The sequence below is a fragment of the Phacochoerus africanus genome, chromosome 6 (genome assembly GCF_016906955.1).
Source record: "Phacochoerus africanus isolate WHEZ1 chromosome 6, ROS_Pafr_v1, whole genome shotgun sequence".
NCBI lineage: Eukaryota > Metazoa > Chordata > Mammalia > Artiodactyla > Suidae > Phacochoerus > Phacochoerus africanus.
The window spans coordinates 1,693,180-1,832,837 of record NC_062549.1 but is presented as its reverse complement, the minus strand read 5'-3'; the positions used below and the strand labels follow the sequence as shown (position 1 = coordinate 1,832,837).

Sequence of the window (139,658 nt, the reverse complement as noted above, 5' to 3'; positions counted from 1 at the left end):
CGCCACATGCCCTGGGTCACCCTTGTTCCCGTGGCCTTCCACCCCCATGCGAGCTGGGGCTTCTCTGCTACGTGGTGAATCCCCCTCCTCACTAAGGGCTTCCGGGGGGGGCAAGAGTCCTGGCTTACTTCCTGAGCCAAGCCCAGGTGCGAGGGGGCTCTCAGAACAAATGGGTGGTGGATGGTGGGGGGGGGATGGAGGGGGATGGGAGGATGGGCAGATGAGGCAGGGATGGCGGATGGGTGGATGGTGGATGGATAGACGGATGGTGGGTGGACGGTGTATGGACGGATGGACAGAAGGATGGACGGATGGATGGTGGATGGATGAATGGATGGTGGATGGATAGACGGATGGTGGGTGGACGGTGTATGGACGGATGGACAGAAGGATGGACGGATGGATGGTGGATGGATGAATGGATGGTGGATGGATGAATGGATGGTGGATGGATAGACGGATGGTGGGTGGACGGTGTATGGACGGATGGATGGTGGATGGATAGACGGATGGTGGGTGGACGGTGTATGGACGGATGGACAGAAGGATGGACGGATGGATGGTGGATGGATGAATGGATGGTGGATGGATGAATGGATGGTGGATGGATAGACGGATGGTGGGTGGACGGTGTATGGACGGATGGACAGATGGACGGATGGATGGTGGGTAGATGGTGGATGGATGGATAGTGGACGGATGGATGGTGGGTGGATGGTGGGGAAATGGATGGATAGGGGTGGGAGGATGGGTAAATGAGGGGTAGATGGATAGGCAGGGGGATGATGGGGGGATGGGTAGATGAGGCATGGATGGCGAACAGATGGATGGATGGATGGGGGTGCATGGGTGGCTGGACAGATGCCTGAACAGATTGAAAAGATTGATGGGTATTTCCTGAGCTATTGAGGACAAGTGGCCATGTCTCTTCAGGAAGTTTCATGCCTGGGACTCCAGGGCCTTTCTTACCTTCCAACCAAGAAGCCCTTTCCAAAGCACAGCCATGCCTGATGCCCACAGGATGTACTAATCTCTGCGTGGCTCTGAAGGGCTCCCCTTGAGCACCATGGAGAGGGCCCCGGAAGACTCTCCAGGAACAGCACCCAGGAGGAGGGCGCCGTCCTGTAGGACGGGTGTGTGCTGCCGCCCCTTCTCCCTCGGTCACGCGGGCTGTGCTCGGGGGTGGGTACGCGCTACTTGGTCCATAAACTGGGAACACTGTGGTGGCTTGGTGACAGCGCTGGAAAATATCTCGATTGAGAGCAAACAGCACACAGGTGAACATGGGTCCACCCCAGGTTTTGTTGTTGTTTCCTGTTTGGTTGTGTTGGTCATTTGCCTGAGTTGTATCCTGTTCAGCGGAGGCCCGGCTGGAACTGGATATACTGTGCAGAGTGTCCTTGAGCTGAAGGGTCTCCTTGTATGTGGCCCCCCGACCTGAAGCTCAGATGGGGGCCTTGCAGATCCAGGGCTCAGGGTCCAAGGTGTGCTGAAGGGCTGGGTCCAGCTCCTGGGGAGAGGGTCCCCATGGGAGGGTCCTCACGGGCTCCCATGGTGAGGAGGGTACAGGTGTATTCAGCATGGAACAGAGACAGCCCGGGCCCCCTGCAGGCCTGGCCCTGTCACCCTCCTGATGGCGGCTCTTGGGGAGGGGGCTGTGAACAGCCCTGGGGGTGGGACTCCAGCATCCATGCTGATACTGGGGGGTCGGGGGTAGGGCAAGACCTGCACTGGGAGAGGAGAGGGTGTGTCCTTAAGAGGCATCCCCACTGAACCAACCCCCTCCTGCTGGGCGCCAGGGCTGAGCACTCTCCATCACCCATGCTCCCCAAAAGCAAGTTCAACATCCAACTAACTTCTGGGTCCCATAACGCATGTCTGGCCTGGAAACAAGGAGACCAGTTCCAAGTTCGGCTCTGCCGAGACGTGCTGTGTGACTTAGGGGTACCCTGTCCCTCTCTGGGCCTTCCCGGGTTGCAGGGGGGCCTTCCACCCAGACCTGCTGGTCCTACAGGTGCACCGTGGATGAGGCTGGTCACATCAGCCCCGCCCACCCCATGCTGGTACCAGATGGGCACCTGCTGGGCTTCCTGGGGCCACCTGGCCCTGGATAGCCATCTGGCTCATGGCCTCCCTGCCGCTCCAGACAGCGCCGGCTGAAGGTCACTCTGACACCTCAGTCTCGGGTGGGGTGGCTCAGAGTCCACTGCTGCCAACGTCAGCAGTGTCACGGGTGTTCTCCTCCTGGCCCCCCGCTGCCCTCAGCCCGCCCGCCTGAACTCCTCACCCTGGAACACCTGCTCCCACCAGGGCCACCGGAGCAGTGCTGACAGGGCCAGCCAGGGTGCTGGGGCCCTGGTGCCCACAGGGAGGGGCCGACCCCCAGACGCTCCAAGGTCAGGCAGCTGAGCGGGAGCAGGGGCAGAGCCCGACCTCCTCGTCCCCTGCAGCCCAGCTCACCCCCACCCCTGGCAGGCAAGCACCTTCTCTGGGCTCAGGTTCCTCACCTATAAAATGGGGGCCACAGCCTCGGCCCCTAGCCCTCAACTTGCTGGACCTCAAGCCAGTGTCCTTAGGCTCCCTGGCCAGGCAGGGACAACTGGACAGGTGCTCTCCCTCCACCCCCAACCCAGTCATGCCTTGTCCCCAGGGCTGCCCTGTCCCTGGCCGAGCCCCTTCCCTCAGAGCCTGGCTGGCAGGTCAGCCTGTGGGCTCAGACCGTGCAGCCACTGGCACCATATCCTCCAGCCGCCCCTCGAACCGCCAGAGGGCCCGAGGTCGCACCTGCAGCCGGAGGCGCAAAATCCAATCTGCTCCCGACACCTCCTCCAGCGCTGTGGCCTGGGCAGCCAGCGGCCACCGAGGCAAAGCTGAGGCCTGGGGGGTCTGCCAGCCCCCACCTGACCCACTGCCACTGCCCACACCTCAGTGGTGTCACATTTCTCAGGTCCCTGGGGAGGAAAGTGTCGAGAAACGCAGAGCTTCACAGAATCATTTATTCTGTGAAGCAGCCTTTGGGACAGAGCAGCTTGGATCCGGATGATTTAGAGCCCCCTCCACACGAGACGGGGGAGGGGGAGGCGGGAGGGTGGGGGGAAGGGCCGGGGGAGGGTCGGTACTAGAGGCCGGAGGGGCCACCTGAGCAGGAAGCAGCATCCTACAGACTGCTCTGAAATTTTTGAGGCCATGGACTCTGCCTACGCTGGGCGTCTGGGGTGCAGCCCCACCCCATGGGGCCCTGAGATCTATAGAGGCTTGGGAAGGGCGCTGCTGACCCGAGCACCACGCTATAGGGCCCGGGTGCCAGCCTGGCGCCCACCCCACCCCAGAGCAGGGGGGGGCTGCCTCCCGCCCCCTCCCTCCCACGGGGCCAGGCTGCTCCCAGGGGCCTCTGGCTCCAGCCCCTCCCGCTTAGCGGTCCCTCCCTCACCCCCTCATTCCTGGGGGAGAGGCAGAGCCTGGGGGCAGCTGGGGCCAGACTCTTCTGCCCAGGACCCCCTGCTCCATGCCTGTCCCTGGGCAGGGCGCCAGGAGACAGGGAAGATATGATGTCACATGGGGGGGGGGGCTTCCCCAGGTGAGCCAGCAGGCGGGGAGGGCGGGGGTGGGACGGCACCAGCTGGGAGGCACCCCGGGCCACAGGCCAGGCCAGCTGGGCCACCCATCTCACGCTTCACGCCCACTTTGCCACCCTCACACGCACACAACGCACACACCCCTGCCACCACAGCCCAGCCCTGACTCAGGGGTCCTGGAGCCAGAAAGCTGCCTCCCACCCACAGATGACAGATGGGGCCGAGTGTCCACCGTGACTGGCTAAGCGATGGCAGTTTATTTGGAGGGCTCAGCAGGGGCTGCCGGCGCAGAGGTGGGGCTGAGGGGTGGGCACACAGGGGGGAGGCAGGCAGGTGTGAAGCTCTGCAGGCCCATGCAGACCAGGTGACAGCAGCGATCTGCAAAACAAGAGGGGCCATCGGCTCCCTGCCACTGGGGGGGCAATGGCGGGAGGCCCCCGGTCTCTTCACTGGGCCCCCCTCCCTGGAGAGCCAAGAGCTTTCCCACAAGCAGGGCTGGCAGAGTGGGGGGTCTCCCTGCTCTCCTGGGGGCGGAGGCTGGGCAGTGAGTTCCAAAGCAGCAAAGATCTGCCCAGGGAGGAAGGACCTGGATGTCACAGATGAGAAAGCAGAGGTCCTAGGAGGCCAGCCACCACGGCCACAGGGGCCAGCGTGGTCAGACTGCCCGGCCTCGCTGCCCTCCCACCCTAAACGCCTGCCCACCCTGCCCCACACTCCACCCTGCCCGCCCCACTCTCTCCTGCTCCTAGTGTGGGCACCCTCTTCTACCTGCCTCCAAAGCCGCACACCTGGAGCTGGGAGCTGTCCCTGTCCCCTCCCCACCCCCCCACCGGCTCACTGCCCGTGAGCTCCCATGCAGCCTTGGGGGCTCAGCCAATCAGCCCTCCTCCTGACATCTCCCCCGCAGCCCCATCACATGGCCCCTCCGGAATCTCAGGGACGGAGGGCCACCTGGTCCCACACAAGCCAGGGGCACCCCCGTGCCACGTCGTAGCCGGGGGCCAGCGGGTGAGGGTGCCTTCTGCTTTCTTCTCTGGACCTTTGCACGTCGTCTATATTGATAGGGAGCATGTCCTTTTAATTTTATTTTTTTTGGCTGCACCCGTGCCATGTGGGAGTTCCCGGGCCAGGGCTCGAACCCCCACCACAGCAGTGACTATGCCGGCTCCTTAACCCACTGCTCCACCAGGAAACTCTGAGCATGAATCGCTGTTGCACAAACATAGACGTCCTTCCAAAGGAAAAAACCGAGGCCCCTAAGAGGTCCAGCCAGGACGCAGTGCCTGCCGCCTGGCCACGGACAGAGGTGGCTGGAGACAGAGCTGTTGATTCCCCGAGGTCACGAGGCCAGGCAGGCCTTCTCACGGGAGAGGCAAAAGGAGGGGGACCCCACAGGACTCTGTGATGACACCAGCTCCTGGCAATTGCCAGGCCCTCCTCCCTGTCCATTAGACCAGGTTAAGGCCAGGCGGTTGGGGCGGGGGCGGGGGAGGGGGGCAGGAGCTTGGCTGTGCTCTCAGATGCCCCGTGCTCTGAGGCCGGACGGCCACCAGGAAAGTGGACACATCTGCCTGCCTGGGTCCCACCATCTTGCCCAGCCCTTGGGTTAAGCATGGCCTTTCTAGCTTCTCTTGAAATGCCAGTGCCACACCTCTGCAGGACGGGGCAGGGCCGGAAGCAAGGGAGGGTCCAGAGGCATCAGGACTCAGGACGGCTGACAACAGCACAGTGACGATGGCCCAAAGCTTTGGGGAGGAAGGATGAGGGCGCCTGGAACTGGGTGTGACTCAGGTCCACCGGCCCTTTCTGGCTGCCCCTGCGGCCGCCCTGCCAGGGGCCTGGGTCAGGGAGAGCAGGCAGACCCTCCAGGCTCAGACAGAGTGATCTGAGGCAGATCTGATCTCTCCCATAAGCCCCCAAGCCAGAGGGTCACCCTGGACTCCCTTCCCCTCACCCCCGTCCATGAGCGAGGCCGGCGGCTCCATCCTCCTGGCGCCGCCCCGCCACCTCATTTCTCGGCAGCTCCCACGGCCATTGTCCCAAAGCGGAGCTGATTAGAGCACCGGTCTCATCGACAAAAGCTGGCTTTGCGGATCAGGGACCTCTGTGCCACTCACAGCCCTTCCCAGAGGTCTGGGCACAGGCACTCGCAGGGTGGTGGGAGCCCAGGCCCACCGGGGGCCTGTGCAGAGCCCGCCTGGCCCTCTGCCCTGCACGAATGGCCCTGTGCAGGCTGGGAGCTCAGAGGAGGTGGGGGACTCACCCCCTTCCAGCTCCTCCAGGGCCCTGGCTGCTTCCCGGACCGGCATCCTCATCCCCAGGGCCCAGGGCAGAGCAGCCCACAGCCCGGGCACCCAGCCAGAGCCCCTCCACCTCAGCCCCCAGGAGCCCAGCCCACCGCTCCCTCCTCTGCAGACAGATCCTCGGCCATATGGCACTTCAATGGATGCCACCGTGGAGACCTTTGGACCTTGAACAGATGGGTGGATGCTGATGGAATTTGGAAGGTGCTGGGGGCCGGGAGTTGGGGAGAAGGGAGGCAAGGCCGAGGTGCTTCCTCGAGGGCTGAGCTGCCGGCACCAGGTGCCGCCTGGGCTGAGGGTCTAAGGGACATCTAGAAATGGCACCGGCAGGACCACGGTGTCTGCAGACAAGTGCCAGGCCGTTGGGGCAGGAGGGTGTCGTCTTTCCAGGTTTGCGCAGTCCTGCCCAGCCCCGACCCTGACTAGTCAGTGGCCTCGGCAGCCCCTTCCCTCTGCGAGGGACACCCCTTGGCCGCCCCTGCCCGTGGCCCGCCCCCTCGCCCTGCTCTGGTTCCACCTCCGAGGTCCACCAACCCTCGGAGGACCCTCCCGCAGAGCCACCTCCTCCTGTCCCTCCCCCTCTGCTGCAGCCCCTCCCCGCCCGGCGCCCTGGGTCCACGTGCTCCGCCCCTGCCCAGGACAGAGCCTGTGGCCAGGGCCCTCGACCTGCCAGGGTAATGGGCGCTGCCTTCCCGCCCCTCCCCCTCCGTCCTGCTGAGAGGGGCGGGGCTGAGCCCCAGAGCAGCTAGCTCTGGGTTCAAGTCCTCACTTTCCCAGCTGTGCGTCCCGTGAGCCACTGACCCCGCCGCCCCATGGTTCCCAGGCCTTTAAAGGGGCAGCTGTTTGGTGGGACACTTTTGAGCTATTTACTCTCCCCCGGAGCAGCAAATAACCCTGAGCAGCCCTGGGCCACACGCCAGCCGGACACACAGACTTGCAGCCAGATGAAGTCAGCAGGGAGACGGTCAGTGAGGCCTCCCAAAGAAAGTACCCGAAGGAGGGGCCTGAGCAGCCAGCCGGGGTCCAGAACCAGGGAGGGCGCGGTCGGTGGCCGGCGGGGCCACTGCCTGTGGTGCTGCGGGCAGAGCGCCTCTCGGAGCTGGAGCAGGTGGCCGAGGGCTGGGCAGGCAGAGGCACCAGGAGCACCGGGTAAGTGGGTTGGGGGCTGAGGGGTAAGCAGACCCCCAGCCCCGAGCAGCGAAGTACATATGACCCATGGCGACAGTGGCACCCTGTGATCCCCGGAGCTGACCAGGGCTCTGAGCCTCATTCTCCCCACCCCGGGGTGTCCTCCCCAGTGGCTGACCAGGGACGGGCTGTACCGGCCACAGGTGGGCCACTGGGCACCCTCCTGCCTGCCCCACAGACCCTCCTCGCCCTGGGCACACGGCACCTCCTGGTTCTGCCTCGCCCTGCCTCCTCAGACCCCAGCTCCCTGCAGTGGCCGCCACCACGGGGCCAGTGGGGCCTCACACTGTCAGTGTCCCTCAGACACGTCATTTTCTCACCCACTCGCCACTCTGCCGATAGTGCACCCACCCTTGGTGATGGGCACCCCCAGCTGCCACGGAGACCCAAGCCCGGGGGCCCGGGTGTCCTCATCCACCCCCGTGCCTGGATCCGCCGGCCGCCTGACAGCCAGACCGCGGCTCCCTGGGTGAAGGCCGCATGTGGGTCAGTCCTGCCCTGGGTGGAGGGTCTGGGGACAGCCAGGGCCCGGGGACGGGGCGGGGGGTGCCCAGCGCCGACAGTCCGCTGGTCCTCACTGGTGATGCTCTCTGAATAGCGTATTAGAAATTCATACTGAATTCTCTTCTGTGGATTTAGCTTAATGATTCAATTTATTATTGTAATTACTGAGAGGCCCCAGGAAGCAAAACTGCTTGCTTTGAGCAGGAAAACAGTCGGGGTGGGAGTGGGGGGCAGGGGGTTCTTGCCAAGCGCACCCCCTCCTCAGAACACCCGCTCGCTGGTAGACTTTGCCCCGGGGGGTTCCTCCTGCCCCCGCCCCGAAGTCCCTCGTTCTGCAGCAAAGCCCTCTTTCCTCTGTCGGGACAGGCTGAGGACGGCCCTTCCAAGGGTCTGCCCTGCAGGGGGGTCAGGGCCCCTCATCGGAGGGGCCCCAGAAGGCAGGACCCCGCTTGCTTCTGGAAAAGCAGGAGGAGGACGGGGGAGGAGGAAAGCGGCCCGGGGCTCAGCTGCCTGCGGGGCTCTGACCGGGGCCCGTGCTGGAGCTCCCCGCGGCCCCCCAGCCCTGCGCCGGGGAGGGTGGGCTGGCCCACCTCACGGTCTGATGCCGAAGTCGATGACTTGTCCTTGGCCCCCAGGTGGCAACAACGGCAAGTAGGGGCTCACACCAGGGCCAGCTCACCGCACTGACAGGTCTGTCCCTGCGCCTGGCCTCCTGCCCGGCTGCCGTGGGCTCGCACCCCCGTGGAGCCGCTCCCCCAACTGCTGTGTCCCAGGAAGAACAAAGGCCTCGGGGTCAGGGGGACGCGAGACAGGATGGCTGGGAGGGCCGACCCTGAGCCCTGACCCGATGAGGCCTCCGAGCCTCAGGAGACACCCCCGCCCTGCTGTCCCTGAGGGCCTGGTGTCCTGGTACAGCCCTGGGCGGCTGTGTGTCTTCAGTGGTCATTGCGAGGACAGTGTGACCCACTGGATGGGTGCTGGCTCAGAGCCAGGAGTCGCAGCACCAAACCCGAGGCCAGTGCCAGCCAGGGAGTGGAGGGGTTGGGGGATGGATGGCAAGGGCCGCGGGCTGCCCCAAGGCCACGGCGGCACCATGGCCGCCTCTCCAGGGGCTGGGATGAAGTGGCTACCAGGACAAACCCCCCCTGGAGCCACAGGACCTTCAGGGACCCTCCCCCCCCCGGCCACACTGTCCCCTTCTGGGTCAGTCTCGTCATCTCTCTGTGTGTAAATGGGACATACCTGCTGCTCCTTTGGGGGCTGCGGTGAGGATGAAATGCGGCCCACCTGTGTAAAGCTCCTACTGTGTGCTCCAGGAATGACACACGCGTAAGAGCACAGCTGCCCTGCCCTGCCACGGTGATGTGCTTGTCCCAACACGGCAGCCTCTGGGTGGGGAGGGGGCGCTGTAGAGGGGTCTCCCCCCACACCCCCGCCACCTCGCCATGTGCACATACCTGCAGACCCACGACACACACCCAGAGACACACACACAACACACACAGATGAGACACATGTGCAGAGAAGCCTGGAGGTGAGATCCCACCCTCGCCTCCCAAATGGAAATCAGTGGCTTCCAGGTCGATATTTCACGGCTTTCAGAAAACATTAAAAACATGATTTGCTATGAGCCTCCATTTAGCCCCTGAAATTTTTTGTGCTCATGAAAAATACTTCATTGATTGTTGCTCGGATACTGCAATTTTCTATCTGCCGAGGCTCCGCCTGCGACTCCAACAGGGAGCCAGTGAGGAGCCAGGCCTGGGACCCAGAGAGCTCCCGTCCCACAGTAGGTCCACAGCGAGCCAAGTTCAGCTGCAAAGAGGTGCTGAGGCCACAGGCGCTGCAGTCATGGGCGGCCAGGAGGCCAGAGGGGCGGGGGCCCTCGGACCCTCGGACTCGCCTCCCGCAGGCTCCGCAGCCTCGTCCTGTAAGAGCCGAGGGCAGCCGGTCCCCCGTGCGCTGGGCCTGCTGCCCCCGGGGATCGGGGTGCTGACCGCCCTGCAGCCTGGCCCCCTCTGCCCTGCATGCCCAGGACATGGCATCAGGGTGGGCCATGCCACGGGCAGTGATGGGGACCAGGCTCGCCATACCTCCCTCTTCCTGACCTCAGGATGGATTCCCGACCCCGCACCTTCACCTGCAGGATCCCCAGGAGGAGCCCAGCCTGGAGGTGCTTCTGGACTTTGCCGAATGGAAGAGGCTGGGCTCCAACCCAGAGACCCGGAGTCGGGGCCTGGAGCCGGCTTCACAGGGGCGGGCGCGCTGGCTTGTGCTACGGGGTGTCCCAGATGCTCGCCAGGGCTCAGGAAGCCCCGACCACAGACTAGGCTTGGATCCTGGGCCCACACGGAGTCCCGACCCCAGACACACTCTGAACCTGACCCTGGTCCCAGCCGAGCCTTCATGCTCTAAACTGAGCAGGTGAGTGAGGCTGGCCGGGCGCCACTCCCTGACTCTGGAGCATCCCCGTCCTGAATGCCACCCCCGACCCCCGGCCCCTGTGTGCAAGCGCAGGACGTAGCTGAGCCCAGGCAGGTCGTGGCTGTGAGTCGGGTAGGGGTGGCCAGGCCATTGGCAGGGGTGACGACCCTGGAGCTCCCTGGAGGCCCCCCCCCCAGGAACAGGCTGGGGCACTGTGGGCGTCTGGGCCCTTTCTGCGTCAGGGAGCCCGAGCCCCTCCCTCGGGGACTGCTTCTCTCTGCAGAAATAATAACCCCGCCTTTGAATAGAGCTTCTCCCTCTGCAACGTGCTGTTTATATTTAGCCGTTATCCGCCTCTGTCCTCAGAGCAACTCGGCAGCAGGGAGGGAGGCAGAGGAGGGCCCCACAGCTCTGCTGAAACCCACCCGGGAGGGGGCGGGCCCCTGAGTCCCCCTGGAGCCCCGGCCGCCCGCCCGCCAGACCTTGGTCCCAGAGCGCGTCTCTGGGTGTCGGGGCCGGGGCCTCTTCCGGCTCTGCGACCCCGCTGGAGATGTGTCCCTGTGTGGGCTCAGGGCTGCCCTGGCTGCACAGGCACCCACAGACCCCCTCCCCGCAACCCGGACGGCCTGCGGTCTGGCAGGTAGAGCAGGAACTGCTGGCTGTCCGGCCAGGTCTCAGCTGCCCCGCTCTCTCCCCACCACTCGCCTCTGAGCCGCTAGGCGCCCGAGACCCCTCTCGCCCTCTGTGCCCAGGGGGTCCTGTAGGGGGCCACTGTCTGGCCATGTTTCCTGGGCCTCAGCCTCACCGTCCATCTCCCCAGGGGAGGGGGCTGTGGCTGTGGCCAGGCTGCTCCAGCCAGGGGACTCCGGGGAGAGAGCTCAGCTGTCCCCATGGGGTCTCAATGAGCTGACCTGGCCCTGGGACTCCTGGCCAAGAAGGCCTCCTGGGTTCTCTCTGGCACTGGGCGGGTTCAGGGTACAGAGCTGCCCTGCCCTGGGGTGGGCTCAAATCTGGGTGTGCGTGTGGGTGAGGCCAGCGGAAGTGGGAGGGCTGGGTGGTTCCGACTGACCCCCTACCCCGTAGAAAGGAGGGCGGTGGGGAAGTCTGAACAGGAGAGGCTGGAGGAATGGGGAACTCAGGCCAACCCCGCCCCCGCCCCCTCCACCACCCCTCCCCCTCCCCCACTGGGCCTGTGCTCAGGGAGTGTTCCCGCCCCAGGGCGCAGGCAGGGAGCCCCATTCCCACCCCAGGGCACAGGAGCGCTGGGGAGGCCCCCCCACCTTGCCCACTGGCGGCGCCCAGCAGGCCTCCCCAGGGCATCAGCACCTTTCCTCCCTCTGGCCTCTGGGGCCCACCAGCCCCTTCCCCACAAGGACATGGGACATGGGACGTGGCATCAGGACACTGAGGTGCTCCCTGGGGCCCTCCCTGCCCTGTCAGCCTCTTCGGTCCCTTCTTTGGACCTCAGCGTGTGAGGGACCCCGGGCTGGGACGCTGCCCTGCCCTGCATACAGCGTGGGCCTCAGTTTCCCCTGCAGAACCTGGCAAGGAACACGCGTGCCACCCTCAGGCGTCACACACAGGAAGTGCCACCAGTGCCCTGGGGCTGCCGTCACAAAGGACTCGAGCGGGGATGGGAGGGAACCAAACAGCGACGTCCTCGCCGGCTCTGGAGGCCAGAATCTGAAATCAGGCGTCAGTAGGGCCCTGCTCCCCCCAGAGGTTCCTTCCTGCTCTCCAGGCTCTGGGGGCTCCTCGTGCTCCACGGCCATGGCCCCGTCCCTCGGGCTCTGCATCTGTCTTCTCGGGGCCTCCTCTCTTGTCTCTGAGTCCCCTCTTCTTCCCAAGACACTGGTCATTGGATCTGGTGTCCACCCTGCCCCGCGTGACCTCACCTTAACTAGTGACACCTGCAAGGACCATTTCCATGGAAGGCCACCTTCTGGGGTTCCGGGGTTAGGACAGTTTGGGGAGACACAGATCCACCTGCTACAGGGGTTGTTGCTGTTGCCATGGTCACCACTGCTCCCACAATGGTTAGATGGCTGGCTTTAGGCCCATGGCCTCGGCAGCACGGTCTGGGGGCTGCGGGGGCGGGCAGGCTGGGGACGAGGCAGAGCTGCGCCTGCCTGTCTGCACACAGGGCCACACTGGCAAATTTGATTGGGGAGGGGGCCCTCAGGGACAGGCTTCCATCCTGGCCCCCACACGTAAAGCCCCTCCAGCTGCCCTATGGGCTCAGCCTTCTCCTCAGGCTAATGTGCTCCAGCCCTGGGGGCCTGGCAGGAGGAAGGGGGACAGGTCACTGCTCCTGGGCCCTGGCCAAGGGCCACCTGGTCTAGGGCAGGAAGCAGCAGCAGGATAAGAGTCGGTCCTGCAGAGGGCATCACGCCTGCCACCTGTGCAGCCACAGCGCCTCTCAGGCACACGGCAGGCGCACCCCTGTCCTGCCCGCATCCTGCCCCCATCCTGGCCACCCCCTCCACCCCAAGGTTCTAAGCCCCAGGAGTCCTTTTTGCTGGGCCTAGAATTTAGCAGCAGGAGCTCCCTGTGTCTTGCCTCATGTTCACGCCTGGAAGTCCTGCAGCACAAGATGGACAAGCTGACCACGGGGACGCAGGGGACACGTAATAGCCAGGCCACACCCCGCGCATCCCTGGGGAGACCTGAGACCTTCTGAGTCCGGGGTACCCACCCATCTCTGGAGGCGGAGAGGACCCCTCAAGGTCATGGATGGCAACGCCCACGCATAGCAGCCCGGCAGTAACTGGGAGTCTCCCTTCCAAGAATCCAGCCCCGAAGTTCCGCGCAGACCAGGAGCTGGCTGCTCGCGTCCTGGCGGGTCCCAGGCCAGCCTTCTGGACAGTGTCATCCAGCCACAGGCAGCCCAGCAGGAACAGGGCTCTGGACAGCATAGCAGGTAGGGCTCCCACCCAGAGTTTGCATCTCAGCCTCCTCGGGGCGGCTCCTGCCATGGGGTTGGGGGCCCTTCCAGGAGAAGTCTGGAATCCGGGAGCCCCAGCCTCGGGGGCCAGCTGTGTAGCATGTCCTCTGCGAGGGCTCCAGACTGCAGTGACTGTCCATGGCGCTCCCCTTCTGGCCCCACCCCAGACACTGTCACAAGCTGTGGCGGGGATCGCAGGTGACGATGGCAGGGTACACCCACCAGCGGCCACAGAGCCTGCCTGCTCCTTCCCGAGCTGGACCCAGCACTGGCCACCAGGACGCCCGGAGGAGACGCGCTGGGCCAGCGCCAAGCTGGGCCCCCAAGGCGCCCGAGCCCTGACCGCCCCTCCAGCCACTGCCGCAGTCCGCCTACTGTCTACCGCCCACCTGGGGGCCAGTAGCCCCAACCCCTCCCTCATCCCTGCCTGCCCCTGTGGGTGGCCTGGGCACAGAGCCAGCCTCACAGTGGGGCTGGATCTGAGGGAGCAGCAGAGCGAGGGCGGCGTCAGCCTGGCCCTCCGGGAGCCCTCACTCTAGGGGAAGCTCAGAACCGGCCCCTCCAGCCCCGGCAGGGCCTCAGAAGATGCAGCCCGGCCGACGTCTGTCTGCACCTCAAGAGACCCTGAGCAGCGCTGCCCAGCTGGACTGCCTCCCAATTCCTGCCCCGCAGGAACTGAGACAGTAAACGCTGTTGTTTCAGCCACTGAGTCTTAACCTAATCCCCTAATCGTTACGGGGCGGCGACCACACAGACACCTGCTCAGCGCGCAGGGCTCCGTGGTCACTCCAGGCACTGCAGGCACTCTGTCCCCATCAGCGTCCCAGGCCCTGGCCCAGCCCCCCGTCCCAGAGGTGTCTCAGCACCCCTTCCCTCCCATCTCCAGGAGCCCGGGGAGCTCCCTGACAACCCCCACGAGGGGCCACTGCCCACCCTGGGCTCCCAGCGTGGCCCCTGCACGGCCCCCCACGCTCTGCTCACGACTGTCCCAGGTGCCTTGCCAGCCATGACCTTGTGGAAGTCAGGGCTTCCCCAGGGAGCGTCAGGCGAGTCCGCCCCAAGGCTGTGCGGTCCGGGAGCACAGGGCAGCCCCGCCTTGATCACCACTGGCAGCCAAGGCCTAGCCCGCGCTGCCACAGACAGGGGACGCTGAACGGAGGGGTACAAGGAGGGCGGGCGGGCGATGGATGGGGTGGGGGCGGGGGGCGCTCACCCCAGGGCCTCACTTTCGGGCAGAGGTGGTGATGACGAGGCTGACGGCCCGCAGGACGGTGACCCCGGCCGACAGGAAGTAGCACTTAAGCTTGCGTCTCTGGAGCTGGGAGAGAAACGGGTAATCCTTAGGCCTTGGCCCCCAGCCCCAACCCCGGGGGCTCGCAGGGGGCTGGGCCCACCCTGGGGAAGGGCCCGGGCAGAACCTGACCCCTGCGGGGGGCTCTGGGCCGGCCCTGGAGCCCGGCGCATGGGGAGGAGGTGGGAGCCCGTGGGAGGGATGCGGCCCCGGAGGCGGCGGCCGGTGTTCGGTTCCCGGCTCGCCCTGGAGCTGGGGGTTTAGGCGCGTCCTTTCTGGGGCCCTGGATTCTTCTGAAAGCTTAGGATGAGGGCATGGGCTCCGGGGACACGTGGAAGATGAAGATGACGCTTGGACCGTATGTGGCGGGGGTCCTCCCACTCCCGTGCGTCCCTGTGGTTACCTACTCACTTAACCACTCACGGGGCCCCCGTGAAGGCGGAGAAGACAGAGCTGTGCAGGCGGCCCACGGCGGGGGCGCTCGGTGAAGCGGGTCATGCCTCCTCTAGGCCCCGGGCCGAGGGGCTGTGACTCCCCAGACAGGCCAGGAGCGGGCAAGAGACCCAGGGAGAACCTGGGGCTTCAAGTAATCTGGCGGGTCAGCAAGGGGCTGGAGCGGGTAGGGGGCCGGGGAGGGAGATGGGGGACCGGCCTGCCGATCACAGAGGGGTTCAGACAGCACCCCTGAGACAGAAGAAGGACGGTGAGGAATGTGAAGCAGGCGTGTGACAGGTTGAGAGCGTCAGCGAAGAGACCGCTTAGGAAGCAAAGAGGAGGACGGGCGGGAAAGGGGAGACCGACCCCGAGAAGGACAGGCGCCTGGAGCAGAACCGGGACCTCGGGGGGCAGAGGCCAGACCGGGACGGAGTCCTGAGAACCTGGCTGAGATGGGATGTCCGTGGGAAGTGACACAGCAAGGCCAGTGCCCAGGCTGCCCACCTGAGCCATTAGGTGGCTGCCGGGGCTGGTCACTCACTCACCATCCATTATTCCATCCGCCCTCCATCTGCCTATCTGTCCACCTGCCTGTCTGTCCACCTGCCTGTCTGTCCACCCACCTCCCTGTCCACCTGCCTGTCTGTCCACCTGTCTATCCATCCATAGGTGCCTCCAGACTCTAGGGTGGAGGCTGAGGGTGGAACACCCACTCAGCTGCGGAGAAGCGGAGAGCGGGGGTAGTGGCGGTCCTTGGAGCAGGGGGCGCTGCCCTCTGGTTTGGGGGGCATTGGGCCCAGGGTGGGGTCTCAGATGGCTGACCAGCCTCCATCTCAGCTGCCTCGGGGTCACTTTGGGAGCAGTCCCAACTAGCCCAGCCATCATCAGAACAGCTCTGGCCCCAGCCTGGGAATAGGTATTGCCACCTGTGCTCTAGGCCAGGACCCAGGGCTCAGGGAGGTTAAGTGACCTGCCCCGGGCACCACAGCCAGTGTGAGAGGACCTGAGGTTCAGGCCTCCCTGTCCCTCCCCACCCCCAGCTACTGTCACAAGGCACACTCTGCGCAGACATGCCAACTGTGTGGGGGGACAGGGAGGGGCCTGAGGGACTCAGACACAGCCCTCGGGGAGCTCCCAGCTGGGGCAGGAGGCGGGGGTCAAGAACCCCAACCCTCCAGGCAGGGGGAAGGCCAGGGTCTGGCCTTGGAAAGGGACACTGAGCCAGGGGCCCTTCAGGACCGGGGACAGCAGGACAGCCTCTTTTCCACTCTTCACTCACGGGCCATGGCCCGACGGCATGACAGTTGCGGGGTGGCAGGGGTAGGGTCCTGTCGGCACAGGACGGTGGATGCCCAGAGAATGGGCAGGTCTTGAATTGCAGAGTCAGGATTCAAACACAGCGCCCAGCAGAGCCCGCGGGTAACAGTCCACACAGCTCCCAGAAGGGCCAAGAGTCCAGCGAGATGTGTCCTTGAGTGTCCCCAGCCTCTTCGCGTACCCAGGTCCCCAAACTAGGACCCACGTGGACGGAGCCCCCGTGAACCACCCGCGCTGGGGTCAGGCAGGGCCGGCTTCAAACCAGTCCTCAGTCACGGCTCTGGGGTCCCAGCTCCAAATGTACGGCCCAGGCAGAGCCCAGCGACAGGACCTGGCACTGCCTTGTCCTCACCACCTGCCAGCCCAGGACTCTCAGGCCGGCCCTGCACTGGCTGACGGCCAAGGGCCTCTTGGGTGTGATCCGTGCTCGGGCCTGTCCCTCCCTGGTCCCCCACGTCCCCCCTCCACGCCCACCTCCAGGGTGAAGAGGAGGGAAGCAGGGAAGCTGGGAGCCGAGCGAGCAGCTGAAGGGACCCTGGAGGAGTGGAGAACGACCCCAGGAGAGGCAAGAGAGGCCACCTGAGAGGAGGTGGGTGGCAGGGACATCCCAGGGCCCTCGTGGCCAGGCCCAGCCTCTGCCAAGCCCCCGCCACCCGCAAAGCATGCTGCGTTTCTCCACTTCAAGGGGAAGAGGCAGGCAGGGGATGACAGGCAGGGCCCAGGGGCCGCCAGATGCTCAGGCTAGGACATATGGTGGGGGCGGAGGCAGGCCTTTGATGAGGCGCTCTGCAGCCCTGGCCCACGCCCCTCCTGGCACAAGGCAGATCCCCTGCCTCCCTGCTCCTGCCCCCCAGCACCTGCCGCTTCCCCCACAGGGAGGAAGCTCCTGTGGGGGAACCAGCTCCTGCGGCCAGAGCTGCGAGCTGCATCCTCAACCCAGCGCAGTCCCAGCAGCTGAGCAGGATGGGGCGGGGGCAGGGCGGGGGCAGACAGGCCCTTCTGCTGGCCTCCGCAGGGGCAGAGGCCCCACCTGCTCCCCCAGGAGCAGCCAGTGAGACCGGAGCCCCTCTGTGAGATCCCGGGAGCAGGCGGCCACCTCTGGACAGCACCTGACTGATGGGTTGACCTTTCCAGCCCCGAGGAGAATGTCCGGGCCACGTCCGTGACTTTGTGGTGAAGGGAGGAGGACGTGCGATGCGCGTTCCTGGTGACAGCGCTGCCCCACAGCGGAGAGGGGCCGGGAAGGGCCGTCAAGGCGCTGGGAGCTGGCACAGCTCATCGGCACGGCTGGAGGCCGGGGGCCCAGGCGGGGGCTGCGGGGTGGATGGGGGGCCCAGGCCCCCAAACCCCTCCCCTCCCCGCTGGGAGGCCACCTCAGGCTCTCATGGCCTCACCCAGCGGGCACTGCCCGGCCCAGGGGTCAGAAGGACAGAGAGCCGAGGGGGTCGCCGGGAAACAAACGGGGGCGTCCAGCCTTACAGGCTGAACTGTGTTCCCCAAACAGACAAGTTGAAATCCTAAACCCAGGGCCTCGTTTGAGGATGGGGCCGTTCCAGGGGTCACCAAGTTAATGAGGTCACCTGACGGCGAGGTCACCTGTCCTTCCGAGCAGGGCAACGTGCGCAGAGCCAGCGGTGAACACGCGGCCGGCCGCCCACGAGCCAGGACAGAGGCTGGAGCAAAGGGTTCTCCTCCCCGCCTCGGCAGCACCCCCGCCACCCCCACCACCGTGACCTCGGCCTCTGGCCTCCACCGCTTCGGCCACCCCGTCTGTGGCGTCGGTCACAGCAGCCCAAGCTGAGTGACAGACAGGTCCACCCCCTCCGCTTGCCCCGGGGGAGCAGCAACGGTCCCAGTGCCAGGGGCCTTCTGACAGTTCGCGGGCCCAGCGGCATCTCGGGCTTTCTCCAGTCCAGCCCTGGGCACCCCCCTGGAGCGCAGCTGCCAGTCCACCTCCACCCTGCTCACCCCAGGCTGCCCTGTGTGCCCTCAGGCCCTGCTCCTGCCCTCCCAGGAGCTGGGCCGGCGGTGCGAGGGCCCAAAGGCCAGTGGGCTTGCGGGTCCATCACAGCCGTCACGTTCTGCAGTGGAGGCGGCGGCCCCACAAAGACACTGTCGCAGCTGCCAGTGGCTCCAGAGGCGGTGAGCCCTACTCTGGGCACGTCCAGCCAGGGCCACAGGTCACTGTGGGGGAGCAAGCCTGGTGGACGGCCCAGAGTCCCCCAGCCCCCTGCCCGGGGCCTGCTCCCCCTTCCCACGGGGGGGTCACAAGGGCCACTGGGGTACACGCTCCACGCAGGGGCTCCCAGGACACTGAGCAGCCCCGTGGGGAGGTGCCGGGTGCTCTGCGCTGACCACACCCTCAGGACAGCCCTGCGAGGGCCGAGCACACCCATCTCAGAGGTGCAAACGCCGAGGCTCAGGAAGCACAGCGGGACCGCGGTCCTCGGCAGTGACGTGGGGGCAAAGCCGCCCGGGGACCCGACAGGAGGGAAAAGCGGGGGAGCACCCATGGGACGGGGCGGGGAGGCTGCAAGGGGACCGCAGCCCTGCCTCCCGCCCAGCTCTCCGCGAACCCGGCTGACAGCCGCCAGCCAATTAATCACCCTTTAAACGACAGCCCCACGCTTGACGGATGGGGGCTGGCGGTGGGGAGCCAATTAACCTGAATTACGCTCTTGACTGGGGCCCAATTACTTCAGCTGTGCGGGGTCAGGAGCCGTCCTGGTGCAGTAATTGGTGAATGAACTCGATGGCTGGGGAGTTCCCCTCGTGGCGCAGCAGAAACGAATCTGACTAGGAACCATGAGGCTGCAGGTTCGATCCCTGGCCTCGCTCCGCGGGTCGAGGATCCCGAGTGGCCGTGGTTCTGGCGTAGGCCGGCAGCTACAGCTCCAATTGGACCCCTAGCACGGGAACCTGCATATGCTGCGAGCACAGCCGCAAAAAGCAAAAAAATAGTCGCTGGCTGAGTAGAGCAGCGATGTCAGTGAAGCCGCGGCCTCCATGCCGGTCCCACTGGCCTGGCCGCCCCGCCCCGCCCGGCCCTGCCCCACTGTGGGAAGGGGGCTTGCTCAGCACGTCCCACCCTGCGGGGCCTTCCGCAGGTCCCTCCCTCTGCCTCCTCCCCTAGAAAACTCCTGCTCGCTCTTCAAAACCCCACTCCAACCTCGCCCCCTGCAGGATGCCCCAGGCTGCACTAGGGCCTGGCTCCGGGGTTCCTGGCCCCGCCTCCCTCTGCACAGAACTGGCCTTCTTCCCACGATCGCTGCCCCAAGCCTGGCAGGGCAGTGGGAGTGAGATGCCCAACAGGAGCGAGCGAACCAGCCATCCTGGCCGTGGGGTCCGTAGGGCTCTGCGGACACGGCCCGCAGGCTCCACAGGCTGTGTCCACAGCAAGGAAGGGTGGACACGCCAGCACGTCCAATGGGCACACACACAGGTGCCAGCTCCCCTCCCACGGAAATGAGTGTCCGGGATTTGCACCCGGGGAGGCAGCAACTAAGGCCTCGAGGCTGTAGGGGGTGGGCCTGGCTGAGCAGAGGAAGGAGGTGACCCTGGGGCCAGCAGAGGGGCTCGGCCACCATGAGAATGGGGACCTGGCTCCCACGGCCCCATTCGAGCAGGGCCGCAGGCAGGGAAGGCAGGGGGGCCAGGCTGCTCCCTCTCTGAGAGCCAGGCTCTGGGACCCAGCCCTGGGGGTCAGAGCAGAGGTCAGATGTCGGGGTGGCATCAGCATCATGGGCCCTCAGCCCTGGCGGGAGAGCTTTCTCGAAAGACCCACCAGGCCAGGGAAGGCGTGACCCCAGGGAAGCTCATGGCAGCTCACAGCCAGGGACGCGGCATGCTAGCGCCCCGGCCTGAAGTGTAGGTGTACACCAGGCACCCCAGACAGCTGGGGCGCACCCTCATCCCACAGGACGCAAAATGCAACAAAAAGAAACAGAGTCGGCGCAGGGCATGGAGGGAAACTTCTGACAAGTAACGGGGTCCTGGGAGAGGACGAAAGCAGCGCCAGGCGGCACCCCCGCGAGCGGTCACAGGGGACCTGGAGGTGGTGGGGGCGCCCTCCAGGGAGACCAGCCCTCCAGGGTCCCCAGTCCCTCCAGCCCCTCCAGCCCCTGCAGGCCCCCAGGCCCTGCCCCTCCACCTGCTGGCTGCACCTGCAGCTTTGCTCCCCTATGGCAGGAGGCACCCCTCCGCGGAGGTCTGGGATGGGCCTGGTGGGCGTGGGGTGTGGAGTCCAGCCCTTGTGCTTCCCCCACTCCCCATCTGGTGGCCGTCGGGGAGCAGGGCCTGGAAGGTCCCCTGCCAGCTGCTCTCCAGCTCCTCAGCCACAGAAAGTCCTGGCCTAGTAATGGCCACGTAAAAAAAAACACACACCCCAGGGACACAGGGAAGCAACTTGGAGGGCGCTGGGAGGCTGCCACCCCAGCCTGCCAGCTCCCCCAGCCCCACCCACCCTCTTACTTCCTCCAGGGTAACCCACCCTGGGCCTGGCTCTTCAGCCCACACCAGCCCCTCTGGGCTGCCTCGGGCAGTCGCCTCCCCTCTCTGAGCCCTGATGTGACAACTGAGGGGGATGCCCCCCAACCCCAGGGTTCTCTGAAGGTAGGTGCCCGCCTGGAGCCAGCACGGCTCGTTTCTCTGTCCCTTCAGCCTAGAATTCAAGGAGGATGCCCCCCACCCCCCAGGGTTCTCTGAAGGTAGGTGCCCGCCTGGAGCCAGCACGGCTCGTTTCTCTGTCCTTTCAGCCTAGAATTCAAGGGAAGCCTCTGTCACAGGTGTCCCACGTCAGCAGGGCCCATGGACGGCAGGGTACACAAAGCCTGGACCGCTTCCAGGGACCAGGGCTGGAGGAGGAGGCCTGGGTCCTGCCTCGCCTCTGACATATGCTGAGACCTCAGGCCGCCTCGTCTTTCTGGGCTCCCTGCCCCGTGATCTGGTGGCTAGAAAGCCTTTGGACCCTGGAGTCCCCAACTCCAGCAGCCAGGGGATCCAAAGGGGGGGGGAGGGAGCAGGGAGGGAGAGGCGGGGTGAGGAGGGGAGGGCACCGTGGACTCGGTGGGATCAAGTCCCCCCACCAGCCCTGCCCACCATCTGCAGGAACCCTGGGGGCTGACCCCCAAGTCTTTGGGAGGACAAAGCCCAGAGAAGGGCAATGACTCACACAGGGTCCAACCGAGGGGACTGGGTGGCACACCGTGCTGATCTCTGTACCCCAGTCCCCTGCATGCTGGTCCCCAGTACCCCACCCTCCAGTACCCCTGTACCCTGGTCCCCTGGTCCCCTGTACCCCAGTCTCTTCAGTCCCCTGTACCCCGGTCCCCTGTACCCCTGGTCCCCTCCTCAGAAGCCATCCAGCTCCCACCTGGTTTCTCAGAAGCCACTTCTCATGCAAATGTATGCAGAATCCACGACATCTCAGAAACATCTATTTGTATATATTTAGACTCTATTTCAAAAGAATTATTCAAAACCGGAGCCATTTGGACGGATGGGTGTGCAACGGATTGTTTCTTAAGTGTTAGCATCAAAACACCATGTTTTCTAGGTGGACTACACACACTATCATTATGAGATGGGCACATCCTGTGGGGGAATTTCAGAATTATAACTTGATTTAGGGGTTCTGTGTCCCAGGACACACATCCTGGGCAGTGTGGACAGAGGGGGCCGGGCTCCAGACCCGCTTACTGGGGTGAAGGGGCCAGGAGACAGGCCTCCGCGTGTCCCTCAGGGGTGCCCAGGGGCACAGTATTTGTCGGGTGCCAGGCCTGCAGCGGGCGCCCTGCTAGTCGGCCCCTCAAACAGAAGGTCTTGCTTGTGAAGTTCACCCGGCCTGGTACCCAGGTGTGGCAGCCACGAATCAGCCTGGCAGAGGCGCAGAGGCAGCTGATCCAAGCCTGCCGTCAGGGCGCTCCTGCCGTCGGGGGCGGGGTCCACCGGTGGGACCTCCTCTGGGTTCAAAGGCGCCGGACAACGGCCTGCAGCGGTCGCCCTGCTAGTCGGCCCCTCAAACAGAAGGTCTTGCTTGTGAAGTTCACCCGGCCTGGTACCCAGGTGTGGCAGCCACGAATCAGCCTGGCAGAGGCGCAGAGGCAGCTGATCCAAGCCTGCCGTCAGGGCGCTCCTGCCGTCGGGGGCGGGGTCCACCGGTGGGACCTCCTCTGGGTTCAAAGGCGCCGGACAACAGCCAGCAGGCTCCGAACGGGCTCCTCGGCCCAGCAATCACCGGGGGCCCAGCAATCACACCGGGGGCTGCACGCAGGGGACAGGCACTCTCAGACGTGCCCGAGGCCGCTAACTGGGAGTGGTCAGGGCACAGCCGGCCGCCGAGCCCCCCGGACCATTGGCATTGCTGTCAGCCATGCTTCCTCTGGAGGCGGATCATGGGGACATTCTATTTGACTTTTAGGGTTTGTGTTTGGGCTGCAAAGAGCGTCTGTAACAAAGACAAACGTCCAAACAAGGCAGCCCTTCAGGCGCTCGCTCCCGCTGGCTGCCGGACACCTCAGCCCTGCGCCCTGGCCTCTCTGCTGACACAGACCCCACGCCACACCCGACGTCCCCTCTGCCCCCGACTCCTTCATCCCCCACTAGCTGAGTTCCCGCCCTGGTCCAGAGCTTACCCAGCCAGCGGCTCGGCCCCACCCAACAGGGGCTGCCCAGGCAGGGCTGAGACAAAGGGAAAGGGAGAAGGGACGCCCTGTGTGGACACTGCACCCCTGCCCTTGGCTCCCAGGACCCCTCTCCCCCTGGGAGGCCCACCCTGCAGAGGGCCCAGAGGCTGCGCTGCTCCCGGCACATGCCCACACCCCCACGGGCTCCCTCTCCTCTGCCCATGCCCAGAGCGCCCTCCTCCCCCGGCCTCTCCTGCCAGAATGCCCACCCCGTCTTGCTTTCTCTCAATCGCACAAACAGCTCCGGTGGCACCTTCTCCAGGAAGCCTTCCCAGACTCCAGATCACTGGCCAGGGAGGCGCTGGGCTGCTTGAGCTCTACAGATGCCACTCCTGCCAGGGCAGTGCTTGTCCAACTCCTCTGGGCCCCGCAGACTCTCGGGGAGGCTGGTCAGTGGAGGCACAGAATTGCCGGGCACTGGCCAGGCCTGGGGATGGGACAGGAGGCACGGGGCCAGGAAAAGGGTCCCTGAAGGAGATGCCAGGGCCTGAGGGCAGGTGGGAAAGGGGGCACTGGAAAGGCCAGAGCACCAGTCCAAGGTCCTGCAGAGCCTGGGGGTGGGGCACTGTCCAGGCCGCCCAGGTCCCAGAAGGAGCCTTCGCCACTGGGTGGGAGCTGGGGCTCTGTCCCCTCGCGGCTCGTCCCCGTATGGGTTTGCTCCTGCTCTGCTGCCAAAGGTCACCCTGACTTTGTCCCTGAACCGGCTCACGCCCAGGCCAGCTCCATCCGGACAGAGCCGGTCATGAGCTCGGGACGAGGGTCCCTTCCCGCTCCCCAGGGACAATGGCCTGTCCTTGCCACGTGTGAAGCCCTACTCTGCCCCAGGCCCTGGGCAGAATCCTTGAGAAGAGTGACAATAAACAGTATCCCGAGTACTCGTCATGTGCCAAACCCAGGCCGGTTCCCCAGCACTGAGCATCTGAGACAGGCACTGTTGCAGGCTTGGGGCACAGAGTGAATGCGAGGGGCAGCGCTGGTTGCTGGGGGCGAAGGGGGGGCACATGTGAGCAAGAAACACAATCCATAAATCAGCCCGAAGGGGGTGGTGCCAGGGAGGAAGACAACGGTGCCCCAGCGAAAGCAGAGGTGGGGCGGGAGGGCGGGTGGAGGACTTCAAAAGGCCCCAGGATGGGGGCCCCTGGGAAGACATCTGGGCCAAGAGAGGGCCTTGGGAAGCATGGCTGGGCAGCGGGAACAGCCAGAGCAAAGGCCCTGAGGCAGGCGCACACAGGCGCGAGCGAGAAGCCCCGAGGAGCCCAGGGGGGGGTTGGTCCCCGTCCAGTCCCTGTGCCAAGTGTGAGTCCTCAAAGCCCCCGCAGCCTGGCCCCCTCCCCCAGGAACCCAGCCCAGAGCACCCAAAGGTGGGAGCAGAGGGAGAGGTACCCTGGCAGACGGCAGGCTGGGCAGCGAGCTTGCTGCTCTGCGCCTCCCCATGGCGGCCCCAGGCTTCCACTCTCCTGCTGGGGAAGACCTCCAACTGGGGACCAGCCGGGCCGCCTCCTATGGCTCTGTGACCCTGGCCGGTCTCAAACGCTGAGCCTCAGGCTCCTCTTCCAAACCGAGGTCACGGCCAGGCCCAAGCACGCGCTCTCGGAGCGCTGAGCCCAGAGCCGGGGGCAGAACGACCCCCACGGGATGAGAACGGAGTCTCTCGGAGACAAGGACTCTTCCTCCCCGGCCCCATCACCCCCCACCCCCCACAAGGGGCCACATCGACCCCCCCCACCCTATTCAAGGAGAAGAGAAGGAAAACAGAGGGGCCGCCCCTCCCCTGGACCCGCGCGAGGCCCCGCCCCGGCCTGCTCGCCGCAGCCAGAAGCACACTCTGCGGGGGCTGCCTCTGGCTTCAGGTCAAAAGGACCCAAGGGGAGCCCGGAGTCTGGGGAGGGAGATGCGGCGCCCGTGATTTACAGATGTGCTTATGACACGGCAGTGGCCCCGGTGGCCGGCAGAGCAGAAGGAAACGCTCACTGGAGGAGAACCACCCCCATTCCAGCCAAGCCAGGCCACGGACTCATAATCAAACATCACCAAACAAGGACGAAGGCAGACAGGTCAAGACATAGGTTAGACAGCCAAGACGATGGAAATGGGAAGCCACGGCCCAGATGTCTCAAGGATGCGGGATACAGTCCTAAAGAGGCCACGGGGGTCACGAAGAACAAACAGGATCTGAGCAAGAAATGAACCTTGAGAAATGAAAACCACAATTTTTGACGTGAAAGAGAGCTGACAAGTTACGCAGAAGATGCGACCCAACTGTACACTGACAGGCGTGTCCCAATGAATCGGCCGCCGTCCCACAAGACACACGGCGGCCGGAAACAGGCGAGAGACGGAGAGGCTCGGGGTGCAGGTGGGGGGCTAGCCGGCCCATCAGCCCCCAGAACGACCGGGAGGCGGGCGGCGGCCCGCGCTAGGCCGGCAGCGGCCGCTCTCTGGGCCTCACGCGCGCAGGCCCCCACGGACGCATCTTGGGAGACTGCGAAACACTAAATACAAAATCCAGATCGCCCGCCGACTGGGGAGAAAAGCCAGACCCTCAAACAAGAAGGCAGGTGGACACTGGGCTCCTTGAGAGCAACCCGGGAGCAGCCGGCCCTGCAGGGACACGAGGCCCGCACCGGCACCCCGGACCCGGCACCCCCGTGTGGAAGGCATTGAAGACAACAAAACCGGTCACCGTGTGCCAGGGAGACTTGTCCCAAAGGACAGCCGCCAGAAAGAACGAAGGGCCAGGAGGTCTGGAATAAAGGAGAGACTGGTAACGGTGACGTGACCCGGGCCGTGTCAGCTCCGAACAGCACCAGCGGCTCACGTCCCAACAGCCCAGGCTCGGCGAAAAGGAAGCCCTCCAGGGGGCCGGGACAGCAGGGAGTCCAAGGCGGCAACCCGAGCTCAAGTGCTGAGTTCACCACCAAGGCAGGGCCACACTGTCAAGGCAACATTTCAAGGGAAACAAACTAAAGATATAAGAACAAAGTATAAGAAAAGACAAACTAATTTTTTAAAACTCAGTGGGTTACAGAGACCACACAAGAACCTGGATTCGAAGGCTGGTCGTTAAAGAATGTTTTTGGAATAATCAGACCCCTTGAATGGAGTCAGTGATTCGACAGCAATATTTGATCAGGGTCAAATTATTGGCTGGACGGTTAGGCAGGAGGGCATCTGGGCCCTTGGTAATGCCAGGCTGAGGTGTCAAGGGTCGATGGGCATCATGGCCATTAAGTGATTATCAGGCAAAAACGCACCAGGGACTGGGGAGCGTGGCTGAAGGGACAGGGGAGTTCTGTGGCCTAGCTGGGCCATGTTTATGGAATTCGAAATTTTTTTCCAAACAAAAAGCTAAGAACTTTAGTACGAAAACATAAAGCAACTATTTCTTTGCTTTTCTCTTTACAGCCGCACCTGCGGCATATGGAAGGTCCCGGGCTGGGGGTCGAATCAGAGCTGCAGCTACAGGCCTGTGCCACGGCCACAGCAACACTGGATCCAAGCTGCATCTGTGACCTACACCAGGTCCTTAACCCACTGAGTGAGGTCAGGGATCAAACCCACATCCTCACAGGTGCTATGTCAGGCTCTTAACCCACTGAGCTGCAACAGGAACTCCAAAGCAACTGTAAAAAATAACCAGAAATCAAAAAGATGAGGGAATTCTCCTGTGATGCAGGGGGTGAAGGATCTGGCATTGTCCCTGCAGCAGCTCAAGTGAGCCCTGGCCCGGGAACTTCTGCATGTCACGGATGTGGCCCCCAAAAAGAGCAAACAGATCCACAAGGACTGAAGCTCAGCCAGGGAAAGAACGGGTTGTCGCAATGGATTTTCACATCCAGCCCTATGTTATTACAAAAGACATATCAAAAGCATAAAGGCACAGAAATACCAAGAATGAAAGAATAGCAAATATATCATGAAAACATTCATCAAAAGAAAGCTGGACGAGATCCACTGATGGCAGACGAAGTGGGTTTGCAGATAAAAAGCACCGTGGGGGATGGACAAGGTCGCCTCGCAAAACTAAAAGCTTCAATTTACCAAGATGATCTCTCCATCCTAAACTTGTATGCAACCTAGAAAAAGAGCCATGGAATACATAAAGCAAACATTTACGGGGCTGCAGGGAGACATTTACAAACTCAGCAAGGTTGCACAAGATGTCAACATATTTCTCTCGATTTATGAGCGGCGAGGCAGACCCCAAAAGGGAGAGGTACGGAAAATGTGAATCACCCAGTTAATGAGCTTGGTTTAGTGGACACCAACAGAACCATCCACGTCTGTGTATTTCAAGAAGGCACCGTCTTCTCAAGGACGCACGGAAAACTTACAGAAATGGAACGCTCTGAGCCATTAAGCAAGCCCGGACAAATTTCACACGAGAGCAATGCTCTAAATAAAATGCTTCTGTTGGAAAATAATGAAAAAGCGCTGATATGAAATCCCCGTGCATGTAGAAATTTTACCATTCATTTCTCGATACCTCTTGGGCCAGAGGAAAAGGCAAGATGGATAATCACTTTAAAACTGGACAGCAAAGGCATCATGACAAATCACAGCACCGGGGTGGCCCTCCAAGGAGGACGTGGCCCCTCGAGGTGCTGACGTCAGAAAGATGGACCGGCTGACGGTCCACGGGCGGAGCGACCGCCTTTAGACATTCGGAGAAAGAACGAGCGGGTAACGCAGAAGCGGGGATGTGTGAGGAGCTGATAACAAGCAGAAAGCCCTCGAAAAATCGAAGCTGCGCAGAAGAGAGCAACGACGACGTCAAAGGCCCTGGCGACCGGGGCCGACCTCCGGAAAGCCTGGTCGAGGCAGAAGGGACCGGCCGGACAACGCACGGGCAGAAGGGCACGGGCTCTGGGTGGCGCAGAGGCTCCCGCCACCGCGGACGGCCAGCTCCCCGTGCCACCACGGCCGAAAGCCTGGACAGGCGGAGACGTCCCTCAAAACACAGGACCTCACGGAACAGACTCGAGAGCGACAGAGAAGCGGGACGGCCTTGGGCTCGGAGAGCGTTTCCTGTGGGACAGAGGATGCGGAAGAGAGAACGGATCCTGACTCATTCCATGAGGCTGATGGCAACGTGCTATCGAAAGCAGACAAGGTTTGGGAAAGGAAGGAAACGGATGAATAAAATAGTGTCAAGTCCGGGCCTTCATCGTCAGTGTTCGCTATTATGGCCCTGGCACGAGTGGCTTCACGTGAGAAACTCTGTGCCTGCCACGCACCACATCGACAGATTCAAAGAAAAAGACTAAATAATCACCTTAACAGATAAAATTTATATATATTTGATGTAACTAAACACCCCACCTGAATTTAGGGGAAAAAAAAAAAAAAAGCTCTTAAACCCTTAGCAAATTTCCTTCATCTGACAAAGAATATAATAAGTCTAAAATTAACATCCTTGATGGGGTAAAGCTGGGAGTATTCCTTTTAAAACTTGGAGCCAAACAAGGATGCCCATGGCCCCTCTTACTAAGTCAGCACTCAGCAAGCTCCCTGCCCACACAGGGATCAGAAAAGAGAAATTAAAGGCACAACTATCAGGACGGAAGAAATAAAGCTGTTATTATCGGTAATAACAGGATTATCTTCAAAGGAAACCTAACAGATTCTTAGGCAAAGCAGGGACATAACGAGACATTAACATCTGGCTGACGACACACTCAATTCACAAAAAGCACACACATTGCTATATGCCAGCAACACGCTGTGACATGCGCCATTTCTAGAAACAAACAAACTAATACGCCTAGGAATAAATATTTTAAAAGATATGAGGTCTATATGGAGACAATCATGGTTTAAGTGTATTTTAAAGCATTTTAAAAGGCATAACTAAATACACCATGTTCACAGAGAGGCGGTCCCAGCATCACGAGGGCTTCAGTTCTTACCAGCTCAAGCCAGAGAGTCAATGCAATTCCAATAAAAAATGCTAATGGGGCTGTTTGTGGACCCCAGTAAGGTGATCCTAACATCCGTATGGGCGCACCGAGGGCCAGGAAGACCAAGGCACTGCTGGGAATCCTAAGGGTGGGGTCCACCCTCCAGGCAGCGTCACTGAGCACAAAGCACAGGGAAGCACTGAGGTGCCCCTCGCAGGATCTGCAGGGACCACGTGTGGAAGCCGTCCTGGGACAGAGGCAGTCCTAACCCTCGTCTAAGGACACGAGGCCACTGACTACCCACCAGGATTATGAGAGCCGGAGGTGGGTAGGAGAATGTGTCCCCATCCTTGGGACGCGGGGTTGTCACGAGCGTGCAGAGAGCCCAGGAGGTGTCAGGAGACCCCACAAATGGGTGGTGGGGGGCGGCAAGCAGTGGTGGGAGGGGACATTCACAGCAGGAGAGCCAGCAGTGCTACATACAGCATGCAGATTGGAGCGTGTGCACGCACGTGTGTGTGTGTGTGTGTGTGTGTGTGTGTGTGTGTGTGTACACACATCACCAAGGAAGAAACACAAACAATCCAATTTTTTAAATGGGCAAAAGGCATGAACAGACTTTTCACAGCAAAGGAAACATAAATATAAACATATGAAAAATTCCAACCGCGTCAGTAATCAAGGAAATGCAAATGAACCACAATTAGACACTCTGTTACGCCCACCAGGCTGGCGAAGATTGGGGGCTCTGCCGCTACCAAACACCGGACCCCCAGAGCCCATGATTCACTGGTGGGGGGGTGATGGCCGACACCCCTTGGGGAGACAACCTGGCCTCACCTGGTCCAGGAGAACCATCCACGTGCCCAGGACCAGTAGCCCCGCTCTCCGGTCTGGACCCAGGGGAACCCTCCCCTGCTGGAGAGGACCTGGTGGAAGAGAGGAGGGATCCAGCTTCAAAGCAGGCACACTGGGTAACGTCGGCAGCGGTGAAAAGTGTGAACCAGCCGTGCACGAGCACGTGGGTGAGTCTTGGACATGAAGCAGGTGAAACAAGAGCAAAGCCTTGGGAAAAAGCGTGGCGAGTGTGGCTTGGTTTTTAAAGAGATTAAAGAAATAAGCGCAACTAAGCGATCAACATGTTACCAACATTGTCTGCATAAAAAACCCCACAAAACTCTCTAAAAAGCAGAGGAATCGCAGACAGGAAGTTCAGGGCAGTGGCAGGTGGGATGAGAGCAGGGCGGGAGGGGCTGAGCTCTGCCCCGGCTTAGGGATCCCTCCGGCTGTCGTCTGAGGAGGCGGCTGGTGGCAGTTCAGTGCATCCCTAGGCTTCACATCCTGCGATATGTAAACCTCGTGTAAGTATCAAACACCGTATTAGAAAAAGATCATAAAAATGACGCTGCTGAGGCCAGCTGGGGGTTTATAAGCTTTCTAGCTTTAACCACGCCAGCAACCTTCACTGTCTGCGTACACAGTCCCCAATCCCGCTGCTCAAAGATTCTGCCACACCAACACCATGGTTCTTGTTGTCCAAAGGTACCGTAGGAAGGTAGGATCCTGGCTTCCCCCAAACGCTGTGCCCCCCAGGCTCCAAAGTCCCCATCTCATAGAGATCCCAGAGGGTGTGTCCACTCGCTAAGGCCACCTGGGGTGCATCCTTGTTGGCCAGAGCCATGCGTCTCTCACCCAGAGCTCACAGCCCCTCTCCCCCGAAGAAGGTGGCCCCCAAAGTTGGCAGGGCTGGGCTTCTCTAGTTCCATGCTGTGCAGGTGGCCGGGTCCCTTCCCAGCTCCCACCTCTCAGTCCAGCAGCCGGTCCCCCCCTCCACCAGCCTGTCCCCAGAGCTTCGACACCTTTGCCCACCCCTGCCCTTCGCCCCTCCCCGCTTCCCAGCCATCTCCAAAGTCCTGGGTCGGGATCTGACCTCAGAGGAGGGAGGCAGCCTGACGGGCCCTGGTCTGGGTCGGGCAGGAGGGCTCCCAATCAAGCCTAACTGGGAAAGCCCCGTAGCCACGCTGAGCCCTGAGCCTGTCTTCCACCCCGGCTCATGCGGGACCAGCGAGGGGGCGTCCTGCACACGGCAGAGGCTGGTGATCCTCAACCAGAAGCACGCGGTCCTCTCACCTTCCTGGTGCCTAACTCTCCTCTCTTCCCAAGCATTTCTGCCAACCTGTGGGAGCACTTGCTAGGTGCCAGCATGCCTTGGGCGTCTGGGCACAGGATGAGCCAGGAAGTAACAAAGGCTGCGGCCCAGTGTGACTTCGATCCCCACATGCCCACCTGCCCACCGAGTCCACTCGCTTGCAATCTGCACCTGTGCCTGACAGTGCCCTGCACACGCAGTGCTCCTCCCTGACCAGCAGGGGCGCTAGTCCTGGACAAAGCCATGCACGAAGCCCAACCTGGGGGGCCAAGGGGCTGGTGGGAGGCCGGGGTGGGGGCGGCGCTCCCCCAGAGGCCCGAGGCCCCACCTGGACCGGAGGCAGAGGCCGGGACTTGACCAGGGCCAAGAGAGGGCTACGGAGGTCGAGGATTCAGGCATGCAGCAGGGCTGGAAGCTCCCCGGGCAGAGAAGGCCTGGAGGAGGCAGTAGATGTGAAGGCAGCCACTGGGCGGGACAGGCCAGGGGCAAGAGGAGAGGCGGTCCAAACCCCGCGGGTTGCTGAGGTCAGCGTGTGACTGGGGCCCTCCCGGAGCCCGGGGAGTGGAGAAGCGGGGCGGTGGCTCCCCAGGTACCGAGGGAGGGCAGGGCATGGGCAGAGGCCAAGAGACGGGGGCATGATGGAAGCTGGGTGCTGGGGGCTGCTGGACCTGGGGCGCGATTCTGAGGGTGTGGCAGGTCCCAGCATCCTTCAGAAATGCATGGCCCTTCTCCCAGCACCTCTCCCTCCCTCCTGCAGGACCAGGCACAGCAGCCCTGCCTGCCGCCCGGGGCCTGGCCTGTGAAGTGCTTGGTGGATGCAGCACGGCAGGGGGTCACGCGCTCCCAAGCAGACACTGTCAAAGCTACTGTGCGATTCATCCCCGCTCTGGTCTCTGCCAGGAGCCTGGCAATGTCTGAGGGGGGCTGCCCATCGGCCTGGGTCCCAGAGTCAAAGCTCAGAAGCAAGCCACCTCCAACCCGCTGTGGGCATGGCACAGGCAGGCACCCAACCTGGCCTTGGGCTCTTTTGTTACTGCAGCCAAACAGCCTGTGCTGACTGATTCAGGAAGGAACAGGACGAGCTGAGGATGCGAAATCCTGCTGCTAACTGCTGCACGATCCTCGGGAGCCCTTGAGGTTTCTCGGGCCGCTCACTCCCTTCTCCAAAGGGGACATCGAGGCTCTGGTGGCCATTCCCACAGGGGACTGCTGGTGCCAAAGCCGGCAGCTGGGTGGGTGTGTGCAGCCGTTAGCGCAGGCAGGCCCCGAGTTAACAAAACACACACGGACCCACTCACGCTCCCAGCCACGTGCTCCCCTCTGATTTTCACATCTATTCTCCTGCCAGAGGCAAGAACATTCGGAGGGAAAAATGCAAATTTGGGGGGCATGGCGGAGCTCTTCGCCAGGCTAAAAACGGCGCAGTAACGAGGCCTCCCTTCCCCCAGAGCAGAAGCAAGTTGAAATTCCCTGAGCACTAACATTGCAAGTAGAGGGGCTCCAAGAGGTAACCCCCAAACCCTTTACCCAGCAGACAGCAATGGAGGCTGGACCAGCAGGAAGGGAAACAGCCATGAATGCCAAGGGCCACCAGCATGGCAGGAGCCTTGCTCGCGGTGACAGCATCGGGCCAGCTCAACAATCCCTGGATCACAGCCGCTCCCTCGCTCTGTCTTCCCTGCAGCGAAGTTTTATCTGCTCTGTTGACAGCATCATTCATGAGCTGTGGTCGGACATTCCTGATCGGCAGGGAAGAAGGGGGTGGGGGGCGGGCACGGCGTCAGTGTGGTCCAGGAGTGCACTAACATGTGAGGGAGGGAGCCCAGGCTGCGGCCAGTTGGGCCCCAGGCACTCGTGGTGCAGGGGGAGGTTCACGGGATGCTGCCCACTTCGTGATGGGGCTTGCAGAGAGGCTCACCTGGGAAACAGGTAGAGCCTGGCACGGGGAGGGCCGGTGCTTAGTGACTGTCCTTCCCTCCTCAGACGGGCAGGGTGGTGAGGGGGAATCACTGCCCCCCAGGCCTGGGGTCTGAGCCTGGCAACGGAGGGCACAGGGGACCCCGAAGGAGGACTCAGGGTCCTGCCACCCCGCCACTGCCTGTGGGGCTGTCCGTCGTGCTGCCGCTCAAGCCCGCCCCTCCTGCCGTCGGCCAGAGCGCTCGGTCCAGGCTGGGAATGTGAGGCCCAGGAACGCAGCACGGGCGCGCGATGGGGTCAAGCCGTGCTGTTTGGGACGAGACCCACACTTCCTATCCAACCTCAGTCAGATCCCTGCTCTCCAGCCTCTGACCCCGGTTCACAGGGACTCATCCAACCGCGCCTGCCGGGGCCTCTTAGGGCTCAAGATTCCCCCTAGGAAGGCCTGCAAAGGAGAAACCAACCCCCCAAAGCCACAGGCAAGGAGCAGAGTTGGCCCCCCTGATTCTGAGGCAAAGATGCTGAGGGGCGCAGAGTCCGGGGACCAGGGAGCATGGGTCCTGCTCAGGCCCTTCCCCGCCCACGGCCCTCACATCCCCTGGACGGCCCGCCAGTCTTCCAGTTCGGGTGCAGCTCGTACCTGCCCATTCTGGGCGGCACTGCCTCGCGCCCCTGCCTTCTGAAAGCATCAATTAGGCCCGGAGCGCTCCGCCCTGGAGACAGGTCCACGGCTCGCTGCATGGCTGCACCCTTCAGTCACTCAGCAGCCGTACCCCGCCCCCCTGCATTCTTCTATCTGCAGAGCACGCACTTTGAGACACAGCTTGTTTGATGTCTGGGCGGTTTGTTTGGTTTAATTTTGTTGTTTCCCCTCTCTGCTGTCAAGAGGTAAACAGACACGCTGCTTGTCTTCCAGGGAGGGCTGGATTAATAATGCACTGGCAGCAGGTGGAGGCGGACGGCTGGCACTGGGGCACCCGGGTTTTCATCCAGGCTGTGCCACCAATAGCCTGTGTGACCCAGGCCAAGCCTCTGAGCCTCTCTAGGACTCTTCGCCTCGTGTGCGTATCGGGGCTGGGACCCTGCCTCACCCAGCAGCTCAAGGTGGTGCTCATGGCGGAGGCACTCAGTGCCAGCAGGGACACCTGAACGCGCCAGGCTCTGGACAGGCAGATGTCTCACCGAACCCCCCCCCCAACCCGGGGAAGGGGATCTCTGTGGACACGTGAAGGACGGCTCAGAGATAGCACGTAGTTTCATAAAGTCACACAGCAGCCAGCATGCAGGCTGGGGCATTGCCCCCACTGGGAGCCCCTCAGGACAGAGCCCACTGGCACCCCTGTCGCTCCCTGCAGTCACAGCTGTCATTACTCCCGAGTGCAATGCTTTGGGGTAGGCCCTGGGGTGACCTCAGCACAGAGTCCCCATCCTGGCTCCTCCTTGCACTGGGTCCCCCAACCTCCCTGCACCCTGGCTTTTCATCCGTATGGAGGGCACGCCGCCTGCACCACCACCCCACCCCCGCAGACAGCATGTGACCCCTCAGGCAAAGGAGGACCCCAGACCAGACACAGCCCCTCCCAGGGTGGGGGCGGGGGCAGTAGGGGGGCTGGGCGGGGCCGGCAGTGCCAATGACAGACTCGGTGGCAGCACAGGCTTGGAAGCCAGACAACCAAGGTACGAGCCCCGCCACTGCCAGATGTGACCTTGCTCGTGTGACGTGGCAGCAGCGGCAGCAGTGACAAGAGCAGCACGGCTGGAGACAGGACAGGGGTGGCAGAGATGGGAAGTCTCAGGTCACCCCACCATGGCGCCCACTCACCCCTCATCCTGTGGCCTCCAGACCCCTTAGACGTGAGGCTGGACTGGTGCGGGGGGAGCGGTAAGAGCCGAGCCTTTTCCAGAAGACAGAAATCCATTGCACGCAGAGGTCCCCGGCTTCTGGCTGAGGGGCTACGCCAGTCTGGGTCTCCCGCCTTTCTCGGCGGGGAAATGCAGGAGAGCCGTGGCCCCGCTCCTGTCGGCCTGGCAGTGCTGAGGTTTTTCAATGAAACCAAATCTGTATCTGTTTGCAGAAGGTAGGGCTCGGCCAACTCGATTCCACTGTGTTCCAAGCCGCAGGGCCGCAGCTGGCTTCCCGGCACCCAGCATGCTGTGGGTCCTGGCACCGGGGCTGCCCCTCGCCCCAGCCTTTCCCCGCCTACGCTCAGGAGCCACCCTGCCCACCCAAGCCCACTGCCCCTCTCCAGACCACCCCCACCCACTGGGGGCGACAGCCGAGCCCACCGTTTCGAGCTTCCAGGGAGCTGTGTGGGGGTGGGGGTGGGAGGTGCCTCATGGGACCGCTGCCCCGTTGCCCTCTGGCCACCCCCTCTGGCTCCTGCACAAGAATCCCTGACTCTACCACAGCTTCCCGGCTCTGACAAAGTCTAGGTGCACAGAAGTGCCCGGGCGCCAGAAGCCTGGACTCAGATCCTGGCTCTGTCCCGTGCCAGCTGCGCGATTTGGGGCAGGTGCTAGCTTTCTTGAGTGTCTGTCCTACCCTCACAAGCTGGGCAACAATGGGCTGTCTGTCACGGCATTAGGACAGGGGACCAGCTCCACACCCTAAGGTGTGGGCACTGCCTCCATCCCCAGGCACTGCCCCGTGGGAAGCTCTGAGAAGGCCAAGCAGGCTCGCTGGCAGGAGCTGGACACTCACCCTGCACTCAGCGTTGTGCCGCCTGCCAGGATGGCAGGGAGGGGCAGCCGTGCCCGCCTGGGGGAGCGGGAGGCCAGGTGGGAGGGAGGCCCAGGGCCTAACGTATCAGAGGTGATGCAGAACCTGTGGGGCTGCTGCCAAATGGAGGACCGGGTGTGTCCTGCTGGCGGCCAAGAGGCCGCAGGAGCATGGCAGCCCCGCAAAAGCAGGACCACACCCGTGTCATCCTCCCTGTGCTCCCCACCCCCACCCGCCTGCCGCCTCCCTCCTGGCTCAGCAGAGGCTCTAGAAAGGAAGGGTCATAGACCAATGTCACAGCTGCCCTGAGCCAGGCACACGGTAAGCCCTGACAGGAGACGTGACAGTGGGCAGCGTGTGGAGAGTGGAGCTCTTAGGGACAGAGGCCTCCTGGGGTCAGAGGCTAAGGACACACGTCAGGACAGGAGCCCCACCCTGCGGAGGCCTCTGAAGAAAAAACGAGCATCTCCAAGATAGAGACAGCGTTTCTCCGCCATTCTCCCAGGGCCTTGCACCTTGCCCTCGCTCTCATCCCCACCACCCCCAGCACATCACAAGGCCCCCACTTGCCCCCGTCAGCAGCAGCAGCGGGACCCCCACCATCCCCACCCCCACCCCCATCAGAACAAGTCGCTGTGCTAAGTGCTTCACATGCAGCCTCTGAGGCATCGCGGGCGTGTGTTTTACAGAAAAGGGAGCCAGGGAGCCGGGAGTCAGCGATGGGTTCAAAGTCACGGGCAGGCGGTCCCTGCAGAGCTGGGGTTAGAACCGAGTCTGTCCTCGTCTCTTAAATGAACAGCAGCGCCGCCCTACTCAGCACAGCCTCTGAAGAAGGGGCCGCTTGCTGTGAAGGAGATGCTGGGCTGCCTCCGGCCTCCAGAACACTGCTGCTCTGGGCCACTCACTGGGGCTGGAAGGAAAACAGGTTCATTTGCATTCCATTTGCATACAGCTGCTGAAAATGAGCCCAAATTCCCTACCACTTCAAAACTGCATTGTTTCTGCTTTGAAAGGGACCTTCCCACGCACACAGCCGCCCCCCAGTCACCCCACCACGAGGCGGTGTCCCCTTGTCACCTCTCTGAAGGAGGCAATTCCCCACTCTCAGCCCAGCCCCCCCGCTCAGGGGTGACCTCAGCCAGGGAACATCCTTTCCCTGGAGAGGCAGGGGTTTCCATGGCCTCCAGCAGAAGCCATGGTGCAGGGCGGGGGCAGGGGGGGGCGACAAGCCCTGCAGGGAGATGCTGAGAGCCACGGGGCAGGGCAGGAGTCCCCCGTGAGCCCCATACCCTGGACAGCTGTCCGGCCAGTCCCAACATCCGGACTAGGCCCGCCAGGCACCGCCTCTGGGAGCCTCCTCCAGGCCACTAACTCCCAGATGGACTGGCCCCGCAGGTGGGCGTTCAGGGGCCCTGTGGACGGGGCTGGGCTCTGCAGACCCGCCCTGGAGAGGGGTCCACACAGTCAGCGGCTGCGAGATTGTGAGGCGGTGCGGCCGGTGCCCCAGCCTCCTCTTGCGGAGGATGCACGGCTCAGGGGCTGGAGGCCTGGCCCCCGGGGTGCCCCTCTGCCCTGTGCCCGGCTCCCTCACCTGCCTCCTGCAGACCAGCAGCCACCAGAGAAACCCTTCTGGCTACTTGGTGCTCGTGTCCACACATGCTTGCATGCGGGCGCACACGCAACATACACGTGCACACACGTGAACTTCGTGCACCGCACTGCAGTATGTCCAAGCACACACACACATCATGCATGTACACCAGAGACACGCCGCACCCCACAGGGCCTGTCCACACCCGTGTCCCCTGGGCTGTGAGTGGCCGTGTGTCTGGCATCTTGGACGCATCTCCACCGTCTGGCCTCACAGGACTCAAGTGTGCAGAGCATGAGAAGGGAGGAGGTCCCCTCGGGGGGGGGGGGGGCAGGCACGTCCAGCTTTAAGGAGGCCTCTCGTCCCTCAGAGCCAGTTTCCTTCCCTCCTTGGGGCCCAAATCCATCTGGGCCACGTTGGTTTAACCTCTGCCCTGCTATGGCCCTCAGGGCTGGCACTTAATCAGCCACCTCGGCAGCAGTTTCTCCCGGGCCGTGAGGACACCCCGACCTGGTCTACAGAACAGGAACGTGCCCCCCACCCCGCCGCCCATCCATGCCCAGCTGGACCCCGCACCCACGGAGACACCACCTGCCTGAACAGCACAGCGGGGAGAACACGGCAGGGCCAGCGGTCAGGGCTCCAGCCACTCCCTGGTGTGGCCGGTTCCCCCTCTGGGCCGAGATGTCCCCACGGGTCAGGACAGGCGACGAGGCCTCTGCTGGGAGGGGCTGGGGGCGAGCACAGCGGACCCTCCCCACTCAGCGCTCCGGGGACCAGGGCAGCCTGAGCACAGCCCCAGGACCCACGCTACCTCCCTGTTGCCTGCCTGCAGGGTCCGAGTGCCACTGGGTCTGCTCCCCGCGCCAGCCCAGGAGCAGGCGCGTGGTCCCACATCCCCCGGCTCAGGGGAGCGGGACAGCCCGCAGAGTCACACTGAAGCAGCAGCACCAGCTCAAACCCAGGCCCACCTGGCCCGAAGCTGCCAGGACACGGGGGCAGGTGAGGCACAGAGGGGGAGTGCAAGGCCCCCCCCCCCAGTCCCTCTGTCCTGCGCCCGTGACCTCTGCTGTCCGCACCCAGGGTGGGGAAGAGGCCAGTGGTGCTGACCCCCAGGCGCGGGACTGGTACCCAGCAGACTGACGTAAACCTTCCCCTCGGGTCATTCGGCTGCTGGCCTTCCCTGGGGCAGACCTGGCGCACAGCTGCTGCGGGCAGGCAGGGGCACGGCATGGGGCCGGGGCCTGAGGCCCCAGGGCACACAGGGCCACCCTCCCACCGCCGGGGCCCCACCCGCTGTCCCCCACAGCGCCTGGAACCCCATTCACTTGTACATGTCTCAGCAGATGGTGGGGAGACCCTGTAACAATTTGATGATGAAAATGAGGCTCTCCGGTGCTCTCCGCACCCCGGGACTGGAGCTCACTCAGGCCTTGGCAGATCCAACTGCGGCTTATCTACCCCCCTCGACTCCCAGGGAAAAGGCAGCTCCCCACCCCACAAGGAGGCTCCCAGCCTGGCCGAGGCAGCAGGCCCATGGCCCAAACAGCCTGAGGCGTGGCCTCTCGAGCTCTCAGGTCACAACAGCCTGTCTTGAGAACAGGTTGAAGGGCTCTGGCCAGAGAGCCCCCTCATCCTGCCTGGAGGTGCACACCAGCCAGGGGCTCGGCCAGGGTGCCAGCTGGGCTCATCAAAGGGCCGGTCCTGCCCTTTGCTGGACTGGATGAGCTCAGAAGCCCAAACTCCCCAGGCCACCGTCTGACCCTGGCCCGGCCCACTGGAGAACTTCCTTCTTTCTGCATCTCCTCTGTCTGGGGACCCGCACCCCAGACTCGCCTCCCAGATGCCTCGGACAACCAGCCTCATCAATGCCTGGGCGGGCTCAGGAGATGCAGGCTATCCAGAGAGAGAGACAGAGACAGAGACAGAGACAGAGAGACAGAGAGAGAGTGTGGACCGCGTGCTGGGCGCTGTCCTAGGTGCTGCCGCAGCCGGAGCCCTGCCCCAGGAAGCTCACCTGCTCAGAAGACAGCACTTACAGGATGTGGGAGGGGAGGCGGGGTGGGGGGGCGGTGAGAGGGATCAGGGCATCCTCTGATAAGCACACGTCTGAGCAAAGCCCTCCAGCAAAGGAGCAGATAGGACGTGGGCAGGGTGCCGGAAAAGGAGAAGAGGTGACCTTGGCTGTGCACCTGCCGGGAGCCAGGACAGGCGATCCCTGCTCTGCCGCTGCCTGAAGCCAATTACACAGCTCTCACTGCAGGGCACTGTGCCACTGAGGGTGTGAACCCGCGGGAAGGGCCTGGGACGAGCCACGGGGCGAGGGCTCGCGTTGAACGGTGCCGTCATCCTCGGCCCCACAGCAGCTCCAAAGGGCGGGGGCGGGGGGCGTTATTTCCCCCAAAGCCAGTGGTTTTCTGGGCTTTCTGCTAAATCTCCAGCCCCGAGAGGCAGACTCTGCGTGGTCCGCTCGTGCGGTGCTGGGATGACAACGTCTGTGTCCACGAGACGGACGGGTCCCTGATGTTCCCGCCCCGAACAGCGTCTCTGATTCGACCTCAAGTCACGTGTTTAGGAACTTCCCCTTTTTCTGTTCTCTGGGGAGGTTTGTACAGGACGGTCTCATCCCTGAAATCTGGGGAGAGCTCACGAAGGGACCTCTCAGCCTCGGTGTGTCCCCGCTGTCTTTCCAACCCTTCCATTTCTTGAACGGTTACGGAATCGCCGACCTACAGTCTTGAGTCAATGGTGGCAAATGGTACTTTTCTGGGAATCCAGCCATTGACTTTCCAAGTTTCCAAGCCTGTGGGGCATAAGACTGTTCACAGAATCCTCTCACCACTTTGGAATTTCTGCTCTTTTCTGCCGGATCGATCTTACTGACGGTTTGTCTATTTTCACGGTCTTTCCACAGAAGACTCTTGGCTTCATGCAGGCACTCTTATTATTTAATAAATTCTGCATTGTCTCTATAATCTTCTTCCTCTAATTTCTCAAGGTTTATGCTGTGGTCATTCTACTCTTATTTAATGTTTTTTTAAATATCTTAATTCATTCATTGCCAGCTTGTCTTCTTTTGCAGAATAAGCATTTAAGGCTATTGATTTCCTTTGCAGTACCCCCCAGATTTTGATGTGCAGTATTTTCATTATTATTCAATTATGTCTTTTTTACACATCCATTCATGATTTCTCCTTTGACCTCCCAGTTATTTAGAACTGTTTTTATTTTTTTGCCTTTTTAGGGCCACTCCCCCAGCATATGGAGGTTCCCAGGCCCAGGGTCTAATCGGAGCTGTAGCCACCGGCCTACACCACAGCCACAGCAACACCAGATCTGAGCCGCGTCTGCGACCTTCACCACAGCTCACGGCAACACTGGATCCTTAATCCACTGAGCGAGGCCAGGGACTGAACCCGCAACCTCATGGTTCCATGATTCGTTAACCGCTGCGCCACAACGGGAACTCCAGAATTGTTTCTAAACGTCCCAACATACAAGGAGCTCCTTCTTTACTCTTGTGCTACTAGCACCTAATGGCTGCATGTCCTCATAATTGCCGTCTTTCATGACTTCCAGATTCTTTGAAATCTGTGGACACTTTCCTCAACAATCCACGTTGTGGACACAATCGGCAGCTGCGCCTGGAGAGGACTGGCTCTTCTGCTCAGCACAGGCTTCTGTCTGTGTGTCCAGTGAGCGTGATGACCACGGCTGAGCTGTCTCTGTGCACGAGAGGGAATCCTCCACTATCGCGATAGAGCCTCCCTGCGGGGGGGGGGCGGGGGGAGTTGGGGCTCTATTTATCTATTTAGAGCTCTTTCAGGGGTACCGACATTGAGGGATTTTCTCATCTGCCTGATGAGCTGAACTGGTCACGGGGTAAACCGTGCTGCCCGCGTCGCTAACGCGTTTGCATACGCTGCGCGCGGGCGGGCGCATGTCTGTCCAGATGCAGGCACACTGTCTCCACGTCCCCTTCACACGCAGCCGGCCCCGCCACCCGCGCCCTCCCTCTCTGACCAGCGTGTTTCCTGTAAACCTTCCCCTCACGTCCTTATGTTTTACGAACTCTCTTGTAAATGGCAGTGGTATTTTTTCTCCTGCAACCTGAAAATCCTTGACATTTAATGAGCTCTTAATCCACATTAATTTATTTACTGGATATGATTCCAAAAGCTTGCCTCGGGGTTTCCGTTTGTCCTATTTTTTCTTTATTACTATTTTAGTTTCTCTTTTTTCCCCCTCCCTTTCCTTGTTCACTCAGGAAGGACTTTTGTCGGCTTACTTAGTCTTCTCTCTTTTGCCCTGGTCTGGAAGCTATGTACTGGAAACTGTCTGAAATGCTCCTGCATTCTCCACCACTGTCCTGTGTGCATGTGGGTCTGGGAGATGTTGCCACCGAGGCAGATCCTTGTAGCGACCGTGCGATGGGGTACAGAGCTGCTCCGACACCTCAGGGCTCCTTGTGCTGCCCTAGAGCCGCACCCCCACCAGCCCACCTCCCGAGCTGCTTCCATCTCCACAGTCTCGTCCCCCAGGAGGGCCAGGCCCATGGCGCCGCACCGCGTGGGACCTGGGAGCCGGGCTCCTCCCCTCAGCAAAGTGTCCTCAGGACCCTCCACCCTGTGGGTCCATCCTCCCTGCCGGGTGGTATCTCCTGGCGTGGATGCACCCGTTTAACCATTTAGCCACAGGAGACATCCAGTTCCTTCCAATTGGAGGCTGTTACAAACCAAGATGCTGTGAGCATTTATCTGTGTGAGGTTTCGGGTCGACATGCCTTTTTATTTCTCTCGGATAACCACGCAGCAGTGCAGCCAACGGGAAGTGTTTTGAGTATGGATTTAACTTAAGAAACTACCAAAGTGTTCTCCGGGGTAGCTGTACCGTTGCGCATTCCCGCCAGCAGGGCATGAACGGTCCGTGTTCTCTGGAGCCTCGTCTCTCGCTCCAGCCGTGCTGGCAGCCCGCGGAGCTATTGTTATCATTTCAGTTGGCATTTCCCTAAGGGCTGGTGATGCTGAGCATCTTTTCAGATACTTACTTTCTATCCATATAAATCTTCTTTGATGAAGGGTCTGCTCAAACTTTCTGCCCATTTTCCAACTGAGGTGTTTACTTTCTTACTGTTGGATTTGGAAAACTCTTTATATATTCAGGATACAAGTCCTCTGCTAAATATGTGATTTACAAACATCTTCTCCCAGGAAGTAGTTCGTCTTTGTATCCTCTTAACAGGGTCATTTGCAGAGCATACGTTTTTCATTTTGATGACAGAACCCTTGAGTTTTTACCTTGTATAGTTACTAACAGATGCCAAGATTAATGCATATTTAATTTCCCTGTAAATGAGCTCAGAATAATTTAATCATTATTTACAACTAATTACTTATCATTGTCCAGTTGTTCTGTCCTTTCTAAAAACTTACCTCCACAAATCAGACATTTAGAGTCGTAATTTTTTTTTCTTTCATGACCACACTCACAGCATACAGAAGTTCCTGGGTCAGGGATCGAACCCGCGCCAAAGTTACCACCTGTGCCACAGCTGCAGCAACGCCAGGTCCTTAACCCGCTGAGCCACAGCAGGAGCCCCGGTCGTAGCTGCTGTTCGGTATGAAAGGACTACGGTTTCCCGCAATCTGCTCTTGGATCTGCCCCACATTGACCGCTGTCTCCCCTCACGGCCCTTGGCCCTGATTTCCTTCGAGGGTGACTCTCCATCCTGAGCTCTGACCCTCGGAAGCACTTTTGGGGCAAGTCTCTTGGGGGCAAACCCTTACATTTTCACTCGTGTGACTGCATTTCATCCTTGTTCCCGAGAGATGGTTCTGCGGGGGGGAGGATTCTGGCGACAGTCCCTGTCCTGTGGCCTTGGTAGGTATTGATCCGCCTTCTCTGGCCTCCGCCGCTGCTGCAGTGACTGAGCTGGGAGCAGGGCTGTCACCCTGTCCCTCCTCCAGAGCCTCCTCCTTGCTCCGGGACACCTGCGGCTGCTGGTGCCTGTGGATCAGTCTGCTCAGGTGGGGCCTCTTCCCTCTCTCTGCTGCTGGACTCCACCCACACCCGTGCGGAATTTGATTCTATCCTCTGCCACCCTTTCCAACTGCTTTTCCCTTTTTATGGCTGCACCCACAGCATATGGAAGCCCCAGGCTAGGGATCAAATAGGAGCCATATCTGCCGGCCTACACCACAGCCACAGCAACACCAGATCTGAGCCACACCTGCGACCTACGCTGCAGCTTGTGGCAACATCAGATCCTTAACCCACTGAGCCAGGCCAGGGATGGAACCCGCATCCTCATGGACACTGTGTCGGGTTCTTAACCCACTGAGCCGCAGCAGGACCTGCCTCCCTTCCCAGACTCCCCCTCCCGTCGTGCTGTCACTTCTGCCCCCACGTCTCCCAGGTGGGCTCTCACATCCTCTGGGACCAAACGGGCTCCCTGTGCCTCCACCGAGTTCTTCGTTTCCAAAGGTTACCACTGATCTTTCCTAGAGGCGCCGGCTCACTCTTGATAACCTCCTTCCTGTGACTTCATCTTATCTTTAAATTATTTCCTGTAGGAACAACCTTACGTATCTGATTAATTCCGTGGGGTCTGCATGACTCCGCTGCAGCGGCCACAGCACGGGACATGGACCAGGCAGCTCCAACGACTCGCCCAGCCCTGGAGGCCGGAGGTCCAAGACCAAGGCACAGCAGGGCTGGCTCCTCCTGAGGCCGCTCTCCCTGGTGTGGGGACAGCCGTCTCCTCCCCATGTCCTCATACGGTCGTCCCTCTGTGCGTGTCAGTGTCCCAATCTCTCTTTATAAGGGCACAGGTCACACTGAATAGAGGTCGTGCTGGAAACCTCATTTCACCTCCATCTAAAGGCCCAAACTCCAAAAACAGACACCTTCTGAGGCTCTGAGCTGAGGACACGTGAACTTGAGGGGGACCTAGCTTAGCCCTTCAGGGGTCTAGAGCTGTGGTTTTGTCACTTCTGCGATGGCTGGACCTTCCTCCTCCCGTTCAGGCCACAGCTGCCCACCACACACTAAGTGTCTCGGACTGTGGGCTCTTCCTGTCCTGAGGGTCCCCAAGGCCCGCGGGACTCTTTCTTCAGCAAGGATCCATGACCTCAGGGCCAACCTCCCATCCGCCTCCCCCTCAGCGCTCTCCGCTGGCGTGGCTGGCGGGGGGGTGGGCAGGGACCAGCCTGGTCATTTTGCCCATCCCCTGGCAGCCAGCAGAGCAGCCAGCACGCGTTCTTCCACGTGGAGCTGTCTCCTAGCGGGGGAGTGGCTCTGGCTGCCTAACCCGCAATTCACTGTCAGCAAGCCTGCCGACCCCCGACCCTCCTCGGCTGCGGCTCCTCCAGGCCGGGGTCCTATCTTGCCCGGAAGGATGAGGCTCACGCACTTGCCGAGGGGAAGGGCATGAACCTGGCACCCTGACACCAGGGCCCAAGCTGTGCCCGGCTCTCACCACGACCCGACGTCACCCCCAAGGCCACCCAGCTCTCACATCTGCCTGTTGCACGGGGTTGGGGGGGGTGACCTGGGGCCTCCTCCGGCCCTGACAGACGCCACCTCAGCCACCCTCCAGCCTGCGACTCTGGAGCACGGAGGCCTTGCACTCAAGGGGCACTTGCCACAGCAGCGCGGCCTGCCGTGGCTGCTAAGGACGTCTCGGGCCCCGGACCAGGGTCCTTCTGTCTCCACCCCAGGCTCCTCTCCCTCCTTGAGCTTCCGCAGGCACTTGCTACTCAGCCTCCACGGGCCCTCCTCTTTGCTGCCCTGTCCCCAGGCTCCCACCTGGTCCCAGGTCCTCGGAGCTCTGTCCTTGTACCCTGCCTTCCTCAGGCATGGAGCCGCCAGAGCTGGGGGGCACTGCGCGGTCCCCCGAGCCCCGCACTCAGCCCTCCAGGCAGGTGGCTCTCCTCTCCCCCACTCCCTTCCCAGGTCCGCCTCGTCCTGGGCACCCGCTCAGAGTGCGGGCAGAGAGCCCAGAAGGGCAGCGAGCGGGGTCTGACCCTGGCTGGAGCCCCTCCAGCAGTCAGACAGCTCCCCGCCGCCTCCCATGCTCACTCGCCCGGACCCTCCCCCGCAGAGATCCCATTCCAACCGGCTCCTATTTCAACCAAGACCACGGCCTCCTCCTGAAGGGACCTGCCGGCCACCCCACCCCATTCCCAGGAGAAGGGGCTTCCAGAGCCCCAGGTCTGAGAGCATAACAGGCAGCCTTGGTCCCCTTCCCCGCAGGCAGGCCCCCTCCCCCCCGACTGCCACCCGAGCGCCCCTGTGCACCCCCAGACCCACGGCCCGACTGACAGACTCCCTGTCCCACGGGGCTCTGGTCGCGGGGGAGGCACCCGGGCTGTGGAGGCAGACAGACCTCGTCTGTCCTGGTGGCTCTGTCCCCTCAGCACTCGGTCTCAGTACGGGGCCCAGCCCGGGGAGGCTCCCGACAGGAATTAGGGGACTGGCAGGGATCAGCATGGGACCGGGGTCAGGGTTCAGCGTGGGGCCGGGTCAGGGCTGGGCTGGGAGCAGCGTAAGGGTTGACCAGGATGAGCCAATAACGCGGGAAAGCAGCATTCAGGCCACAGAAAGGCGACAGCCGACCTCGGCAGACAAGCAGGATCCGCCCCTTTCACGTGGACTGAAGCTCTAGGAAGACCCCGGGGTGGCACCGAGCTGGCCCGGGCTTTGAAGGGCAGAAGGCAAGGCGGCCACGGGGAACTCATGCAGCCATCCGGCTGCGGGGGTGGGGGGGGAGAGGCGCGTGGGCAGCCAGCAGATGGGGCGTGGGCTTGCGTCCGTGGACAAGAGTGACTGCCGCGCTGCTGGTTCCACCGTCAACACCAGGGAACACCCTCCCACTGAGCTGGCTCTATCCGGCCTCAGCTCCCACGGGACCGTGCTGTCCTGTGACCAGCACACGGTCCAGCTCAGGCCAAGCCCTCCGCCTCCTGCTTCCGGAAAAGGCGTTCATCGCGAGTCTGGAGCAGAAGGAAGAGGCCAAGCTGGAAGCGGGGGGAGGCCAGGGCTGTGAGGACGCCGACGGCCACCCAAGCTGTGCCGCTGCAGCCCAGTCCTGCCGAACAGGGCCAGGCATCAGGCCGGCCCCGGGGTCTGCCCAGGGCCTGCCCAGGGCCAGGGGCAGCGGGCGAGGCGGCTCTGAAACCCGGGGAGGGCTCGGGGCCGGGGCCGAGGGCAGAGATTCCGCCCGCGCAAGGATGGCACAGGTCAGTGCAGGTCTCGTCAGCATCGGCATCACCCCCGTTACCACCACAGCCTTCCTGGTTGTTACTTTATGCTTACGTAAGAAAATATTTTTTTCCAAGAAAAGTCAACAGGTACAAACCGGCAACCCCCCGCCATCCGGTACCAAGGAACACACGCACACACGCGTCAACATACCTCACACCACGACACAGGGTCAGAGAAATGCCCGCAAGCCCGGGCCGTGGTCCCCTTGGGCCAGAATCCTGAGGATGCAGGGCCCGCCCCGCCCCCAGGCTGTACACCCGCAGAGGGAGGGGCTTCCAGGAGTCCCTCCTTCTCGGTGCCCCGCCTCGAGCCGCATTTCCAGGGTCCTGACACCCGAGGCAGCGCTCCGAGGGCACTGTGGCCCTCATGCTTCTCCCTGTGGCTCCGCGGGTCAGAGGAAGGTGGGCACGGGGCGGCCGCTGCCCCCGTCGACAGGCCGTCCCCGAGCAGCTCTCAGAGGCCCCTCCACGCGCGTCGCTGAGCCCCACTGGCAAGGGCAGGACCAAGGGGGCAGCCCCAGGTGGATGCCCTGTGTCCGCGCTGGCTCCATCCCGTCTCCGCCCTGCACGCAGCCCGAGGCCAGACCCTAGACCCCCTCCTCCACCTTCAGAATCATCCCTGAGAAGACCTCCTGGGAGCCTCTGGCCGGGCCGCAGGCTGTTCCGCCCCCAGGGGAGCTGTCCGGGACTGCGGGCGAGGCACCCCGGGCCGGGCGGGCCTCCACCAGCCTCTCCAGGGTCCGGTTGAGAGCCTCGACGCCGTCGGCCAGCCGCTGGCTCTGCTCGGCCAGCCGCTGCAGCAGCAGATTCTGCTGCGCCATGAGCGCGCTCTGCTGCTGGGACCAGGACCAGAGCAGGGTGCCCTGCCGCCGCTGGGCGTCCAGCAGCCGCTGCTCCAAGTCCGAGGCCTCAGTCCCCACCGGCTTCCCGGAGGCCTGGGGTGCTGCCGAGGAGGGCGGCGAGGGCCGGGAGGCCCCGGGGAAGGTGGCTGCCGGGGGTGCTGAGGCCGGGGAGGTGGGCGGAGAGGGCGAGGAGGTGGACGCAGGGAAGGCCCCTCGGAGGTCCAGGGGGTCAGCTTCAGGCAGGCTCGGCCCATCCAGTGTCCGCAGGGGTAGCCACATGCAGCCGGAGCCCTCGTCCTCCTCGTCAGCTAGCAGAGGGAGACAAGGAAACGTGAGCCTTCGCCGGCCAGGAGGGGGCGACACCAAGAGGTGCCCCCTGCACAGGGCCCTCTGCATGGGCAGCTATTTAGGTCTCCAGGGGCCCCCCTGCAGTGACCAGCAGCACCCTCACTGGACACCAAGGCTCAGAAGGTGAGAGACTTCCTCCAGCAACACCGAGATTAAACCTCAACCTGGTGGCTCCAAAGCTGAGGTGCCCCCGCCACGGTACCTTCTGGCTGTCCATCCGCCCGCCACCAAGCTGGCCATTTTCTTACCCAGCATCCTGTCTACTCATCTGCCTACCTATTCATAGCCACCCACTCATCCACCCCCTTATCTATCTGCCCATCGTCTGTGCATCAAGCACCCGCCCATCTGTCTGTCTACTCACCTCCTTCCTTCCTTTCACCCTCCTTCCTCACGTCCATCCCTCCATTTGTTCATCTCTCAGCCATCCATCCTCAAACCACCCACCCATCCATTCACCCAAGTATGTGTCTGTCCACCCATCCATCCACCATCCCTGCATCCACCGTCCCTCCATCCACCCACCCATCCATCCATCCATCATCCCTCCACCATCCATCCATCCGTCCCTCCATCCACCATCCATCCATCCACCATCCATCCATCATCCATCCACCATCCATCCATCCACTGTCCCTCCATCCACCATCCATCCATCCACCGTCCCTCCATCCACCCACCCATCCATCCATCATCCATCCACCATCCATCCACCATCCATCCATCCACCGTCCCTCCATCCACCCCATCCATCTATTCATCCACCCGTCATCCCTGCATCCACCGTCCCTCCATCCACCCACCCATCCATCCATCATCATCCATTCACCCATTCATCCATCATCCATCCATCTACCCCATCCATCTATTCATCCATCCATCATCCCTCCATCCACCCACCCATCCATCCATCCATCATCCATCCACCATCATCCATCGATCATCCCTCCATCCACCCCATCCATCTATTCATCCACCCGTCATCCATCCATCCACCCACACCTCTATCCGTCCATCCAGGTATCCACTCATCCACTTGTGTATACATCCTTCCATTCTTTCAGTCCATCCACCCATCCACCAAGTGGACATCCTGAAAAAGATGAGTGAGTGTATGTAAAAGCAGAGCTTCCCCAGGGCAGCAGGGAAAGCCAGAACTTGGAATCCTACAAACTGGGCTCCCAAACCATCTCTGCCTCTTGACAGCTGTGTGATCTTGGGAAAACCTTTCTTGTCTCTGGGCCCCAAAACCCTAGTCTGCAAATGAAAGACCCGGCTGAGGGATCCCTAACCTTCCAATTAGCTGAGCATGAAGGGTAAGTCAACCAAGATGCCAGGGAAAACCCACTGGGCTTGAGCCCCAGGCTGTGGTGGCATCGTCTTGCTGGACACTCCTGACGTGCCACGCGGAACTGCCGTGGAGCAGGAGGACAGTACTACACAGTGGAGACTCTGGGCCCTACCTCCTGGGTCTGAGCCCCACTCACCTCATCTATGGCACAGGGCTTCCTGCTTTGTGACGGGAAAAGGGTGGTGACAGCACCACCCCGAGGGCTGGGCGCACAGGCTCCCTGGGAGCAGACAGAGGTTCTGAGCCTGATGTGTCCATGGGCACAGGGGGCTTTCTGAGCTGCCGCCACCGCGTCCTCGTCCTTCTGCTGCTCCTCTTCGTCCTCCTCCTCACTGTCACATCCTCCTTCTGTGGTCCAGGCTTCGCTGGTCCAGGAACCTGCTGATCCTTCAGAACTCACGGCCCCGGATGCTCACGGGGGGGGAGCCTCTCTGCGGCTTCCTCTCAGGGAGGCTTTCTGGAGGGGAGGGCCCTTGGCAGGCTGCCACTCAGAGAGGTCCCATCAGAGAGGCTGGGCCCTGGGCTTCCGGTGAGTCCACCTTGCTTGTCAGTTGGAGCCTGTACCTTCCACTCTGGGTGGCCCTTAGAGGATCGAGCCTGGCGGAGAGGTCGCGGGGGAGGCCGGGCCCCACTCCGCGTGCTGGAAGGTGGGGGCCACGGCTGGGGCAGAGCCCCGAGCTGGCATCAGCAGACACGAACTCCAACCCCCTTCCCCCACTGGTGCAGCTTTCGTCAGCTGTTATGTGTGGCCGACTTTTGTCACCCAGACTTAAGAGTCTGGTGGCCACCGACAGAGAAAGGGGGGCCAGCAGCGGGCCCAGCCTCCGCCCTCACGATGCACTCTCACAGAGTCCTGCAGCTGCCGGGGCCGCGTGTGTTCTGCCATCTGGATGCCCAATGGAGAGGAGGCAGAGGAAGAAGCACGCACTGCTGGGAGGGCTGCTCGGCCCCACGCGGCCCCGCCCACGCCCTGCTGCGGACCAGCCCGTCGTCCTGCGCCGGCTCCTCCCCACCAGGACCGCCGGAGCCCTTCCAGGCGCAGCTCTGCCCCCCTCAAAGCCTCCCCCCTCCCCGGGAACGAGGACATCGACCGCCACCTCTCCCCGCTCCCGAAGGCCCCCACACAGCTGTCCGCACTCTGGCCGGCGGTGCCCTGAGCTCCCCTGGGTAGCCCCTCCTTTGGCCTCTGTCCCCTCCGCCAGGAGAGCTCCCGCTGGGCACTCCCCCAGGAAGCCCTCCCTGCCTCGGCTGGCCCAGGGCCCTCAGGTCACTGGACTGGACTGTCCTCCCATCCCACCCCAGGACGCATGCGCCAGGAGGGCTGGGCTCTGGGGTTCCACTCTGCCCTCGGAGGGCCGGCGAGAGACTCAGAGAAAGCAGAAGACGGTTGTTGCACGCGTGCACACAAACACACACGTGCACACACACACATGCGCGCACACACAGACACAAACACACCCTGCTGACTGGACCCAGGCCTCAGGCTGCCTGCTCCAGGCAGGGGCTCGCGCAGTGGCTGCGGGTCAGCAAAGAGGCCCCACGTCTGGCCCCAGGGCTGCCCGAAGTGCCATCTCAGGCAGGCAGAGGTCTGCCCCTTGTCCTCACACCCCCGGAGCCAGTCCACTGGTCCCATGCCCAGTCCTGCCTGCTGCAAGCACAAAGGGCCCTGCCAGCTCCAGCCAGGGTCAGGCCAGGGGCACGTGAGCCACACGCGGCCTAGCCAGCAGGTAGAGGAGCGGGAGGCCAGGCAGCCCCTCCAGGGCCCAGCCCTCCAGGAAGGCGGCAAGTACCGACACCACCGTCCTGCCCTCAAGGCAAAGGAGAAGCCGCAGGGCTTCTTGCAGCAGCGGCTCAGGGTGCCGCACACCTGGGAGCCACAGCCGCGAGCCTGGGCAGCGAGACCCGGCTGGTGGGCGCTGTCTCTGCTGTGCCCTCGACAGGCGTGCAGACTAGGGGGAGGCGGTGCCAACCACCCTAGGCCCGCAGTCCCCGCAGCCCCTGCCTCTCCCTCCCCCACAGCATCCCCTGGACAGGCAGGCCCCTCCCAGGCGCGGGCAGCGGGGGGGGGGGCTGCAGGCTGTCCCCTCGCACTGACTTACTTGGTGCCGGCTGGCCCCAGCCAGGAGCTCGCTGGCCGCCTCTGCGTGCGAGGACGCAGCCTCAAGGCCGGCTTCAATACTATCTGCAAATCAAGACAACAGAAGCAATTACAGAGTGGGGACCCCGAGGCCACCCGAGGGCGACCCCGGGAGCCCAGGCTTGCGGGCGTGGGGAGGGCGGGCACAGCATCTGCCCTGCTGGTGGGCACTCGGAGGCCTGAGCGGGGAGACCAGCCTCCCGTGGAGCAGAGGCTGGGCACCGGTCCCCCGCCCAGCGCGGGCAGTGGCCGGCCCGAGCTTCAGCACAGAGAGCCTGGACGTGGCCCTCGGCCGGCAGCAGCCGACGTGGGAAAGGGTGCGAGCCTGGCTCTGCTGGGAATCTGCACCGCGGGGGCGACTCCGCACTTAGGGATCCTTCCTGGCCCTGCCAGGGCCGCAGGGCTCTGCCGGAGGACATGCGGGGCAGTGGTGAGTTAGAACAGTGGCCCTGGACCCCAGCAGGAACTGGGTTTGAAGCCAGGTGGGATCCCAGGACAACTCTGTATACTGTTTCCTCATCTACCAACAGGAAGACCCCGGCACTGCCCAGACGAGCGGGCGAGTGACGTCTGCCACGGGCAAGGCCCTCGGCACAGGCCAGCTACGGCCACTGCGGCTGACGCGTCAGACACAAACACGCTTTGAGTAAATTCTCCCATGAAGAGAACGTGCTCCGGGTTCATGCATTTTGGTGAGAACCCTGGCAGCAGAAATGGCTAAATTCATGCATCTCCCTGGAACACCGCACACCTGCGTACCACCCGGGCCTGAGGCACCGAAGGTTCCCGTTACGGCAGATGCCACCTGGGCACAGCGTCCCCTCGGTCCTGTGGGTGTGCTCCAGGGGGCATCTTCCTGCGTTCCCTGCCCCACGGTCTGAGTCCGGCCCCTCCACAGGGACCCCGTTAGGAGAGGATGTGGCAGCCCCTCCTGAAGCTGGGGCGCCCCCACTTCTCCCTGCGTGCAGTGCTGCCCACCCCCCGGAAGACCAGAGCTGCCCACGGCCTGTCACATGGAGGGCACTGCCTCCCCAGCCAGCCCTGGCAGAAGAGGGGAAGGAGGGCGGACAGCAGCCTGATCTGTCCGTTCACAGCTGCCCCGAGGCAGGACCCACCCTGTTTCCTCACCCCACCCCTGTCACCACCACCTTACAGGAACAGGAACCACCTGTGCCCCAGACCCAGTGGGCAGAGGGCAGGCCACATCCCATCACAGAAGATGGCAGAGAGGCAGGAACAGTGCCCTGTACAGGGGAGGGCAGCAGTGTGGGGCCGGCAGGGTGCTGGGGTCCCACGCCCAGCTGGTTCTTTCTCTGACCCACAACCACGTGCGTGGGGACCCGCCCCCAGACCCGTACGGGGGCGCCCACAGCACAGCCAGCAGTGGGGAGAAGCCCGAGCTCTGCAGCCCAGGCAGCCCTGGGGCCCTGCACTCTGCCCACCGGCTGCCCTCAGCCCTGCAGCGGCACTTGCCCTGCGGCCTGACCCTGCCCGAGCCCCAGGGCGACCCGGAGGGAGAAGCACCCCCCCCAAAGAAGGCACTGCAGCCACTTCCTCACCTGGTCTCTGCCCCACCAGGGCGGCCCTGCACCACCCTCTCTCAGTTGTCCAACAAACCTCGCTGTGTCAGCACTGGGCCCCTCCCAGGAGCTCACAGCACCAAGGGACAGTCAGCTGGCCGCCCTGATGGAGGAGAGCCGGGGAGCCGTGGGGTCCAGGAGAGGGGGCACTGGCCCAGCAGGGTGGGTGGGTACGTCTGGGCTGGGCTGGGCCTCAAGAGGGAAGCTGCGGAGCCACGCACCACGCACAGGGCCCACCAGGGCAGACCCGCCGGCTCCTGCCTCCCTCCAGGGCTGGGGACTTGTGGGACGGGTCCGAGCACAGAGCCACACCCATGCCACCCATGCCAGGTCCCGTCGGCCCTCACGGCGTGTCCACACTGCAGCAGCCCCGACTCAGGCCTGGCTCTGCTGAAGGAGAGCAAGCGGCCTCTCCTGGACTAGCAGGCAGGCCCTGACCCAGCCCAGGATCCAGGCCCATGACCGAGTCCTGCCCAGGGTCCAGGCCCACGACCGAGTCCCGCCCAGGGCACGGCTGTGTCCTGGGTCCTTGTGCATCCGGGTGGGTCCAGGCTCACTCTGTGCAGACCCCCCACTAGAAAGTCTGCTGGGGCCTCCGCTGGGGACGTCTGTGCCCCGGCTTCTCCCCACAAGGCTGAGTCCTGCTGTCCAATCTGTGGCCCTCAGGAGGGGGCTGGTCCTGCTTCCGGCTTCATCCCCAAAGTCCGTCCCGCGGCTCCCGGAAGGAGGCAGAGGAGGGCCCAGGGGCTCCGCTTCAGCAGGTGGAGCCGCCGTGACAAACGGACAGTGGGCGAGGGCGCTCCCGACGGACATTCAGTGGCGTCTTGAGGAGGAGGACGAGGACGAGGACGAGGAGAGGGCAGGAGGCGGCGCTGGAGGCGGCAGAGACGGCCCAGCCAAGCACCCAAGGCTTCCTCACCAGGCACAGAACCTCCCGCCAAGGTGGGCCCTGCCGGGGGCTCCGGGCTCACCACGTGCTGGGAAGCTAAGAGCCCAGACCCCCGGCCTGGTCTGGGGGCTGAGCAGCCCGGGGAGGAGGACCCCCACGATGAGGGCACATTGCGGGGACAGGAGAGGCCCCCCCCACCCAAGACAGGGCATGGCGGGGGCTGGGGGTGAGCTGAGCTGGGCGCTGGCGGAGGAAAGGATGCCTGGCTCCCACGCACGGGATTCAGCCGGACCTCAGCTGCTCCAGAGGCAGCGGGTGGGGCCCCCCAGACGGACCCCGCGCCCGGGGCCAGGGCGGGCCTGTCTCTGAGCCGCAGCTCCCTCAGGCGCCCCCACCCCGGTCTGGAGCCTCAGCTCCCCGTCTGGACGCAGAGGGGCCACGGCGCCCCCGGGGGCCTGGCTCTCGGTGGTCGCACGTCGCGGCTCCACGGGCTGGGGGGGCCACTTACTTGGCAGGGGCTCGGGGGCCCGGCCCTCGCCTGGGGGGCCCGGGGCCGCGAAGGTCTCGGCCACCATGCGCTCGACGGGTGTGAGGACGGGGCCCGGGGCGCGGGGGCGCTCGGCCAGCTTCCTGCGCACCGCCCCGCGCAGGTCCCGCCACTTGTGCTTGACGTCGCCCAGGTCTCGGCGGCAGTAGCCCAGCGCGTTCACCGCCTGCAGGATCTTGCTCCACACGCGGTGCTTCCGGGCGGGCGGGCCCCGCAGCGCCCCAAACAGCAGCGGGTAGTGGCGCGTCACCCTCCGCACCAGCACCTCGGTCTCCTGGGGGCTGAAGTTGGGCTTCCGCGTCTTGGTGCGGCAGTGGGAGCCCGGCCGCAGGGGCGCGCAGCCCGGCCCGGGCAGCAGGGCCGCCACGGCCGGCTCGGGGCTGGAGCTGCGCCGGCCCGTGGCCTCGCTGCCGCTGGACCCTGGAAAGGCACCGGGGGCTGAGGGGCGGGCCGAGCTGCCGGGCGGCTGGCAGCAGGCAGCCCGGGGGGCGGAGAGCAGAGCACCCCGCCCCACAGCCATCCTCCTGGAAACAGCCGCACCAGCTGCCCTGGTCCCCAGGTGCCACCTCCCCCGCAGGGCCCCGAGCACAGTCAGGGCAGGTCGGCCCTGGCCACCTCCCCACCCTGGAGACGCCGTCACTGGGTCCGAGTGACCGTCTGGATGACACAAAGCATTCTGTACACCACGTCCCGAGACGGAGACGAAGGGTCCGGCGAGAGGGGCCCCACGGGCGGCCCAGCTCAGAGCGGCCCAGGCCGAGGAGCCCAGGCCGGCAGACAGGTAAGGAGCAGGCCTCGGCTAGTGTCACGGACCAAAGCCTGCGGGCACTGCGGCCCGACCCTCTCTGGGCTCCCTTCCCCGGGGGGGGGGGGTCTCCCCTCTCTGGGCTCCCTCCCCCACAGCAGGAGCAGGACTCCATGGAGGCGCAGCACAGAGGCCCGAGAGGCAGGAGACTTATTCTCGGCCCCCGGGGGCCCCTGGGGAGGCCACGGCTCCATGAGGAACCTGGTGGAGAGATTGAGTGGGTGGGCGGGTGAGCCCCAGGATCCTGCTGGGAGCTGGTGGCCACGTGGCTCTGGGCACCAGGAGATGCCTCACTGTCCCAGGAAGAGGGCTGCAAGTCCCTACCCTGCATCCCAGGGCACCCGGGAAGCAGCAGGAAAAGCCAGAGGCCATGGGGTGTGGGCGGCTGGGGCGGAGACCCTCACAGGGAGGGAACGTGGACGCAGCAGGGACACCGGCTCCTCCTGAGCAGCCCCGTCCCGTCCCCACCACACACATCTCCTGGAAAGCGGCTGACATGGAGCCCTCAGCACAGCACCCCGAGGCGGCTCCCGGCAGTGCCCACCCGCCTCCCACCCAGGACCACCTGTCCTCATCCTGGGGAGTCCTTGCTGGGGAGGAAGGCCCCGGGGGGTGGGGGCTTGCAAGCCGGGACTCTTCAGTGGGTGGAACGGGCAGGCCCCCTCCTGGGTGAGCCTCCCATGCCCCGGGCTTCCTGAGGGTCTGCGGGACCCCTGAGGAGATGGGGAGGGAGGGGAGCCCCTCCAGAACTGGCCTGGCCTCGCCTCTGCCCACACCTGGGAGGGAGGGGGTGCTCGCTGGGTGCTGGGGGTACCCACCAATGACATCTCCTTGCTCGGACACCATGGAGGCCAAGTCCTTGATAATCTGGTTCACGTCCAACAGGTCGCTCTGTGGAAACGAGATGGCAGCCATTAGGTCTCTGGAAGCTGCAGGTGCAGAGGTCAAGGTGTGGCCATCGGGATGAAAAGGGAGAGCCAGGAGCCAGAAACAAGCACACCGTCACCTCGCAAGTCAGAGACAGGACTGGGCTCTGTTATGCTGTCTCCTGACCCCAAGGCCAAATCCCGCTACGAGTGGTCCAGGGCCTTGTGCTCCCTCAGTGGGTACAGAAGGCCCAGGGTCAGCTTCTGGAAGGGCGCAGTGCAGGGCTGTGTCCCCAGCCCTGTCCTGCAGGCCTGACTGGAGGAGGAAGAGGCGGCCCAGAGCAGGGGGCTCCGTCTGCGCTTCCCACAGACCGTGAGTCCTACAGACATCTCACTCCTCGCTTCCTCCGAGGGCGTCCTTGGCAGAAGAGCCCACCTCTTCCTCTCTGTATACCTGGCACCTAGTCTGGGCCAGCACACCTGGGTGGGTGGTGGGTGGATAAACAGATGGACGTGTGGATGGTGGATGGATGGAAGGATGGTGGACAGATGGATGGATGGATGGATGGATGGAAGGATGAGTAAGGGGATGGACAGAGGGATGGAAGGATGAGTAGGAGGATGTGACGGATGGGTGGGTGGATGAGCAGATGGATGGATGGACGGTAGATGGATAATGGATGGCGGATGGATGGCAGACAGGTGGGTGGGTGGATGGCGGATGGATGGTAGACAGGTGGGTGGGTGGGTGGCGGATGGATGGCAGACAGGTGGGTGGGTGGGTGGCGGATGGATGGCGGATGGAGAGGTGGACGGATGGATGGTAGACGGGTGGGTGGGTGGATGGCGGATGGATGGCAGACAGGTGGGTGGGTGGGTGGTGGATGGATGGCAGACAGGTGGGTGGGTGGGTGGTGGATGGATGGCGGATGGAGAGGTGGACGGATGGATGGCAGACAGGTGGGTGGGTGGATGGCGGATGGATGGCAGACAGGTGGGTGGGTGGGTGGCGGATGGATGGCGGATGGAGAGGTGGACGGATGGATGCCTGGGGCTGTGCTAGGGGGCACATCACACATGGCTACCTTCACACCTGGGAGCACCAGTGAGGGGAGGTCACAGCACCCCTCGGACAGTGGAGGTTTTGGGGGCTCAAGATGATGCATGACCCTGAGACCTCTCAGAGAGGGGGCGGGCTGGGGTTGGCACCAATGTCTGCTGACTTGAAGCCCTCTCCCTTCTTGGTTTTTTGTTTGTTTGTTTGTTTTTTGTCTTTTTTTAAGGGCTGCACCTGGGGCATATGGAGTTTCCCAGGCTAGGGGTCAAATCAGAGTTGTATCCACCAGCCTCCGCCACTGCCATAGCAACAGCAATGCAGGATCCGAGCCGCATCTGCGACCTATACCATAGCTCACAGCAACACCGGATCCTTAACTCACGGAGCGAGGCTGGGGATCAAACCTGCATCCTCAGGGATGCTAGTCAGATTCATTCCGCTGAGCCGAGACAGGAACTCCTGAAGCGCTCCCTTCCTGACTGCCACCCTGCAGCAAGCGGCTCCTCCACCTGCCAGCCAGGTGACCCTGGGCAAAGCTGTTCACCTCGGAGCCAGGTTCCCTCACCTACCAAGGAGCAAGTCCGAACCTCCTCCCTCAGTGCCCGGGGCATGGCTGAAGCCAGAGGGGAGACTCCCTCATGCCTGTGGGGGGCGCACCTGCCCCCCAGCCCACACCCTGCAGCTCCTCCAGACTCCAGGCTGATTTTCACAACGGTCACTTCACCCCACTGCGAGATATTACAGGGAGATTCATTTCCTTTTTAGGAGTGTTCTGGGAAATGAGGCAATTAGCATGACCTTAAACCGACATATACCATCAAATGCAATTCAATTCCTGGCTCACACGCGGCGGAGGCGGCGGCTCTCTGCGGGAAAGGGGCCCACGGCCGGGAAGGTGCTGGTGAGTGTGGGGCCTCAAGTGGGTGCTGGGTAGCCCTGGGCCTGGACCCATTTCTGGGATCTGCATCCCCAAGGCCTTCCCCGGGTGAGGCCTCCGGCGGGGAGGCCAAGCTTAGGCTTCGCCCTAAGGTCCAGACACCAAGGTCACACATGACAGCTGCGGGCTCGCCGGGCCCACCGCCTCAGACTTGCAGGCTCCTGCCCCAAGCCCATGAGACACTGGGCACCGACCGTGACCTCAGCCATTGAGCTTGCCCAGGAGTGCCATGGACAGAAGCATCTACCGACAAGGCTGGCCTGGAGGCCCTGGGCCTGGCCTGGGGTGGACTCGGCCTCGGGGACTCAGGCTTTTCCAGGGCAGCCCGCCTCCCCCTGCTGTGTGCTGGTGCCCCCACTGCACGGACCGGGCAGACGGGGAAACCCAGTCCCCAGGGGCTGAGGGACCCTCTCCAGGACAGGAGGCCAGGAAATACTGGAATCAGCATTCACAGCCCCCTGGCCCCACCTCTCCGGGTCCCCATGGGGAGTGGTGACCCCCTGTGGTCAGCACACCCGGTCAGCACCTGGGGACAGCAGGCTCCTTCCAGAGAGGCCACGTGCCACAGCTGCAGGCGCCTCCAGACTCATGTGCGAGCATCTCTTCCCAGGGGCACACGGCCAGAGCCTCGGCAAAGGAGGGCAGGGAGGGTGACGCTAACCAGGAGCCCCGTGCCCCCGAGGCCCAGGGCCCCGGCTGCCTGCCAGGCGGGGTGAAGCAAGAGCCGCTGAATGTGGCCGTGGCCTGGCCTTGGCGGGGACATGGGAGTGGGTGTTTCCCGCCTAGAGCAGCAGTAATCCCAAAATCCAGGACAGCCTGGATGGCGCAGGGGTCCCCAGTCCAGCTCACGTTCTAGGCTTCTGGGAGGCGCCCTTGGAGCAGCAGCAGCCAAGGCAATTCTCCAGCTGCTGCAAACACGGGGACCTGCTGCAACCAGCTGGACACACCACCATCCGCACGGGAGCCTGGCTCCTCCCCACACCACGTCCCGTAGCAAACAGCCCTCAGAATGCAGTCAGCGCCGTCACCGGCCTGGCCGTCTCAGGCTGAGGGTGCACCCAGGCCCTGCCACCCTCCCGCCACACCTGCAACACCTGCCAGGATGCACATGGGTCTGTGGGGAGCCAGGTGGGTCGCTGCCGGGGTGCAGTCCACTCCCGGCTGGACCAGCAGAGAGGTGACCAGGAGTGGCAACCATCAGGCCCAGGGCGTGAGCTGAGATACCCAGGTGCCCACGTGGGCCTGGTCCCCAGAGCACCAGGGACACTACAGCGGCACAGACGTGGGGCCTCACACCGGTGAACCACCCAGGACAGAGCCCCCAGGGGACTCGCATCCCAGCCTCCCGAAGCTCGCCCTGGGGCCACCTCTGGGGGCCTCCATTCAGGGGCCTCTTGGAAGTGACCTGACCTTTGACACAGACCCCCTTCTTCCTGTCCCGCCTCCCTTTTTTTTTTTTAATTTGTGTACTTTAATTTATTTTATGGTTCATCTTCTGGGGTGCACAAATAATTTTAAGACTCTGAAAAGTCCTGCAAACTCAGGTTGAGCGTCTGCAGCTGACAAGTATTCATTGAAGATGGTGGGCTTCTCTCTGGGAAAGTCGACGCTGTGCAGGCTGAGACGGTGGCGTCGCCAAGGTCCTTGTTCCACGCTTCCAAGGTGTGAGGGCTCATGCTGCACTTCTCTCTTCAAGGACTCAGTGAGGGCAGATCATCTCCCTGGCAGGCGTGCTATGCATGTTCTGGCTTCAGTTCTCGGGTAGAACCCAGGGCTGCCTCTTTTGCCGGAGCTGTTAGGTCACTTCCTGAGTATCCGCTGATGAATCCAGCAAGTTGGGCTGGTTGTTTTCGGGTCGGTGGGCTTCCTTGTTTACATCATAGGAGTTTTTGTGGGTTTGGGTGGGGTTTTTTTGTCATTTTAGGGCTGCACCTGCGGCATATGGAGGCTCCCAGGCTAGGGGTCAAATCAGAGCTACAGCTGCCGGCCTACACCCCAGCCACAGCAGCACCAGATCCAAGCTGCAGCTGCAACCTACACCACAGCTCACGGCCCCGCCGGATCCTTCACCCACTGAGCAAGGCCAGGGATTGAACCTGCATCCTCATGGGTGCTAGTCAGATTCGTTTCCGCTGAGCCACGACAGGAACTCCCATAATAGAGTTTTAATAAAAAAGTCATGTGTCCTCATTTGGCAAGGACGCATAAGCCCGCTGGATGAAAGCCTGAGAAGAGCCCAAGGAGCTCCTGTGGCCTCTTAGTGGCACCCATCACAAGCACTCTGTCGTCTCCAGCAGACGCTTCGCCATCCCGCTCCGCGACAAACGCAGTTTCCAGGGTCTACTAGCATCGCGCTCTCCTTCTCGTCTCTCACACCAAAGGCTACCAGCTTCGTCGGTCACAATGACGGGAGGCTGAAGTTCTCGAGCCACAGCAAAACGCGCTCCCCCCGACCTTCCTCCTCCTCCTCCACATTTTGAAGTTCAATCTGCAGCCCTTACATCAGAGAAGGTGGCGTGGGCCTCCGCGGGGGCCGCTGCAGCCGCGCTGTTCTCCCGCTTCCAGGCGGGCCGAGAAGGAGGACCACCCTCTGGCAGGAGCGCTGAGCCCTGAGAACCAACCGCTCGGAGAAGGCGGACCTCGGCGGGGCTCGCCCGCAGCTCTCGCCCCGTTAGAGCAGCCGCGTTAAACGGCTGCCCCCCCGCCCGCCACTTCGCCCGCTGTGAGGTCCGCCAGGTCGCGGTCCCCACTCCTAGAAGTCTCCACGCCGCTCTTCTTCCGGGCAGCGGCTGTAGGTGGGAGGTTGCCTCGCCCCGCTTGTCTTTGGCACGAGCGGCAGCTGCAGGAGCGGGCCCCTGTCGCACTCCGGACACCGTGGATAAAGCACCGCAGCCAGGCGCTCGGGGGGGGGGCCTCCAAGACCTCTGCACCCAGTTTCCATAACCGCTTTCGGACGACGCAGTGAGCGACTAGGGGGCGTCAAGGGGTCTCTTCTTCTCGGCACAGCTCACTCCACTTTCTGCCTGGAGATGCCAGGTTGGGACTCTCATGACAGACGTCCCTTTGTGACTTGGAAAACTGCAAAACGGTGGCAGCTTCTCAAATAGCTGGAAACGGTCCTTGGCCGCGACCAGGTGCGTCGTCGTCTGAGCGTGAAGGCGTCTGGCCCTTTCCCGCTGGCCGCCTCGTCCTGTGGCTCCAACAGCGAGTCCCTCCTCTGGTTCAGCATCTCCCTTCCACCACCCACAGCTCGATCCTTGAGTCCGACCTCCTCGGCCACGCGCAGGGCACTCAGATGTACGCGAAGGCCTGTCTGTGGCAGGCTCATTCTCATTCGGCCTCCCCGCCTGGCACCGCTGCCCGGGACGAGGCTGAGGCCGGGACTGGCGCAGCCCAGGAGCTGCTCTTGGAGACCAGGCGGGCGTGGGAGAAGCCCCGGCAGAGCCGCACGAAGAGCAGCGCCGGTGGAAAGCGACCGGACGCAGCCGCGCGAAGCCTACGACCAGCGGACAGGCAGCGGCCTCCTTTCAGGACGCTGAGACTCCGACCTACTCGGACGCCTCTCGGCCGACGGTCCAGCGGACTCTCGGGGGCAAGGCCAGCCCCACCTTCGCCCTCGGCAGACCCCACGACCCTCTGGCTGTTCAGCCACGAGTAGGCATCACCCTCGGGAGGGGAAGCTGGGCTGGGCTCCTGGCCACACCCTCTGTGGTCCAGAAACTGCCCTCCCTCCACAGAGACCCCCGCCCCACGTGAGTCAGCGCCCACTCTCCCAGGACGAGGCCAGACCCAGGCCCCTAACCCCCCTGTGCCTCTCACACCCCGACCCGTGGGGACAAAAGGCGCAGCGGCCAAGCTGGAGCTCAGCGCCTCTGCCCCCACCTGGGCCCCCGCAGACGCCCCGGCCAGCGCCCCTCCAGTGCCACTCACCCTTCCTGCGGAAGAGAACCCCACTTCCCCGACCCCAAGGCGCTCACACAGCTCAGTCGCTCGAGAGCCCCCAGCCCCAGAACAACGCTTGTAAGGCCTCTCCCTGCTCAGAAAACACGGAAGCCATGCTGGGGACAAGGGGTGAGAGCGGCCGCAGTACCCTGTGCCCCAGCCAGTCTCCGCCGGGCACAGGGGAACGAGGAGGGGGCGCTGTCCGAGCACCAGGCTGACCCATGGGCACACGTGCGGCCTGACCCTGACTGAGGTCACGCCAACCTCGGGGTCCCCAGAGGGCACCCTCCACACAGACAAGACTGCAGGGAGAGGGTGGCAGGCAAGCCTGGGGCCACAGGTCCTCCTGGATCCACAGGTGGCAGCCTCCTAGAGGACCTAAGAACAGGCCCGACTGGCTCCAAGGGCTGCTCACGGCATGGGGGCCCCAGGATCCCAGCACTCAGCCAAATCAGCCTGTGGGCTCACAGCGCCCGGCCCCCCAGAGACGGTCTGGGGCAGGAGCCCACCAGACTCTGCGAAGCAGAGCAGACGTGGCTGGATGCCAGGGTTCTGGTCCCACCCCCAGCCCCAGGCCCCCTGCCCAGGCTTGTGCCCTCCCTCCCTCCAAAACCACGGCAGGTGCTGGGGTGCGGGTGTCGCGGGGAGGCCTGATGATGGGCCAGGAGGGAGGGGCCGGGGGAGGGGCAGCACACAGAGCAGATGCAGGCGACTGGCATGACTGAGGGTCCTGGACCGGCCTTGGCTCCCAACAGAGCCAAGGGCAGAAGGGACTCGGCCCCCAGGCAGGTTCAGGGGGACGCACCAGAGATCCCCCCCAGGAGCTGGGGCCTTGGTCCCAGGGTACAGGGTCAAGGCTGGGCTGGTCACGAGGGGCCAGGAGCCCAGGAGCCCCCAGAACTTCTGTAGGAGGGAGCCCCAGCTGCGGTGCATGAGGGCGGCTGGCACTGGAGCTGTGTGCCCAGGCGTGGGCACCAGAGAGCGGGAGAGACGCTAAAAACACCTTAACTCAGTAAATGTTTAAATCAGGCAATTATTTTCCTGACTGCTTCTAAAACTAGAGCTCATTAAAAGCCCTCACAGATCCTTCTCTCTTGTCTCACTGGTGCTATGGAACCACCATCCTGCACAGGACATGACAAAACCCCGGCGTGTCGTGTGTTGTGTTGCGTGTGTGTGTGTGTGTTGCGTGTGTGTTCCCTCCACTTTTAAGAACGAACAGCAGGAAAATTCCGCTGCATTTTCCTCTATCATGAAACCTCGTCTCACAATTAGGATCTTGGCAACCATCCCCCTACAGAGACGACTGTTCCCGTTAACGGAATAGCCAACTTTACTTATTGACGTATTCACGGATTTATAGCTAGATACTGGCCAGACCAACCACCGCCCTGCGTCACGGCTACACGATGCCAGCTACAGGGAAGGCGGCTGGGCCCCGCGGGCTCTGCTAGGCCTGGAGGCCCCTCCTAGGCCCCTCCTCACCCCAGTCTCCTCCCTCCCAGCCTGCCAGGTAGCCATGGCAACCGAGCAGCTGGTGACTCCACACCTGGGTCAGGTGATCTAACAGCTCAGGAGGGGAGCAGGGAGCACGGCTCGCAGGTGAGATCAGGTGAGACGGGCTTGGCAGACACGCAGTCCACGGCCAGGGCAGGTCTGGCCGGGAGCCGACAGGTGACTCTGGGCCAGCCCAGTCAGCCCAGCTGGTGCCTGGCAAGCCCACGACGTGCAGGCAATGGCTGGGGGCATGTGCCATCTCTTTCGACCTACCCCCTACCCCCTGGGGAGACCGGGTACCACCCTGCCCTGCAGGCAGGAAGAGCCACCTCAACCAGAGCTGAGTGACCAGTGACCGGCCGTGGGCGGGCAGAGCTGGGCTCCTGGACTCCGCCGCTGCCCCGATGGGGTGCCCTGCCGCCTCCTCCTCATCTGGCGAACAGGTGTCAGAACGTCGCCGTCAGCACGGCCTGGGCCCCCGTCCCAGCTCCGCCACACGCAAGCTGCGTGGCCCGGCCAAGTGACAGGACTCCTCCTAGCCCCTACTCCATCTCTGGTAAAACTGGAACATGGGGCGCTCACTCTCACAGGGCTTTCGTGTGGGCTGACGAGAAGATGCACATAAATAAAGACAGAGCGCTCTTCTTACTCCTGCATCTTGGTGGCGGCCCAACGCGGACAGCTTCTCATCCGTTCACTCGCCCCCCATCCCCGTCCATCCCTCCCCCGTCCCCCCACTATACCATCCTCACCACCCATCCATCCATCTGCTCCAGAGACAGTCACCGAGTCCCCAGAGTGTCCCTCGCCCTCTGGGACGCCAGGAACACAGCAGTGACGAAACAGACGTCACTGTCTCCGTGGGGCTTATGCCCTCCTGGAGGAAGAGCCACGGCAAGAGAGTTAACTAAACCGCACGTCAGCCAGTGCAGAGGGCAACTGACAGTGCAGATAGGGAGCCTCGGGGTCAAAACCTGAGGATAAAAGGACCTGAGCTGCCGGGGTGTCTGAAGAACGAGCTTTCAGGATCGGGAACCAGCGCAGGGGAGCCGGACGCCCTGGCAGGCGAGGAGGCCAGGCGGCTGGGGGGAGGGCTGGGGAGGCCAGGGGCCAGGAAGCGGCCCGGGAGCGTGGCAGCGGCACCTCCCTGAGACGGCCACCCAAGTACCCCATCCCACATGCTCTTCCTGCAAGGTGACCCGGCACTCCTCCACCTAGAGGGGGGGACCGTGGCACCTCCCCGGGGCCTGGACAGGCCTTCCTCACGGCCTGACCCAACACTGTGACAGAGGACAAGCTGCATGGCTTCTGGGGCTAGATCACTAAACATCCCTGGCTTCTCCGGGTCACGAAGCCCCCTGGGCCACAGTCACGTCAACATCCGGGCCCCCAGCCCAGCCTCGGCAGCACCCGTCCAGCGGGTCCGGGGGAGGGGCACCCAGCACAGCCCCGCCCCTCCCTCAGCCTGGCACTTCAGGTCGGAGTCCCGCCGGGCAGTTAAACTCCTCAGCTGCATTTCCACCTTTTGGCCAACAAACGCCTGTCACATTCCAGGTAACGCTGGTATCGTGGTGCCCACTTTACAAATAAGCCCACCGAGGCTTCCGGAAGAGACCCCTTCAGCTTCCCATGCCAGGCAGTGGCACGGCTGGGCCTGGGCCCCGGGGCCAGATGCCCACTTTCCCTCTGCAGCCAGGAGGCACCCGAGGCCAGCCAGCCTCTCTCCCCACAAGGGGACAAAGAAGCTTTCCTGTGTGTCCAGAGCAGCCTCCCCTCCTCTGCCGTCCATCCAGGCTCTGCCCTGCCCGCCGTCGGCAAGGACTGCTCTGCCCACTGGAAACACCCCCACTTGGGTGACGAGCCCCTTCAGACCATGGGTGGCCTTGGCTGACTGGGTCCTGTCGGTGGCCGAGGCTGTCTGTCCACAGGGGTTGGGGCAGGGGGTGGGGACACGCTGGCCCGATCCCAGCACTGTGACCTCGGCCGCATGCAGGGAGGAGGGGTGGACAGCCCACCTAGGGGTCAACGAGGACCCTGGGTCTGGAAGTGGGACCAAACCGCCCCAAGGCTGGAGACCTGGGAGGCCGTGGGCCCAGGGCTAGCCAGAGGGACAGCACAGGTGAGGGCAGCAGGAGCACAGGAGCACACGGGCCTGGCAGAGCAAGGGGCAGCCTCGCAAAACGGGGGTCCCCTGTTAGTATTTGGGCAAAAGTGAAGGCCCGGATGCCCCATGAAAGGAGCCGACCGCAGCCATGGGGGCACTGGGCGAGCCACTGGCCCGAGGGAGACCACAGGCTCTGGGGGCACCTTGACCCCGGGGGAAGGAACTCCGCCTCCCGCCCCCTGGAAAGACGGGCTATCAGGGGAGGGGCCTCCGCGGCAGCAGGCTGTGGGCCTGCACGGCCCCCTCCTGCCCCTCCAGAGGTCCCACCCTGTCTCCCAACCCCCAGTGTGGCCTGCAGTCCCAGCGGTCACCATGGCACCACGGATGCCCCACCTCCCTGTCTGCCAAGCACCCTGCTGCCCATCACTGAGGATCCCCCATTTCTGACTGCCCCACGGGACTAAGAGACGGGCTCAGAGCAAGGAGCTGAGGCCAGGAGGAAGGGCTGGGGGAAGACAGGGCCTCGCCGTGTGTGGAAGGGACCCCAGCCCTCCTCTCTGGCCCCATGTGCCCAGCTGCAGAGGGCAAGGGATGGAGGCTATACAGCCACCGAGAATGGGCAGTGGGCACCCGGCCCTGAAGGTAAGACTCCAGGAGGGGAGGACCGAGGCCACAGAGGACCTGGGGCTAGTGGACGCCACCTGCACCGGCTCTGGCACAGCTGCGGGGGACGGGCAGTGGACAAGCCTGGGGACAGAACTGCTGGCCGCCTGGAGGCCCGCTGGCCGACAGTGAGGGGCGGGGGGAGCACTGCTCCTGGGCACGACTTAATTGGGAGCCCAGACACCTCCTGACACCCCAGCAATCCTGCTGCTTCCTGCCCATCCCCGGCCTCCTGCCACCCCTCACAAACCCAATTAAAGCCGATTCTCTTAGTAACGAGGTGCACACAGACCTTCCCTCTTCTCTGCAGACAGGGCCGCTGGCCAGGAGGCTGCGAGCCGCCAGCACCACCCCAGTGGCCTCCATGCCCTGACCCTCAGGGTCCTGGGAGGTTTGGGGCCCCTGAGGCCTGACCTGGCTGGGATCAGCATCAGGGCGGTGCCCTCGGCTGGAAGGCCAGAGAGCAACCACCTCCCCCTCAGGGCATGTGAAGGAGCCCTGGACAGAGCCCGGGCACAGCGGAGGGGGAGCCTGCCGCAAGCCCCTCCTGCGGGGGCGGGCAGCAGGCCTGGCTCTCACATGCCCGGAGCCCACCTCCGCCGGGCACAGCCCTCCCGAAGCGCCTTGCCCAGATGGGGCCAGGGCTGCCCATGGTGCCTGGGCCAGGGCTCAGACCACGTGGGCCCCAGCCACGTGGCCGGCCTGCCGAAGTGAATGCCGGCATCCTGGCCCCATGTGAGTGAGTGCCAGGAACACATGTGCCCTGGACTGGCGAGGCTCTGCCCCAGGGAGGTGCTTCCCCGCTTCTCTGGAAGGAGGGGCTATCCAGAGGGTCCCTTGCACCCTAGGAGACTTCAGGGCAAGCACAGCCATCCTGGGCATGGGAAGTCAGACACTGGACACCAAAGAAAGCTCTCCATCACCCGGGCCACCTCCAAAGCTCCAGGCAGAGGGCAGAGCAGGGGAGGGGCGGCAGCCAGCAACGCCCAGGGCTGGGGAGGAGCTTCCACGCAGCAGGAGCCAGGGCAGCTGCGGGCAAGGTGCCTTCTGGGCATCACTGGAGCCGGGGGTGGCGGCGGGGGGGGCGGTCTATAGGGCAACGGGGAAGAGGGCAGCAGGGCCACCTGGGTGGTCCAGGCCAGGGAAGGGCCACGGGACATCGTGCCCACGAATAGGGAGCCCTCAAAGGGTCTGCAAGAACCCTCTGGGCTGACAGAGGACAAGCTGCCCGGGGAGCTGGGGTGGGGGTCTTCACAGCGTCTCTGGGGCAGGACACCCTCACTAGAAACCTAACTGAGCAGGTCTGGTGGCCACAAGCTGGGGAAGGGCCCAGAATGCTGGGGGGGGGCACCCTTGGGCGCCTGCCTGTCAGCACCTGATCCCTTACAGGCACCCCTTGGCCCTGACCACCCCCACGGGCCATCTGAAACAGCAGGGCCCCCAGAGGGAGGCCATCCTTTTCAAGGATGAAGTGACCGTGACCGTGACCAAGGCGAGAGGCAGGCTCAAGGTCACCCAGCCAGTGGGGGGAGACTGGGCCTAAAGCCAGGACACGCACCCCAGGCTGGCTCTGTATCGTGTCCCAGAGGATGCGGGGGGGTGGGAGGAGGGGAGAGGGCAGCGCCACCAAGACCTGCAGCTCCAGACCGGCAGCCCAGGGCGAGGGGGCCCCATAAATGCCCTTCCCGGGCCAGGAAGCGGGAAGGAGAAAAGCATGGAGGAACCGGGTGTGGTCTCCCGCTGTCGTGAGTTCAATTCCAACTTCCGGGCCTCGCTTTCCCCTCCCGCCCATAGCCCCCACCTCTACCCAACCACTAAGTCCCAGGGGCAGAGTGGGGCCTCCAAGGGGCTCCTCGGGACCGCCAGCCTTACTCCAGTGACACTGCGAATGCATGCAACCAAGCAGTCGCCCCGGGGCCGGAGGGCCGCAGGGTGACAGGTGAGGGGGCGCCCCAAGGAGCTCCGCATGGACGCGGCCTACAACCAGCCAGGGCAGCAAAAGCCGCTGTGTCTTCCAGAGGCGATTCCCACAGCCCTGCCCCTGCTGGCCTCCAGCTCTGGACCGAGAGCCCCCAGGAAACTGAGCACCTGCGCTCAGGCCGGGCCTGGAGGGGGCCCTCACAGCCAGCGGTCCTGGCGGGGTGTCTCAGCCCCTCCCCACGAGTCCCATCTGAGATGCCGTCACCAGGACAGCTGCCAACCTGGGGGAGGGCTATTTAAAGCCTAATGACAATTTGCGTTTGCTTTTCCAAATTCCAAAGAGCCGAAGGAGGGAGGGAGGGAGAGAGGCAGTGGGTGAGGTGCCCTCCGCAGCCTGCCTCCCAAGACCAGCAGCGCTGCCCCTGAGCTCCCTGGGCAGGGCCTGCTCCACACGCCACAGCATCACCCGAGGTGCGGAAGAGGGAACAGCCAAACCACGAGGCTGGCCTCAGTCCTACCCACGGCCCCCGCCATCCCCCAAGGGCCACAGACAAGGGCCACACTGAATTCAGGCCGGCCCCGCGTTAACTGAGGTCCCAGGTGGGCCCAGAGCCCCACTCCGCCCTCGCCAGCCTGGGCCCTCCAGCCGGGCTGAACCAGGGCAGTGGCCTCCGCGGCCCCCAGGTCCCCGGTAAAGCCCCCTCCCTGCCTGTACTCACTTCTCACACGCATACCAGCTGGCAGTGCCTGAGCCTCCATGCCCCTGAACCCCACCCTGGCCCACCTTCTGCTGCTCGGCCCCCGGAGGCTGTCCACGGCGCTGGCCTCCCCAAGGCAGCCCCACAACCCTCCTGCAGCTTCGCTCTCAGAGCCGGGCCCCCACCGCTTGGCGCTCTGGGCCTTCCTGGGGGTGGCCCTCACCCCACTCCCAGGTGCCAGGCCAAGGTCAGATGGATTCCAAGCAGCCCCTTCACCCCACATGCACAGGGGGTCCCCCAGGGGCTGTGGGGACCCTTCCTAAGAAGGAGCTGAAGGAAGCTGGTCCTCTGCCCGTCGGGCTTCCCAGTGCCCAGAGCTGCTGCGGCAATGGCCCCTGACCATTCTCAGCCTCCTGGGGAAAGGGGGTCTCGCTGGGTCAACAGCCAGATTGAACATCTCGGGGCGTCTGTCCTTCCCTGGACCCGCACAGCAAGAGGGAGAGGCCATTCTGGCCAGACACTCCTGCACTGCCTCCTGCCAGGTCTGGGACAGGGGCGCCCCCAAGGCAAAGCCTCTGACAGGGGCTCCACTCCGCCAGGCCCCAGCGGGAAGGGGAGCAGCCCGAAGTTAGGGGGTCAACGCCCTGCCTCCATGGGGGGCATCCTCAAAGAGTGTAAGACCTGCCCGCTGCAAACACGATGGCAGGTCCTGAGCCAATGACTCAGAGCCAACTTGCCCTTGTCCAGACACCTGCACCTACAGCTTCAGCGCGAGGGGACGCTTCAGCTCCTCCCCTAGCAGGTGAAAGTGGAACACCCATGGGGGCTCAGGCTCACCACCCGGGGCCACACACACCCAGGGGCCTGGACACCACCCACAGAGCCTGCACGTCCTGCATCGGGAGATAGGAGACCCGCTCGCACAGCCGCCTGCTGGCTCGCACAGCCGCCTGCACACCCACCCAGGGACTCGCACATCTGCTCCCCCATGCCCACCTTAGGGGACGCAAGCCTCCGGTTGTCACAGATTATCCGTGGCTAGAGAGCCATTCGACAGGAGTAGCACACACGTGCCCACCTCAGAAGGAAAAACCGCAGGACCCCCTAGCCGCAAGGTCAGACTCCCCAACGCACCACTGCCACCTGCTGGCAGCACCACCAAATTGCAGGTGCAGTTCTGGTAGTTCCTTCAACCACGTGAACTGCTCTAGGCGCTAAATGACCTCATCAGAGGAAACAGCCTTCTGGAAACCTCCGAGGGCAACTGGCACCTGCCTGCCAAGCACAGGCCCTGGGCTCCAGGCCAAGGGCTGGGCTCCCTCAGGGACTCGGGGGCGGGGGATGAGACACAGGGTGAGACTGCTCTCCAGGCTCCGCTCTCCCCACGGCGGCCCAGACACAAGGAGAGGCAGTCGGTTCAGGCCAGGCCCCTGGGAGCCCAGCTCCAGCCCCTCTGGGAAAGTGGGGGGCCAGCCTCAGTCTGCTGGTCACAGGGCAAGTGGCACCAGCACCAAGGGCCCAGCCGCCACCGGTGGAGACCCCACAAGGCCACGGCCGGGAGCCCGAAGATACCCGAGTGCACACAAGCACACATGCACACGCCGGCCTGCACAGGCACAGGCACACGCACACGCCGGCCCGCACCTCGATCTGCAGGATGACCTCCTCACGCAGCCGCATGGCCTCCAGGTCCTCCTCCGTGATCTCCGGAAGCAGCGCCTGCTCCTGACTCTGCCACGCGCCGTCACCTCCGTTAAAAATCTTCTCGTCATCAGCCAGCTCGGCAAAAGCAGCCCGCGGACTCTGCTGAAGACACAAACCAAAGTTAGCAGCGCACAGCTCACTGTGCCAGGCTGGTCTCGCCGCGGGCAGCCAGGACCCCCAGGGGTCTGCGTGCCCCCCAGCCTGGGCTCTGCAGCCCTGAAGGGGCGGGAGTCCCGGGCCTCACCCTGTCACTCAGGGCACGTCCCCACAGGGCCATGGGGTGCTGGGACTGCTGGACCCTGTGGGCAGGGACCAGGGACGGGCAGACACCGGCCCCCTGACCCTCAGCCCGCATGCACACATCTGGCCATTCCGGACCTGGCTGTGGGGAGCACTCGGCAGGACCCCTGCAGACTCTGAGCCAGGGCCACACAGAAGACCCTGCAGGGCACGGCCGCCATGTTTACAGCTCTCGGGGGGGTCACGTGCCCCTTCGTGAACCCCAAGAAAATGTCCCAACATGCACCAAACCCCAGCTTCTCCTCTGGGGGCTATGAACCCCTGAAAGCCCATCCCGGGGCTGGTTACACTTCTGGGGGGTGCAGCTGCCGGGAGTGGGGGGTGGGCTTTGGGAACAGAGGCATGGATGCCGGAGGCAGGGACAGCGGGGACCAGACCACGTGGCAGGGAAGCCCAAGGGGTTTCCAAGTTGTTTTCTTCTTTTCTGACTTAATCGACCACATTTTAAAGCATTTCAATCAAACAGTGGCTTCTCCCTTCAATGAACTCTCTGCTCCCTGAAGGGACAACCTGGGTACAAGCACACTGACACCCACCCCTGGGGGGCCAGGTACCCAGTGGGCTGCAGGTGCCGGGGGGCTGGGGGTGCCTGTGGAGGACTAGGGGTGTCTTGCGGGGCTGCAGGTGCCAGGGGACTTGGGGTGCCTGGGGGGACTGGGGGTGCCTGAGGGGGACTGGGGGTGCCTGGGGGGGGCCGGGGGGCCTTGGGGGACTGTGTCCACCCTGCACCCCCAAAGTGAGAGAGCAGAAGCCATGGCCGGGGGCCCCCCGGAGCCATGGCTTCGCCTGTACAGCGCTTCCAATTTAACTGGAACCTTGCAGCGAGGAGACGGGACCTGCCCCAGCCCCATCCACCCCCCCTCCCCCTCCCCATTCCGTCAGGAAGCCAGGGATGCACGGGGCCCTCCTCCCACCCCCAGGCCAGCAGTGGCTTCTTTTCAAGTTGTGCTTGTGTCTGCGATTACGTGTGAAAGAGCACGTGTGTGCGCATCCGAGAGAAAGGCGACGGGGACAGCGTGGAGGACGGGCAGGACCCCGCGAGGCCGGCCTGGCCACCAGGGCCCCTCATCCCCCGCGGGGTCAAGGCTCCTTCGAGTCGCTATCCGACAGCCCCGACGGCCTTACAAGGAGCAGCCTGGAGCCCGCGTTACCGAGGAGGCCACTGAGGCCGAGGCGAGAGGCCAGGAGACCCAGAACAGCCAGATGTGCGGCCAGGGCTCCGGGCTGTGACCCCGCACGGGGCAGCTCCAGGACAAGAGCCGCGAAGCAGGAGAGAGGATGGTGCCGGGGGCGCTGAGCACACGCCCTCCCAGCCCTGGGCCAGTCCTGTCCTGGGGCAGGGGGCCGGGGTGGGCACAGACCAGGGCGGGGGGCGCACAGCACCGCTCTTCTTGGGCCCCCTCCCAGGGGTGTCTGGACGATGGGGATGGGGCTGAAAGGCAGGATGGCCCCAGACTGGCCCAGAGAGCGGCCCTCCGCCGGCTCCACGTCCCCAGGACCCTGGCGTCAGTCCCTGGAGGAAGGCAGAGCAGCCACTTGCCTATTCTCGGCTTTCTGTCCATCACAGGCCCGTCTGCCTGCAGTGAGGACCACCTGCCCGCCCTCCTGGGCGCTCAGGGTCATGTGGCAGAGTCCTGGCCACACAGATGCCAACTGAAGTGACCCATGGAACTCCGGGGGCGGGGGGGCTTTGGGGTCCAAGCTTGTTCCCCCAGCAGACCCCACTCCCTGCGGCCCCCACACCGCCTACAGGAGGCCCCCTGGGTCGGCAGGACACAGTCCAGTCCGCACCCCTCCCTTCACTTGTGGCCCGAGGCGCCCGCCAGGGGCCAGGCCCGGGGGAGCCCTGTGCACAGACCTGCACCTGGGCAGCCCTGCCCGTGGGTGCCGGGGGGCGAGGCGTGATGTCTGGGGCCACCTTTTCTCTAACTGCTTGCGACACTCCCCTCAGAGGTGCCGGGTCCACACCTCCCCTGTCCCCTCCCAGAGCTGGCACTCTCCCTGCAGACCACGCTGACACACACGGCCCCTCGTCCCGGGGAGTCAGCAGAGGCCTTTAAATAAACAAATACGTGGATGGATGAATATAAAATAAAAGATCTAAAAATCTGTTGACGAGCGCTGCATGTCCAAGGCGGCAATTATCACCTCCCCCTCCCTGTGTGGGCGGGAGGAAGTGAGCAGCGCCAGGCGGGCAGGAGCGGGCTGGGGTGCTGGCCCCACGCCAGGCCCCGCGCCCCGCTGGCTCCCATTCTGCAGCTCCCAGCCCCCGCCTAAGCTGCAAAGCCGAGCCAGGTTCCGGCCCAGCCCTGGCACCACTGGGAGCCCCGGGCCGGTCGCACACCCTCAGGGCCTCTGCAGAACGGGAACCCGACCCACACCCCCTGCACAGCAGCCACCCTGGCTGCCCCAGGCCCGGGCCCTGGCCTGTCCCCCTCCGTGAGCTGCCCGGCACACTCCTCACTCCCAGCAGGAGGGACAGCGTCTGGTGCCCTCATGGATGGGGTCGCATGCCCCGAAAGCTGAGCTCCGTTGTGACTTTCTAGCTCTGGGATCCCGGCAAGTCCCTTCTCCAAGCCTCAGCCTTCACTTCCTTAAGACAGGCTGACACTCCCCCTCCCCGTGTCCCCAAGTCACAGAAAGGAGGAACTGAGGTGAAGGTGAGGCCCCAACCAGGAGGCACAAGTGAGAACAAGACGCCACTTAAAAGCCCAGGTGGGGACCGCAGTGAGCTCTGGGACACAAGACGCACGTGCCTGGGTGGGACACGAGGCCACTCCCCGCCCAGCAGTGGCGGCTCTAGATTTGGCCCAGCCCGGCCTCTGCTGGGCCGGCTCTACTGCCCAGCTCCATCAGTGGAGGGCGCCGCCTGGGCCGGGGCTTCTAGAAGCCTCCCTGGCACATCTAACAGCCCCTGCGGGACGAGCCCTGGCCCACACACCCTGGACGGAGACGCAGAAGCGTGCACCTCGACACGGTTAGAAAGCAGACTGCAGATGCGTGGGAGCACCAGGCACAGCCGTGCGCCAACACCGGGACTGGCAGACGGTCACCCGGCAGCGAGGCCAGGCACAGGCGGTCACTCTTGGCCTCCTGGAGTTTGGGTTTTGGTGGAAGACCCCGGAAAGCCGAAGCAAAGGCTGCAGGAGTGAGTGGGCAGCCTGCCCTCCCCAGGGGCTCCGGACCAGGGAGCAGGGAGGGAGAGGGGGCTGAGACGCTGACCGGCCACGGCTCTCCCCCAAAAGGCCCAGAAAGCACCCTTTCTTCTCCTCACAAAGCCTCAATTTGGGTCTTTAGCTCCGAAGCTGGGATTAGGATTTGCTGGCAAGGCGCTGGGCCGGAGTGGCGGGGACAGCCGTGTGATGGCTTTCCAGCTTGCGGGGCGGCCAACAAAGGCGGCTTTCTCTTCGTTCCAAGGCCGAGGGCTTGGGTCCCGTCCGACACGTCCGTTAGAAGCTCCCAATCCAGCGTGACTGCTGGAGGGCAGGCCGAGCGGGTTCCCGTGAGAAGCGATGGAGCCCGAATGGGGCTCAGGGAGGCCGGGAGGGCACGTGGCGGGCTCAGCACGCCCCCCGCCCCGGGGGTTGGGGGGTGGCTAGTGAGCAGCGAGGCGGGACCCAGGGTTCGCAGGGGCTCTGGGAGACGGGCCGCTCTCCCGTGTCCTCCGATGCCAGGCTCCGCTGGGAACATCCACCACCTCGGTGGGGGCGGGGGCGGGAGCAGAGCCGGTCCCACGCTCGGGCAACACAGCTCCTGCTCGGCAGCCCGAGAGGGCCGTCCATTCCTCCAGCTGGCAGACAGCTGTGCGGCAGCTGCGGGAAGTCTCTGGAGGCTCGGCTACACAGGATGCAGAACACATGTCCGCTGCCACCCTTCCCAGCCCCGCATCAGCTAAGGGAGCTGCGGCCCTGGCGGAGCCACATGACTAGGGAACCCCCCAGCTGCCATGGAGGTGCGGTGGTCTTCGCCGCAGAGGCCGGGGGCAGGGAGCTCTGGGGAACCCGCTGAGTCGGCGATGGCGGTACCTACAGACTGGGGGGCGTTTCTGGCGCAGGACTGGGCAGTCCTGCCTTGGGATGAGGCCACCCACTGGCTGGGCCTGACCTGGATCAGAGGCGAACCCAGAACCCAGCCAAAAAGGCCGAGTCCAGAGAGGCTGACCTGCCCAGGCCCACGCCCAGCACTCGGCACAGAGCAGAGCCGCCAGGCGGCGGGCACCCCTGCTCCCGCCAGGACCACCCGCCCGTAGGTGGCAGCTCTGAAGTCTGGAAGCATCGCCACAGCAACACCCCTGGCTTGAACCCCGCAGTTTGTCAGCTTGCAACATTCCTGGGAATAACTCATCTTCCCCAACCCTCCAAAACACCCCTGACCACAGTCTTCAAGAAAAACTCTGCCGGAAACAGACATCAACAGCTGAACACGCGCTCGAAGGGTGCAGGTCTGGGAACTGCAGCCAACGAAAGACCGGGCTCCGATCAGGCACCCCAGCCCTCGCCCACTAGCCCGCCCCCAGCCAGGAGAGGCCGGCCGGCTTCTGGCCCTGCCCGTCAGTTTGACCCCTGTCCTCTTTGGTCTCGGCTGCTCGGGCTCAGCCCGTGTCCGAGACGTCACCGGAGCCTTGCTGGCCGCAGGCATCCCTCCTCCTGGCTGGGTCTCCTGGCCTCGGCTCACACGCTCTGTCCATCCCACCCAGGCTGGCTCCCCCACCCCCGCCACGTCCGCTACTGTTCTTCAGTGTGGCTTCCGGAGATCACACACGTGTGTGACACTGGGCACACGCTTGGCGTGGAACCGCAAGGCAAACACGTTTCACGGCAGCACGCGCGCTCGGCGGCCAGGGTGCGGGCTCCACTCGCACGCCCGTCCAGGGCGCGGGATCTCCGGCTGTGCCGCGGCCTCGCCGGCTGTGGCATTCTCCCACGTTTCCGCTCGTTCCTTGTAGCTGTGTTGGCGGGTACGAAGTGTGCAGGGACGGGGCATCCTGGGTTCCCTCTGCCTCCTTCTGACGACATGCGTTGGGCACAGCCATTCCGACAGCCCCTTTTCAGTGTGCCTGACGGAGGCGTTTGCCCTTGCACGCTTGTGAGTTGAGTTGTCTGCCTTTTTCCCGTGGATTTGTAAGAGATCTTTACATGTTACGGATATGAGTCCCTTGCAGATACGTGTGTGCAAACGCCTTCCCTCACTCTATGGGCTGCTGCTTCATTCTCTTGGGAGGGGGGTACAGACGTCAACAAAGGCAAGTTTATCGCTTTCTTCATTGTACATTTTCATCTGTGTAAGGAACACCTGCTTGCCATGAGGATGTGCAGACAGCCTAAGGCAGCTTCTAGAAGCTTCGGTGCCATACGGTTCACACGCAGGCCTCTGCCCCAGTGAGGTGTTCTGAGCCTGGGTGAACCGAGGTGAAGGGTCAGGAATGGCGACCTGCCAGCAATGAAAGGCCAAGAGGGGCCTCACAGCCTGAGCTGGCTCGTCCCCTCATGTGGATGTCCTGCCCTGTCTCGGACTCAACGCGGCCCCTTCCTCTGCCAGAGCATGTCTGCCAATTGGCACCAGGCCGCCTCTCTGCATCTGTCCCCAGCAAGGAGGGGACAGGGTCCCTCTTCTGCAGCACGAGAAGGATGCATGCAGGCCAATGGCCCTACACCGGCCACCAGACGGGCACACCGGCCACAGGGAACCACGCCCTCCACGGACGCCGACCTGCCGTCTGGGGGTGAGCGGAGCCCACCGCACCTCAGTGACGCGGACACCAGGGGGTGGGGTCTCAACAGGAGCCCTGGCCCAGCTCAGCCTCCAGCAGGGCAGCATGAGTCCTGCACGAGTCCTGCGTTTCCCACCGTGCAAACGTGCACCTCGCACAAACCAGGGAATGACGCGTGTGTGCGTCTGCGTCTACGTGCAAGTCTGTCCCCACTGAGCTGCTGGCTGAGCCGTCACCAAACAGCGCGCTGTTTAATTTCTACAGCTTTACAGCCACTCCTCCACCCGGAGTGTAAACCCTCCACGCCCGTTCTTCAGAACTGTCTTCGCTCTTTGCGGCCCTGTGTCTCCATACACAGTTTAGCAGCAGCTGGACAAGTTACACACACACACACACACAGACACACACAGACACACACACACACACACACACACACAGACACACACACACAGACACACACAGACACAGACACACACACACACACAGACACAGACACACAGACAGACACACACACACAGACACACACACACAGACACACACAGACACACACAGACACAGACACACACACACACAGACACACACAGACACAGACACACAGACAGACACACACACACCTACACACACACACACACACACACTCTAAACCCCTTGGGATTTCGATCTGGATTGTACTGAACCTACAGACCCGTTTGGTGAGACCTGTTATCCTTACATAGCAAATTCTCCAATCTATAGCCAATCTATAAATACGGCACACCTGCCATTATCTAATCTTCTATCACCTCTCAGTAATGTTTTGCAGTTTTCAATAGAGAGGGTTAAACAGTTCGTTAACTGCCAAGCCATGAAGGGAACCCCCTAACTGTTGGCTTTTAAAGATACCCTGCATCAGATTAAAGGCACTCATATCTCCTCCGAGCTTGCTGAACCTTTTGAGCCCCCGTAAGCGAGCGCTGAATTTTACCGAATGTTCTTCTGTGTCTGTTGAGATAGATGCTCAAGTCAATTTTCTTTTTTTCTTTTTCTTTTTTTTGTCTTTTGTCTCTTAGGGCCACACCCGTGACATACGGAGGTTCCCAGGCTAGGGGTCCAATCGGAGCTGTTGCTGCCGGCCTACACTGCAGTCTCAGCAACGCCAGATCCAAGCCACGTCCCTGACCTACACACAGCTCACGGCAACGCTGGATCCTTAACCCACGGAGCAAGACCAGGGATCAAACCTGCGTCCTCATGGACACTAGTTGGGCTCGTTAACCACTGAGCCACGAAGGGACCTCCCTCACTGAGGTTTTAATGTGATAAATTTCTCTGACTGCTCTGAATGTAAACCAACCTTGTATCCCTAGAATAATGAGAATCCCACTTTATACTGATATATTGTCTCTGTACAAAGACACACGAAGTATATCTTTGTATAAAGAATATAATGAGAACCCCACTTTATAACGATACATTGTCTTTGTATATATTGCTAGACTCAGCTTATTAATATTTTGGTCAGGATTTTTGCTTCTATGTTCGTAAGCAGACATCCTGTGACGTCCTTTTAAGAGTCTGGAGGCAAGGAGTACCAGCGTCATAAAGGTGAGACATATTCCTTCTTTTTATATTCTATTACAAGAGTTTGTCTAAACCGGTGTTACTTAATTATTTATTTCGCTTTTTAGGGCTGTGCCCATGACATATGGAAGTTCCCAGACTAAGGGCCGACTCAGAGCTACAGCTGCCTGCCCGCACGGCAGCCGCAGCAATGCAAGATCTGAGCCGCGTCTGCGACCTACTGCGACCTACACCACGGCTCACGGCAACGCCAGATCCTTAACCCACTGAGCAAGGCCAGGGATTGAACCCACATTCTCATGGATGCTAGTCAGGTTTGTTACCACTGAGCCACAACAGGAACTCCCAAAGCTGGTATTACCTATACCTCAAATATTTGGGAGAATTCACCAGTCAAGTCACCTAACCTGGAATTTTCTTGCTAGGATGTTTTGTAATTACGGATTTCATTGAATAAGTACTCTTTCTAGATTTTTTACACATCTTGGTAAGCTACGTTTTTCTCAAAAAAATCTGTATGTCATCTAAGTTGTCAAATTTATCGGCATTAAGATGTTCCTAACAGCTCATCACTTTTTTCAGTCTCTGAGATCTATAATGATAGGGCCATTTTCATTTCTCTTAGTAGCAGTTTGTATTTTCTCTCTGCCTCCTGATCAATCTCACAGGAGGTAACAATTTATTAGTCATTCGAGAGAATCAAGTTTGGCCTTGGTGAATGTGTCCACCGTGCGTCCATTTTATCTCACGGGTTTGTGCTTTTCTCCCACGCATTTTCTTTGAATTAAATTTTTTGTTACTATTGCTGTTTTTCTAGTACCTGAGACTGAGAATTAGATCCCTGATTTTCACTCTTTTCTGAAAGATGTATTTAACGCTATAAATGTCCCTCTAAGCACAGCTTTAGCTGTACCCCAAGTTCTGATCTGCTGCATTTTTCATTTTTGTTCAGCTCATGATTAGTTCTAATTTCCACCGTGGTTTCTGCCTTGATCTGTGGGTTATTTCAAATTGTATTCTTTACATACTCAGTTCTGGTGGTTTCCTGCTACTAGATTCTAGTTTAACTGCATTCTGGTTAGAGAAGGCACTGAGCACTACATCAGCCCTTTGGAATTTGTGGAGACTTGCTTCACAGTCCAGCATGTGCACTGTGTGTACTTGAAAGAAAAACACATTCTCCTGTGGTTGGTTACAGTGTCATAAGTACCGATTAGGTCAGTGCATTGATCTACAGTATTGGTGGAAGCTTTTATGTCCTCACTGAATTTTGTCAGTTTATCGGTCGTCTAGAGAGATTGTCATAATTTCCAACTCTGACTGTGAATTTGCTATTTTCCTTCTATTATTGTCGGGTTTGCTTTATATTTATATTTTTGAGGCTATATTAGGCACGTGTCATTTTAGTGTGACATCTTCATTCGAAGACACTTTTCATCCTTACAAAATGTACCTTCTGGATCTCCACTAATGCTTCTTCAGATGAGTCTACTGACCCTGATATTAACAGCGCTGCATCGGTTTTCCTCGTTGACGGCTGCACACAATGTATATTTTCCCTTCCTTTTACTTTTCACAGTTTTCTGGATTTATGTGTAAGGTCTGTCTCTTGGAAGCACCATACGGTCCTTCCTCTTTTAACCAAGTCTGATAATCTGTGCCTTTTATTGGCAGTGTCCGTCCATTTTAGTTTAATACAAGTGGTACAAATAAACCACCTTACAATTTATTTCCTCTTTTTTCCTATCTGCTTTTATTGACGTTCCTCTTTTTTTATTTATTTTTTTGCTTTCGAGTTGATCAAGTTTTTATTATTTCATTTTCCTCCCAATTTACCTTACAGCTTCCTTTCTCGTAGTGCATTTGGCACCAGCCACAATGTAACACACACCCTGGCTTACCACGGTCTGCTTAAGTTAGGATTGTTGCCACTTATCTGATGAAGAACTTCACAACTACGGCACCTTCTACCTCCAGTGTGGCCTCTGTGCTGCTGCTGGACCCGTGTTTTCATCTGCCCCCCGTCTGAAGCCCCCCACGTCAGTCTTGGCACTGGTCGGCCACCACATGCATCTAGGTGTTTAACCGTGTCCGTGCCCAGCATTCCTTCCTCTGTGAACGAGCTCTGTCGGGGGTTATCTTCCTTCTCCTCCTTTTTAGAGAGTTCTGCGGATGAATTCTCTCCAGTGTTGTTTTTCTGAAGATGTTTTCATGTCACCTTCACTTCGGAAAAAAGGTTTTCAGCAGATGTAGAACTCCAGGCCAGTGGTTAGTTTCTTCTCATTGCATGTCTTTCCACTGTCTTCCCGCTTCCACTGTTTCTTTTAAGTAGTCGTGTGTAAGCCTTGCTGCTCTTTTAAAAATAATGTTGCCTCTAGGGCTTTAATATGCTCTCAAGCTTTTTTTTCCTGGTTTTAGTCTGCTTTTAAGATTTTATTTTTGCCTTTGGTTTGCAAATTTTTATTATGATGTGACTAAGGTAGCTTTTAAGAAGCAGGATAAACTTATTCCATTTGTCATAGAGCCTCTCAGTCTGCGGCTTAAAGCATTTGGGTAGTTTTGGAAAATTCTCAACCACTACCTCTTCAAACACTGTTTCTGTCCATTCTGTCTCCCTCGTGCTCCCTAGGACTCCGCTTAAACTCTCCTCTAGATTTTCTATCCACTCCTTCTCACGGGAGGTTAGTCTGATACGAGTTAGTCCTGCACAGCAAGCAGAACTATCGGCAATCATGCCTCTATGTCAGGCCCATGCCAGGCACCTGAGGGCAAAGCACCAGTTTCTTAAAAGTCTGTTTGTCAAGGTGACGCCCTCGGGCCTCCCTGCTCTCCCCAGGGCCCCAGGGGCTCCATGTTCTCTGCCGTCCCCTAATGCCCACTGGCCCCAGCAAAAACTCAGAACCTACCTGCTGCTTGCCGCCCCTCTGTGCTGTGGGAAGCAGTGCTCTGGACTTCTCCGCAATTTTCTGTGGGATAAAGTACAAGAGAAGGGAGATGGGAGGAAGAGAGAGAGTGGGAAAGAGAGGACAGATGGTCAGATAAACACGAAGTGCTAGACAATGACCAAGAGCAAAGCACAGCATCAGCTCTGAGAACGGAGCTGCCACAGGACTCAGGAAGACCGGGCGCTTGGATGGGCGGGGGCACGGTCTGCTAGACGGCTTCCTTCCACACACTCAGGCTCCCTGGGTCTCGGTTTCCTCACCTGTCAGAACAGGTGACACCTGCTCCCACCACCTCCCAGGGGGCTGTCACAAGGACCCGCCTGAGCAGCGCTGCAGAAGGTGAAGGCCCCGGCCCCCACACACTGCAGTCCCCCCAGCTGGGTCCTGGCCACTAGCAAATGTTCACAAGGCTGGCCCTTCGCCTGCTTTGGGGGGTGGGACTGCACCCATCCCCAGAGTGGGTGCTCAAGGGACCTGTGGGTGCCTCACCTTTTGCACCACTCCATAGCGCTGGATGGCATCTGAGAGCTGAGTTTTCAGGCGGTCCAGCTGAAGGCGCTCCTGCTGCAAAGAGAGCGTGGGCTTCAACAGGTGGCTGAGGCCTCACCCTGCCCTGCAGCCCCTCCATCCCTGGGCACTTCAGTTCGCTCGACCCGGGTGCCCCTCCTGTTCCTCCAGGCAGCACCTGCACCACAGCCCCGGATCCATCCCTCTCCAGCCTCACACACAGCCTCTGTCCTGCTGGAATGGGACCTCGTCCCTTGTTCACCTCTGTGCCCGTGTCCAGAATGATCCCCAGCACAGAGCCGGAACCCAAGACATACTGCCAAACGAAGGCACTGGCAAGCCTTGGACCCTGGCACTGCCAGGCTATCGGGAGCTCCAAACCCTCCTCTCTCAGCAGACACCACCAGGGCCAGTGGAGCCACGCCAGTCCCAGGGTCCTTAGGTCAGGATGCAGACACGGGCTCCTGATCCCCTCCTGCCCTCAGCACCTCTCACCAGCTCCCAAGAAGGCCCTGGACACTCCCCAGACCCTGTGTCTCAAGTCACAAAACCTACCCCTTGCTGCCACCATGCACACCATGCAAGCCCATGGATGAGGAGGAGCCACGGGTGCACCAGCAGGCTGGCCACGTTTCAGTGAGACCAGCTTTCCAATACATGGCCTTCAAGGGCATTTGGCGGGATTGGGCCTCACAGTCCCCCGTGTGGCTGGAGCTCCATGGAGCCTGTTTCAGGGTCCGGTTTGTAGCTGACACCGTATGTATGCCCCAGGATAGATCTAAGAGCCCGGGGAGCTATTCAGCACTTTTGAGCAAAATACTTCCAGCTCCCCAGCCCACGTGATCCGCCGTCAGCTCCAGGAGATCGGCACAGCCTTTTCTGCCTGAGAGAGGCGTGAGCCATGCCAGCTCCCCCGGACAAGACGCCCTCCCACGGGACTGCGAGAGCCACGAAGGGGACCTCATCTGTATCCTCCGCCTCATCTGGCAAGGTGAGCGTTCAGCAAACGTGTGTCGGGTCTCAGATGGGGGGATGGAGGGTGGGCAGGTGGGTGGTTAAGTCCCTGGATGGGCAGGTAAGCAGACAATGGACAGAAGGATGGACAGACAGAAGGCTGGTGGGTCAGCAGATGTGAAGGAGGAAGGAGGCATTAGGCTAAAAGCGATCCCTCTGGAGTTCCAAGGGGTTCGGCCCTGATTTCTAGCCCTTGCGACACACACAGAGTCGAGAACACGGGTTCTGGACCCAGAAAGACCAGGACTCAAACCTAGAGGGGCCCCTCCCAGCCTGCAAGGCCTCGGACAGGACAGGAGGGCAGGAATAAGGCACGAGGCGCCACGGGAAAAGGCGCATGAACACCAAGGCCTCAGCACCGCTGCAGACGCCGCCTGGGCGGCACGAGCCCTGGGCGAAAGGCCATGACCAGGGGCCAGCCTCGGGCCCCAGCAGCCAGGCCGTGACCAGCACATGGCGAACGGAGCACCTGCTTCCTCCACCGAGATCATGCGTACACTTGCCCATCCTGCCTGGGGACACCCATCTCCTGCTTCCAGAATGTTTCTTCTATTGCTTTTTTTTTTTTTATCAAAGTGTTAAGTCCACTTTTTTTCACTTTCATTACAGTGTAACTTAAGTTTTATTAGGTAAAATGCATCCATTTAAGTGTACAATGAGGAAGTTTCAGTGGCACAGCCATCCCCACGAGCTGGTTTTGGAGGGTTCCATTTTCCCCAGAATCCCCCAAGTCCTCCTGGGACCCGTCCTGCTCCCGCTCCCGCCCAGGCCACCGCTGTCTGCTTTCTTGCTCCACGGGGTCACTCCAGGCACCTCAGGTGAACACAACACACCTGCTCTTCTGCCCCGGCCCCTCTCGCTCAGCAGGAGCTTGGAGCTTCAGCCCAGCAGCAGCAGCTCCGCAGTCCACGCCTGCCCACTGCTGGACACGTCCGCGGGGTCGGCCATGGGCCTGGGGCTCCCTGGCCAGAGGCAGGGCCTCTCTCCGCAAGGGCCACACTTTAGAGTTTAGGACGCGGAAGCCAAGCCGCCCCGGGCCACGTGGAAAGAAACGGGCACCAAGTCCAGCTTCTCTCTCCCGCCTGAGGCTTAACAACACTTAACGTTCCGCGACGCCCTCCAGCCTTTGGGGGTGGGTAGGGCATGGGTCACAGGGCCAGCCTGTGCTCACCTGGCCAAGGTGGGTGCAAGGTGAGAGGCCAAGGGGGTGGGCAGCAGCGATGGGGCAGCGGCCTGGCGCGTGGAGGCCGGGACCGTGGAGAGGAGCCCAGTCTGAGTGCAAGGACTGGGAAGCGGCACTGGAGCTGGTGGGTGGGTGAGGGGCACACAGAGCGGGGGGGGGAGGGCATCGGGGCAGCAGAGGGGGGCGCGCTTGTTCGGGAGCCCACGGTGCCGACACCACCCCCAGCCCGTGGCGGTGCCCAGGGAGTGGCTGAACACACAACCTCTGCTGGCGAACGCAGGCCAGCCCTGCGGTCAGCTCCCATCCCTGTACCCAGTGTCCCAGGCCCCTGTCCTCGCCCCCGCCCCCAAGGAACGTACCCGGGAGCAGCCCCGCAGGAGCTCGGCCGTCTGCTTCAGGGCACCGGTGCTGGTCACGATGGTCTGGTTGGTCTCCTGCTGCGCTGCGTGGCTGGGCGGGGAGGGGACAGGGACAGGGAGCAGGCGGGGGAGGACAGGGGTGCAGAAAGCGGGGGGCGACACGGAAGGGAGGGCAGCAGAGTGGGCAGGGCCATGGAGGGAGGGGCGACCCCAGGAAACACGGAGCCGGGCAGAGGAACGAGAGCGGACGGGAGGAAGGACACACAGACATGAGGGGGAGGGGCAGTGACGTGACACGGTGAGCTCGGGTCAGCACCCCCGGGCCCCCATCCCCCGTGGGCCCCGCAGACCCTGCACACAAGCCGCGGGCTCGGCACCTGCACCATCAGGGCCCCGGCCAGGAGCCCTCCCGGTGGAGAGGTCCCCGGGGGTCAGCACTGGTCGGGCCCCAGCAGGTGGGTGGCCGCAGAGATGGCCATGGGACCACAGGCCTCTGGGGGCCAAAGTGAGACTTTCGCAGGGAGGCCGGGCCCAGGGTCCCTCCCAGCCTCTTGGTTCACAACTCTGATCAGGACCTGGAAGAGGCTGAGAAGACCAGCCCCCGGCCAGCTTGGGGCTGAGCACTGTCCCCGTGGATGCAGTGACATGGCAGTTCCTGCCCTCAGGCCTCCTGTGGGCTCACACGGCCAAGGGAGGGGAGGACCCCGGCCTGGCTCTGGGCCACAGACACCAGAGCCCCTCCTGACCCTCGAGCTGCAGCACGGAGGCCCCTCTCTGGCCCCCACAGGACCCCCAACAGCAGCAGCGAGTGTGGCCCTGGGCCCTCCCAGGTTCAACAGGGGGAAGCTCCTGAGAGGCAGCCATGGAGCCGGGCCCCGTCCGCCGAGGTGGACCCTCGCAGGTGCAGGCAGCCCCAGGGCCACGTGGGGCCGCAGCAAGCAGAGAAAGGGGGCAGTTACCCCGCGGGAGTGGGGAGGAGACCCTGCAGAGGGCGCGGTCTGGGGGCCCCTTCCTCCCAGGCTCCCAGCAGACCCCGGAACCAGCAAGACACGTGCGGTCCTTCCCCCTCGGGATGCGCTCTCATGACCACTGGTGCCACCGGGCCCGCCCTCCTCCTCGCCACGCCTGCCCGTCCAGATAAGGAAATACGGGAGTCACGTATGCCAACAGACCTGACAGCTAGGACGGAAGTGAAGGCCCTGAACACCGAGAATTATCAAAACCGACTCAAGAAGAAACAGAAAACCCAAACAGCTCTCTATGTACTGAAGGAATTAGATTTGTTCTTAAAAACGTTCCCCCAAACACAGACGACTTCGCTATCAAATATTTAAAAGAGAAGTGATATCGAAACCACACGGATTCCTCCAGAACAGAGACAAGAAAGGACACGTGCGTTTTAGGCAGTCAGCATGACCCTGACCCAGAACCTAAACAAAAATCCGGAAGAAAAAAGCCGCCCGGGGAACCCGTGGACACAGCCGCCAAAACCCTTCCCAAGACGTGAGAACCTTGGACCCAACCGCGTACCAAGAGATAACACAGCATCCAAGGAGGGCAAGGTCGGGGTGGCAGCCAACGTCGACTAAGGGAACCCTCGCCTTAACAGAACAAATTTAAAAGGGAGAGAATCGTCTACAGAAACTATGCAGAGAAAGCACCCAACAAAAGTCAACATCCATTCATGATAAAAGAAAAAAAAAAAAAGAAAGAAAGAAACTCTAGGAAAACTAGGAAAGAGAAGGCAGCGCAATCAACTGGATGAAGAGAGCCTGCAACATCTGACCAGCGTCCTGTCCCCGCCAGGAGGGGGGTGGCCCCGGACTGCCACCTCCAGCAGCCCTTCACAGTCGGACGACAGTCTAAGCTTCCGAGGACACGTCGCTGCCACTGTAACAGGACAAGAGAGGAAAGCAGCATGGGGATGCAGACCCCGCAACTGTCCGGGTCACGACGACAGGCCCGTCTACAGGAAGACCCAGGGAACGTGGGAACAGACCCCAGCTCCTTGCCGTTTGTCCCACCCTGCAGTGGGCCGAGCCCTTCTCACTGATCTGAACGGGCTCGGGGTGGCCCTGACCGCAGAGGATGGCACAGGAGACCCTATGCCTTCCGAGAGGGCGCTAAGAGGCAGAGCCGCCTCGGCCGTCACTGCCAGAAGCCTCGCCAGGGAGCCCTGAGCCGCCACGTGACAAGTTCAGCTACCACGAGGCCGCGGTGTCCAGAGCAAGGGCGCAGAGGCTCCGGGTGACCCCCCCCAGGGCTCAGCATCTGTCACCCGTGAGGCTTCCCGGTGCTCAGGCCGGCTGTGGCGTCGCCCAGGCTCCGAGTGGTCCCAGCCGAGGCCCAGACATTCTGGAGCCGAGCAGAACCCAAGGCCAGCTTCCACCACCAGCTCTACTGCCTGTGACCCCTCTGGCCTTGGGTCTGGCCCTGGGGCTGTGTAAGGTCCCCCCAGAGAGGAAGCCAAACTTCACGTCCAACTCGCCACAGCGACTCCCGGGCCCCAGGTGACAGGCGAACCCCACCCCGAGGTCCTGGGGACACTCCACAGCTCTGCTCTCGCTCGGGGCCCCAGGAAAGCCCCTCCCTCTCCTGCCTCAGGTTCCCCATGTGTTAAGGGGGACCTGGTCTGGTCTGCTGGGAGGGCCCGGGTCGTGCCCTGGGCTCCAGAGGCAGCTCTGACAAGTCAGCGTGAGGCCAGCCCAGGGACCAGGGCCCCTTCCACCCAGGACGACCCTAAGCGCAGACAACGGCGGATGGCCTGGGGGGACCCACTGTCCCCATCCTGGTGCCTCAGCACAGCCCCGGGGGTCTCTGTGCGCAGGCGCGTGCGGTCGCGGCGGGGCTGGGATGAGGGTCCATGTGGGTCTGAGGCTGCCGATCTGAGCTCTGCGAGGCGGAGAGGAGACGGGCCCGGCGTGCGCCCGGGCTCTGGGCACGAAGCCGCTCCAACAGCCACCAGGCCACGCAACCGGATCAGCCTGCCTCGTGCCTCCTTCGTCCTCTGACGTGCAAGTCCTCTGCCAAGAAGGAAGAAAGGCACGGCTCACACCGACCAGGAGCCGGCCCCGGCCCCCGGCACTGCACCCCAAGACCCCAACAGTTCACCCCAGACCCCAGCGGTGCACCCCAGGACCCACACTGCACCCCTATACCCCGGCACTGCACCCCAGGACCCCAACAATACTCACGAGGACCCCAAAACTGCACCCCAGACCCCGACAGTGCACCCCAGGAACCCACACTGCACCTCCAGGCCCCAGCACTGCACCTCAGGACACCAGCACTGTCCCCCAGAACCCTGATACTGTACCCCCAGACCCCAGAACTGCACCCCCAGACCCCAACGGTGCACACTAGGACCCTGACACTGCACCCCCAGGACCCCGACAGCGCACCCTGGGAGGCAGGCTGGGCAGACACTCCGCAGTCCCCTCTCAGCCCCCCTCAGGGCCACCCAACTTGCACGCCTGGCTCCTCACGCCCACAGGGAGTGGCACACCTTCAGGCCAGAGAACTGCCGAGGAACCCGCAGAAAGGCCCCTGCGTCACACACCAGGAGCGGGGCGGAAGCCTCCTGGGAAGGAAGATCCGCCCAGGCTGCGCACACCAGCTCCGCTTCAGCGGGGAGGCGAGGGGCCCAGAACAGAGGGATGCGACCACGTTGGGGGGGCAGCCTTCGTGGGCACCCCCTGTGCCGGTGCCTGGCATCCTGGGCGGCGGGCACGGGCCGTTTCCCAGGGAGAGGAGGAGCTGCCAGCTCCGCCCCCGCCCCCCCCCCAGAGGCCGCACATGCAGGGACACGGGCCACCATCAGAACCCCGGCCGCCCACCTCGGGCGATGTCCCCGCCTCCCTCAGGACGGCCTCCGAGGGAGGTGGCCTTCAATGGGTTCCTGGGGGAAGAGGTGCCCGCAGAAGGGGCTATGAGAGGAAGAGGCCCCCATGGGCCCCCGAGGCTGGGGCCGCCCACCTGCCTGTTTCCTGCTCCAGGGAACCCAGCCCGCTGCAGGCCCCCTGCCCCCAGCACCACTCCCCAGGGACACCCGCTGCACCCTGAGTGAGGCTGGGACCCCCAGGCCCTTCACAGGAGGGAGCGTGAGAAGCGGAGGCCAGGGCTTCCCTGGGGCCACCAGGCCCAGCCCACGAGGGGCAGCGCCCAACCCCGCTGTGGCCTCCGAAGGCTGCCTCTGGCCTTGCAGGCCCCTCTGTGCCTGGTCCCCGTCGGCCAGCAAACTGTGACAGCTGGCGGGCAGCGAGGGTGAGGCACAGGGACACGGGCTAAGGCAAGAACCAAGACCTCGCAGGGGCTGGCGTGGGGCGAGAGCCAAGCAGGGTGGCCCAAGCTGGGGGGGGAGAGGGGGCCGTGATGTCCGGCGGAGCTCCAGGGAGCCGGCCCTCCTGCCTCGCTCTCTGCCCTGTCAGGAGCCAGGAAGCACCACTCTCAGCTCTGATGTCTGGGTGCACAACGGATGCCCTCACCCAGAGAGAAGGCGACGGGAGTGGTCCCCACCGGTGCGGGGGCAGGCCAGAGCAGGACTCCCTGAGGCCCGAGCAGGGACCTCAGCCTGGACGGGCCTGCAGCCTGGGCCCCACAAGGAGCCTCCCTGCCTCCCTCCATGCCCCCTCCACACCCCAGCTCCCATGGGGACCTGACGTGAGCTCCATGCCCCAACTCCTGTGGGGGCCTGACGTGAACCCCTCCATGTTCCAGCTCCTGTGGGGGCCCACGGGAGCCCTGAGCCCCCGTCTCCCATGGGGGCCCAATATGAGCCCCTCCCCCCAGCTCCCGGGGGTGCCCAATGTGAGCCCCCACAGCTGCTTGGAGGAGCAGGGGTCACGGAGCACCAGGGCCGGGCACCCCCTTGACCTGCAAGCCCGGAAGGAACCTCCCTGCCTCCCACGGACACAGGCTACCAGAGCCGGCTGTGGGTTCAGCCACAGCTCAGGCCCAGCCCCGGCCACACCCATTGTCACTGACCCACTCAGGGCCCCCTGCCTTGCAGACTCTGAGCTGGGCTCCAAGGCGGGGGTGACAGGGCCCCTGCCCACTGGCCGGCTGCTCGCGTGGAGCTCCTGGAGGGACCGTCTGCTCATTCAGCCACGACCCCCGAGGGCTGATGCTGACAAGCAGAGGCTCACTGCCGCCAGGCCTCGCCGTCACTGACAGCCCACCCGGGCCAGCCTGGGAGCCCGTGCTGGGGGGGCCCGGGGGGTCCGGGACAGGGCCCGCTCTCGGGGGCTGACAGAAACGACGGAGCCCACTCCTGTCTCGTGCAAGGTAAGACCAGCGCGATCCCGTGGGGTCCCGAGGAAGCTTATCTAGTCTCTCAGAAGGACTGTCCCTGCTCCTGGGGTCAGACAACCCCCCTCCACCCCGCTCCAGGAGCGCCGTCTTCTTTCTTAACAAAACCACGGCAACAGGGACGCGTGTGGCTTCTTTCTAACATCCCTACTCGGCGGAGCAAAAAGCCGGCACCTGTCACTGTGCGGCAGACACAGACGTGACCACCTTACTCGTCGAGTCACTTTTTATTACTGGAGTTTCTTCGGCTGCGCCCGCGGCACATGAACATTCCTGGGCCAGGGATGGAACAGGCACCACGGCAGCGCCCCGAGCCACAGCAGCGACAATGCCAGATCCTTAACTCACCGCCCACAAGGGAACTCCTCAAGGCATTTTAAAACGCCAAGGGTCCGTGAGGTGTGTGACTCCCCCCCAGCACGGGGTCATGGAACACTCCAGAAGGGCATGACAAGCAGGCCAGGCAGCCTGGTTGCAGCTGCCCTGCAGGGTGGAGGCGCCAAAGGCCAGGGGGTTCTTGAGGGGACAGGAAGGCACTAAGGGAGTCTGGACGCCCAGAAGCTGAGGCTGGGAGGGGGGCAGACCCACAAGGGGACAACATCCTCCAGCCACCAGGTCAGGCGGCCCAGGGCCCTGGGGACGCCACCCCGGGGCCCAACCGAGAGGCAGGAAGCGGCACAGAGACTGCCCACAGGCTCCTGCGAGCTGATCCCAGTGCAGAAAACAGGACGGGCCCGAGAGCGGCCCAGCATCTCTGCTCAACGATCACGCAGAGGCGACAGCGCCGTCCGTGCCTCGGAGGGGCAGCCTGTGGCGGGGCAGACACCCCCGGCCCTCGGTGTAAAAAGCGGGATCCGGACCACCAGCTGCTTAAATCCAACGCTGCAAAACGCCCATGGACGTGAGAGGAGGCTGGCAGGAGGCAGCGAGGGGCTAACGGCGCTCTCCCGCAGGCATCCTGGGCACCCAGGTTTCCTGCAATGAGCATCTGTTACCTTCACCACTGGAAAACCAAACCTTACTTTAAAAACATACGTAAAGAAGAATTAAACACATAAAATCTGCCAAGGGTCCTTTGTTGCCTCGAGCTCTGGACCCCGCGACTTGGCGGGGTGGTCCCGGCCTGCCTGGGAGGGTAGCTTTCGGCCTGGCTGTCAATTGAGAGAGGCATGGCCTGAGCCACACAGCCGCGTCTCAGGGCCGCAGGGTCTGCGTGGGGGAGACGGGAGCTGAGGGCGGGAAGCAGGAGCTGCGGGCAGGGCCGAGCCCCCCCGGGGAAGCCCAGTGCTGCTGCACGACGGCTGATTCCAAGGCACCAGGGATCACAGAAGACTGGCTCAGACTCAGAGCCCAGCCGGGCGCCCCACGTCATCAGGCTCCCTGCGGGAGTGCAGCCAGGCACCTGCGTGGACGAGGGCAGGCTGGGCTCGTGCTGAGATCCGACACGCGCATCAGCAAGCGCTGGTCCCCAGGCATTCCTGCCCCACAGGACTGGCCCTCGAGCTCGTACCCGCAGGATGGGTCCTCTTCCAGCTGCCACCACCTGCTCCGGCTGCCCAGAGCAGAGGTGGGGAGGGCTGGGGGGGGCCACGTGCTGCAGGGCGCCCTCTATCCCGGGAGCACTGTGGTTCACAGGGAGGGGGTGGGCGGGGGCTGGGGGTGCAAGGTTGGGTGGGACCAGGAAGGTCCCTGGGTTCAGGCACAGCGCCCAGGGCAGCTCCACGGTGGGGCGGAGGGGGCGGGGCGGGGGGGGGCGCCCAGCTCAGCTCTGCCCCAGCACCTCCGGGACCCAGAGGCCCCCAGAGCCTCCTCTGGGCCAGACAGGCTTAGGACAGCCCCCCTCCCGAGCGGCCCCAAGGCCCCAACCTCTCCAATGGACGTCAATGCCAGGAAGAGACAGGCGGTCCACCGCCCATGGCTCCCCATCCCTGGCAGGATGGCTCAGGCTCAAAGAGGCGGCCTGACCGGCCCAGGGTGCCCTCAGGGAGGTGGCAAAGGGGACAGGGGTTCAGGTGCAGGCCTCAGGCTCCCCCTCAGTGCCCCCCACACCCCGTGCCAAGGGCTGGGGGCTCATGGGACCTCCTGAGAAGAGCCTGGAGCCTTGGCCTGAACACAGAGCTGCCCCTGCCCCAAGCCGGGCCCCCTGCAGAGATCTGCTGTCCCCCCCTCACCCTGGGGTCCCAGCACCTGAGGGGCCTTTCTGTAGGAAGCTAAACCTCATCCCAGACCAGCTGCCTCACCCAACCCAACCCAGGGCAGGCCTCTGGGCGACCCCAAGAGGAGAGCCAGGGGGCCCCCACAGGGGCAGAACCGAAAAACACACGGCCCCAGTCCTGTCAGCCTGCGTGCCCGCCTCCTGCAAACCGCCGTGCGAATGGCACACTCATGTCATGCCATGTCCCCATCGGTGCGTTCACAGCCCTTCCTGAGCTCTGGTGTGTGGCAGACAGGTTTGCGGGCAGTAAGTAGGGCAAAAAGTGAGCAAGAGATGCTCACCCCACCACCCGTGCCCTGTGGAGGGGGACACCCACGTGCGAGCCCAGCTGGCTGGCAGGCTGGTGTAGGGACGGGCACACCCACGTGCCCCGCACACTCACAGGCTGTCCCGCAGCTCCTGTGTGTCATCTGGCGTCCCCAGGGACTGGAGGCTCTGCTCCAAGGAGGTCACTGCCACGAGAAGGGGGACAAGAGATAAGAGACCCCCTCACTGCACGGTGCATCCCCTGCGCTTCCTCTGCCCAGGGACCTGAGTGCCAAGTCCAGGGAGCCCACCTGAGTGACCATGCTCCCGCCAAGCAGAGGCTGGGGGGTGCAGAGGCCTCAGAGCTGGCGCAGCCCAGGGCCACCCCCCAGCCTCAGTCACACCCCCAGCAGAGCCCCAGGACAGCCCTCTTCCCAGGTGTCCAGGGACAGGTGCTCAGGCCCACGTGGGGCTCAGGGCTCTGCGAGCTGCCTTCAGTGGGCCTCGCCCTGTGTCTAGGGAGGGGGCTTCTCTGACCTGGGAGTGCTCAGGGTTCAGGGCAAACACCAGCGCCCCCCAAGGGGACAAGGAGCCCTGCCTGCCCGGGTCCCTGGGTCCTACCGGTTGAGCCCTAGCCTCTCGCCCCGACCCCAGCCTGGTGACCTGTGAGTGCGCTGGCCCTGCCAGCCTGACAGAGGCACTGCTGCGCTCCTCCGGGGTGGGGGGTGGCATCCAGATCAGGGTGTGCGGCAGGGGAGGGAGCAGTGGGCATGGGGGCACTTGCTGGGAGCCGATGGCATGTGCTGGGAGCACCACCCGGGCTGGGGTGGCTCAGGACACGGCCCAGCCTGACACCACAACACGGGGGTCATGCCCCCCGCCACTGCTGTCCCAAGACCCCAGGCTCGGGCCACAGGCCAGCCTCGTCGGGGGTGGCCACAGGCACGCCTCCCGCCCCCCTGTCACCCCGGCCTCCTGTGGTGCCCCTGCGGCCTGGGCCTGCGGGGGCAGACTCACCGTTGGAGTTGATTCGGAAGACGTGGGCCGACGTCTCCTGGAACAGCTCCTGGAGGTCCCTCGAGTCCATCTGGGTGGCTGCGGGGAGAGGGGACGGGGACACACCTTCACCATGGGGCCTGCGGGGGCCCAGTCCACCGTGCTCAGGAGGAGCCCCCACCAGCTGTGCCCCGCATGCCCGGCGGAGCCCGAGAGATGGGACAGGAGCCACTGGCCGCCCACGGCGCTCAGGGAGGGGAGAACGGCAAGGAGGCAGCCCCTCGGCCAAGGCCCCCCGCCCCTCGCCACTGCCCGGCACAGCTGAGGGGCAGGAAGGGAGGCCCGCTGTCCCCCAGAAGACAGAGAAGCCCGGCGACAGGCCGCCCCGGCCTCCCGAGGCCCCAGCGTGGCACACGCTGGGGTGGATCTGACGGGCGTCACACGGGGACAGAGCCGGGAGCAGGTGGCATGACGGGGCCGGTACGAGCTCCAGAATGGAGAGCAGTAACCAGGGCGCCCTAGGGCTGAGGGCGGGTCGGGAGGGGGTGCTGGGCGAGGCCGTCCCTGTACGCGGACAGTGTGGGGGACCCAGCAGCTCACACTCATCGGAGCCCCTGAACCGCAGCCAGGACCAGGCACTTCACGGCCCGTGCGTTTTACCTCGAGGGAAAGACAAAAGCGCATCCTTCGGAGGAAGCGTGCGGAGGCCACGGTTCACTCTGAAGCGAGTGAAGACACGAGGGCGGGGGGAGGCGGCGGAGCTGGAGCCGGAGCCGGAGCCGGAGCCAAGCTGGAGCCGGGCCGGGAGGGCGCGGCCGGATGAAAACACACACCCGGCAGCGGCGAGCAGAGCGCCACTCCGAGGACACAGGCCAGCGGTAAATCCAGCAGGGACGGGGGACGTCCCAAGTCAACGAGCCGGGAGGCCCGGATGACCCCAAAGTGGGAAGGAAACAATAGAGGTCGATCAACTCGACACGGGCGAGAACACGGATGACGCAAGTCGAGGCCCCGAAGCAGTCAAGGAACTCGACGGACTCGCGGCAGCCCCGCTGAGCTCAGCGCGGGAAGACGCGCGGCAGCAGCCCGCGGAGGGAGGGGGCGCTCGCAGCAGGTCCCACGGGCCCTCGGACGACACGGAGGAGCCCCAGGAACCACCCGTGCCAGCGACTCTGACAACGGTCAGCAACGAGCACGTCCCTCGAAAGACACCACACGGAGCGGAGCGGCCACGGGCAACAAACAGCCTCCCCCAGAGAGGGCGCGGGCTCGGGCAGCCTCTTTGGTGATTCTGCCTCATGTCCAAGGAAGCGCAACACCAATTCTCCAGAAACCCTTTCAGAAGGCAGGAGGGGCAATGAGTCCCTGCCCAGGGCAACCCCGACATTACCGTTTCCGTGACCAGACGGCGTGGACATCAGCGGAGACACAGGCGGACAGACACACGAGAAGAGAGGCGCGCAGCTCCCCGGGTTCAACCAACGGGGCGGACGACGGCACGTCCAGGAACCGCGGCCCCAGATCCACGCTGCTCAAAAACCAGCTCAGCGTGGGCCAGTCTGCACTCCAGGGGTCTGACGGGTTCCCTGTATCCAGAATGAGGACAGAGCTGATGCAGGGGACAGGCCAGCAGCCCAGCAGGAGGCGGACGTGGATGCGAGCAGAAACCGCACGGAAGAAGATGATGAATGGACAGACAACGTGGGCGCAGGGAGCAGGCTGAAGCTGCAGAGGGGTCCCTCGCCACCCGCAGAGGGTGGCGAAAAGCAGCAGGAGCGCCGGCAAGGAGGGCTGCTCACAGCTGCCGCGGGGCCTAGAAGCAGTACAACCGCTGCAGACGACGGCTCGGCAATTGCCTACAAAGCCAAACGCACAGGACCTGCAGCCTGCCTCTCAGGTATGCATCCAACCCCTCTGCGCCCCCCGAGAGCAAGGACGTGCACCCACGCACGAACATTCTCAGGCCCTCACTCGGCCAGAAGCTGGCGACGAGCGGCCCACCTGGACAGGACACCAACTGTGGGCGGCCCCTCCTGAGCAGTAGCAGGAAGAGCTACGGGCACCCAACACTGCGGCCGGTCCTCAAACATATCAGGATGGGGACAGAAGGCGGAGCCAAAGGAAGGCAGCCCACAGGCCCCGTGACACAGGGACCCTGCCAAGAGAAGCCCCCCACAAGGCCAAAGGCCAGGGAACACTGTCCCAGGCGGAGTGGCCCGGGTGGGGGTGCAGGGGACCAGCAGGGTCACGGGATGCTCAGCCCTGAGCTTCCCCACGGGGGCTCCCGGGCACGTCCCGTAGCTGCATCCTTAGGGGACACGCTGTCCTTACACAAATTACACTCGGATGAAGCCATGTCCTGGGTTCCATGGCGCACACCTTCACCCCCGGGGCCCTCGCCCGAGGCCACCACACAACGGTCCTCCCGGGGCCGGACCCCACGGCCGGGCGGCCTTCCGGGCAAGCTCGAGCCCATCACCTCTCCCCCGGCACAATGTTTTCAGGAACATCTGCGGAGCACCACACTCAGACCGCTGGGAAGGCGGACCCCTCGGCAGTCTCGCTGGCTCGGGGTCACAGCCTGCCCCCCGCCGGGGCTCTTAGGCGCAGGACCCTGCACAGAGCAGGGGTCAAGGACCAGAGACGGCAAGTGAGGGCATGCACACAAGAGCACGACCCCAGCGACCCCTGGCCCCCGCAGGTCTGGGCGGCCACGGGGTGACAGGCCACGCGTAAGAATCCCGAAGGCAGGGCAGGCGGGCTCTCGCTGGTGAACAGCAGAGAGCAGCCCTGGCGCCTGCGGATGGGACTCAAGGAGGGACAGCAGGGACGGGCTCGGAGGCGCTGGTGGTCCCGGGGGCGGCGGCCAGCACCTGGGCCCTCAGGGCAGGAGCTTGCCCTCCGCCCTGGCCCTCTGACCCCGAGCCGAGGGGCTGGCTCCTGGGGCCCGGGTTAGGACAAAGGCCCAGGGGACCCGAGGCTCGGACACGGGGCTGGACAAGGGAGAAGCACGTCACCCGTGCCCGCCATCCCCACTCAGGGAGTCTCCCAGGCACCATCTCAGGCCTCAGCACACACCATCCCCCCACCCCCGGGACACCCGTCCTCGGCCTGCGCAGCAGAGGGCAAGGGCGAGGCCGCGGGCAGAGATGGCTTCCACGCTCCGGTGCCTCAGGCCCAACCGCCCAGAGTCCACGTTGGTACAGACAGGCTCCCAGCCCCCCACGACCCCCTGCACCCGCAGGAGGCTGCCCCACTCAGGGTGTCTCCCAGGCACCACTCAGGCCTCACCCCACACTGGCTGGGAGTGAGCAGAGTGGGGCCAGGGTCTGAGGGGAGCGAGGGCCACCTGTTGCAGCCCAGCTCTAGGCCAGCCCGGCCCACAGCAGCTCGGAGACGTGACCCATGCAGCAGGGAGCCAGCACAGGGACCGGGCGGGCACCTCACCCTCCTCCAGCTCCACGGCTGCACCGCAAAGGCCGCCCACAGCAGTTCTGCGGCCCACGTGCCGCTGGGAGCCTGTCCTAGTCGCATAGCAGCCTGTCCCAGCGCTCTCTAGGCTCCCAGATGGCAGGCCTGTGCGAACCCTCCCTGACACGCTGTGCCCACCTAGAGCCTCCGTGGGGCATCAGGCCCCACAGAGCGACGCTGGCGAGCCCAGGAGGGGCTCTGCCTGAGCCTGGGAGGCCGCAGGGAACCCAGGTGACCGGGCCTCAGGTTCCCCCCACCTGCCATCCTGATGCTGCAGGGCCAGCCCACCTGGGCCAGGCCTCCTCCAGACTCTGAACGAGCAACAGAGCCTGAGTTCCAAGGCCAGCTGACGCCTGGTCACGAAACCGGCTCAGAAAGTCAGCACAAGCGTGTCATTTAACGGAGGAGACAGGAGAGAGAAGAGCCAGCCTATCTGGGCCTGCAGAGGCCAAGTGTGGAGGGGACCCTGTGCTCCGGCTGGGCTGTGCATGTGACAGGCTGGGACATGTCCTCCGACTGTAGGTCAGAGGCTGGAACTGGGCGGCCCTGGGAAGAGAGCCGCGTCGTGTCCGCGCTCGGCTCTGCACGGGTGGGGATGGGGGTCGAGCACCAGGGGAGGAAGCCAACGCCACCCCTGAAGCGCCTCAAGTTTGGGTGCTGTCGCATGCAGGATGGGCGGTGGGGCAGAGGAGGCAGGACAGGAAGGGTCCGAGACCGCGGCGGGGGAGGGACAGCAGCCTGCAGCGGCTACGCGCTTCCTGCCGGGCGAGCTGGGCGAGGCACTCACCTGCGGGTGGCTCGGGGCCGGTGCCCCCCGACGGCAGGGCCTGGCAGGAGAAGGTCTTGGCCACCGCCTGCTCCACGGGCGTGAGGGCCAGGGCCTGGGGCCTGGCGGGGTCCGGGCCGGGGGCCGCCCCGCGCAGCTCGCCCAGTTTGCGCCGCACGACGGCACGCAGGTCCCGCCACTTGTGCTTGAGGTCCCCGATGTCGCGGCGACAGTAGCCTAGCGCATTCACGGCCTGCAGGATACGGCTCCACACGCGGTACCTGCGGGCAGGCTCGGCCGCGGGCCGCCCGGGGCCGAACAGCAGCTGGTGGTGCCTGCTGACCTTGGCCACCAGCACCTCCGTCTCCTGCGGGCGGAAGTTGGGCTTCCTCTTCTTGGCCCGGGTGATGCCAGGCCCCGCCACCCGGCCACGGACGCCCGCAGCCAAGTCCTTCCTTGGGCCGGCCGGCGGCGAGGTGGGCTCTGGCGTCCCGCTGCCCTCGGTGGCGACCCCTGGCCCTGGAAAGGCACCAAAAGGCGGGTGTTTAAGGCCCTGGCCGGTGGGGTGGTGGCTGGGGTGGCAGCTGCCAGGCTGCCTCCTCTTTGCCTTGGGTTCAGAACGCTGCCACCCGCTCCCGTCCACGGCCCCTCCCTGCTGTGTGTCCAGCGGCCTGGGTCCACGTCCCGGCTGCTGCCTGGCTGGGCGCCGTCCAGCAAGGCAGCTCACTTCCATGCGCCAGCGCTCATCAACGAGGGCCACCGATCCCCGCTGCCTCTGGCAGCACAACCGCACAAAGGGGTGAGAAGGCCAGGGAGGTTGTCTCCTGCCCGCGGGGACCAGGCCGGGGCTGCTTGCCTGGGGACAGCCCTCACCACGGACACGCCAGACAGCCTGACCAAGAACCCCTCAGGACGCCACTGACCCCTGCCCAGCTGCGGAGTCCTGGCCTCGGCCTCCCCCCACCCAGCCTCCCCCTACAGCAACACACCCAGACCTGCACTCCCCGACTAGCCCCCTCTGGGGGTTTCTGGGGCCAAGGCGCCATGGGAGCTGGCCCAGTCCTCCCACCCCATCCGTCCTGCAGGGCTGGCCTCGTCCCTGGAGCCCATAGGGCCATGACAGCCTGGCAACACCCCTCCTGCCCGGGTCCAGCATGGCCACGCCACCCGCTGTCCCTGGGGAGGGGGAGGGCTAGTGGGGGAGGGTGGGGACAGCCCAGGATGCCTGCCCCAGCCTCCCCCAGCACCACCAGCCTGAGCCTCTGGAATTCCCACCCGCCCGCGTGCTGACCCGCCCTCCTCTGCACTCAGCATGTCTGGGTGGCCTTCCCCGGACCCCGCATCCCGGCATCCCAGAGGAAGTACCTCGCTTCCTGGCCCTCGGGCCTCTGGGCGTGCCCGCTGGCCCCAGATCGCCTTCCCCTTCCTTGCCCACACACACGTCCTGCGGGTGGCTCTCTGGAGACGGGCAGGGGAAATGGCGGATTCCGTATTCGGTCCAACACTTAGCGCACTCTGCAGACAGCAAGGGACAGTCACGGTTATGCCCAGCCTGCCCGCAGAGCAGCTCAGGGCACGGCTAGTGGAGCAAGGCGCTCACGAAGGACAGTGAGAGCCCCGGGCCCTCCACGCAGCCACGTGGAGAGTTCCACGCGCTTAGACCCACCTCCTCCAGGAAGCCCTCCCTGACTGCCACCCCCTCCAGAACGCCCCTTTTACTGAAAGCCAGTACTACACACGGAACTTGACATTTTCCAACTCTTCCTCTGCACTCCAGCCCCCAAAAGGGGGTTCCAAACCAGGATGAGACCCCTGCGAGCAGAGTCTCAGGTGCGGCCCACATACCAGGCCAGGCCTTCGACGGGCATCACCTGGGTATGAAAAATGACGCACAGAAATGGAGAGAGGGCCTTGGGAACAGCAACAGCAATGTGCAATCGCCACAACACCGACAGGGGGCCATTCCCTTGTATTTTATAAAAATATCATTTATGGTATATGGGAAGTGGAAATTAAAAAAAAAAAAAAAAAAAACCCAGAGTTCCCGTCGTGGCGCAGTGGTTAATGAATCCGACTAGGAACCATGAGGTTGCAGGTTCGGTCCCTGCCCTTGCTCAGTGGGTGAAGGATCCGGCGTTGCCATGAGCTGTGGTGTAGGTCGCAGATGCGGCTCGGATCCCGCGTTGCTGTGCCTGTGGTGTAGGCCGGCGGCTACAGCTCCGATTCGAGCCCTAGCCTGGGAACCTCCATATGCCGAGGGAGCAGCCCTAGAAAAGACAAAAAATAATAATAACAAAATAAAATAAAACAAAATATAAAAAATAAAGAATAAACCCATTCCCCTGACACGCGGCTGCAAAGCCCCAGCGGGCCCAGGAGCAGGTGGGCTCCAGGAAGGACAGTTTTCTCTTTGATGGTTTTCATTTGTCCAGAAACACTTCCTGGACAGGTTCATTGGAATCCCTGAGCCCCAAGAAATACAAGGTAAAGGCACTGACACCTCTGGAACCAGGCTGCCTTCCGTCCGCGGACCTTGGGGTCAGCAGAGGCAGTGGTGCCAGGCTGGGGCCACACGCCAGAGCCGAGAGCTGCTTGCGGGCCCTGCTCTGCCCGGGCTCCCAGGAGGAAGGCAGGTTCCAGAAGCATGCTCCGGGGAGACGCTGGGCCCCACTGGCTTGGAAGCCGTCCCACCAGGTCAAGGGCCGAGGAAGTCCTGGGGAGCGATGGTCCCAGGCCCGTCCCGGCGCGGAGCTCCACGTCCGGGTGTGCCTGCGGCTCGAGGGTCCAGGTCAGGGCCCATCTCGCAAGAGGCAGGACCGGGGGCTCCCTCTCCCCAGGGGCTTCGTGGGGAGCCTGCAGGCAGGGCCTCCTCTGCAGGCGGACCACCCCCAGCCCAGCCCAGCGACTGCTGTTTCCTGACGGAGGGGAGGCCCGGCTGGGCCAAGGGGGGCCGCGGCCCCCGCCAGCAGCCCCGAGCAGCCCGCCGCACACCCGTCTCCCGGCAAGCTCTGGCCCGACCGGATGAGGATCTGGAGGTTTCCCTTGTTTTGTGTGAGTTCGTCCTGTGCTGGTCCTCTGCCACCTTCGGCCGCATCTGTGACGGGATCGGCGACCAGGACCCGCCCTGAGCTCGCCCACACCTGGGGCCACCCCTCCCTGGGAGCCTTCCTGGTCCCCCCCCGCCCCCCCAGAATCACAGCCAGCAGCCCCGGTCTCAACAACTGCCACCAAATCAGGACAACGCAGACCCTTTCCTGACAGAAAGGTCGTTACCTCAGAAATCGTTTTCTACAGATGACCAGAAAGAAAGAACCTACTGGGGAAATGAACTGTAATTCTAAACACGTCCTGGGTCAGAGGAGAAATCACACTGGAACGAAAATATTCACAACAAAACATTCATTTAAAAATACTGTATGTTTTAAACGTGTGATCAGCTGGACATTTGTAACCTCAGGTGCTCTTATTAGAAAGGCAGAAAAACGGAATGTGAAGGAGGTAAACCTCCAACTTTGGAGTTAGAAAAATAACACAGCCTCAACTCAAGGGCGGGAGCACAGTAATTTGAAGATATGGGCAGAACTCCACACCAAATTTTAAAACGAGCATAGAATACAGATCGAGAAAGTCAAGTCAGGTCTCTGGAGACGCCAAGTATCTGTCGATAGTGATTTATAAAAGAAGAAAACAGGGTGAAAGAAACAAGACCAGGGATACAAAAAGAAGAGGGGGCTGGCCGGTCAGTGAAACAGCGGGAACCCGCCCGGCTGAGCGCCCCCCTCCCAGCCCGACCTGTTTTCCGGCGGCGGCGGCGGCCCGGCCGGGAGGTGGCAGAGTCGCGATGGGAACCAGAGCTGTGCCCTTGACCCCGCAGGAGGGCCGCCCGGGGCCCCCGGGCAGTGCCACGCTGCTGCGCGCAGGTGTCTCAGCGAATTGGAACATTCAGATGAAGCAGACGCACGTCCAGGAAAACACGACAAACGGACCCGAGAAGAAACGGGGAGCCTGGCAGCTTCCGCAGACGGGAGAGGGACAGGCCACCCAAAGCAACGCGAGGCCTCGGGCAGCGACCCGAGGGCGCGGGTAAGGCTGCGCCAGCCACGGGAACGCCCACGGCGCCCAGGGGCCCTGGTTCCTGATATCACTGGGTCTGCTTTTCTGTCGGGAATGTTCCACGTTGAGAATGTTAAAATATAAGACGTAAAAATTAAATAAAACCCCTGGACTTTGCGTCTTCAAAAAAACAGCTGCACCCGCAACAAAGATCTGGAAGATGTAATTTGTTCCACTTTTTCTTTTATTATTTAAGGCCACACCCACAGCAAGTGGACGCTCCCGGGCCGGGGACAGAATCTGAGCGGCAGCTGCGACCTACACTGCGGCTGCAGCAACGTGGGATCCTTTACCCACTGGGCTGGGCCGGGGAGCAAAGCCCCACCGCCACAGCGACCCAAGCTGCTGCAGTCAGCCTCCTAACCCACTGCGCCACGGCAGGAGCTCCAGAATGTGCCATTTCTAGCGGCATCCTTGTAACAGCAGCCAGAAAAACACGGGTTTTCATTTTGCGAAATTCAGTGAAAGGTATGTAAGCTCTTCATGGAGAAGGTGATAAAACTTTACTGAAAGACGGTGAAGACCCGAGACACACAAAGAGCGACACGCTGAGGGCTGCAAGACTGAGGAGGACAAGGGACTTCGGGTTTCACACACCTCAGTGGGGGCCGAGCCAGCCGGGCGACGAGTTTCTAAAATCCGTTCAGCCACGAGAGGCCAAAGCACCCAAGACACTTCCAAGGAAAAGCAGGTAGAGCGACGGGCCCTAAAAACCACCGGAAGTGACACCACCTCAATGAAAACTGGGGGGGCGGGGGGGTTGCACAGGAACAGAAAAAGTGACCAAGAGAACGGATACGGGACGTGCCCTGATGGCAGACGGGGCACCGCCGGTCTGCAGGAACGGATGGGACCTTCGGAGAGGGGCCAGGGCAAACCGTGACTCCGATCTGTCCCCAGCCCTCCTCACGCCGTGCACAAGACCCAACTCCAGGCGACTGAAAGACCTCAGTGTGAAAACATCACCCAAGCTTGAGAGGAACGCGAAGGTTAGGGCACCATCACCCGGTGGGTTTACTCGGCTGAACAGGAAGAGGCAGGCGAGACTCAGGTGACCTCGGGTCGTAACTGAGAACTTACAGACCAAAAAAAAAAAAAAAAAGGAGTTCCCAGCATGGCTCAGTGGTTAACGAACCTGACGAGGAACCATGAGGTTGCAGGTTCAAGTCCTGGCCTCGCTCAGTGGGTTAAGGGTCCAGCGTTGCCGTGGCTGTGGCGCAGGCCGGCGGCTACAGCTCCGATTCGACCCCTAGCCTGGGAATCTCCATATGCTATGGGTGCGGCTCTAGAAAAGACAAGAGACCAAAAAAAAAAAACAAACTTGCCCTCATCAGCTGGCACCACACAGAAAAGCCAGCAGGCGGGACAAGGGTTTCCTCTCCAGAATACCCACAGAAAGCGACAAACTCAAGAGAGAGGTGCACCAACAGAGTCACCAGGAAAGAGCCAAATGCCCCAAATCACATGGAAACGGGCCAATCCCATTAGTTACCGGACGAACGAGAACTTCCACCAGGAGCTACCAAAGCCTGTCCACAGATGGGCAGAGAGTCAAAGCCACTGCCGTCTGGTGCCAAGAGGACCCGGGAGCAAGGGCAGGTGTGCGCGACCACCAGCCAACAGGCTGGCCCAGCTCCCGCCAGCACCCCTGGTGCAGGGCGAACCCATAGCACCGGCACCCACAGGTCCTCAGCACCATCGCACAACACGGCCCAAAACGGGTGCCCGAACGGCCCCCTGCCCATGGAACAGGTGCACCTGCCATGGCCATGCAGAGACCAGAGCAGAGACGGACGGGCAGCCGAGCAGATGGCTGTGACCTGCGGGCAAACCAGCAAAACCAGCCAGCGGCAGAATCGCACAATCGCACAGTCCCGCGACACGCAGGCTCAGCAGGGGCTGCTTGAGGAGGTGACGCGTGGGAGCGAGACCACGAGGCAGGAACGGAAGCCGCGCCCATGCCCGGGGCGGAGGGCAGGCCACGGAGCCAGGGGAGGCGCCCTGGAGTCTGTGCTGCCAACCCTCGGACGCTCACGTTTCACTCCGCGTGCACACGCACTCCCGCTGCCACGCTCGCTCACACTCGGCATCTGCCCAGCGTCCCCAGGGACGTGAATCGGGCAACACAGCCACACGTTCTGCCCCAAACCCCCTTCACACGGGGAGGCAGGGTGGCGAGGGAGCGGGTGCGCGGTCAGCCCGCGGGTCAGACAGCTCAGAGGACAGAGCAGGGGCTCGGCCCCCAGAAACCTCGAAGAAACCTCGGCCACAGCAGCTGCGTGGCCCGGGCTACCGCCCACCAGCCACGCGCCTCCCGCCGGGGGCTCCCACCCTGTCCTCTGGAAGGCCGCTCACTCACCACGCTCCCCTGGCGGCCCCAGGCCACCGCGGAGGGACGGCAGCGCCCAGGTCTGCCCCCACGGCAGGGCCGTCCCTCCCGGTGCTGACACAGTGCAGCACCCATGACCCTGACCCAGGGCCAGCATCACCCCGGGTCTGGAGTCACAGGCAGCAGTGGCCAGAAGGACGGAACCAACACAAGACAGCGGAGCCCCGCCCACCGCCGGCCCCGCCTCCCCGCCCCCGCTGTCCTTACCCAGGGGCTGATAGCCTTGACCGGAGGGCCCCCCAAAGGGGCTGCGGCTCCCCAGGCCGCCACTGCCAGCCATGGGCCCGTAGGACATCTTCTCAGACGGTGGGGCTGCCACCCTCCTGTAGAGCTGGAGGCAACAAGACGGCGGGGGGGTTAGTGCTGGGATTCGGGGTGCTCTCTGACCCCCCCACCCAGGCCCCACCCCCAGCCTGACTCCAGCGCCAGAGCTCAGCTCAGCCAGGGAGCCCCTCCCAGCTGCCCTCCTGTCCCTCTAGCCCCGCGTGGGGACCCTGGGAAGGCTGCCTCCCCGCAAGGACCCCTCACAAAGATCCCAGCAGCCCCGCTGGAGCCCCAGCTCCCCTGCCCTTGCCCACCTGGCTTCTGAGACCGCTGGGTGCTCCACCCAGGGCAGCACCCACAACCCCAGGGGGAGCTCAAGCACCATGCCGTCCAAGAACCTGCAGGGCCCAGGCACCTGCCAAACTTGTCTCCAGCCGGGCCCTCCCGAGCCACCAGGGCTGGACAGGCTGGGGGCAGGCTGCCTGCGGCTGCACTGCCAGGGCCACATGCTACCTTCGTGGCTGGGGACAAGCCACGGGCCCTCTCGGCCCCCCTGTTTCCCTAGCTGCAAAAGCAGGGTCTCAGAACAGTCCCCCCAAGCCCCTTCCCAGGAAAGCCCTAAGGACAGCCCGTGAGACCAGGAGAGCTTCCAGAATCAGCAGGCGCCGCCTGCCCGAGCAGGAGGGCAGAGGACGCCGCGGCAAAAGGCAGGGAGCCCAAGGTGCGAGGAGGCGCGGGTGCAGGTGAGAGGGCGGCAAAGAGAACTCACCTTACACGCCAAGAAACGCTGTCGAAGCGCTGAGAGAAATCAAGCAGCAGCAACACAGGCGCGACATTCAGAGCAGGTCAACGACCTCTGGAAGAACCAGAAAGCAGCTGAGTCGGGTGGGGGGGGACCTTTTTCTTAATTAACCGCAGATTGCTCGTCTAGTTTCTAAACTTCATGCGTGTATAAGTCTAAAATATTAAACCTTCATTTGCAAAACTCCAGTGAAATCATCATCCAGAGAGATGAGCCTGGAAATAGCGGCGGCTGCAGGGGTGTCTGCCTTGAGCAGACGAGATCCGGGCGGGGACCCGGCGTCTCCTCGAAGCTCTGAAAGGCGGCCCCAGAGAATCGCCAGCCTTGTCCAGCGCAGGGACCCAGGAGGACTCGGCCCAGTTCCACAGGCCCCACTGTGACCTCCTGTGTACCAGGCGCAGTGTCCACTGCGGACAAGGGCCTGGCCTCGGGGACCTGAGCACTGAACAGACTCAGCTGGACTATCCTGCAACCCGGCCTCCACCAGGAGCTTCCACAGACCCAGGGGCCCAGCCAGAGCCCCCAGGCAGCGGCTCAAACGGGACCTGAGTCAGGAGCAGCGAGAAGGTGACCAAGCCACAGCTGGGAGGGGCAGGGCAGCCAGGGAAGATGGCAGGGACAGCAGGTTAAGAGCCCCACGGCCACCTAGAGCACGTGGCAGAGGCGGGGGGGCACTGGGGCCCTCCAGCCCCAGGACCCACAGGCGGGCCTCAGGTGGGCAACTGGAAGGTCGGGGGTGGTGCGGTGAAGAGCACCTGCTGTTTCAGGGGCGAGGGCGGGCAGAGGGGCTGGCGCCGGGGCGGGCGGGCGGGCAGAGGGGCTGGCGCCGGGGCGGGCGGGCGGGCAGAGGGGCTGGCGCCGGGGCGGGCGGGAGGGCCATCAGGGGAGTGGTCGTGGGCAGGCATGGTCCACCAAGGCGGGAAAGAGGGAAGACCCCAGCCCCACCTCATCTAACCTGCTCAGGGACCAGAGACAGAGGCCATCCCACTGCTGGGCCCCCAGAGCCACCCGGCTGGAGGATGCGGTCCAGGAACACGAAACGCCAGGGCGTCCTCTGCCTGCTGCTCGGTGCCACCCGGCCAGGGCTCTGGGCCTGGAGCCTGGTGGCCCTGTCCGCCACGGCTGGGAGCCCAAGAGGGGCCGCAGAGCTCGCAGCTGCCCACCCAAATCCCCAGGCTCCCCACGTGCCCTGCGGCCTGGCTGTGCCCTCGGCCTCCTCCCTGCTGCTCCCGCCATCCACCCGCAGCCAGTTCACGCCCTCGCTTCTCCCCGAGGTATCCCCAACCGGTGAGGGCAGACAGCAGGTGACCGAAGCCAGAAGAGCAGAGGGAGGGAGTGACGGACAAAGGCTTCAGGAGCTGCCGGCAGCCCAGCAGGCAGGCGGAAGCTGCGGCCAAGCCAGGCCAGAGGGCTGGGCATGCTGTGGGGCCGCGGTGCCCAGGAACAGCCCCGGGCAGAGGCCAAAGGAGCCACGCCTGCTCCCAGGGAGGCCGCCTACTGAGCGCCTTCCGCCACCGCCCCCGGCACTGCCAGCCTCCTCTGGCCTCGTGTCCCTGGCTGGCTCTGGCGCCAGGCGCTTCCCTGGGCACCTGCCCCCTCAGCAGCCTGAAGGGAGCCGTCTGTCTCCATACGGCCCAGATCCTGTCCCTGAGGCCCCAGAGGAAGTGTGGGTGCCAGAGAACGCCCCAGCCATGCAGTCCTGCCCGCAGGACAAAGCCCCAGGCCCAGGAGGAAGGGGCGGCCGGGCGGCAGGACACCACTGGACGCCAGCGGAGGGCACGCCTGGACACGGCTCGGGCTGGGCTCCAATGACCCGGGCTCCAGGGCCAGTGCTGAGGCTGCAGCAGGGCCAGCTCTGCCCTGGACAGGCTCCCACGCAGGACGTGACCTCGGCCGGCCTGGGGCTCTCGGGGGCAGGGAACCTCCAAGACCAGCCGAGCCTCCCAGCAGACAAGGACCGGGACTGTCCGGACTGGGGCACCCAGGATGGGCCCGCCCCCACTAAGCTGGGGGGCACAGGTCCTCCTCAGGTAGGGACGTCACTTCACACCCGGTCCTGTTCTCGCACCTTTGAATGGGGCAGCACGCCCGCCCTCAGAGGCTCAGAGCGAGGCATCGGTCAGTGGCCTTCAGGAGTGGTGACATGGGGACAGCAGCAGTGCTGAGACAGCCTGGGCTGGAGGCCGGAGGGGAGCCCCGCAGGCCAGAGGCAGGAGCAGGACCGGTTCTCCCTGCCTCCTCCTGCCCTCAGCCTCCGGAAGGCCTGTGCTGACCAGGAGACGTGCCCAGAGCCCAGAGCAGGAGGGGTGCGGGGACCCCACAGGTAAGAGCTGCTCCCTGCCCAGCGCCTCCTCCCACTGGCGCCTCTGTGAGGCCTCCCTGGGCGCAGGCACCCTCCCCGCCTGACGCCCGATGCCTCTGCCGGCCTCACGGGGCCCAGTCCTGAGTCTGCCCCACCAGCCCTGGGGCCCCGTCCCCAGCCAGGACCCAGTCTCCTCCCTGCAGGAGGTACCGGGAAGCAGCGGGGGTGGCGGGAGTGGGGAGGAGTCAAGCAGGAGGAGGCATGTGGAGAAGGGCACCCTCACAGCACCTGGGCCCACACTTCCGGGGCCCCCCTGCACCCGTGCTCCCACCCTAATGCCCACAAGTCCCAGAGGCTAACACGGCCGAGTCTCCCAGGCCTGTGGCCCCACACCCATGGAAGGGGGGCTCAGGACCACCCAGCCCAGGGGGAATGTGGGGCCGGGGGAGGAGCAGGCAGCCGTCGGACCACAAGCCCGCAGGGGAGGTGCACCAGCCTTGCTGAGGCCCGGGCCTGCATCCTCTAGGAGACGCCTCAGCACCTGCAGGGGGCGTCCATGGCGGGGGCGGGGGGGGGCCGGCAGCCACAGGAGGTCCTGGCAGCGTCCACCCCTCTCCAGAACCTCGTGCTCCCCACTCACACCCAGACCTTGTCACTGCTGACAGCCCTGGGGACCTCACCCCTGTGGCCCAAGCTCTGGCCATGGGCCCTCCAATTTCCAACCCAGCACCTCCTGGTCCCTGTCCTTCAGCCCCGCGTCCCGCTTCTCTCCGTGCTCTGCATCAGCCCCAGGGCTCACCCCTCCCTCGCTCTTCTTCCCCCGCCCCAAGCACAACCCCGGTCCATCCGGCTCTCCAGGTACCACAGATGGGTGTCGGGGGCTGCAGCCCACCCCAAACACACAGTGAGACCAGGAGGGACACGCAAGGCCAGGCTGGGGGCTGCGCTTCCAGGAGATGCTGTGCCACTGCTCAGAGATCCTCTGTCCTCCCCCCCACCGCCCCCCACTGACCCTCAACAAGGAGAGGGCAGGGCAGGGCAGTGGGACTGTGGGATGCGGTGGTCACCACCCAGCAGGCCTGGCAGGGCCTCCTCAGCGCCAGCTCCGTGTGGAGGCAGGGCTGGCAGAACAGAAGGGATGCTGGCAGCCCCCCCCCGCCCCCCCCCGCCCAAGCCCTCCTGCTGCGGCTGCCTTCGTGCCCTGGTCCTGCGCCCTCCTGGGGGGCTCTGTGCTCGACTCCACCCCCATGCCCCCTGGCTGGGGGGGTGTGGGGGGGTGCAGACAGGAAGCCCTGGGCTGCGTGGCCTGGAGGCCAAGAGCGACATGGGAGGCAACAGCGCTGCCCAGTCCCGCCCACGCTGCTCTAGGTGGACGCTGAGGGGCCCAGGCTGCTGCCCACCGAGGGCACAGGGCACACGTGCGTCGGCCGCACACGGCCCCCGAGCTGGACCCAGGCCTCCCCCACTGACCGCTACCCACGGTTCACCCGAGTGGCTGCAGATGGAGGACCCCCTGGAAGCCACACCAGCCTGGAGACCCCGGGATGAAAGGCGCAGGCAGGCAGCACACAGGCCCCGCGGCTGGTCGCGCCCAGCACCCCACCCGGACGGTTGCGCAGAGAAGCCGTCCGGGGTCACAGGGGCCCTGAGGACGACGGGCAGCCAGCGCAGCCCGGGAGGGTGGAGGCACCGGGGAGGCCCTGGTCTCCCTCAAAGCCCAGGTGGGTTTTTCCGGCCGCGCCTGCCGCACAGGCAAGTTCCCAGGCCAGGGATCGAATCTGAGACTCGAGCAGGGATAAATTTAAGGGCAAAGACCGGACACTGAAAACTACAAAAACAAAGGAAGCGACGATGGAGAGACAGGAAAGCAAACAAGCCGGGGGCGGGGGGGGGGCAGGCGGGCTGGTGGGCTGGGCCCCCGAGCGGCCAAGCCACCAGGACCCCAGGACTGGGGCCCCGCGGCAGCGGCAGGAAACCACCAAGTTCCTCCGGTTCCTAAAAGAAGAAACGACTCTTGGAGAAAAACGGAAAAATACGCACCAAAGGGTGAGACGCCTAAACAAACGCAGACTGAAGACACCACGTGGGAAAATCAGTAAGACACGTTTAAAGCAGTAATGAGAGGATCACACGACGTTTCGCAGAAAAAATGGAGTCAAACGGACTTCGCTCTTCGTGCAAAAGGTTGGAAAGAGAGCCCAAAAGAGGCAAAGGTGGCACGAGGAGAGCAGCAGCATAAATAAAAGCTGGTGACGTTAGTGAGGTAGGAAACGGAAAAACAAGAGACCTAATTTATTCCAGAGGATCCACTTTCATCAGAGTCGATTTCCAATGTTGTGCCAGTTTCTGCTGTGCGATCGACCCGCTTTCCAAAAAGGACTGATAGGCGCTCCTGCCGTGGCGCAGCGGAAACAAATCCGACGAGGAGCCACGAGGTTGCGGGTTCGACCCCTGGCCTCACTCAGTGGGTTAAGGATCCGGTGTTGCCGTGAGCTGTGGTGGAGGTCGCAGACGCGGCTCGGATCCCGCGTTGCTGTGGCTCTGGTGTAGGCTGGTGGCCACAGCTCCGATTCGAGCCCTCGCCTGGGAACCTCCATATGCCACGGGTGCAGACCTAGAAAAGGCAAAAGACAAAAAAAGAAAAAGGAAAATTAAAATGCACTAATAAAAAAGACAACCAAGAGCTAACTCAGCCCAAAAAGAAGGAAGAAGCACAAATGCGCAACATAAGGAATGAAAAGGGAGGCAAATCCCTCAAACAAAAAAGTTCAGGACTCGCTAAGACTCTACTTTCAAATCCTACGCAGATAAAACTGCAACTCGCGGATGAGATGCATAAGCCCCTGGGAAAATGAAGCTCACCCAAAGAGACCCGCAGAGACAGAAAGCTTCGACGGACAGAGTTGGCTCAAAGACACAAAAACCGTTCTCATAAAAAGCGCCCCACAAAAACACCAGGACCAGATGGTTTTGCAGGGGAATTCTGCCACGTTTCCAAGCCAAACAGACCCAGAGCTCCATAAATTATTCCAGAGTGTTGACGACGCAGGAAAACCCCGATCGCTCCTGAAGCCCGTGTGACAAGGATCCAGAAGCCTGGAGGCAGCCCCCCAAAGAGAAAGTCACACACAGGTATTGGCTGTGAATACTGATACCGGAACACCAAGCAAGAGGCTAAGAAACAAACTTCAAACCCGAGTTGTTTCTCCAGGAACATGGGGCACATTCGGCATTAAGGACCCTATTAACGTGATGCCAGGTTAACAGGCGGAAAGGAAGGGCATTTGTTGAGTTTCTCCACAGAAGCTGAAAGCAGCAGCAGCCACACTCCTGGTGGAAAGCCTCACGTGTCTTCCTGAAAAGGGGGACACCTTTTAATCCTAAAACGAGCATCTATTGACAGGGTCGCCCTGAAAGCGGTCCTCAGAGCGCCAGGAGAGGGCAGAGGCGCCCAGCCCTGCTCCGGGGCAGCTGGCGAGGCCAGCGAGACCCGGGAAGCAGAAGCAGGGTCGATGCTGGCTGCCAAGGGCACGACAGTAGCTGGGAGACCTAGAGACAGGGTGAGAAGTCCAGAAGTGAAGACTCTGGCCGAGAAGCAGGGTTTAAAATCCACGTGCAGAGAGCAGGAGCCCTCCTGCACCCAAGGAGCCAGCAGGGGACAGCGCTCCCGCCACCAGAGCAAAACAAGACGGGGCGGCCAGGAAGGGAGCTCGGGCGAGATGGGCAAAGCTCGGCGCAGCAGCTTTAAAACACGGCAGAGAAGGAGGGAGCACGGACCACGGGGAAAGCTGCCCTCCGCTGGCCCCCCCTCCTCACAAAGACATCCCTTCTCCCACGGCGACCGGACGCCCGCGAGCACCTGACCCCCGGACGCGCCCAGGGAGCTCCCACGGGAAACGGCCGAACGCACCGCAAGGCAAAGCACCCCTTCCCGGGCCCAAGAGTCCCAGACAAGGAGGTGCCACTGCTGCCACAATGTGGATGAGAACTGGGAGACGCCACTGCCAGACACAGAGGCCACGCGTGCGAGGCCATCGATGTGACATGTCCACCACAGGCGGGCAGGCGACGGGATGCGGGCAGCGGGCAAGAGAGGCTGCCAAGGGACCTGGGGCTTCTTCCAGGGGGTGAAACGTCCCTGGCTTGGATGCAGTGAGGGAGCCACAGCTCTGCGAAGACGCTGGAAACTCAGCCGACGGGCGGGCTTCAGGGCACGCGAGTGACAGCTGGACAGAGCTGCTCTAACAACCGGCAGCACGTCCCCATATCTAAAACCAAGAACCAACCACGGAACAAGATCTGCAGCTAGACCTGCAGACCAGGCACCCTAAGGGGCACATCACACGTCAGAGGGCTTCTCAGGAAACCCTGAGAAGCTGGCAGATGTGCACAGCCGCGTGGGCACATGGAGGGCACCGCACAGCATAAAGCAGCACACGCCAAAGGGACTGTGCTGCCCACAGAGAAGAGACACAAAAGCAGCCGAGAAAAGAGGTCCTCTCCGACCTGCGCCCGCAGAGCCTCCTTAGAGGACTCGAGGACAAACCCACAAAGGAGACCCACGGCCCTGGCCTCCTCCTCCCGAACGGGGCTCGACCACGCACGGCCCCCAAGGCTGTGGAGCGTGGGGTACGGGAACCGCATCAGAGGGCCCCGCAAACCCGAGCTCCTGCCACTCCCTGCCCTTCCTGCCCCGCCACCTGGGGCCAAGCGGACACCTACTCACCAAGGCCACGCGGCCTCTGCCCCTCCGGGCACCTGCCCGTCCCCACCCAGCACTTGCCCGACACCCCCCGCGTCAGCCTGCTGAGACCCAAGCCCCCCCAGCCCCGAGAGGAGGCGAGGAGGGCCGGCACCTGGAGCAGCCTGGCTGAGTGAGAGCCCGGGAGCAGGAAACCATCTGGGCTTTGAAGGAGCCGCAGGGCGCACACCCAGCCATGGGAGCAGGCGGAGGCTGGGCACAGGCGCCTTCAAAGGACTGCCGGGCAGGCCTCAGGGCCCTGCGAGCCAACGCCTGGCCCGGTTCACACGGCTGGACACCAGGCAAGCGTCCACCCGGTGGGAGGCGGTGACACGCGGAGGCCCCGCCCGGACACCTCACCCATCACTCGCCCGGGACGTGAGCCCTGAGGACGACGTGACTGCCATCCTGCAGCAGGCCCCGGGTGGCCTCAGGGCTCCGGCCTGTACTGTATCAGCCACAGCCCCCAGGACCTGCCCCGGCCCCTGCAGGAGGCCACACGGCAGAGCAGCACTGAGCCCCGCTCCCTTCCACCGGCCAGCCCAGGGTCTGTCCCAGGCCAGGCAAAGGGAAGCTGGGCAGACCAAGGAGGGACCTGGCAGAGGACCAGCCCGGGAACCCGCCAGCCACCTGCTGGGCCGGGGCTCCAGCGCCAAAGAACCTGGGCTGAGCCATCGCAGCCCAGCAGGGACGAGACCCCTCCAGGCAGGGACGGGGGAGGCCGCGACACACAGGCAGTGGAACACAACCCGCGTGATGACAAAGCAAAACGCAAGAGCCCGTCTGGCCTCCTCTGAACACGCAAAGGCACAGGTCTCCCCAAAACCTTAGCTACAGAATTCAGGGAAGTGAAAGCTCAGGCACTGGGGACTGGCTTCCAAGCACATCACGTTAGAAGTGGGAAGTCTGTGAATTCAGGCCCTGCAGGGTTCTCTCTGATGAAAACAGTGGGAAATGGGGTGGGGGGAGGCCCTGAGACAGAGCGAACTGGCTAGGCCACAGAGGGAGCTCTGGGGAGGTCCCTGCAGCTCGTCTCCCATCAGACTGCTCAGCTAGACAGACCGACACAGGACGGAACCCACAGAGGAGCCAGCACCCAAACACCAAGCGCTCCCCAGCCCCCATCCCCAGGCAGGTGACAGGACGAGTGGAAAGGCGGGGCCCACGTTCAGGAGCTTGGCCTCCAGAGCACACAGGGGCGGTCCTGCAGCCGAGTGCACCCCAGGGTCCACTGTGGACAGGGGTGGAGGCGCAGAGGCTGGTGCCGCCTGCCGCCTAGCCTCACACACACCCCCTGGGGTACCGAGCAGCACCGGCCCCTGCAAACTCATCCACAGAAGGCAGCCACCCTGCACCCAAGAATTCTGCTCCAAGTCAGCAGGCAGGACGTGCTCCGAAGCCAGAAACACGACAAAATGAAAAACAAAAAGCTCGAAACCACCAAACAGCCGGAGGTGAAGCAGTGACTACATGCCACGGATAGAGTATGATGCGGTGACTTAGCACAAATTTGCTTGGGGGGGAAAGGCTCACACTCGGTGCGAAGGTAAAAAACGCCACTAGAAAACCACTGGACGCAGCCCCCCCCCCCCCCCCGAAGAGCGAGCGTCCCGGCTGCAGGCACAGAGGCACCCCCACTCGGGGGAACCGCTCAGAGGTTTCTCATAGACACACCCACCTGCACCCCGTCACCCAACCTGACACCAGCCCAGACGCACACAAAAGAAGGGACACGCGGGTCCACCCGTCCGCGCGGGCAGGACGTCAGAATCCTGAGGTCAAGGGTGAGAAGCCAGAGCAAAGAGCCCCACGGGGCCAGCGGGTCCTCCGGCTCGTAGGACAGACCGACGGCGAGGTCCCGCTGCAGAGCGCAGGGGACGCCCTCCGGTCTCCGGGGACAGACGCGACACAAAGGAACAGGAAGAAGAGCGTGTGTGGGGGACGGGTCACCGCACTGCGCAGAACTGAGCAGACACTGTCACCGCACTGCACCACGGGTCCTTAAAACAGAGCCCCCCACGCGACAGTGTTCTTGCGAAGCCCCAGAGAAGGCAGCGCTCATGGGGCTCAGACGGCAGCAAGAGGACGGGGAAGCTCCTGGGAGCACACCCCGGGCCCACTGCCCGCGCACACCAGCGCGGGAAGGAAACGCTCCCGGGGAAGCAGCCCCCACGGAGGACGTGGTGTCGGGTCCAGGGGAACCATCAGGACCGACCCCCCCACCCACCCCAGGCAGGACGTGGACGGCCCCGCGCACAGGCCAGAGGCGGGAGTGGGAGCGGGGGCCAGGGCACGGGGTTCCCCCCCGCGGGTGAAAAAGTCCTGGAACCGGACAGCGGTCACGGCTGCACGAGGCCGCAACGAGACGAAACCCCACCACGCTGTGCTCTGCGCGCGGGCTGTGGAGCGTGTGACCGACAGCTCCGAGTGACGGCGGCACCGCACGGCTGCTCGGCCGGCCGCAGGCGGATGAGCCGGCTCGGGGCCCAAGCTCTCGGCCAGGCACGCACGTCACTCTGGCATCAGGAGGAACGGAGATGGATGTGGTCCCTCAGGCCAGCCGGCGTTCCCGGGCTGAGGCACAGGCCGGCAGGTGGTCCTTCCCCAGGCCTGGGCTCTACGGCCGCCCCGGCCACACCGCGCACAGCAGGCCTCGCCCAGACGGTGGCAGCCAAGGAGCCTGGGCCACGAGGGCAGGGTGGCGGCCGATCCACACGGCTGCACGGGGCCGGGAGTCAAGCTCCCCTCACGCCCCAAGACTTCTGGGGGCCGTGAGGTGGATGGAGGAGGATCAGGGCCGGAGGGGGAGCCGGGGCCCCATTCTCTCGGGCATGGCCCGCTCGGGAGGGAAGCCCGTCCCTGTCGCCAGACAGCCCAGGCCCTTACTCCCCGCCCACGGCCACCGCTGCAGTAATGGCACGGAGGCGGCCTCTGCTGTCACACTTCTCAGCTCGGCGACGTTAGGACCTTGCCCAGTGAGCCCCGTTGGTGGGATCCAGACCCAGGCCCACCTCTGGCTGAGGCCCCTGCTGGTCCCGCCCCCCTTGGCCGTGGCCTGGTCAGAGCAGCGGCATCAAGGCTGGAGCTCAGGCCATGCCCGGGTGTCACAGCCCAGCTCCCCCAACAGAGGCCAGCAAGGGAAGGACGGCAACAGCCATCCAGCAAGACAGCAGAGGCCCCAGGACTGTCCCCACCCCTCTGTGGGCAGCCATGGGGCCGAAGTGCTGCCATGTACCTGCCATGTCCAGAGGACAGGCTGGCTGAGGGCACTGCTATGCCCACCCATCACAGGGAAAGTGGGTGAGCACGCAGCTGAAGCCTCGATCCTAGCGGCACAGCCTTCCTGAGCCCCACACCCAGAGCTCCTTCTCCCTGCGGGGAGGCGGCTCGGCCCCACAGACCCTCACTGTCCGGGGCCAAGATGGGCCACGCTCACCGAAGCTGGGCGAGTACAGAGGGCGTGGGGAGATGGCGGGGGCTGAGCCGCCTTCTGGCAGGTACCATCACCACCCAGGCATCCAGGGTGCAGCTCTGCCCCAGCCTCACCGTCACATCACACCACCGGCCAGAGGCTGCACCACCAGCAACACAATTCTACCACCAGGAAACCTCCAGCAGCACAGCCACCCCTCAGCCCCCCAGTGGCGGCATCGCCAGGCCGACCCTCTGCGGCAGCCCTGTCCTCCCAGGAGCCACCAGCCCTTCTCTCTCGCAGATGATGGGATGAAGGGATGCTGACGGGGCAGCGCTGGGGACAGCTTGCCGTCTGTCTGTTGCTTTGAGGGGAGAAACCTGAGCAAGTCAACTGGCTGAGGAGAGCAACCCTCCTCCCACAGGAGGGGGCAGCGACAGGAAGATGGGGGGGGCCCTTCCCACAGCTGCAAGAGTTAAATCCCAAGTGTCACTGCCCAGAGTTCAGGCAGGAGACGTGGGCTGGAGCTGAAAGTGCAGACCCAGCGGGAAGGCCCTGGAGAAAGCCCTTGCCCTCACCCGACCCAGAGCAACGCCTGGCAGCCCCTCCCCGACCGCCTGCCACCCACCCACTGGTGCCGACTGCCAGGTGCCTCCAGTTGCTCACCCCAAGGCCTGCAGGAGGCGGTGTCCACGGGCGGGATGGGCTGCAAGATGCAGGCCTGGCCCTTGGCGCTGTCCGCGGTGCTGAGCGCAAGGGGCCCCAGCCCACGTGGCCGGCCTCACCCGTGCCCCACTCAGGACTTGGTGGGTCTGCCTTCCCCCAGCCTGGGGCTCAACCCTGCAGAGCCGGCGGCCCTCCTGTAATGGCAGCTCAGAGCAGGTGTGTGGTTAACTCCCTCGCAGTGCTTACCGAGCCCCTAGGAAACGCGGGCACCAGAACAGGCATCTGGACCAGGCACCCCCTCTCCATCCCCACGGCTCCAGGAGATGACAGACGGGTATAAAGGTGGCTGCCCACGCTAGCAAGTCTCCTCCTCTTTCCTTCTAGAAATCACACTAAGACAACGAGAATGACTACCCAAATAAACAGAAAACCCAAGGAGTTCCGTCATGTCAGCCGGTTAAGGATCTGGTGGTGTCACTGCTGTGGCTCTGGTTGCAGCTGTGGCTCGGGTTTGATCCCTGGCCTGGGAAGCGGCCAAACTTCCATATGCCGCTCGTGTGGTCTTGAAAAGCAAACAAAAAGAAAATTTTTTAAAAAGCCACCAAAAACTTAAAGCTTGCGCCTCCTATTCAGAGACAGTAGGAAATAAAGACAATTCACAGGCCCCAAGGCAGGGAAGGGCCACCTAGAGCGGGTGGAAATGGGTGGACGTAGCGTGGAGGTCACGAGGGGCAGGGAACACGGGGCAGCGGTCAGACCTTGGGAAGCACGTGCAGGAGCATCTTGGGCCGACCTGGACCTCAGCCCTCTTCACCACGCCCCTGAGCAGCAGGACCTTCTGCCAAGTCAACCTGGCTCAGGTGGCAGAGGAGGTGGGACTGCAGCAAGCAGCCTGCCTCCGTGCCAGCACGGAGGGCCACAGCCCCTGAAAGCCACTGGCCTCGAGGTCCCCATCCCCACCTCAATCAGAAAAGGGGGCAGGACTCTTACAAAGGGTTGATCCAGGAAAAAAAGATTTATCCCAGATTGACCAATAAAATTCTGAAAGAGCTAAAGCAATTCTGAAAAAGACCAAAGTTGGAGGCATCATACTTCCTGGTTTCAAAACTCACTACAAAAGCTACAGTAATCAAAACGGTGTGGCACTGGCATAAAGACAGACACACAGCCCAACAGAGGGGAACAGAGCCCAGAATAAGTGCTCACGTATGCGGGCAAATGATTTTCGCCCAGACTCCTAAAACCATTCAACGGGGTAAGGACTGTCTTTGGAACAAACGGCACTGAGGAAACTGGATGCAAAAACACGCAAAAAAGTGAAGTTGGACACTTACCTTACACGGTAAAAAAAAAATAAAGGCAAAAATGGATCAAAGACCCAAAGAAGTAAAACTACAAAACTCTTAGAAGAAAACATAGGAGGAAACATCTGGACATTGGATTTGGCAATGATTTTTTAGGTATGACACTAAAAGCGCAGGGAAGAAAAATAGATAAATCGGACTTCATCAAAATTTAAAACTTTTGTGCACCAAAGTACCCTATCAACAGTGAGAAAAGGCGACTCACAGGATGGGAGAGGGCATTTGCAAGGTGTATCTGGTGCTCTCCGCAGTATAACAAGAACTCCTAAGACGCATCGACAACGAGCACAACAAACACCCCGTGAAAAAGTGGGCACAGGAGCCGAGCAGACGTTTCTCCAAAGAAGGTAAGCACCTGGAACCATGCTCCACGTGACTGATGGTCGGGGAAATGCAAGTCAAAACTCCCCTGAGGCCACCTCACCCCACCTGGAAGATTTCTATCCAGAAAGAAAAAGAAAACAGCGATTTGGGAGGAGGTGGAGATACGGGAACCCTTGGCACTGCTGATGGGAATGCCAAATGGTACAGCTGCTGTGGAAACAGGATGGCAGTTTCTCAAAAAAGAAAAAAAAGGTGAAACCAGAATACCCGTAGGATCCGGAAATCCCATTTCCCAGAACACACCCAAAGGATCAGAAGGCGGGTCCCGAAGAGACAGCTCCCACCGCCTTCAGAGCGGCACTCTTCACAACGGCTAAGAAGTGGACACGACCCAGCGCGGGGACGGACTCATGGACGGACGGACGGAGAGGCACCGCGGGGCGTCCGGGCAACGACGCCTTCAACCAGCCCCAAAAGGAGGCGCACTCTGAGCCCCGCTTCGACACTGACGAGCCGGGAAGACCTCTGCTGAGTGACATAAGCTAATCACGAGACGACAGAGCCGCAGGGTGCCACTCCCACGAGGTCTCTAGGGTCATCAAACCCGCGGAGACAGAGGGGAGGTGGGGCGGGCCCGGGAGTGAGGGCCCCGTGGGGACAGAGCTTCAGGCTGGGAGGATGGCTGCGCGACACAAAGGAACCTCACGCCACAGGGCTCTGCATCTCTAAACAGTGAGAAGGTTCAACTGCCTGCTCTGTGTATGTTATCGCACACGCAAAAAAGGATGTTAACATTTTTCAAAAAGATCGGCGAAGGGGAAGTGGCCCAGCCTTGATTCAGAGATGCCACGGGGTGGGGGTGGGGGCCAGAAAAGGGCGCAAAGACCCCTCCTGGAAGCAGATGGCGAGCAGCCCGCCCTGGGCCCAGAAGCAATCCGAGCCTTGGCCCCACAAAGCGGAACTGCGAGAACTCACCCGGGAGACGGACGCACGGCAGAAGGTAAGCCTAAGCTGGAAGAGGGTTCCAGACGTGAAGACAAAACTGCCAAGAGTCTAAGGCAGAAAACACCCCTCGGGGGAAAAGCATCCCGGAGGGACAGAAAGCAGGAAAGTGAACACACCGAAGTGGGAAGAAAGAAGTTCAGCCATTCGGGGAGGGAGGAAGAGCCACGCTGGCCTCAGAGTTCCCCAAAGCAACCCTCAGAACCAGACGACAGCACATGAGCCCTGCAAGAGGCTCAAGGAGTGACGGTCCGAGCCCCAGGTGTCACCAGCAGGCAGACCGTCCTCCAAGCCCGGACACCCAGTTTTGAACAACACGCAGCTTCTGGGAGCCACCGATCCCATGAGTCTTGCACCTGCAGGCCACCCCAGCCTGTCCAAGGCCGGCGGAAGAAACACGACCCCGAGGGCCGTCGGCGAGCCCCCAGCGCATTTCCCTGCAGGTGCAAGACTGAGACAAACGTGAGGCTGGAGCGCAGAGGCCAACGGCACAGCGCCCTGACCACAGAGACAGGACCCGACTCGCGAAAACGCGGCGGGGAAGGGAGAAAAGGCGAGGCAGAAACATGAGCTCATGGCCTCATCGGGGAGAGCTCGGGGTCCAGGGATATCATTTACAGCTGACATTTCCCTACAGAAGCAGCGGCACGTGTGACAGGACAAAGACAGACACTGAGAAAGGTCCTATTTGACCAAAATGAGGTGCCGGGAGGAGGAAAACAAGCCGTGTCAGTTGCGTAGCGACGCCCAAGGGTGTACCCGCTTCGTGTCGCCGCCGTACCGAGTCGCCACACATGTGGCAGCCGAGCCACACAAACCTGCTGGACGCGCTCGGCCTTAGCCCAGGGCCCGGCGGCCACGCGGCTCAGGCACTGGTCCCCTGCCACTGGCCGGCTGGTCAACCCCAGCTCCCAGAGGCCCCTCTCCGGGCCCTGCCCACAGCCCTACGGGGCAAACCCCTCTCAATCCTGGGTCTCCGTGACGTCCCTCTGCCCCGTGGCTCTCGCTTCTCGCTGGAGAGAGTTCTCTGGGTTCAAGGGCTCCTGTACTTACACTGAGCTCCCCGAGCTAAATCCGGGAGCATCCCTTTCCTTCAAGGTAACTCTGCACCTTCAAAGCCCCTGTCCGCCATGTGACACGGAGCACACGCCCAGGCCCCCGCGAGCAGAGTGCGACAGAGCCGGGGGGAGGGGCTGGGGCCGGGGGACAGGGGACACAGGACTCCGCTGACACAGAGGGTAGTGAAAAGCGGCCCCCGCGGAACGCGGGGGGCACCTCCTGACATGGTATTACGAAGGCACCTGTAGGACAGAGACACACGCTCCTGACACCACAGGACCTCCGCAGGCTTTTCCTAATAAGTAAACACACCACACAGGACACGATTTTTTAAATCTACACACATGTGCCCAAATACGACAGAACGAACATCAAATACACTTGACCTCTCAATTAACCCAAATGCGCTTCACTTCTCAAGGCGAAGGAGAAAAGACCTCAGACTGAATCGCGAAGCCAAGCCACCTAACGTGTACGCGGACAGAAGGGGCACGGGGTGATGGGCAGGACGACGAAGGGCCACCAGGCAAGCGGGGACAACGCGCCGTGACCCCCAAGCCAGGCAGCATGGGGTCGAGACAGAGGGCGCCGCCCAGGAGCAGAGGGAGCGCGGAACCGGGGCAGCCCGCGGCCAGGGGCACGGCAGACACGGACTGAAAGGGGCCCTGGGCGGGTCTGCGGCTCCTTCTCTTGGTCCACAGCAGAGCAGGGGGACAGAAACCGAGACACACGTGACACAGGACATGGGTCTGGGTAGCTGACTGGCATATACATGGACCGCTGTCCCCCCCAAACAGAACCGAGCTTCGGAGTTCCCGTCATGGCGCCGCGGAAACCAATCTGACCAGGAACCATGAGGACACAAGTTCGATCCCTGGCCTCGCTCCGTGGGTTAAGGACCTGGCGTTGCCGTGAGCTGTAGTGTAGGTCGCAGATGCGGCTCGGATCTGGAGTGGCTGTGGCTCTGGTGCAGGCTGGCAGCGGTAGCTCCGATTCGAGCCCTAGCCTGGGAACCCCCACATGCCGCGGGTGCGGCCCTAAAAAGCAAAAAAAAAAAAAAAGAAAGAAAGAAAACCGAGCTTCTTCTCAAGCACCTGTGGAATGAGAACGAAAAAGTGGCTCCATGTTAGACCCACAAGTAAAACCTCATAAAACTCAAAAAGTTCAAAAGAGAATCATCAACATTCTCTGATCAAAATGTAATTAAAGGCAGAACAACAAAATCGAGAAATCAAAAGATGCTTTTTAAAGCTGCTCCTACACAACTCCTAGACCAAAAAAGAGACGACAAACCAAATTACAGCACCTCCCAACAGCACTGATAAGGAGAACGCACACTATCAGAACTTAAGGAACAGCCTTTAAATACTGAGCACTTTTCTGAAAAGAACAGAAACAAATTAATCAAGCATAAAAACACCTAGGGAAAAGGATGATGAGATAAAGGGAGAAAAGGCAAAAGCAATGATTAACTATAAGCAAAAAGCAATGCATTCAGAATCAAGAAAAAAGGATAATGAATTTAATAAACAGTATCCACAAGGTGAACCTTTGAAGAAAAATAAAAACAACACAATGGAAATGACGACCTGAGGCAACCAGGGCACAAGAGGGAGAAAGCAAGAGGAAAAGAACCCCAGCGGCCAAAAATGTAAGAGACCAGCGAGAGAGGATTGCACTCAAGTCCATATGAATAAACGTGGCAACCTGGATGAAACGCAATTGTCTAGGAAAATGCGATTTGTCAAACTGACTCCCAAAAGAGACGCATTTTAAAGGACTTTCTTCCTCGAGATAAAAACAAAACTAAAACAAAATATAAAGGGCTTAAAAGTACCAGCGCCCAGGAGTTTCACAAACGCTGCCACCCCTTGAGAGACAAGTAATTCAAGGCTCTTGAGCTACCCGAGAGAAGGCATCAGGCAGAAGAGGGCTACGCTATTTTCATGAAGCAAGTGCCACACTGATACCAAAATCGTCTTTAAAAAGAAGCCCACGCGAGAGAGTTCCTAGGACGGCTCGGCAGGATGAGGCCCCGACCGGTATCCGTGAGGATCCGGGTTTGGGCCCTGGCCTCCGCGGCGGGTCAAGAATCCGGGGTTGCCACACGCTGCTGCACAGGTCACAGATGCGGCTCGGATCTGGCGTGGCTGTGGCTGTGGGATAGACCAGCAGCTGCAGCTCCGATTCAACCCCTGGCCTGGGAACCTCCATACGCCGCGGGTGCGGCCCTAAAAAGACAAGAAAAAGCCCACACACCAAAAAGAAAAGGCGAGGCCGTGCTGCCTCAGGACCAACAGCTCCGACGCTCAAGCAAAGAGCCCGAGGGGTCCGCGGCAGCCCCGCAGCCTGCGGTCACGACGGGACACCGGACACCGCATCGCCGCCACTGAACGGACAGGCGACACTCTAGGGGGCAAAGCCACATGATGATCCTACAGGCGATTTTTTTTTTTTTTTTTTTTGGCTGGGGCATGTGAAAGTTCCTGGGCCAGGGATCCACTCCGAGCGGCAGCTGCCCCCGACACCCCAGCTGCGGCAACGCTGATCCTCGGCCCACTGTGCGGGGCCAGGGATCGAACCCTCTCCGCAGCAGGGACCTGGGCCACCACAGAGACAATGCTGCATCTTTAACCCACTGTGGTGGGAACTCCTAGAAAAGGAACTGACCAAATTCAACAATGATTTTGTTTGTTTGTCTTTTTGTTTGTTTTTTTTGCTGCAATTGCAGCAGGTGGAAGTTCCTGGGCCAGGGATGGACCGTGCGTCACAGCTGCAACCTGCGCCAAAGCCAGATCCTCAGTCCGCTGTGCCACGTGGGAACGTCCAACAGGGACTCTTGATTTTTAAGAATTTGTAAGAATGAGACACTCAATTCAACGGACAGGACGATGGGCAAGGCTCTTCCTTGACATGCAGAAGGCGCCAAGCTCACTCCACAGCAACATCTGCCCAACGGGGACGCCCCAGAGCCCCTGAGGAGGTGCCCGACACAGACGCGCCTGCTGCCCACCGCCCTGAAGGGTTAGTCCACACAGCTAAGCAACAGGAGGAAGCCAGAACAGAAAAGCCAGCACGGGGAAGGCTAACTCCCAGGATGCGCAGCCGCCGTGACTGGATACCCGGAGAACGCAGGGGACAAAGTGACCAAGAAATGCAGAGTATTCATGCACGAGTGTCCAAACAGGATGACGCAGAAGAAGAGACCCCTGGCAGGAACGCTAAAAAGGAGGAAACGCCTCCAAGTAAAGAAAACCTGAAAACACTGCAGGCCACCTACGCATTGGGAAGAGGAAGCCCGTTAGGAAGATCCCATGGCATCACGACGTCATTCTCCCTAAGTTCCTTTAACCCAATTCCAACCCCACACCAGTAAGGATGTGGAAAGACTGAAGCCCTGTAAAGCGACGGTGGGAATGCCAATGGCACAGCCCACGGAAGACAGTATGACGCTTCCTCCAAAACTACAAATAAAACTGCTAAAGACAAAAAGGAGTTCCCGTCGCGGCGCAGTGGTTAACGAATCCGACTAGGAACCATGAGGTTGTGGGTTTGGTCCCTGGCCTTGCTCCGTGGGTGAAGGATCCAGCGTTGCCATGAGCTGTGGTGTAGGTCACAGACGCGGCTCCGATCTGGCGTTGCTGTGGCTGGGGTGTAGGCCGGCGCCTGCAGCTCCGATTGGACCCCTAGCCTGGGAACCTCCACATACCACAGACGCAGCCCTAAAAAGACCAAAAATACAAAAACCTACCATGCCATCCAGCAATCCCACCTCTGAGCATTTAAAACTAAGACCTCGAAGAGCCACCTCTTCCGCCCACAGTCACTGCAGCGTGACTCACAGGAGCCGAGACACAGAGAGAAGCGAGGGCCGGCGTGCAGAGGGATGGGACAGATGTGGCTCCCGGTGCAAAGGAGTACCACTCAGCCCTGAACAGGAGGAAAACCTGCAGCCTAGGCGCCAGCACGGATGGACCTTGTGGACACTGTGTCAGTGAAATAAGCAGTCACAGGACGAGCACCGCACGACTCCATCCACACGAGGGACAGAAAACAGAAAACGGCCAGTTCAGGCAGCCAGGGTGGGACACGGCTGGCCGGGTGGGGGCCGGGCAATGAGGGGCCGCTGACCCACCGGCAGAAAGCCTGGGTGAAGTCGGACGACGCGGCTCCGGGGCGCTGCGGGCGCCTCCCTGGTCAGCAGCACACAGCACCCCTGCCACCCACGAAGGCCGTCCGTCCTGCCACGTCTGCCTCTCACGACAAACGCATTACTTTAAAGTCTAAGTACAGGAGCCCCTCGGTGGCTTAAGGACTAAGTTGTCACTACAACGGCACAGGTTCAATCCCTGGTCCAGGAACATCCACAAGCAGTGGGCGTGGCCAACAAACAAAACAAAAATCTAGGTACAAATGGCAATTTAGAGCATGACTAAGCTGGAACCTAAAACCAGTAGCAATAACTTGGATCAGACCTGCTGGTACGACATCTGGAAAAAAGTACGATCAAACCCATAGCGCACACATGCGCCAGGATAAAAGACAAGTGAACAAAAACTTTAAAAGGAAATCCATGGAGTTCCCGTCGTGGTGCAGTGGTTAACGAATCCGACTAGGAACCATGAGGTTGTGGGTTCGATCCCTGCCCTTGCTCAGTGGGTTAAGGATCCGGCGTTGCCCTGAGCTGTGGTGTAGGTTGCAGATGCGGCTCGGATCCTGCGTTGCTGTGGCTCTGGCGTAGGCTGGCAGCTGCAGCTCCGATTCGACCCCTAGCCTGGGAACCCCCACATGCTGCGGGAGCGGCCCAAGAAATAGCAAAGAGACAAAAAATAAATAAATAAATAAAAAGGAAATCCAGGAAAACAAGGAAAAACACAGCATTTCTTTTTCAACTTGAAGAAGGAAGCCTCTGTTCACTAGGACTCAAAATCCAAAGGCCACACGTGAAAGTTGACAGACTCCACGGCAGGAAAGCTGCCACGTGACAAAACTGCCAGGACAAGGGAAGGCGGCAGCGAGTGCCCTCGACACAGCTGCCACTCAAAGAGCTCATGGCCACGATCTACGCGAAATCCCATCGCAGCTCCTAAAACATGAACAAAGCCAAGGAACAGAAGGCTCACAGAGAGAACACAAATGGCTCTGTGACATATAAAACGATGCCAACTCATTCAGAATAAAGGACAAGATGCAGACGCGTCCCGGGGGAGGGCCCGGGGAGGGGCGCCCGTGCGGATCCCTCTGCAGGACCTGCAGCGTGGGTCTCAGGAGGAGAGGGTGTCTTCGGATCCAGCCCTGGCAGCCAGAGCACATCTCCTACAAACACACCCCAAAAGACACACGAACAGGCCCCTGGTTCTGCAGCAGGCGAGGAACCCCAAAAGACACACGAACGGGCCCCTGGTTCTGCAGCAGGCGAGGATGGAAAAAAATCCGAGTTTCCACCGACGGAAGGCGATTCAATCGATTCTGATACAGCCATGCCTGAGACATCCTACAGGTGTCAACAAGAAAAAGAAAAGCTCTCTGCACGGACGCAGAAAAACCCCCAGGACGTTTGGGGGGAAAAACAAAAACCAAGGGGCAGAAGAAATCTGTTATGATAGGACTTGCGACAGAAAAGGGAAAAACAGGGCTCCGCGATGAAAAGAAACACACTCCAGATGCACCTGACAACCTTGGGGACTCTCGGGGGATTCGCCAAATGAAAAGAGCCAGTCCCCGGGGCTCTGTGATTCCGCGTGCCTAACCGTCTGGAAACGGCATGAGAAAGGACAGGCGGGGGCTGCCCGGGAGCTCAGCGGAGCGGGCAAGGGCAGAAGCAGCCCGTGGTCTGACGGCACCCATGGCGGTACCCAGATGCGACGCCGCTCCAGTCCCGCGAGATGCCATGTTTGGGGAAACCGGTCAAGGTTCACCGGAGGCTCGGAATTACTTCCTACAGGTGCACGTGTCTCAAAAAATAAAGTTTACTAACCTTTCAAAAAGGCACTGCGCTGTCAGTCTCCATGCCCGAGGGCACCAGGTGGACAGAGCACAGGACATATGCAACCTGCTCTGGTTTCCCAAGCGCCCGCCTCCTGAAATGCTGGAACCAAAAGGGACGTGAGCCACCGCAGGGCCCAACCTCTCTGAGCACAAGGGGGTCGCAGAGGAAAGGGGGAGTCCAGGCAGGAAAGGCAGGCTTCCAAAGGCGCGAAGCTGCCCAAGGCTTAAGGTGCGGGCACCCGCGGGACACTCTTACCACACAGCAAGACCTACCCCATGCCACCGGGACTCCCGCCCATCCACTCACATCTGTGGCTGCACCTGCTGCCGGACATCACGCCTGCCCAGCTGGCCCTCCTAGCCCATGAGACAGAACCCTCAGGCTGCCTGTGCCCCCACACACTGGCCTCCAACCCCGCCCATGGGTGGGCAGCGGCACATGCCACCAGGCAGAAGGAGGCAGGGCAAGGCTGACCCCTACGGCAGCAGGCACCTCTGGGCTCTGCCTCCCCGTATGTAAAACAGGGCTGGACCAGCTACAAAACCAATTCCTCACACACAACAGTCCTCGGAAGGTCCATGTGAGCAGAGTTGCAGGCAGCAGGGGTGACTAGGGCCCCTCCAGTTCCAGGAGCCCTGCAAACACTGGTCCAGCAGCTCTCCCCAGCCCAGGGTGCGGCAGCAGCGTGCAAAGCCCAGACCTAGGGCCGAACGTGCCAGGTCCTACTCCCAGCCGCCCTGCGCTCTGTGGCCTTGGGAAAACGGCCTCAGGAGGAAAGGACGGTCCCACTTCCCTGCTCTGATGAGCAGCACCAAAACCCCCACACCCTCCACTTGGCGCCACGGCCACCCCACGTGCCATCCACCTGCAGGGCCCCAGAAGACTCAGTCTCCACGCAACCAAGCCCCCAGCAGCTGTAACCCGCTCTCTGCAAACTGCCACTTCCCTTCTGCTCTAAGGAGTCAGGGCACACATGCAAAGCACTTGCTCACAGCCGGCCCCCCACCCCTATTTGGGCCCCTCACCTGGAGATGCCCCGGACCCCAGCACACCCTATGCCCAGAACACAGGGCTACAGGCTGAGAAAAAGCTCTTTCCAATAGCTGTGCTTGCCAGCACGGTGTGCTCTTCCTGTGCTGGGGCCACAAAGACAGAAAAGACAGGGCCCTAGAAGACTACACGGGATCCTGAACGCCAAGCAAATGACCACAAGGCCACGAGGCTGCCATCCCTCCGCAGCCCCTGCCCACCCTGGGCCAAGCCCCTGAGGACAGGGCACGCTTCCACGGCAGCAGGGACCTGAGCCTCGACCCGTCAGGGGAGGTCACCATTGGAGCCTGTGCGTTCCAGCCAGAGGAGCAGCCGAGCCGACCCCGGACAGCAGGCCTGGACAGCCGGGGAGCGAGCCCAGCAGGCTGACCAGAGGCTGCAAAGAGTTCAGGTCAAACCGCGAGGGCTGTGACGGTCAAGTGTGGGAGCGGCCGGTGCTGCAGATGGGTGCCGGGCAGAGAGGCTGGCCCGAGACACGCCAGCAGGGCCCCGGGACACCGAGAGCGGGTCCAGGGGGTCCAGGAGGAAGCCCGGGACCCAGAAGACACAGGGGCGGCCTCCCAGGCCCGCCGCCCGCGCTCCCTAGCGCCCGGCGGGGCGAGGCAGCAGGGGAAGGAGGTCATGCCCCAGGCGGGCATCCAGCTCCTCGTTAGCACCGCTGCTAAAAGCCTGAGCCAGAGGGGCGGCCGAGCCCAGGAAGGAGGCCATGGCGCTGTGCTCTTTCAGTGGGGGAGAGACTGGTTCCGGGCGGCTGCTTGGCAAGAACGGACGAGGGCTCCGGGAGGCGGGCAGCCGGAGGCGGCGGGGCGGGAGGCGGGGCTGCACTGGCACCAACCCTGAGCAGAGCCCCGGTGCCCCTGCCGGGGCCCCTGCCGTGCCGGGCCTGCCCCCATCTCCCCCGACGACACCCCACTCTCCTCCCCGTCACCCGCACCCCAGCATCCAGCCTCTGAGCCGGGGCAGCGACGTCTGCGGCCCTCAGACCACACCCAAGGTCTGGCTCAGGCAACAGGACACACAGACGCGGACACACAGGCGGCCGGGCACGGCATCTGGTCCCAAAGCCCTAAAACTGCGTGCCAAGACGACTGGACGTCTTCCCCCAGGTCTGGGACAGGATCCACGGCCAACGGCGAGCTCCCTCCGCCCCTCATCCGGACCCGCGGCAACAGGGAAGCAAGCGGCAGCCCGGCCCCCAGCCGAGTCCTCCCAGGCCCCCCCGGGACACCAGCTCGTGGCGCAGAGGAGTCGGGGTCGAGGCCCACGACCATAATCTCACAGCGATGGTCCCCCGCTCCCGGGGCACCTGCCGGTGCGGAAGCATCTTCCTCCCAGAAGCAGCAGGGCAGGAAGGGGTGGAGGGGAGGCAGCAGCGGGCTGGGTGCGGCCTAGAGCCAGAGCCCTGGGTTCAAATCCTGGCCGGTCACTTACGGGCCTGTGACCCCCGAAGAAGCCCTGAGCTGAAGAATACAAGGAACAAGTAGGTGCTGGCAGATTCTAAGGTGCCACAAACAGTGGCGACCGTTAGGGTGACGATACAAAGACGGTGACAAGGGTCAGTTCTTCTCTCCCCACTCATCCCCCGCAAAAGCAGGCCGGGGTGAGCCCTCTGGGAAAGGGGGTTGCTCAGACGAAGGGAGACCACACCCCCTCCCAGGCTCCCTCTGGCGCCCACAGGAGCGGCATCTCCAAAAGGCCCAGAGGAGGCAGGATGAGAAAGGGCCGCGCTCAGGGGCGTGCTGATGACGGACCGGGTCAGGACCCCACAGCTAAGACACGTCAACGCCGTGTCCGTGAGACCTCGCCGTCCCTCCCAGGACGCTGACACAGGCAGGGCTGGGTCCCCGTCCTTGCCTCGGGGCAGTCACCTGCAGAACACACGACACTCTTGCAGCCACCCAGTTAAGGAAAACAATAAAGGGCTATCGAGCAGGAGCGCCAAGCTGGGGACCCACGGGCCGAACGGCCGCCCGGCCTGCTCTCCGGTGTCCATCTCGGGGAGGGCTGGCCACCCCAGTCCCCAGAAAGGCCCCGCTCGCCCCGACCAGCAATCACTGTGCAAGAGGGCTACAGCACTGCTGCCACTACTGTGGACCCGGCCACACGACACCAAGCCCAGGGGCCGCCGACAGCCTAGACTCAGGGCAGTCAGTGGCCCCTCCAGCCACAGCCCGAGTGTGACCAGCCCAAACCTCAGACCCCTGGTCCCTGTTCCCCACAGCCCTGTCCCCAGGCCTCTCTTCACGCGGCCCTGGGCCCTTCCCGGCTCAGCACCAAACCCAGGCCTCAACTTGCCTCCCTAGACCCGCAGCGGCCTGGCCCCGGTCAGACCCGCCTGCCAGGGGCCAGCCTCCTCAGCTCTGCCACTGCCTGGAACGCCGCCTTCCCACACTCCCAGACGAACGCTCAGCTCAGGCCCCGCCGGCACCCAAGCCCCCCCACCCGTAGCCACACACGGTAGGAGCGCCCTCCAAGCCCCATCACTGACCGCTCACAGCGCAAGGCGAGCCCCGAGTGCATCTGGACGGCACAGATCACACCTCAAAGAACAGAGAGAATGACAGCAGGACGAAGCCAGCCAGGTTAACAGCCACTTGCCACAAAAACCACAACCAAAACAACGCAGTAGCCACAGATCCGCCTGTGCACCCTAAAACAGTCTGAGCCTTGGCCACTGGTTCCTGCCTCCCCACACCAGTCAGAGCCACGAACCTTTTGGTAACACAAGAAGGACCACGTGCTGCGTGTGCCCCGGGCATAAACGCGTGTGTCTTGACCCGGGACATGGGGGACAGGAAAGCTTCCAAAGACACATCGGGGGCTCAAGGCATTCCCAGCGGAAGGCACCGGCGTTCCCGTGCTGGTGACAGAAGACACGGGAGGCGCAGAAATAAGGCCTTGTGCTCAGCTGGGGCACCCGGAGCACGTTGCAGAAGGTGGCTGGGGCGGGAGCAGGAACCAGATCCAGGCCTTCACTCTGCAGGAAGGAACTCAGGGCTCCTGTCTGCCCACGAGCCCCCAAACCCCCAGAGGGCAGTGCCTGGGCCTAGGCCCCCACTCAGGGCCTGCAGAGGAGCGCCAGAGGGGACGGTGGCCTGGATACAATCAGGGCCAACAGGCCGACAGGAGGAGAGGAATATGCAGGTGGCCCAGGAAGCTTCACCTCCTCCAGGAAGTCTTCTTGGACTGCCAGTCTCCCTTAGTCGCTAGGGTCACAACGGGGCTCCTGGGCCGGCATTTGCTGCCCTGGCTTTCTACTGAGGACTTGCAGTGTATGAGGCTGAGCCACACAAAAGTACCATGTTAACAGCCCCAAACACTCCAGTACCGACAAGACTTTACCTTTGTCTCTCCTTGAGGATAGAGGGGCTGTAGTGAAGAAAACTCCCAACCCTTGTCTCAGGAGGACCAAAAATAAAGCAGAAAACAGGCAAACAAGTGGCAGCGACAGGACACGAAGTGACGGGCAAGAAAAGAGAAGGAACCTGAAGCAGGGCAGCACTAGGCGAGGATGGTGGGGAAAGTGAGGCGAGCCCCCTGGGAGGAGAGAGAGCTGCCTTCCCACCAGGAGCCAAGACAACGACAGGAGGGGGGCAGGTGAGGACGGCAGGTGAGAAGGCAAGAGGAGCCAGGTGTGACCCAAGGGAGCAGACCCAGCTACGCCAGCTGCCCGACCCACACAGCCCGGACCGCAATGTACCACGTGTGTGCGCCACACGCGGCTAGCAGCCGCCGGGCACACAGAGCCCCCAGGGCAAGGGAGAGGTGAAACGTGAGTCTCCCAACAGCAGGCCCCTGGGAGGCTCCAGCGGGAGCAGCACAGCTCAGGGTCAGCTGGAAGCTGGAAGGACGGGAGCCCACCCCGCCCACCCCGCCCCTTCGGTGCCCAAGGGGGACGTTTTAAGCCGAACGTGGAGGAAGAGCAGGAAGGCAGGACAGGGAGGCGCGTGGGGCCGGCTCTCCCTTGAGGGCTGCCTTCCCCCCGCTGGTGATGAGGACCATCCCTGGCGCCCATCTGCTGGGCACAGCGACCTCAGGGCGAGCGTGCCGACAGCTGCGGGGAGACCCGCCGCGGGTGCCCTCTGTGGAACCCCAAAGCGGGGCTCCCCGACTGCCCCGCCCCTCCCGCGGAGCCCCGCCCCCGAAACCCTAGGCCACACCCCTCCCAAGGCAGGCCCGCCCCGCCCCGCCCCCGGCCCGCGCAGGCCCGGCGCACCCTTTCCGACCCCGGCCCCGACCCCAGGCGCCCGGGGCCCGGGGCCGCGCGCCCTCCTGGCCGAGTCCGCTTCGTCTAGCCGGCCCGCCCCCGCCGGCCCAGCCCCGCCGCGCGCCGCCGCCGCCTCACCTGGGCCTGGGCGGCTCGCGGGCGCGCTCGGTGCACTCTCGGCGGGAGGGGCGGCACGGGGGGCGGAGCCTGCACCCAAACATCACGTGACGCTCCTCCCGCGCGGGCGAGCGCTGCGTAGCAACCCGCCGCCGGTCCCGTCGGCCCCGGCGCCTCGCGCCAGCCAATGGCCGCCGAGCCGCGGTCGCGCCGGGGTCGACGTGCGCCCTGGGACTACAAGTCCCATAGTGCCCCGCGGGGGCGGGGAAACGGCCTGGGAAGGCGGCCGGCGGGGACACAAAGCCCTCTCCCCGCGGGCGCTTCAGCCGGCTCCCTGGGCCGCGGGCCGCAGGACCACTTAGGACGCGCGGTCCTGGCCGCCCGGGCTGGCCCGAGCCGCTCCGGCCGCCTTGCCGGGCCCGTGAGATGGCCGGCCCACTCTCACCCCCGAGCCTCAGTCTTCCTCTCTGTGGAACGGGGCGACTTGGAAGGTGAAGGCTGAGTGCGCGGGGCGGACGGGATCTCACGGCCCGGGAGGCAGAGCCGGGGCGGCGCAGTGCCCGTGCGGGGCCCGGGCGGCCGGAGCAAGGACGCGGGAGGCCTGCGCGCTAGCGGCCCGGACACGGGGCCCGAGGGCGGCTGAGCACTACCAGAAGAGGCAGTGCCCAGCGGACCCCACGCGGTGCTCCGCGCCCGCAGGCGCGTAGGCCGGGTCAGCCCCGCACTCCACAGCTTTGGCACCGAGGGGCGTCCGCCCGAGAGCCCAGTGGTCGGGCCGTGCCCCACCCTCAGCGGGAGCGGAGTGCGAAAACAGGGAGGGACAGCGAAGGACCCCTTCTCCAGGACGACCGCCCTCAGACTCTGCTTGCCACGTACACAGCGGGTGGACGGCTGCCCCTGGCTGCGGACCAGGTGGGTTAGCACCCGGAGAAGCGGGAGAGACGGCCGCCTCCACAAGGACCTTCTCCTGGAAGAGCCGGGAGCCCGACAGGCGAGGGTAAGGAGAACGCTGAAGAGACCCCCAGAGGAAGAGCCGACGGAAGGAGCTGCTGCAGCCCCCACAGGGCATCCGTCTGTTCCACTGCCCTGCACCCTCCTGAGTGCCTGCCGGGTCTTCAGAAGGAGCCTCCATGCAGCGCCCACTAAAGCCGACCCCCAAAATGCTGGCTCTGACCGGGGAAGCCTAAGGCTTCTGCGTGGTTGTGCTGGGGTCTCCCGGTCTGCAGTGAGTGTCACTCCCTCTGCCCTGCTTGCCCATGCCCTGCACTCTGGCGCCCAGGTCAGCTTCTCCAGGAGACCAGCCTGACCCTTCCCAGCTGCACCCAGAGAGAGCAGTTAACGCTTCCACTCTGCCCCCCAGCCATCATTGCCCTGGCTCATAACAGCCCCCCTCTCCCCGCTCAAATCCCGTGAGCAGATCAGCACTGCCGCCGGGTCCCTGTTTGTCCCTACCTCCAGGACCTGTTTTGTTCGAGGCAGCCAGGAAGTGCTGGCCCCAGGGGACAACAGCAGAAAGCAGTCTTCAGGCTCAGAAGGGACCAATGCAGCAGCCTAGCCCTCTGCCTTCTCACGTCCCAGCCTGGCAAGTGGGCAGGGTCCCAGGGAGAGCAGCCATTTGGGGGCAAGGGCACAGGCACCAAGCTGAGGACCGGGAGCAGCTGCGCTGGGGAGACTCCACCGCACCTGTACCCCAGACTCTGTCATCACTGGGGAAACAAAAGCCCCCGCTCCCTCCGCACAGCTGCTCCCTCCAGAGGGGCTGAGAGCCCCGTGCACCCTTGTGACCTGCCCACCATGCGGCCCGCTCCTTGAGGGCAGGCCCACGTGTTTGTTGGCACCTGGGTCCTCAGCGGGGCACCCTGCACCTGGTGTAGCCTCGGGGAGAAGTGACAAGTCAGCGGGCACACAAGCTGCGCTCACGGGGGCTGAGTGTCCACTCCGTGTCCCCACGTGGCCTGGTCTGTTCTAAGACCAAACGGACCCCTGCACAGCTGTGTGATTTGGGCCTTCTCTGGGGGTGTTCTCCAGACGGGGCGCTGGCGGAGACAGCGGGTGCTGTGAGCCTGCCGGAGCCCGGGCAGGAAGGGCAGGGTGGGCACCTGTTCAGGGGGCCGTCACGGGAGAACGTGTGCTGTGCCGGGGCTGGCACAGGCCCAGCGCCCAGCAGGGGTCTGATGGAGAGGAAAACCTCACTCCCGGCTGTTCCCAGCCCGTCTTTTCACGGCCCCAGGCTCTTAGAAAACCAACTCCAGCATGAGACTTGTAACAGCCTCCCAAGGTATTTAACACCAAGCAAGAGTGGCAAAAAAAAAAAAAGTAAAAGTAAAAGAAAATCCACGACAGGAGCATTTGAGTGTTTCTTTGCTAATTGCATCCTCAGTGAAAGAGGAGGTCGCCGCCCCTCCTGGGATGCGGCTGAGCCTGCTTGTCCTCCATCCCTGAGGGAGGAGGCCTCTCCGCGCCCCAAGGAGCCCGTCTGGCTGTTCCACACCCACCACCCAGCCTTGCCACCTGGCACAGCGTCCCCTCTCCGCTTGCCAAATCTTATCTCATCCTGTTTGCCACCGTTTTTTCATTCAGCAATCTTACTTCTATGCAACATGCCGGCCTTGGGGGCGCCATACAGTTAGATTTGGTTGCTAATGACAGAAAATCCCAATACGGATGATTCAAACCAAAAAAAAAAAAGATCACTGTTTACTTTTATTCAAGTCCAAGTAGGCCATCGGGCTGGGAGGGCAGGACCTTGGACTCCTTTAGTATCCGTGCTCCTCTCATCCCCAAATGAGCCTCATGCCTCATGGCGCAAGACGACTGCGTACGTGCCAGCCGTCACATCTGCTTTCCAGCCAGCAGGAAGGCCAACTTGGAAAGGCACACTGGCAGGCTCTCAACCCCAAAACCACCCTGTTCAGGTCATTTTCTAGATATTGCACCGCCCATGTCTGCTTATAGCACCACCCCCCTTGGCCAGGACTGGGTCCCTTGGGTACAGACAGTTGCGAGGGAGGTTCCTCCCAACGACTGTGTTCCCAGCATCCGTCTGGGAAGGATGGGGCGCCCCTAGAGATCTCTGCATCAAGACAGCCTTGTCACTGCGCTTGCCGTCTAGCAGGCAGGCTGCACGTCATACAGATGCACCCTGGGAGTGGGCGGAGGCTGTGCAGGAGCAGAACGGGGCATGCAGGGCCCAGAGGGGCTCAGGGTCAGGGAAGGCTAAAGGCGTAGCATCTCCAGGAGGTCAGTTGGGCGCGTCTGGCAGGCAGGCCGGGGGCTGTGGCCATCCATGTGGCACCATCACACCCTCCTCTGTGAATGTTTCATGGCCTCGGAGCCTCTGCCGCTCAGACCAGCTCTTCTCCCTCAGCCTCAGGTGGGGAAACTGGTCCTGGCTGGAGGGACCCACAAGCCCACAAGGGGTCTCGGCTGTGCGGGGACCCAGCCCTGTCCCTGAGGTCCAGGCAGGGCTCTGCCTCCCCGTTGCACCACAGCCCCATTGGGGCTGTCAGCGTGTAGTGACCCTAAGATCCTCCATCCCTCCCTTTAGGGTGCATAGCACACGTTCTGGCCTGATCATGTGGGCTCTGGGTGCGCACCGTTTGGCGGTACAGCTGCACCGGAGTGAGACCGGACCCTGGCCCCAGGGCCGGCCTCTGGCTCCTCGCTGGCCGCCTGGGCGGCTGCCGTTTCATATGGGGGTGCGTGGCCACGGGATTAGTGGGAAGACAGACATCGGAAGAGCCACCGGGGGCCAGGGGGACCGACCTGGGCTTGCTGGCCCTTCTTTGCCCTGGACACAGCCGCAGTCCCCGGCGTGGGAGGCCCCATGGCCCGCCCCAGACCCGGGAGCCAGCAGTGAGGCACCCCTGGTTCTGGCTTCCCCAGAAGGGAAGGGGCCCAGCCGAGGGGCTCCCTCCACGGAGTGACCGAGTTTGAGAGGCGAGGACAAAGGTTGGGCTGTGGAAGGTGGACTGAGGAAGAGGCCCCCTGTCTGCGGGCCCCAGGCCTATAGCTGAGCCCCAGGCTGCACTTGGGGGTTTGGGGAAGGGGGGTGCGTCCGCCCGGCGCCGTTTCCCAGGGGATCGGGGAGCAGGGCGAGGAGCTGGCCAGTGGGTGAGGAGGAGCAGTAAGGAGCAGGGAGGACAGAGAGGGCAGCAGGGGGCCCCCCACGCACGCACGGATCGGCTCAGCCCAGGCGGGAGGTGAGCACTGGGCCTGCGCCTTGGGCCTGTCTGGGGGGAGCACGGTGAGTTCTCTCGGGGCCCGAGGACTCCCCACACGGGACCTGCCACCCCCTCGATTTCCTCCGAGGGGCCCTGCGCACACGGCACCTTGTTCTTTTTCTATCGGGTCTCTGGCGACAGACAGACACCTTCTCCCCCACGGTCCCTCTTCTGCCTCCAGCAGGGCCGCCACTCGCCCCGGCCTCCCAGCAGCTCTGCAGTGCCAGCCTGGCTCTACCCCCAGCCAGCGCCCCAAGCCTCGGTTTCCTCGGGGCTGCGCTGCAGCGTTACCACGGTGTCCCCCCAACCCCGCGGAGTCGACATGAGGTTCCTGTGGGCCAACACCACGAAGGCTTTAGGCCCTTAGCCCGGGCCTGGCCCCCTGGAGACCCTGGGCACGTGGGAACGTGTGGCCTGTCCCGTTTGTCCTTGATCTCTTGAGGGGGTGTGAGCACCAGGGCTGAGAGCGTGTGGAGGCTGCCCTCGGGGTGTCTCAGAGAAGCAGAGCGACAGGCCCCAAGGGTCACCTGCTGAGCTGAGGTCTGCTGTTAGAACATTTGTGAGGAACCAGTGCGTTCCTCCCGGGCTGCTGGAAAGGTTTCCCAGAGAAGGGGCGGTTGGACTGGGTGCTGAAGGATGCGTAGGAGTTTGCCAGGCAGGAACAGTATGAATCTAATACGGCTGCTGAAGAAAGTCTCCACATCTACCTCCTGCATCGGTTTCTGCGGCCCAAACCCCTCTTGCAATCGGAACATGTGGGGATTTGCCCAGGTTCCCCCTCCCCGCCTCCCCTCCCTGCGCACATTCACACAAACAGGCCCACACACTCATATATACTCACACAGATTCTCACACTCGCAGAGGCAAGGACTGACGTCGGTGTCTCCCCACCCCCACCCGCTGTGCGCAGGGAACCGGGCAACGGATGCTAATGAGCAGCGGAGAGAAGAGCATTTTGCGAAATCACAACCCTTTGTGCTTCCAGGGCCCCTCCCCGAGCGTCGCCCGGGCCTCACGACAGCACCACGTGTGGGCGGAAAGCACACGCCGGCCCCACTTGCCCGGCTGTTGATGGAGTAGGAGGCTCTGTGAGGTGTCGAGAGGGGGCGCACGCAGCCCCGGAGGCGGGGGGAGGGGGGTGCCCCTGTCCTGCCCGGCTAACGTCCTGGTCTGATTTGAGGCCGCGAAGCATCCCTCTGAGGCCCATCCTGAGCCACCATCACGCCAAGCATCTTGTGCAGCCTTCCAGGCCCTCCAGACGCCGCCCCAAGCCCAGGGCCACCAACTCTCCAGGTCCATCCTCTTGCCTGTGCCCAGCCAGGTCCCTCTGCCTGGGAGGTGACACCCCCGATATTCAAGAGTGCCCCTCCAAGCGCCCCAGCCCTGGCTCACCTTTCCCATAGCACTGGTCACACAGTCTGCCCCACAGCCCCCCAACCCCAGCAAACTGAGAGCTCCCCGTCTGCAGGGAGCTCCCAGGGCCCTCGGGGCACAGGGCGAGGGTCTTGGAGCCTGCCTGGCAATGCTGGTTGCTGGCTTGAGTTATCCCGATGTTGACCGTGTGGCAGACCACGTGGGCATCTCCCGTTTCCATCAAGGTGTGTGATTAATAAGGTGTGATTCCGAAGACCAGCTGAGTGGGGGTCCGGCAGGGTCCCCCATGAAATGGGAGGGCATGGGGGAGGGGCTGCACACAGCGTCGGGCTCCAGGCCGAGCTCCGGGCAGAGGCACCAGGATAAGCGGCCCTGCAGGGCTGGCCAGGCCGGGCGTGGAGGTCAGGGGGGTGAGAGGGAGGACCAAGGCCCCAGCGCGACCTTGACTCTCCGTGTCCGAAGCCATATCGGGATGTCCAGACATAACTTTCCCATCTGGAAAAAGAGGGCGTTGGCCTCCACCCCACTTCTCAACTGGGGGTGCCATCGCCTTGGGGGGGCAGGGCAGTGTCTCTGGGCTGGAGGCAGCACGCCTGTCGGTTTTCTCATTTTAGGGGCCCCCTCCCTCCCACCGGGGAACCTCCCACCTTCCTTCAGGTTTTGCCCCCAGACCCCTCCTCCATCCGGGGGAGGACCTGCCTCCGGAGGAGGGGCTGCCTGGAGGCGAGGGTGTGGGAGGAACCTCCTGGAGCCGTGGCCCCGCCTTCGCCCCCAGGAGCCCCTTGTGTTGAGCACTGGAGGGCTGGCCTTCCATGCCAGCCAGCCAGCTCCCAACTCTCCACCCACCCGCCTCTCTGTCTAGCCCCCACCGTCCGTCCGGCCGCGTCCACCCACCCACCCACCCATGTACCCCCTTCACAGACACTCACAGAGGGTCTTCACCCACCCTCGGGGGCAGCAGGGGCTGAAACCAGCCGAGCTCCTGCCCCTTGCGGGCGTGGGGGGCGGGGAGATGACCTTATTCAACCTCCCGCGGGTCGCACCCCCACCTCTCTAACGGGAGAGCAGATGCAGAGACTTCAGGTAGGAAAATACCCGACTGACCGGGCACCGCAGCCAAGAAGGAAGAAGGGAGGTGGGGTCTGTGCCGGGGCCGAGCTGAGGGTGAGCCGCACCTCCCCAAGGCCTCGAGTGTCTGTCCCTCTGCCCCGGGTCCCGGGCCAAGCAGGTGGGCAGTCCGGGGGCGGAGGCGCTGGGCACGCGGACTGTGTTTGGTGATCACGGCTGTATTCACAGGGCTGGATGGAGATAAAAATAAAGTGAGGGGGCGCCGCAGGAGCGCGGCGCAGTCCCGCCCGCCAGGAGTCAGGGCCTTGGGGTGATGGGGGGGCAGCCACGTGCGGACCAGCTGTGGATGTCCGTGGAGCCAAGCACCGGCACAGAGTGGGGTCCCCATAACCGCTGCCCCACTGTGCCTCCTACCCAGGCCTCCCTGCAGCCAAGGACTCTGCCTGGGGATGTCCAGGAAGGGCGGGCTCGGACCGGGACCAGGCTCGGGGCTCCGTGGGTGCTCAGGGTTGCGTCTCAGCCTGACCTGGAGGCGAGAGGCCTCCAGCAGTCCCGGAGCCCCAGGCAGGAGGAGCAATCCAGTCCCCTCTGGAAACCCAGGTGGATTGGAAGGCGTCCCCATGGGCATGCCCGGGTCTGGATCCTGGGAGTGCCTCCCAAGCAGCTGAGGCAGCTCTGCGGAGGGCGGCGGCCCTGCGGCCCCGCCCTGCCCCAGGCCCCACCCCCATCCTCGGGGACCACTTCCTCCCCGGTGACCTCCCTGTCATGCACCTTTGCTTTGAGCTCCGCGGCTGGAAGTCAGTCTGTGAAGAGCAGCTTCCCCGTGCTAGCTGCCTCATCTCAACTGAGAATCACAACCCAGCCCTCTCCCTGGGTCTGCGGGGAGAGAAAGGCGATCAGAGTGCGCTCAGGGCGGCTGCCCTCTGCCAGGACTCGGTGATGGGACCTCGGCTGTTGACCACCACCTCCCACCCCCGAGCCAGGACTGAGACGGGATCCCCCTGGTGACGGCCGGCCCCCGTCCTGAGTCAGGCGGGCGGAGGGATGCAGCACGCAGGGGACTGCGCCCTCTAACCGACAGCCCCGGGCGGCTTTAGGCCAAACTGCCGTCTGGTTCCACATGCCAGATGTGGGCACTGTCTGGCCTCGCACGGCTGTCCCTGCCACACATGGTGCCACCTCACATCCCTCTGACCATCACTGTGCGGTCACCCACACCCGGCCCCAGCGCAGCCCCGTCCACCCCACCCTGGGGAGGCCCCGCCGGCTCTCAGTCCTGGGGGCTCTGTTCTTCCCCTAATGGATGCTTGGCTTTTCCAGCCCTCTGAGGACAGAAAAGGGCGAGAAGCTTTGGAACAGACGCCTCTCGGCGCAAAGGGCCAGCATCCTGAGAGAGGATACAGGCTTTTCTTCAGAGGAGAGGAGGGAGGTTCCCTCTTGGTGCAAGGACAGTCCAAGAGCCTTCGGGAGGTCAGACGAAGGCACCCCGTCCCACCCGCCCTTCCCGAACTCAGGATGACTCAGGAGACCCAGGCCTCGTGGTCAGTGATGGCTTGGATAGAACAAGGAACAAGGAAGCCCAAGCCTTGCCTGCCCCCTATGTGACCTGGTTAGCTTCACCCTGGCCTTCTGCATGTGAGGCGATACTTGGCTTGGTGGGTCAAGCCTAGACCCTCCATAGTGGCCCAGATAGGGGAGCCTGTGACTCCTCTGTGTTGAAAAGACAGACAATTAAATGGGGGAACCCCACCCCCTTTGGCTTTGTCCTCCCGTTTAGAGACAGGTGGGTGCCCTGGCGGTTGAGGCCGAGGGGAGGGCAGCTTTGTGTTCAAAGTACCTGGAGGTCTGGTTCTAGGCAGGATGGAGCAGGCACCCCCTCGCTGAGTGTGGCTATAAGGGCTGGACAGAGCCCACAGAACAGCGTGCAAGGACTCTGACAAGTAAAGGTTACAGGAGCCTGGAAAGAAGACCACACACTGAAGCACCCTCAACTCCCTGGCAAGTTTCCCCTCTTGCCTCGTGTCCTCCAGCTTGGATGGAGGGCAGCCTGGAGTCTGGGATGGGCATCCGTGCCACCAGAGAGAAGCAAGAGAAAATCCCTCTAGTTCTGGCTCAGAGCAGAGGCCCCTAACACTGAGAGATACGGGGAGGGATACCCCGTTTATTTTCCTTTTCTCTGCTGTCCCACGCCATACCCTCCATCAGTCCTCGCAGTGACTGGCTTGGCAGCAGCAACAGCCCCATGGGCCCACGGGCATTCCACCTGCTAAAACAGGAGCGATGAAAGGCTCTCTAATCGGAAGCTGTGCTCTCAAGAAGGCCAGGTAGACCCGCGTTTTCTTCTCTCTCACGCTGTCCTCACTCCACTTGGTCCTGACCATGGAAAGTACCCCTTGGTACTTGGTACCGGACAAGTACCCTTGGTAGTTTCCACTTGGGAAGCACACTGCAGAGGGTTCTAACGAAAACCCCACCCTTTGGCCGGAAGGCCAAAGCAAGGCATCCCAGGAAACAGAAAGTTTG

At 62.8% G+C, this 139,658-nt stretch overlaps 1 protein-coding gene across 7 annotated transcripts; it reads right to left on the bottom strand.

Annotated features, from left to right (window-relative positions):
- Positions 1–46,230: 46,230 nt before the first annotated feature.
- On the bottom strand, positions 46,231–130,583 carry TSNARE1 (t-SNARE domain containing 1). Of its 7 annotated transcripts, XR_007135374.1 has the most exons (16): positions 130,492–130,583; positions 104,205–104,291; positions 103,379–103,502; positions 98,035–98,184; positions 96,691–97,188; positions 92,454–92,531; positions 91,573–91,642; positions 83,669–83,759; positions 81,095–81,169; positions 80,567–80,626; positions 70,031–70,192; positions 55,521–55,593; positions 53,859–54,317; positions 50,844–50,926; positions 48,881–49,630; positions 47,218–47,353 (listed from the first exon to the last, which is right to left on the bottom strand). XR_007135374.1 is itself a non-coding variant. In XM_047783134.1 (15 exons), exons 3-15 carry the CDS (start codon positions 103,464–103,466, stop codon positions 46,817–46,819), a joined length of 2,424 nt encoding a protein of 807 aa, XP_047639090.1. In that variant the 5' UTR covers positions 103,467–103,502; positions 104,205–104,291; positions 130,492–130,583; the 3' UTR covers positions 46,231–46,816. The 7 variants fall into 7 exon arrangements, 6 of the variants coding, with proteins under 6 accessions (XP_047639090.1, XP_047639092.1, XP_047639091.1 ...); XM_047783134.1 differs by lacking the exon at positions 48,881–49,630 and having other exon boundaries at positions 46,231–47,353; XM_047783136.1 differs by lacking the exon at positions 48,881–49,630 and having other exon boundaries at positions 46,231–47,353; positions 70,031–70,189.
- Positions 130,584–139,658: the final 9,075 nt, after the last annotated feature.

Excerpts from the sequence above, each read along its gene's own strand:
- TSNARE1 (XM_047783134.1), bottom strand. The coding sequence starts at position 103,466 with ATGTCCTACGGGCCCATGGCTGGCAGTGGCGGCCTGGGGAGCCGCAGC. Across the intron at positions 83,760-91,572 it reads CAGGAGCTGCGGGACAGCCT|CCACGCAGCGCAGCAGGAGA; the intron begins GTGAGTGTGCGG and ends CTCCCCGCCCAG. Across the intron at positions 80,627-81,094 it reads GCTATGGAGTGGTGCAAAAG|AAAATTGCGGAGAAGTCCAG; the intron begins GTGAGGCACCCA and ends TTTATCCCACAG.